This window comes from Antennarius striatus, chromosome 18 (assembly GCF_040054535.1).
Source record: "Antennarius striatus isolate MH-2024 chromosome 18, ASM4005453v1, whole genome shotgun sequence".
Taxonomy (NCBI): domain Eukaryota; kingdom Metazoa; phylum Chordata; class Actinopteri; order Lophiiformes; family Antennariidae; genus Antennarius; species Antennarius striatus.
In genome coordinates this window covers 18,673,475-18,809,227 of record NC_090793.1, presented here as the reverse complement: position 1 = coordinate 18,809,227, position 135,753 = coordinate 18,673,475, and the positions used below count along the sequence as shown (strand labels likewise).

Here is a 135,753-nt window from a genome sequence, read left to right as displayed (position 1 = left end):
TTTTCTTGAAACCGTATGCGTGACAGCGTTAATCTTATGCTGTGTGAACAGGAAAATCTCGTATAGCAGCCTTGTGATTGTGTGTGTTTATGTGTGTGTGTCTGCAGAATGTTAACCCTTTCATTTTGGTGGTTATTATGTTCTCACCCCTGATTTTATTTCTGTTCTGCCTGCTCTTAGGTTTTACTCTTGCATCTCTAGTCTTTCTCTTTCACTCTCTCTTCTCCTCAATGAGGTCAGTCACACTGAAGCTCTTTGTCAGCCATGTGTAAACTTTGTGTGTGTGTGTGTGTGTGTGTAGTCCTGTTTCCCCCCTGTCTTTCTCTGTGTGTGTGTCACCATTTAGTTGATGTGTCCTTGTGCAGACTGACTGTGTGGGGTTTTATCTGTGGGAGTCTGCCTCCCTTAGTGTGATCATTAATTGAGCTCATCAATCAGTAACCATAGAACAAATGCACGTTCGACCCACAAATCAAAGGGCAAATGTTTGTCTTTTTCCTGTTGGATTTGTTTATGCATTGCATTCTCACACCCTTTTCATTCATGATTGTGTGTGTGTGTGTGTGTGTGTCTCCCACGTTTAGATGTAGACTTTTAACTGGCCGTCGTCGTCAGTAGTCGGCGGCGATAGGAGATAACTGAGTGTATTCAACCTGCTAAAAGCTGATAACTTGAATGTTGTATTGAGTCTCTTTCAAAATGTAATTTCTAACACATGATAAATGCTCCAGTGCAGAATTATGTTTCCATGTAAAACTACAGTAATTTTCTGTAGCATGCATAAAATATTTTTAAAAAAAGTTTCAGTCACTAATAAGATCTTTACAAAAAAACCCAGGCCAATTTTCATATCTTCAAATGAGACATTATGCCTCTACAGACCCACAGCGTGCTGCTGAAAATTAAATAAGTAAAATATTTATTAGATCAGCAATGCAAAATGTAGGGTTTTTGTTTATAAGGGTTCAACTGATTGTAAAATAATAGAAATGATAACTTAAGGAAACAAACTGTGCACAAAGGAAGAATCTAAAGCAGTTCTTTATGAGTTTGTCAGCTTTCTCACAAATGATCACTCATAAATGCACTGTTGTTCACGTTGATGGAAGTCCTGCTTCACAGCATGAAGACCTAAAGTCCCCCCCCCATCTTGTCTTGATCTGAATGACAGCAGACATGCAGGTTGGGTGAACCGGCATCTGCCTGCAGGTGTGAATGACTTTCTGCATCTACAAACCTGTCTGGTAGAACTCCCCTCTGGCTCAGAGCATTATGGGATACAACCTATAGTCTTGAATCTTGTGTCACTTCAGAAAAAAATGACGAAAACATCTAATTGCAGTAATATTTACTGTTGTTATTTTTTTGGTTTGTGGAAGATCAGGGGAGAAAAGAAGAAAGTTGTGATGGGATGTCTTTAAATGGTCTGATTGAAATCAGTGAAATTTTGGGGGATTTTGATTGATTGGATTTGTCGGTTGACAATGTCAGTCAAAGATTTCTTCAAAGATTTCTTTTGCATGTAAAAAAAAAACAAGAATGAAATGAACTGAATAATTGAACAACCTGCTATCATCAATAGCAGGTTGATGTTTCTTTTGAGCGATTGCCATGAAATTCCCAGACATAAAGGAAAGAGCTATAGGCTGCAAACCATGACTCAGACACTGCAGAAAAAAAAAAAAAAGACATTTCCCTCATTCTCTTGACACTTTGGTACTGACAACCAAATATTTGCACACTGACAAACTAAGCTAAGACAGTGTATGTTAATGGTGACATTGTGCTCAGGTTAGTTAACTATTAATAAATAATAGTATAAATAAAATTTAGCCTCGTGATGCTCGCCTGCCTGCTTAATATATAATATTTAACACAACTGATCAACTTTCTGTTCTGACTATAATAAAAGGTTAAAACCTGATTGAAAAAAAAGGTTAAAAACTGATTTAGGAGGTTTTATTTTATGATAAATGTCAAATATTGCATTAAAAGCGGCAGGAGATTTATTTAGAATGTGTGTTTTGATGGTTTTTCCTTGCTATCCTGTAGCCGTGGGCGTGCGGAGTGTCTTCGTGGAGCCTCCTCAGCACGCCACCAACCTGCGCTCCCTGGCCGACAGCGAGACCAGGCTGCCCTGTCGCTACCAGGAGGAGGACGGGGAGAAGGTGGTGCAGGTGACCTGGCTCAAAGAGCTCCCAGATGGCAGCAAGGAACAGATGATCACAGCCCACTTCACGGACGGCCACACAGGTGAGCATCAGGGGGCGGTGTGATGGCAAACAATAATTTCCTGGACTTTTTTTCTTGATTAAATGTCAGTAAAAATGGATTGACATCATGCTTTGAACATTAGAGTTTGGACGTTACGCGGGCCGGGTCCGGTTCGAGAGCAGCACCCCCACGGGGAACTCAGCCCTGATCATCCCCAGCACAGAGGAATCAGATGAAGGCAGATACATCTGCCACATCTCCACCTTCCCTAACGGAAACTTTGAGAGGCGCATCACGCTCACCGTCTGGAGTAAGCACCTTCTTACTTTTCTCTCTTCCCTCACACACTTTCCTAATCCCATCAGAGTCATGATGGTTGAACTTTATTTATACCCATAAAAGTTAAAAGAGCAGCCGATCAGGGAGAATTCAGCAGGTTTGCCACAAACGCTTCAGTTTGAAGCATCTGAGGTTTCACTGGTGAGAAATAAACAAAATGATCAATATGGATCCGCTTATTACATCAGATCGATTAATAACACAAGCAAAATGCAAAGCAAGTTTGAGGTTGACCTAAAAATCCAGAAGTTAGCCCAGATTTGCTCTCATTTAACTAAAACAGGCACAAACATATGGATAAACCTGAGAGAAAATATTCCTACAAATGAGACGCAAACCATTTCACAAAAACACCCCGTTCCTATTTTATTCTTTTTACATTTATGTGTTGAATCGAAACTCGCCCCATCCTTTCTTAGGAATGCCTTTCCAGGATCAAACTCAGACTGAATCATGGAATCTGTTACCTGTGAACCTGCACACCTGTGAATACCCCAAACCTGGTGTTTGTGGGCATTCCACAGCTCCCAGTTTGTTGTTACCCCCGTCTCACCTTGTCAGGTCAAGAGATAAAACACTGAATTGACTGTTTTGATTCAAACATGTCATAAGATAATAAATTAATTTATTGTCACCTAACAGTAAAATAAAACATTGATGGACAAGAAGTACTTGAAGTACTAGAAGCATGATTTATTTACTCTGTGGATGATTCAGGTCATGAATCATAAGTCACTCCTCTTTCTGGAGCTGCTGTCAGTTTCAAGAAAACTATTCCATTCAAAACAAGTAGTTTTACACAGACAGCTTCACATTTAAAACATAAAAAAATGACAATAAAATAGGTCTAAATGTCATCCTCTGTCAATATATACATTGATTTCAGTATTAGCATTTGTAGGGATTCATCTTTTGATCTAAATCTTTGAAATAAGTCTTGATCCGATGACGATTTTAGCTCCAAACTTAAACGTCATCATTTTGCTGCCGGTCGCAGTTCAGTCACAGACCTGTCCCGACACGCCACGCATCAGATAAACCAACAGACACACATTCACCACCAACTGAAAAGTCTCAGCAATAATTACCCTTCTTCACCCAGATGTTGAATTTAGATGTGGGGGAATTGTTAAAATAGACACCAAATCATTTGTTACCTTCCAGTCCTAAAATGAGATTTCTCATTCATTCTTCTTTTCTGGGCCCTTCAGAGACCTTTATTGTATTCTTCCAATTTTAGGTGTGTTTGCACGTTTTTATTTAATCATGACTAACTGCCATCTATCATTAAAAGATTAAATAGTTCCTTCTTTTAATCTGACTTTTCTTTTACGACATATAAACTGTCAGTCAGACGTTGTGTGTGGCGCTGTGATGTCATGTGTTTTCCTTTTAAGACTCCTTCAGGTCGTTGACCTTTTCTTTGTGTGTCGATCCATATAGTTTAATTTTGTCAATGCTAACTACCTGTTCTGTGGTTGTGCAACAATAACACAAACACCAGTGAAACTTGCGTGTTGCCACCGACGCTTCGTGGCTGGTGTGTGAATCACAATCGGGTTAAACCAGTTGGTTTGAGTGTAGTCATGTAAAAATATCAGCAGTGACACGGTTCGAACTCTGTATTTTTGCACACTTACGAAGAACTCAGTGACTCACTTCATATCCTGAATGAGAACATTGTGGACCTTTAAGCTTCTGCTGTCATTTTCTTGTCTTTCAGGAAGTATTAAATATATTTTTCTAATATTCTAATCTGAAGCTCTCAGCAACAGTGACTTGACAAACGTCAAGTCTGATCTTGTCCCTGGTGCACAATGACAATCACTACAAACATGGAGAAGCATTTAAGGAAAGCCTTGTTTCAACGGTTGTAATCACAGATTAAGTAGATTAGGATGAAGTCAGGCTGTTTTTGGGATGATTAATTAATCTGAATGCAGTCAAAGTAGGCTCTAATTATATAGCATCTGATTTGGGTCATCGTTTTTAATACAAATACTGTTTATCGGGTCTTTAAGTAGACAAAATACAGTTCTGTCAGAGCATGATGGTACAGAACAGAGGATGAGACAATAATTGATACAATACAGTTACACACAATCTAGGAGAAGTTGTTTTTTAAGTCAGTTTAAATAGAAAAAAGTTTGGTTTTTTTGCTTGTGAAGTGTAAAAAGTTTTAGGTTTATATCATATGAAAAAGTACATAAAAATAATTTTAATCACTTTCCCATTCGTGCCACACAAATGAATAGGAAAGGTCTTTTTTTTTTCTTTTTCTGCAGTGTGATTTTATTTTTACGGGATTTTTTAAATCTTTTTTTTTTTTAAAGTTTATAAAGAAATTACTTCAAATTGCAATAAAATTAAAAGTTGAAATGAAATAAGACACAGGAAAATAAATCTCAAAATCTGACAAATAAAACATCAGACCTGATGGAATTAAACATTTTTAAAATAATTTTTCGATGTCACAATAGTTCTGTTATTTTTTTACTTAACATTCTTTGCATGCAGTACAATTCTTTACTGAACAGTATAGAACTGCTCCTATATTGAAGTCAGCAGATTTTTTTTTTTGAGGTCTCCTTTGTGATGGAAGACATGTTGAGCCTCAGGTGGAGGTGCGTGCCAACGACATAAACGTCACTCCTAGAAGATTTGTGACATAAAATTCTACTGCTTTGAAAACTAGTTTGAGACGGGTTTCAATTAACTTGTTAAAAGTCCTGACATAAAATGATTCTATCATGAGGAAAACACTATTTAAACAGGAAGTGGTGGGCGCCGGGGGTCTCCTACTGCCCTGCAGAGGCTCCGTGTTCACGTTGGCCTAACTTTAAAGTGTCAAACTTTACACAATAAAGTTAAAAATTGTGACATAACGATAAGAAAAGCACATTTTTGGCTTTCCTCAACGTGTTTGTGTTCTCGTCCACCAGTTCTACCCTTGTCCACCCTGGAATCTGTTTTGCTGAGGGAGGGCGAGTCGTACCGCGTGGCCGCCTCCTGTCGAGCCGTGGGCCGCCCTCCTCCCCGTCTGTCCTGGGACACCGACCTGCCGGGTCAATCCCAGAACCGCACCAAGGAGGGTGGGTCCGTGTCCAGCTACTTCTCCCTACACCCGCTGCGCAGCATGAACGGGAAGAAGCTGGACTGTTTGGTGTGGCATCCCGGCCTGGAGAAGCCTCAGAGGATCTCCAACCGCCTAGTGGTGCAGTGTGAGTACGGCCGATGGCCACAGCTGTCTGGAAAAAAGGTTCAAACGAGAGCGGAAAAGACCAAGAATGAAATGTATGACATGGAATTAGTTGTGTTTACAGAATGTGTGCATAATAACACACATTTTTTGACACCGTACAGTCTTTAGTGACAGGAAACCGGTTTTACTTACGGGAAGAATACAACACAATCATAGATTTCGATTTGTGCTGTCAAAACTGAAGTGATGACATTTCTTTTTTACTGTTCGTGTTCCACAATGAATGAAGAACACGAGTGATGCTTTTGTTAGATTCAGGTTTGTCAGGTAGGAAGTCATGAGGCCTGACCTGGGAACACCCGTAATAAAATGATATTAAAAGAGGTTCCTGTGAGGTCACGTTCGTGTGTTTACAGAGAAACTCAACTTTTATAGACAACATTGAGACTTCTAAATGTCAGAGATGCGTTTGGTTCTGATTGGGCTAATCTAGAGCTTGCTTCAATTTGATTGGTCAACTAGGACGGCTCTGAACTTCCAGTCACATTTGCTGCTTTACAAATCCATTCTAAAAATTGCACAGAGGATTCTAACAGTCATTTAATGGAGTGTTTATGCTGTCGGTATACAAGAAGACAAGATTGGGAATGATGAGATGTGTGAAATATTAGAGTAACTGATATTTCTTGACCTTTTGCCCTATGATTTTGATGGCAAGTGACGCCTATCTTGAGTATTTTGGGTTTTTTTGGAACTGGGCCAGTATCGAGAGAAAGCCGTAGTGCATTCAGCCGCTGAGCAGGCTGTAAAATAATCCCTGCAGGCAGTCAAACAGAAAGTACATCCAGTAAAATGTGCTTGTTTTTTGACAGACTGGGGAAAAACAAGCCAGTCATTCGCTTCAGGCAGAGGTTAAAATGAGCAAAAGTGGGTTTAAAAAAATTACCTATTTTATGTTAAAGTACAGTATAGGTTTAATTAGTGCACAGACATGTAATATTACTTTAATTTACTTTAAGTTTTAAATGGATTCTAACAGTGTCAGTTCCGCTGGCTCTTTATTCCAATGCAAGTAGAGTCTGAATGAAACGGTCAAATATTAAAATCTGATATTCTGACACCCCTGCTGCATGGTTTTTCACATTGCTGGAATGCTATCTTTGCACTGGTTTATTAAATACACCTTCCTAATGTTATTTACCAGTAAGAACACCACATCTGATTCAGAGGTGCTGGGAATGAAATCTCCGTTCAGCCCTCCTCTGTTGGGCCGCGAGCCAAACCTCTTTGGTCCTCCCGCTAATGGACGAGTCAAACAATGACATGTTATCTCCCTTTTGGCTTCACTGTAAGAAATATTTGGAAAGCTTAACCTCCTGGCTGTGAAAATAAATGGATGGCAGTCGACTAAACATTAGATAATGTTGGCAGGTTGGTTGGATGCTGGGAAAGTGTTTGAGTAATGGTGCATCGTCCACTATCACTGCTGGTGCAGGTCAGGGAGTACACACACACACACACACACACACACACACACACACACACACACACACACACCAGTGTAACGGACTGGACGTATCAGGTTCAGAACAGGAATCTGATGACTTTGTGATCCAATGTGCGTTTTGAATTGAACTATTTCACGAGTGATTTTATAAAAAATAAACTCATAGACATCCTGAAAGCTAATGTGTAGAACTTGAAGAGGAGATAAAAATCCATTCTGAGGTGATAAGGCCGGAAAGACAGACCTATTTATTTGGAAGTAAGAAAAACAAATTAAGCTGTGCCTTAATAATGTGGATAAATTCATTAAATGTCCATTCCTGCAAAGAAATATGTGACATCCATAGTCTTCCATGAAGTGCATAGGTGAATGTTTGTTACTGCTGCATGCTGATGTGTGTGTGTGTGTGTGTGTGTGTGTCAGACCCCCCAGATGCTACCATCTCCACCTCTGTAGCAGACTGGTTCATGGGTCTGGAGAACGCTGAGCTGGTGTGTAACGGCGGCGGCTCCCCCGAGCCCGACAGCATCACCTGGAAATGGTACCACTCTCATCCTAGTTGCTTCTCAGACATTTCCACCATTTAATTCTTGTGATTTCATGCTGAATTCACAACATTGTAACGCTATCCGCTCCAGCAAATTGCTCTTTAATTTGCATTGGAACGTGCGTAGATTTCCCTCCTGTTGACACTAAAGAAGCATCGACCCTTAAGGAGGATGCTTTAATTCAAAGTTGAGAAATTCAAAGGATTGTTGGAGGTGTTTTCACACGATGGAGGGAGTAAAGCGACACGAGGAAGAGCAGGAGACACATGCTAAGCATTTAATCATAGTGCCTTGCTTTAAATATCACTGTAATGCCTGGTAAAACACAGGGTCTGCACTTTAATTAGAGACAATGGAGCAACCATCATGGCTGCCACTGAACACACAATGATCAAATGTTTAGCGCTGAATAAAAAATGTTACAGCCATGAGGAAATATTAAAATACAGTATTGTATAAGATATAATAATATTAGTCTGGATTAAAATGTCACATGTTCATTGTTTTTTTTGTTGTTGTCAAGATTAGGAAATCGAAACCATTCTCATGCATGAACTTGAAATACAAAATGTTTAGCTTAGTGGAACAGTTAGCCAGTCTCTGCCTAAAAGGTAACCTGATATGCATACCTTCACTTCCCACAATCCCTTTGGCTGCATAAGGTGGATTGCTCACCTTATCTCTATCATCTAGAAGCATCTGCTCTGTGTCAGGTGCAATCTCCACCCGTGACTCCATAATAATGGAGAAGCAAGGTGGGGTTTGGACAAAAGAAATCTGAGCCAGCTCCAGTTTGTGGAGTGGATAGGTGGGGGGTGAGGGGGCAGTTTAAATAGTGAAACCAGGGGCAACATGACCCCTCTCAGTGGACCCGATCAGAAACCGGCTCTCCATTATGTAGCCAGGAATGGCTACAGCTGCATTGTGGGACTCCAATCCCTCAAACCTAGTATTTATGTGATCGTTTCAGATGAATGGGGGGGCTGGTTTTTAAGCCCAACAGGTTTTGGTTCAGGTCCTTCTGAATTGGCCGTTACACTCTGTGGTGACCTGATCCTGTGTGTAAAAACTGAACACTTCAGAGGCACGCTTGTTCATTCATTTCACATCATTTCACAGTGAAAATAATGAATTAGAAATAAAAACAAGGCGTCACAGGTTTTCTGTTACAAATAACTTGATCTATTAATGATGGATGATATTTCCATTGATTATTCACAGGAGAGGAGGAGTTTTACCAGATGGGGTTTCTGCAGTTGGAGGAAAACTTGTTTTTGGACGCCCTCTGCGCCTGAATGACAGTGGGCTGTTTGAGTGTGCGGTGAAGAACGGCGTTGGAGTAGCGAAAGCCGAGTATGAATTGAATATAGCAACCGGTAAGTACAATGAGAAATGAGAAACTGATCTGTCACTGTAGGTTTTGTGATTTTTAGAAGGAACTCATGACAGTACAGTAAAAGGTGCTGCCCCCTTCTGGTGAATGGAGAGCATGACGCTGATGGAATTTTCTTTCTGAGCTATTTTGTTGCATTTTTATGACTCATCCGACATCTTTTTCATAATTCTAGAGAAATCTGCAAGTACCGGGGCATCCCTTCTTGACAACCAGTTGGCGATCATTATCTGTGCTTCAGTCGGAGCTTTGGTTCTGATCCTGGCCGTCGTCATCCTGCTGGTCAGCTGTCACCACCGGAGAAAAAACAAAAAGCTTCAGATGGAGCTGAGGGAGAAAACGTGAGCTTTTATTCACCCCCCCCCCCCAGCTGTTCCAATGATAGCGGTGCAAGCTGCTTATTTAGGCCATTTACTCACTATGATTTTCTCCGTTTACTTTTTCAGACACTATTGTTCAGTAAATCCTCCAAATGTGTGTCTTTTTTTTCTTTTCTTTTTTTTTTCCCAGGGTGGAAATTAACAACCTTTCTAGACAAGCCTCCTTCAGGAGACTGAACTCTGTGAGTTCAGATCCCAGATCACAGGTACACACACACACACACACACACACACACACACACACACACACACACACACACACACACACACACCTGGTGAGAACAATCATCAGCAGGGATGAAACCATCCACCCCAGCCGGGTGGAGATTGGGTGGACCTGCTGGCAAGTCAGCAGCCATGTCTGCCGTGGAGGCCGATGATTACAGGCTGCAGCAGCTTCAAACACCTTGAATCCAGTGTTCAGACACACAGGCATTTTATTTCTGTTTTTGTCTTTATGTTCACTAACTTCCTTTTATTTTTCTTAACTTTTTTTGCTCCTAGTCGGAAGATTATGCTCTTCTGCGAGTCGACAGCCGAATGAAGAACAGCCAGCTGTCTCTGGTGAGTTTTCTGCACAATTACGTAAGACAGGTTCCAAAATATGACATGTAGTTCACAAATAAGTCAGTCTTAACAAAATTCCCCTTTGATTAATATTGATATTTTCAAATCCAATTGAATTCCACCTGTAAAATCAATTGAACACACCTCACATTAAACAAGAAGACGGCCTCATCATTGTTGTGACTGTTTGGGTCATTTCCCAACCTGCAGGAGCGTCCAGTATATAAAGGCAGTCAGTCCACTCTGGGTGGGAAGTGGGGGTCTCCAGATGGGGTAGAGCTGGACGACTTGGGGCGTCCTGTCGTCTGGCACAATGGCAGAGAGAGTCTGAGAGGAGCGGAGGTGGACAGAGAGTCGGAGGAGCGCAGGAGGAGGGTGGAGTCGTACCTGAAGAGCAGCAACATGTCGCTGGTAGGAGACGTTCAGTTTGGTGTCATCTGACGTTCTTTTTTGAAAACAAATCTCAAAAAAACAATTTAGTACTGATCAAACAGGAATCTAGATTATATAAATGAACAGATTATCTCTCAGTTAAGTCATATTTTACTGTTCTGTACGACTAGAACAGGTTTCTGATCAAACCACCAGACTGAAAACAGGCAGAAATGACTGACCTCTTACATTTCGCTGGTGTGTTTGAGGGACAGTGTAAAATATTAAACATAAATAATTTTATTTTATGAATTGAATTGAACTAATATTCTTTTTCAGTACCCAATCAAAAATTCAACTTAGCGTCAAGTGGATTAGCTGAACAAAGCAGCACAATGTAATTGCGGAATCTTCAATTTTAAATTTGTGAATAATGGCTTCATTTAATCTGTGGGGATGATTTTTTTTAAAAATTAAAACAATTAGCTTTAGCTTCAGCAACCACTTTATTTAATATTCTCTGTCAAATAAATAGTGATCAGACTTTTCACTGCCAGGACTCGGGACTGCCTTCCTCCTTGGTTCCAGTGAAGACCCAGCAGGACGACGGCAGCGGGTCCAAAGACACGGAGCCGGTCCCCCCCAGGGAAGGAGACTCTCCGCAGTCGCTAGAGGAGATCACAGAAGATGGTGAAAGCAGCAGCTACCAGCTGACGGAGGCACTCAACACTCACTTCTACTACAGCAACGGGATCCTCAGGCCCAAACCGCACTCCAACGCCATCCTGCTGCACTCCAGAGGACTGATCATCTAGATCAGACGCTGAAGCTATTGATTCAAATGATTTTGAAGATCCACTGATGGGAATTTTGCTTTTTAAATTTTTTTTTTTTTTTACCTTTCATGACCACCATCTCTGCCTCCTTCGATGCTACTCTGATCTGCAGCGCTAAAAACTCACAGCAGGACTCAGGTGTTCACGGAGAGACTTCCAATGTCTGTCAGCTTAGGATTTGTTTACATCGTATATTTTGAGGCATGGAGATGTGGACAAAGAACATTTCTCAACTCCGGGGCCTCGAATTAACAGTACTCTCAAGAAACTTGTAGATAAGAAGTTGCTTTTATATTTCTGTGTGTGGGTACACACATGTGTATATATATATATATATATATACACTACCATTCAAAAGTTTGGGGTCACCCAACAGTTGTGTGTTTTCCATGAAAAGTCACACTTTTATTTACCACCTTCCACCTTACCAGGACCAAAGCAACCCCAGACTGTCATTGTACCCCCACCACGTTGGACAGATGGCGTCTAGCATCTTTCCAATTCTTCAACGTCTCACAAATGTTCTTCTGTGTGATCCAAACACCTCAAACTTCGATTTGCTTCCCATTTGTCCTCTCTCCTCTGGTTAGAGCCTGTTTGTGTTGTTGTCTGAAGGGAGTAGGACACACTAATGTAGGAAATCTTCACTTTCTTGGAAATTTCTTGCATGGAATATCCTTTATTTCTAAGAACATTAAAGTTCTTAACATTCTTAATCTAAATCTTTAATCGACCTCACAAATGTGATGCTCCAGATACTCAACCTGCTCAAAGGAAAGTCAGTTTTATAACTTCTCTAACCAGTTAAACTGTTTTCAGCGGTGCCAACACGATTGCACAAGTGTTTTCTTATCATCCATTAGCCTTCTGACGCAATGAGCAAACACACTCTACCATTAGAACACTGGAGTGATAGTTGCTGGAAATGGGCCTGAAATGTAGATATTGCACCAAAACCAGACATTTACAGCTAGAATAGTCATTTACACATTAGTAAAAAAATTAGTTTAAAGGTATCTTTGTTGAGAAAAAACAGCGCTTTGTTTTTTTCTTCAAAAATAGTGATATTTCTAAGTGACCCTAAACTTTTGAACGGTCGTGTCGGGATACTGTATGTTTATGTGTAATTAACAGCTAACTGAAGAGACTATCTCAAAAAAGGTTGCAGTTATAGTATTTTCTGCACTGTAAGGCGCACCTTTAATGAATTGCTTATTTTATAATTTATTTCATATATTATGCGCATCGGATTATAAGGCGCACTGTAGGTTTATGAGAAAATTATAGGCTTTAAGATGCACCTTATAGTGTGGAAAATACTGTACTGTTCGACTACTCGATGTTCACGGATTAACAGTGGTTTTAATGACCAGTTTTAAACCATGTGACTTTTTGGGTGAGTCCTGCAATGGACAGACTGGATGAAAAATGCAGGAATTGAACTTTCTCCCACCACTGTCAGTAGTGTACATTTTGTGTAAATTGTTTTATCTGTTCAGGCTATTTCTGAGAAACTATGAAACTCATACTTGTTGACATGTTTATTCATAAAAGTACAGCATAAATACAAGTCCTTCGTCAAAAGCTGAGACGGTTCTTTTCAGCTCACACTGGAGGTTAAAGGGCGAGGCTGCAGGGACTTCCTTGTGTATCCTTGGCCTGACAGTTACATCTTTAGCATTAATGCCTGGATTCATCCGGACTGCATATGAGAAGAAAGTGCTTTTTTTTTTTCTTACAGGGTGGCTTTTCTGACTTGCAACAGGAAGGTGAGTTCAGAATCTCAGAGGACATCAGTATTAAATCATCTGACATTCTTTAAAAATATGGTTTTTATTTCTTGGCATCTTGAATTTAAATAACACAGGCTTTACTACCATCATCTGGACATTAGATCTGGACATTAGAAGTTAACCCCAGCAGTTGAACTAGCTGAGTAACAACTGAAATCGACGGGGAAAAAAAGCTAACCTGATTCACGTCAAGAATCCAATTTAAATGTGATTAATACTCATTTTTTACATGTATGTAATGTGGTGCAAATATACATACAACATGGATCCATCAGATTTAAATCTGGATAAGGTTGAACTGAAGCAGCTGGTAGTTGGCGGAGGTGCCAATTCGTTTTCTAGTTATTGTAAACATAGAAATGGAACCCGTGGTTATCTGTGCTTAACTTTTTAAAATGAAAGATGAGATGTCAGCACTTTGTTAGCTTTAGTTGTGCAGTAAAAAAAAAAAATCTCCCAGATATTATAAATATGAGTGAAATGTACCTCAGCTTACTGCTTCAGAAGCAGTCACATCATCAGATGAAGACGACGTGATGTCGTGTGAGTTCACCACTGGATGTTTTTAGACACAAGCTCCAATTAAATATTAAAAACTAAATTGAAATTGAATGAACACCAATCAGCGATAACATTATGATCATTATGTTATAACCTTTAACAGCTTATAGCTGCGGAGGATTGGAAAAAAAAAAACACTTGACTTCTGAAGCTGTGCTGTGGCTTCTGGAATCAAGATGTCAGCAGCAGACCCTTCAGCATGTCCTAGGTCTTCCCCAAGGTCTCCTCCTGGTAGGACAAGCCCGGAACACCTCCCCAAATTTTCAATATCAAAAATACGAAGTATACAGTAGAATCAATTGGCTACATGATTTTTCAGCTCTATCAAAATACAAAGAAAAGGTCTTCCTTAATCTAGACAGACATGTTCATATTTCCTATTGTAAGATCTAGTCAATCAAACGGGGTTTGCTTGAATCGAGGTTAGAGCCTCTCTGTGAGTCCGTTGGTGAGTGCGAAGGTTACTCCTCTGAGAGAAACATTTGCCGCACGTGTCGCAGGTATACGGTTTCTCCCCCGTGTGAATTCGCTGGTGGATCTCCAGGTGACTGACACGGTCGAAGCTTTTGCCGCAGAACGGGCAGATGAACCACTTTTCCTTTATGCGGCGACTCACGATAGTTTTATGCAACTCTGGGTCATTCAAGAGGAAGAATCTGCTGTCGGGTTTGAAAGCTGAAGCGTCTTTAGTTGGCGGTTCTTTTTCCGAAAGGAATCTGATGGCCAGTCCTCTCTCTGGGTGATTTATTGCTTCTACAGGTTGACTTGGATGAGCTTGGCTAAAAGCCACAGAAGCCCTTGGTTTACTTGATACTCCTTGTCTATTTTCCGCGGTTTCTGCAGAATTATCAAAAATGTCCAACGCATTCTGAATAAGGAGAATTTCTGAGTCCATATTTTGCAATAATTGCTTTGGTTCAAAAAAGCAATCCGAGTCATCGGCAGCATCGCTGTCTCCCACAGAAACTGAAGACCAGTGCTGGCTCTCTTGTTCCTCCACAACTTCAGCAGGTTGGAGGTTCAGCTCCATCTCGTGAGGATCTGTGTGATCCGAGTCCACAACGTGCTCCACAATCTGGACGTCATCTTCATCTTCTAACTTGACTATAAAATCCTCATCATCCGGATCTCTGCTGTCACTTTCTTGGGGGTCAGACGGCGCACACAGTTTTTCTTCTGTCTGCGAAGGCGGTGTTGTGTGAATAGCTGAGGTGTCCACCTTCTCCCTGATGCTCTGATCAGAAGACAACGTCTGGACTGAATCGATTTTCGGTCCTGAAACGACATAAAAGGTGAGTCAGTTCCATCCATCAAAAGGTCAGACAGTTCCATCAAAACATCTAACTTTAAAAAAAGATATCTTTGTTTTATGATTAATGCACCATTTCAGGTAACATTTACTGTGATTTCAAAGGCTGGTGAGAATCAACTAGTGGTCTGAACCCACTTATCATTGTGTGCAAATAGTGTTTAAATGACAGAAGGATCAGTCAAATGCCTCACATGGTGAATGACATACAGGTGGCTAAACCCCCACCAGTACAACAATGCTGAGGTTTATTTTTTAAATCTTTTAGAAGGATGTAAAGTAGACTTAACATACTGTTCATAAATGAGTTATGTCACATAAATTAGTAACTGCTGGTTGAATAATTTCTTTAACAGGTTTGGCAATCATTCTTTCTCAAAGCGGGGGTCGTTGAAATGTGAGTTTCACCTTTTTATACTACTGAGGGTCATTAGGATGAGACACATCACCTGGGTCCATCTGCTGAGACAATCTTTTTGACAGTTTTAAAAGGTTTCGAAATACATGATTTGTTTACCAATGACCCAAATGAAGAAGCCTCTTGGATGAGAGACGAAACATCTTCAAGAACTTTCTTAGAGTCCAGTGGATTGACTTAAACAGCTTTGGACAATCATCCTTTGACTTTAGCCTGTGTTGAGTTTCTTTAAATCAAATTCGATGTTATAGCTGTTTTCTTTGGATCAAGGACAGTTATTCAAATAAATAAACAAGTTTACAGTGACATGTATAAAGTGTGTGTGTGTGTGTGTGTGTGCGCGCACACACACTTACATATACATAATACAGTATATACATACATTGTAATAAAAAGTCTTGGAGCCCACGGCTTGTGCATAAAGTTTTTTGAGTAATGCTATAACAACGGGATTATACTAAACGATGGTGATCACATTATTACATTATTATTACTATTATTATTATTGTAATTACACAGTAGTGAGGGAGCCGGTGCGGTTCTTACCTTCATCGATCTGCGACTTGCCCTGCTGTACACTCTTGGAGGAAGACGACGGATGATGAGCCTGACAAAGAACCATCAGCCGCTCGTTTTCCATCAACGTCAGCTTTCTGTTTAGGGCTTCAATTTCGTTCTCTTTCCGCCGGAGCTCCACATGAACGAGCGTGAAGCCGTCCTCCCACAGTTTACTGATCTCCACCACGGCGGCTTTAGCTAGCATGTCCATGATGGAGGTTAACTTGGTTTGGAAAGCCACACAGTTGGCCATGTTGTCCCCTGATCGGTAGCACCTCAGCCAGCCGGAGCGACGCGACGAACCCGAAGCGATCTTTTTTCCACGCAGACGTTACGACGTCGTCCGTCTCATTACTGTTGTTGTTTGAGGTGGAAAACATGGATGTGTAACACAATAGTGACAGGAAACGCTGGTGGTCACGTGACGGGGGATATACGGCGCGGGTTTTAGGACAAATATTATCAGCAGGAAAACTTCAACAACACCTTTTTGAGGAGGAAAAACCCTTGAAATTATGATAGCACCGCTGCTAATAAAAAAAAGAGAATTTTTACATTTCCATCGATTCCAATATTACGATTTTGCTTCAAAATACAATACAGAGCTGATCAGATATATCCATGGGGTGCGTTGAGACGCGCAGCGCTACCCTGGCAGACAAAACGAACTAACCCACTCTCAACTTGGCTCGTGCGAGAGCGGGCAACCTGATTGGTGACCGTTCTGAGTTCAGAGCGCAAAGGCTCATGGGACTGTTGGGTTTCTGGGTTTGAGCGGCTGGAGCGGTGTTTACAATTTAATTTATGCCACCACAATGACTGAGAGTCCCAGTGTGTTTATTTATGTAGTTCTAACAATGATTATTTTGTTAAAATCTAAAATGTCTGAGAGCCTTGCCGCCTGTTTTACCTTAAATTCGGCGCTATTTCACGTTAGTAGCTCGTTCGTTGTTTTCTAATTGGCAAGCAAATATCAATACATTCTAATCTGCCTGCAACTGGAGTCATACACATGGTCAAAGGATTTATTAAGTGTGTGTGTTTTAGTTTTCGACTAAGTACTTTCATGATTAGCTGATATTCAACTAATTTTCTTGATTGATCATTGATGGTGTGAGGCGTATAATTTCAAAAAATAGTTATCGCCTTCATAATTTTTTTTTTTCCAGGTTCAATTAGTCCCTCTCTTGTCAACCAGGCTCCTGCAACAACATCCAACCTGATGCCCTGTCACGCCAGTTCATGGTAGAACAGGAGAACGCTTCTAGTCCAGTAAGATGGTCAACTTTGCGGTCCTCCTCAAACTCCCAAAAGCCAGACACTGGAAACCTGGTCCTTCAGCATGTGTTCTGTTTAAGCAGCTGATAAGGGTTGAGTATGCCCACGATACCGCAGACCGGAGGCAGTTGCCACCAGATCGTTCTTGCAACAGTGCGACCCGCTGTGCTCTTCCTCTACTTTCAACATGAAGGAACTTGAATACAGAACTGTTCTTGCATCAAACTGCTCCAATGTTCCGCCAGTTTGACAGTGGTGAACTGTCTGATGTTGTCCACTAGATGATGCTGTATATTCATTAGCGATTATAAAGGGAAACCAAAACAACTGTCTCATTGGAGGAAACAGATATTTCATTTTCGATTGCTTACAGTGCTATACTTTTTCACTGTAAAGTTGCATGTAGTAAATTGCATTGAATGAATAGCCTGAAACATTTAAAATCAAAGCAGATGATTCCATTTTAAGCCTTTCAAATATTTTGTTGAAGTGAACATGTTGATTTACAATTTAATTAAAACATTTTTTTCCAATCTAACTTTTTAATCGTTTTAATATTACTATTAAGATGTATTTTTTCATTAATGGTTAAGCGCATGCGCATATGTACACAGATTCCTGAACACGTAAATAATGTTCTGATTGGTTCATTTAACTGGCAATCAAAAGTGGGCGGAGTCAGGTGGGAGTGAGTCGGGTGAGAACAGGAGCAATGGAGCTGTCAAAAACCAACCGTTAAACTATCGGACTGTTCAAAACTCCACCGTACTTTTTACTCTTTGATGGACCAAGCAAGATAAAATAGATTTTAAGTTTAAATTTATAATTTTGACTTAAGACCTTTATATCATCTCGGCGACAAAGTTCACAATTTGTGAATCTTTGCTTTTTGCATGACTGGAGTTTGTTGACAAACCAGCCTTCAGTCAGCTATCGCTAGCCACTAAGCTAGCTCCGTTGCCAACTTTGCTGTTGCGTAGTTTGTTTGTCTTCTGCATTCGCTAAGTAACCCGGGAAAGGCATGGAACCAAGCTTGAACATTTCCTGCACAAACCTCTATGGAATAAAATAAGGTAAGCCTGCCATACTTTCACGAAGGCGATTGTTTAAAGCTAATACAAACTGTTGCTGCATTGGTTTGTTTATATTTTCTGTTAGACATTCAGCAACACTTGACCAGTAAATGAAACACACGATCCTGCTTTAAATGAATCATGTACACTTATTTTGACCTCTTACCTACAGCTATTTCGGAAGCATTGACTCATGAGTGGTATTCTGATAATAGCCATTTTTTCCCAGCATTGCCTACATCACGGAGTTTCTCATTTCTTGAAACCCTTGAAGAATGACAGGCATGCCTAGACTCAAGAATCGTGGTATTTCAGCAGAACTGATCGTGATCGGATTAGAGGCTTTTATTCACTTTTGTCGTACGTGACCTGGGTCACCTAGATTGGTGAACCTTCAGCTATCACTGATGTTGTAAAGAAGACAGAAGATTATGGAAATAATTAGATCATTAGATCATGTCTCTAACATTTTAGAGACATGATCGTTTTATGCATTGAGGTTTAGATCCAGGATCGTGAGAATATGCAATTCTTCTTTTGTGAAGCAACGTAGATTCACGAAGGTAAATGATTTTAGTTTACATACATTCCCACACGCCCATTTAATGCTTCTTCTATACTTCAGAGACATGCCAAGGCTCGCTGCAACCCACCATTATAACGCCGCTTAAATTTTGATTTATAGCTGGCTTTTTCCATTGGTCTATAATCCACCAGGACGCAGCTACAGTGTTGAGACCTCCAAACTCCTGTGAAAACATGTGGCCTGAGGCTGCTTTTGAGATGTCCCATCTGTTTTTGAAGTAGCAACAGGCCACATTTTACAGACCAGAAAAAGACTGACTTACAAAATTCCACCCTAATCCACAGTTTCTTTGCTGTGGTGTTTTAAACCAATCCCACGTTAGATACAACAGGGAGTAGTCTGGAAGCAAATGTAGTCATGAACTATGGTTGTTTGCCTTGTAATTACTTGCTTGACTAAGTTTTTCAGTAACACATTTTATTGTAAGTTATAATGGTCACCTTTTTTATCTTGCTGGTGGGAATTTGTTTCATACTATGTGATTGGAATTGTCTCCCCAGTGGTAGTTGTAGTTGGTGGTAGTTTTAGTTGATGTTATTTTTTGTGTTTGGATCGGAAGTTGGTATAAATTCCTTTTGGTCAACATTATGTTGCCTGAGCTATTAAGATAATTATGGTTGAAAACTACATTTTACCCACCTCTCTATCTTAAGAAGAACAAAGGTTTGGGATGTTATTAACAGTTTGCATTCTGTTAAATATTAGAAGAGTGACTTTGATGACTCAAGACTGCTTTGAGTCATCAAAGTATTCTAGAGCTTTGATGACTGTAGGTGTGTTTGTACAAAATCTCCATAGCTGCTGCTTTGATTCAAGGGAGAATTTCTATCTTACTTGCTGACCTACTCTTGTCGATTCCGATAACTGACATTGATGAAATGTGTGCCTCTATCCCTACTGTCAGGCTGGAAAGCCACTGACATGTGAAAAGAAATTCTCGGCTTAATACTTGTGATTGTATTTTTCTTGGCACAGGCATTTTTTTTTCTGCTGTAACATTTTAGCATGGCAGAAAATGAGGAGAGAAAGTGGGTGATGGCAAGCCTTTTAAGGATGTAGCTGGAGTGGAGAATGATGTCAGGAGGTGTCCAGTATCTGACTACACGTCTGGTGTCTGTGATGTAATGTTTGAGGATGTAAGTCGTAAGACCTCTTGACCTAACATTGACTTTTGCGTCTGCTTTCTTTTAATGTAGATCTGTTAAATCACCTGTAAAAAATCACTATCCTTTATACTTTAATGACTTTGTTTTGATTGAACTAGTTATATTATGTACAGAACACTGCAGTGTTACTGATTCTACCTTGGAAACATGATTTTTAGTGAATCTGAAGGGTGTTCAACGTTTGCATGCACGCAATGCTTAGCTCCTCATTTGAATGAAAGCCATATAGTGAGAAACTTGTTCTACAATCTTTTGAGAGACGTTGAGGTGCTATGTCATCCTTAGGTGACATGTAATTATAGGCATGAGCTCATTACACGTCAAAAGCACTAAAAAGAATAGATTGATCACAAACACAAAGCAAATCATTGCTTTTTGTTTTGTTTTTGTTTGTATATTTTCCACACCAATGGAAATTCTCTATAATGTAGCTAAAGGGGTTGACAATAGGACTGGAACTAAAAAATGTCCTACACAATTTTGTTTTGATCTAGAAAAGTCTTGATTTGTCCAACCATTAACCAAACCCCTTGATAATGAACTTCAAATTATTTTTGTTTTCACAAGCAGATAGCTTTGCAGTTCATAGGCAACAGTATTTTTTGTGTTTATATTTGAATGAATAATGGATTCTGAAAATAGTTAATCATTTGCCGTTGGATAAAATAAAATAAAAAAACTTGAGGTTTTAGGGATGTATTTTCATTATTCTTAATAGACCTTGTCATCCAGCATTGGCTTTTTCATCCTGCTTCAAAACGGTGATGTATTGTATCTGTCAGTGTTTGTGTGTTCGTCCGTCCGTCCATCTGTTCATCTGTTAGTTAGTCCACCACATACCTTTGCAACCGTTGCTGATAGAAAGATGAAACAAAAAGTACATTACTCGGTCAGCAAAGGAGATGAAAATGAGATGATGACCTTGACCTTGAGAAAACCAGGTCAAATTTAAACTTTTGTACAATCAGGAACTGGATAGGATAGAAAGACAAGGGAGAAAGCCATTGTGAGTAAGACCCTAGCTGTGATCAACGACAGTAGGTCAGAGCACTAGCTTTGATCTACATATGCACTAGCTTTGATCTATGGTCTTACTCACACTGGTCTTCTCAGTATGCACTAGTCTATGCACTGGTCAGGTACTACTTCAAGGGTACCCTGACCTATTTTCAGGGTAGGTAAGTCGCGGGATGTTGCAGTCTCTGACTGACTTGGTTCTAGTTTTATTTGGACATCTCAGAATCATCCACTAATAGGGTTCACCTGTAATCATTCCTGAGTCGCTCCGGGTGGAGAACTGGAAATCAGTTTGTTTGGCCTGGTAGCACTGGCAGTGTTGCTGTGTTTGTAGAATTATCTGTTCCCAAAAAAATACACTGCAGGTCTACTGTGGGTGATTTACTAATTTACAGGTATTTACAGTAAGTTAAATAATTTCTAAGTGTGAGAAGTACAGATAATAGTGGTATTAATACCTAGTTTTGAAAAAAAGAAAAAACAATTCACTACAATCAGTTTCTTTTTGCATGCAATTGTAGAAAAATAGTAATATTTGATAAATAATAAAGTTTTAATTCTTTTTAAAATGGTAGTTAGATGTTGTTTCACTCATTATGCAATAGTTTTTGACTAAGAACTTCATGGTAGGGAAGTAAATGTTTAATGAGCAAAATGTTTGGAAGGAATTAGATAGAAATTCACAAAAAAATTCTTACCCAATTGAAAAATAATTTCTTTACCAATATAATCTGCACTGTTCTTTCAAGTTATTGGAATGATATTTATAGCCAGGATCAAAATGTCTTATCAACGGAAGAGTCGGTTCTCTCTGGGGAAAGATGTATTCCTAAAGGTTTGTTATGAAAGCCACATTGTTTATGCACGTATGAAAAACCTTTAGTCACAGACTTCTTTTCCTGTTACCCTTTGTACCATGCTGATTTTGTTTTGGATGACAGAAAGGTCCGGAGCTTGAACTATTCTTTGGCTAATCTCCCAAATTGGACAATCGGCCCCTATTACAACCATTATATTTAGGCCTGTTGAGCAATACTGGCTTGTCTCAGCCATCCTACAGCAGGGCTCGGTCTACAGCAATATCTGTGATCAAAACCCCAAATTTCACAAGAAAGACTTGTGTGACATCTTTTTTTGGTTGGATGGGGATGTGATTGTAATACGTAGTTTGTTGACTTATTCCACAGATTTGCCAGAAATGTGTATGATTCCCTTGAAGCACTTTGCTGTTCAAGTACACACATGCACACGCACACACACAGAGTATGTCTGAAGAGCAAACTCCTCTGCTGCTATACTCAGTCCACAGAAATTAAATCAATTATCTTTTCTCTCTCTAGGTCTCCCTGGACTCACGTTACATCTGTCAAACATGTGAAAACCCGCTCATATCAGTGGACTCCCATTCAAAAGTGACAAGGAACTGAGCTACCAGGAAATATCTTGGATCCGGCCTTGTGCCACCAACTTGCACACAAATACAATTTCAAACTGAAGTCTATGTGTGAGATGTGCAATTTCCCAGGACACTAACTGAATTAAGGCTGTGCTGCTGCGGACCCCATTATAGCAATCTAGTCTTCTTGTCATGTGGGTACATTACAGAAAAAGGCCCATACTACCCTCACTGGTATCACTGTCACTCACATCACCATGGACCGGAATAAACGCAACTCCATCGCCGGGTTTCCTACACGACCAGAACGCATCAACGACGACAGAGATGGCATTGGAGGTTTAGGAATCAGCGAAATGGGCATGAACCCACTCTCACAGGTCAGTTTTTTATTTTTAGTGTGATTCATTTGATATGTGAGGAGAGTAGCTTTTGTTGTACAGGATTCCTGTGTCAGTACTGTGATAAATTAGGATCACATCTTGATCTTGATAGTGTCATTTCAGTGATATCAGTGTGTTCCTGTGTTCTGCAGGTGGGCAAGGTGTGGCCATCATCCTACAGGGCTCTTATCAGTGCCTTTTCCTGTCTTACACGCCTCGATGACTTCACCTGTGAGTGGATCGGCTCTGGATTCTTCTCTGATGTCTTCAAGGTGAGTGCAGATCATTGCGTACCATCTTTGCTCTTTAATTTTCAGCCCGTCTATCACTTTCTGACTTAACTTATTGTTTTTCCTCATTACATCTGTTGGTTTTATTCGTAGGCCTAATTTTGTGTTCATTCCCTACTCTGCCCATCTGGTCATCCATCCATCTGTCTCTGTCCAACTGTCTATAAACTCAGTACTGGTTTCTGTTTTAAAAGTACAGTGTGCGCCACCAGTCATGTCAGTTTATTCTGTGCAATGGTCAGGATAATTGAGATATCTTGTAAAGATAAAGTAACATGCTCCAAAGTAGTTTTGCATTTTAGTTTGTTAGACTGCAGCCAGTCTGAGACTCTTTATTTAAACCAGGACGCCTGAGCCCAGTAAATTAATTGCTGCCCCCTCTGGGCATGTGAGTGGGAACCACACAAGAGTTATTGGCTACTGCATGGTTTGCTTGTGTTGAAAACTATCTTCAAAAAACCATCAGCTAATGTAGTTCAGCTTATTTCTTGTTGCATTAATAAAGCCAAAGTGCCTGTGAGGTTTTTGTTCAGATAAACGGTGGAAAGCAGCTTATTTACGAAAGGAGTAGGACTGCATTTTTTGAGAAATTATCATTCCATGTGAACCATGGAATGGTAATCAATTACACTAATGGACTGGTCTTAAATTAAGTTTCCTTTGTGTCACTTTGTCAGATTACTTACTGTTGATGATGACTGATGACTATTGGCAATGTCTGATAGTTTATTTTAATTGAAAGCTTGATCTTTTGCTGTACCAGCAGATTAATTGTTAGTAGTTGGGTGCTGACGGATGTCTGACCTCCGTCTCACGCCTTTGCAATTTCATGCCTGAGCTTGCTGTGTGGTTGTTCTCCCTGGGGTGAGATTGGAGCTGCTGTAAATCATTGGCGCTGTATTCCCCTTTGTCGAGCTGGCCTCTGGCGGTCTCAGAGGCTTCCTTTAGTTCTGGGTTGGATGAAATGCAGGTGACTGAAAACACCTGACTCTGCTTCTCGTTGTCTTTTCTGGTCCATCCTCATTTGCCATCGGCCTGAAAACCTTTATCATAGCTTATAAGCACAACTTTGTGGTACATCATTTACATTCCCACTCTCCTCTCACCCTGGATATTATACGAAGTACAATAATTACTGTACCCTGAACCATTAAAAATTCAGGCATACATTGTACAAAGCACTTCATTTAATTATAGAAGCATATTTTCATAATTTATGTTTGCTTTTGTTAATGTTGCTTAAAGATACATGTTCATGAAATTCCTGACTGGCAATGCAATGTTTCATTAACTGTCATGACCTTATAGAAAACATACAGTCTCTGGTAGCTTTCCATTGCTGATATCTTCTTCAACTGTCACTCACATCTCAATGTTAAACCACAGTATGTTTCAAGTTGTTATCTTTCTGTCTGCTTACATGGACAGCATGTGGTTTTTTGTTTTTTTTTCTGCAGATGTAAATGATGGAAAGCACGTAGTCAAGGAGAATGATAGACGATAAATAAAAAGATGGTGAAATGAATGCTTGAGGCTAAAGACAAGAGACGGATTGGGACCAAGCTTTTGATGGCAGAGAGCTTTGATGGCTGGAATATTGAGTTGATTGAAAAATGACAGTTGAAAAGCAGATTTAAGAGTTAAGGGCTGGTGAGGACGCAAACTACTCTTGCTTTAAAATAGAGGAAGAATGGAAGTAAGAATACATTTTACAGACAGAGGTGACTAAAGCTTTTCTGAGTTGTAGAAAAGAATTGAAGGACAAGGACCGTTTCCATCAACAAAAAACTAGAAGTAGAAGGAGGTAAGATCAACTCCTAGGAAATGTGAGGATTAGGGATAACGGTTTACTGGAGGCCACAGCCAGGAGGAAAAAGAAGGGGATCAGGCCACAATGCAGTTGGGGGGATGTGAAGAGTGGACATGGGGGATCGGAGGAGGCTAGACGGATGTGGGGGAGGAGGCTTTTAGGGGAGTAGCCATCTGTTGTTTCTGCTGTCCTGTGGTGACGACTGTCGGAGCTTGCAGCCAGACTCCATCCTTTGAACTTGAACAGACGTTTTTATGTCAGTAACAGAGAGAAAAATCAGAAGTTTGAATCCAGGATTTGTTTCTTCAAACAGATTATTCTGTATTGAAATGTTCAATATCACATTTCTCTGAAACACCGTTTTTACCAGTTTGACCTTGATGCTTAAAGCCTCCTTTGTAATCTATTGTTTTTACTGTGTTTAATTCCATCTCTTGCTGTAAGCGATACTTCCATTCTATTGTGTCACCAGTGTACCAGGGTTCTGATGATGCCGGAAACTAAAAGAGCCATTGTTAGGAGACGACATAAAGCTGCCCACTGTCAAAAAGAGGATGACAGAGTCTCTTTGGTAGCATATTTACAGCAATGTTTTCACTACTTTCCTTTTATGGGTCTTATTGTTAGAACTGTTTACTTTAAAAATGTAAGCTCTCCAAATAATGACGTTTGTTGGGGATACACTATAAATTTAATCATTTCATTTTTTTGTTTTTGTTTTGCACAGTGGTAGCATTATCACCTCTAATTTTATATAATGTATGTCTGCTGTAGTTTAAAGTATATAATGATCAACTCTACTAGGATTTGTGGATTTTTCCAAACATTGTGCACCTTATACCTCATTCACAGCTCTCACTAACTTTTGAATTGGCATTTTCTCACTGAAAGCAGTCTAACTATAACCACAGGGGTATCTATTTAGCCTTTTATGAACTATGGAATTAAAACCTGCATCATGGTCTAATTATGTCTCTGCAGTCAGAAAATGAGATGAGTAAAAGTAGATAAATATTTCTGCAGCAGCTCAGTTATCCGGTGGACTGTGTGTGGTTTGAGGAGTAGTGTTTCCTATTTGCATTCATGATTGCAGTCAGCAGAACTCAAGTTCTTGGTAATTAATGTCCTGCTTTATGGCACTAGAACTTGTGGTGTGAAGATCTCAGGTCACCTTGCTATTTCTAAGGCTGTGAAGTGATAGGTGTAATTACTAGACATGCAATAGGATCACTGGTACTCTTGATTCCTGGGAAGTTTGATCAGTTAAATGTTTCATCTGACGCTTTTCAGTCAAATGAGATGATTACCTGTATAACTACAGTATTTTTTGGAAGCAAATGCATGCAAAGTCAATTCTTTATTTAAAGTGCCTCATGAACACTCACACTGTTGTCATTCGTCAACATATATAATCCAAAATTTTGCTGTGTAACTAACACATGATGTTTGCTTTTATGATTCAGAAATATAATTTTTTTCATATTTCAGAAACCAAGCAGTTTTTATCTCTTGTCATCACGTTGTTTTGCTGGCTTCAGCCAGTCATGGACGGATGATGACGCCATTGCTGTCTGTCAGATTGAATCTGAAATCCAAATGCACAATGATACAAAATTGATTGTGTTGTTTTGTATTGACGCAACTCTTTTGACCATGACTGGTCAGCAGTGACTGACCTCATTTTAGGTCTGTTTAACATCCAACCTTCCCTTTCTCTATCCTTTGTTTAGTTGCTGAATAATATTTTTCTTGAAGATAAGGTATTTGAAGGCTTACACACATTGGCCCAAGCTGAATGAAAAAAAAATACTGTTTTAATTTACAGTATTTTAAAACACAATAGCAAAAATGTAGTACAGCATTAAGTTGAATTGTATTTGTTATGCAATGTGATGTATCTCTCTGTCTTATCTATCCATCCATTGGTTTATTTGTCTTTTCATCTGTCTGCCTCTCCATCTCTCTATCTGTAGGTCCATCATCGAACGTCAGACCAAGTTATGGCTTTAAAGATGAACAAGCTCAGCAGCAACAGGGCCAACATGTTGAGAGAGGTGCAGCTAATGAACCGACTTTCCCATCCAAGTATACTCAGGTTGGTAACCCACTGACTCACCTGTCTGGTTTATTACAATGTTTATTACAAGTCTATATAATAATAATAATAATAAAACCCCATCAATAAATAACATGGAAACCAGCTTTTAACTAGATCGAACCCAAAACTCATCTATTGTGGTAGTTATGTTTGTTCATCATGAAATGGCAGTAATGACTTAATAATCTCACTTTCCTAAACTCAGAATAAAGTTATTTTAAGGCTTAAGACTCAGTCAGTTGCTAATTTTTTGTTATTCCCATAAAAATGGCATTGTACATATCAACATTTCCTTTTGCACTTGCCAGACTCAGATAGTAAATATTAATAATGGTAATGTTTGCTGACACGTTTCTCTTCTCTCTCAGTCTGTGGTCGTGACCTGTTTCCTTTGGGGTTTGCTAAAAATGGTGTCAAACACAAATCCTATTAACATTTGATTTTCTAACCTGTCAGCTCCTGTTAGAGTTGCAGTAGCTGCCTGAAGGCAAAAAGACTTTTTTGTGTGGCCCTAAAAAACATTGATATTTATATTTTTGATATTCTAGTCAGTGATTGGTCAGACAAACGTGGCACCAAATTGTACTGTCTGAACCTCTTGAATCTGGATCTGGGATCTTGAAGTATTTACAGCCAAATGCCACAAACTTTCTTTGATTTAAACTAATGTGTAAAATTAGTGCAATGTATATTATATGGTGAGAAAAAATATTGAAAGTTAACTATTGTTTGCGGTATCACTTTTCAGTTACTGGTAATTCTCAAACATTTTTATGGACTATTTTTTTATACAAAGCACTCTGGGCTGCCACTGTGTTTTATAAGGTACTAGTCAAATAAAATGCGTTGGTTTCATTTAATGACAGGAAAAGGAAAAGTCAGTAAACACAATAAAACTTTATAGCAGAGAACATTCAGGTCAAATAAGTCTCACTTACACTACAACACCCAATTATTGCACTGTTAATTTTGTAGTTTAGTTTACGCCTTGTTTCCAGTTCACATTCTACTCTGGTCTCTGGGGTGGGAGGCTGTGCAGTTATTAACATGCACGCACATGTATAAATATCTGCATGAGTGTATTTATGCAAGTATCTTTTACAATGCCATCTTTGTTGAACGTGCCTAAAGGATTGTGTGAGTCTGTCTGTGTGTTAACAAGCAGACACTGAGGGGTTCATTGTTCACTGAAGTCCAACAAGGACCCACACAGCTGACCTTTTCATTGCCCTCAGAATTATGAGGCCTTCAAAACTGCTTGGAAGCAAAGTTGGTCCATACAATGCTGTGAATTATTCTTTTTTTTTTTGCAAGATAACCCAAGTAAATACAAAATGTAGTATTAAGTGATTTTATTTATTAAGGGAAAAAGCTATGTAAACGTACCTGTCTATCTGCAAAAAAGTAATTGCCCTTCTGTTAAATAATGATTTAATTGTGACCACATCGCTTGGAAATCTATGTTCTATTTCATTAGCCACACCCATGCCTGATTCTTTTTAACAGTGGTTAAACTGATTTAAGACCTGGTCGACTTCTGGTTATTGATTGGCCCATAAATTGTACTCTCTACCAGAAAATCCTGAGTGACGAACAGCAATCAGTTTTTGTGACCTCAGGCTGAAGTGCACTTGGGTTGTCCAAATATCTGAAACACACCTGCGAGTCTACCTATGAATGGTCCCCCCCCAAAATATAAAAAATAAGGTTTGGAGTGGCCTAGTTTGGAATTACATCTGATTTAGATTCTGTGGCATTAAACAGATTAATCATGTTCAAAAATCCTCCAATGTGTTGACAAAATTCCTCCACAGCATCGTCAAAAACTGGCTGCCAGTTACAACAAATATTTCATTACATTTGTTGACGTGATACAACTAGATATTAGGTTTAGGGTTACGTTTACTTATTAATTTTTCCCATGAGTGACTTAAGTTCTGAAAAACCTTTTGCCTTAATTAAATGTAATGACCATTTAAAGCTGCATGTTGTTTCACTCACATAGTATTTTTCCTAAATTAAAGTTTGATGATCTGAAACACTCATATGTGGCAAAACAGGCAAAAACAGATGGACTCAGTGGGGGGGGTGTACAAGCTTTTCTCACTGCATTGTATGTTGCTCTGCACACACACACACACACATTGAGGTAAGGATTGGATGAAGAATGTTTTCCAACCTCCCAGGTTTACAGAGCCACTTGGAAACATGCTAAAATTAAATGAAGCATTTTACTTGAGGTGAGAGCAGACTTTTTTAGCTATTGTTAAAACGAATCCGGGAATCATGCAGTGCAAGAGCAGAGTTGAAGATGTTAAAGAGGAGACTCTACCGCTTAACAGGCAGTGGGAGAAATGAATGGAATGCAGGTGAAGTCAATGCACTGCTATCGTTCCCTTTCATCAGACAGTAACTACTTGTCTGATCTTGCCTGCGTGGAATCTTCCCCTCACTATTTTTCCTGCTTTCTGTGTAAAACTTGCTGTACAGGCAGTACACCACGTTTTTTCATTATTTCCTTGTCATTTTAATAAAGGTAACCTTCTAGCAGACCTTCAACTAACTGTGTGGACTGAGTATTCACCCAACTGTTATTATCACTGAATAATTATGATTATAATTCATTCACATTCAATTTTAGATTTTTTTTCCTAAAATGTTAAAATGATGTCTTAATGAGAATCTCATGTTGTGTCTCTTTTTACGGTTTACAGGTTTAAAGGCGTGTGTGTTCATGAAGGCCAACTTCATGCTCTGACAGAGGTAGGAAAATACACACAAACACATTCAGACGTTTCACATTAATGCTTGTGCACAGACCACATTTGTGTGAGCTCCAGATTCATTTATAAGTCAGATCAGGTCAAGGAATTTCTGTTTACAAGTTTACCAGCTAAAGAAATAAGTTTGATCATGTGTTTGGATCATTTCATATGAAACAGAGCTTTTTATTATATGTAATAAATTTTTATTTTAAGATATAACAAATTTGGATCTGAAGAACCATCGATTTGACAGATGCACCTAAATGGGTATAACTAGTTCAAAGCGCATGATTATTTCATCTATGAAGAAAGCTCATTGTCTTGGATGCTTCCAGGCACACACATGTACTACATTACAGTGTTCCACTGCACTGTGAATGCACTGATTGTAGCTTTCATGAAGACAAACACCAACTTTGTGCAGTAGTGTAAAACATCCCTCATCTCAAGACACCAAAGTTGCACATCCACACTCACACTATAGTTTCATAGTGAACCATATGTCTTATAATGCACACTAAGTAGTATGTCCTAGGTCTTTAACTCCTTTTGCAGGGTAAACAGGACCTGTTGTGTCATGTCTGACCCTGGTAACAGGCTCATGCTGTTTTGTTACCTGACTCCCACGATGAGGCCAGAGCTCAGAGGAAGTAGAGAATTAAGTTACTGCACGGCCCCAAGCTACCTAGAGAAAGGCTGCCTGTAATGCATAGACACGTGCAACTCCACAAACAGCGCCAAAATAAACAGATGTGCAAAAGAAAATGGTTTTATGTAGCAAACTCCAGCACAAGGAGCGTTAATAATGTCAAGAGGCAAGAAGAATTGTGAATTTCTGCAGACTCAGAGCAATGCACATCACCGGAAAGGTTTCTGCAGATATAATCTAGGCTCATGGTAATCGTGACCCATGGCAGGATTGTGCTGTTTCCAGCAGCGAACAAGGATTCCATTGTTTGAATCTTTCCAGGATTTTTAACCCCAAAAACCCAGTTTGCAACCCGCCGTATGTTTCTGATTTCTTTTGCACTCTTCACTCGGTTAGATCATGGAGCACGCATGTCTCAAACATGTGAAATAATTACTATCCGATGACTAACCATGATAATAGTATTAATATAATCCCAAATAATAAATTATGCCTGAAATAGGGGCTTCTTCTTACTTCGATTCAGCTACATTTCATTACATTACTGTATTTTTAAATAAAAAGGAATCGTTTCAGCATGACTGTCCTCAGTGATTCAGGATTACAGGTGAGGTCGTAAAATTGGACACTTGTCTTGATCAGGCGACAATCTAGTTTCTTCCTCTGTCCCACTGGGCTGTTGGTCCAAATAGGATTTGTTTCTGATCTGTTATTTACTGCAGGTCTATTTGTAACAAACAGTAAACAGGTTGTGTAACTTGGGCGGTACATCCAGTACATTTATTAATATGAAACCGATTATGTGAAACTAGTTTTCAAAATGTGTTTTCTTTCTGTGCACCATGGGCTTTAAAACGAAGGGCATACACAGTATTTATGAGTGCAGCCCATATTTATTTATGCAAAGATTCTTAGTCCTCCAGGTCACGGTAGGTCTCTGTGTTGGATGAAGTCAACTGGACTTGCAGAAACAGCTTGAATACATTTTGTCCCTCATTTTCATATCTCTCCGGCTGGTAGGCATTTCTAAATATTCCACCTAGTAAGAGCAGTCAAACTTATTTTTATGACTGTGGAAAGCCAAAAACAATCATCATTCAATCAGTGACTCCCACGTTCACAGGGACGTGAGCCTAGAGCCCGTAGGTGAAGTCTATATAACTCGATTTCAAAGGTTCTCATTATGGCTTAACAACCTTGACCACTCCCACTAGTGAAACTGTCTGCTCTGTTCTCACCAGCTGTTCAGAAGTGAAGAAGCCCCTCAGATCACACGAGGAACGTCTTCAAGCTTTTCCTACAAGTGCTCTTCATCCCATTAATCTCGTTAATAACCAGTGTTCATTAGATATGACGTAGGAGTATCGTGTCTGCGTGTTTGCATGTAAACAGTAGTCATAATAGTCGTCTAGATCAGAGCTGAAACACAGAGTGAAGGAAACAGATAGTTGTTAGCCACCTACACTTTAGCCCACAGTGGTGCTTGTAGCAGTTGTCATCCAGTTTAACAGGCTGCCATTCTTGGTTACACAGTTTTCACTGCGCCTTTCATCCCATCTGTAGTGCATGGTATAATGTCGATGGTGCTGTTCTACAAGTTAAAATATGTCTACTTACTGTGTGTGTTTGTGTGTGTGTGTCTGTGTGTGTGTGTGTGTGTGTGTGTGTGTGTGTGTGTCACTTTGTCGTCTTCCAGTACATCAACGGTGGAAACCTGGAGCAGCTTCTAGACAGCAACAAACACTTGAGTTGGCCCACCCGGGTCAAACTAGCCTGCGACATTGCCAGTGGTCTGGCCTACTTACACTCTAAGGGCATTTTCCATCGGGACCTCACCTCCAAGGTGAGCTCCTCCCGTCACGTGGTGTTAGATGATGTTCCATGGTTAATACTAATGAAGAACTTGTTAATCTTCTTCTTAATCTGCATATCATAATTTGTATTAGACAATTTCTAGTTTTACAATATAACCGAGTATATTAACATTTACAATTATAGCCTTGAAAATTGTACCTCTTTAAATGAATAAATAATCAATCTTCTAATCATTTTTTCCCAGGAATCAAACTCGGACCTCTGTACTGCTACGATGCATTTGTTCCAGTTTCTCTTTTATTCCAATGTGCAAACAAAGTTATTAACAGATTGAACGTTAGATAGCAGCTTTAACGCCCTGAACATCATGGCATCACACACTAGTCCAATATTTAGGGACCAAATCTGATCATATGGATTCATCATGTTATATCAATTAGGAAGATGTTGACATTGGAATAAATCTAGAACTTTACTGGATATCAGAATGGATACTGAGTTGTAAAAATGTCAGCAGCATGACCTGTGGTCTAAATGTACACTTTAGTTCAGTATAAGTAAAGGACTATGTGAGTGCTGTATATTATTGACTACTTAAACTGTACATTTACCAATGATCCAAAATTCATGGCACTACATATTAAATATAAATTACAAATTACAGTAAAATTCAATGCTGGAGGTTTGGCTTCAAAATGTTTTTCCATCCCTTATAATGTTTTTCTGTTTTCCCAGAACTGCCTGATCAAATGTGAGGACAACGGTTATTCAGCTGTGGTGGGAGACTTTGGCCTGGCAGAAAAGATCCCCACCAGTCTGTAAGGAGGTTTCCACATAAATCTATCCTGCTCCTGATAGATAGTTAAATAAAGACCAGATACATGCTGAAGCATGATGCTGTTGATTTACTCTATTGATTTATGTCTTCTAAATCTGTCACTAGTCAGCTGAATGTTTGCAAGAACAACTTGAGCAGTGTGATGTTTAGCTGAGTTCTTAGCTTGTTTTGAGGTTTTCTTCCCACATGTGACTTAAAGTGACAGAGCTGTAGTTGTAGTTGTAGTCAGGGTGCTGCTCTTTACTTTCGATTGTGTCTATAATCTTCTGTACCTACATACAGTACATATATATCTTAGTATGTAAACACAAATGAATAATAATCGCCTTTAGGGTGTGGTTTAACTTTACCCATGAATCAAAACGGAGCATGAAGGACTGACTTTGCTGTCCATTAACTGGCAGCTATGAGGAAGCATTCTATCTGAGTCTGGTGGAAATAACAACTACAGTTCTCCACACAGAGGCTCGCACTGAATGTATGCATGACATTTTCCTCTGTAGCATAACAAACACTTTGTACAACCAGATTGTGGTCAGCTGATGGTCTGCTGTGTTGCTACGCTGCCTGTGTTGACATTAGTGCTCAATACAGTACAGGCATATACGGACGTAGAATGGATATGCATGCAGCCTTGGTCCAGTTTTGTTTTCACACAGTCCCCCCCCCCCAAAAATCTGATTTTTTTTCTCACATGAAAATAAGGAATTGATCACTTCCAACCTGACGATGTGAAAGTACAGGTACCCAAAGAATTATCAGACACAAAGTACTTTCCTGTTGTCGTAATCAGACTCATCGATCTGTTCGTGTGTCACTGTCAAACTTTGTAGAGCTGAACAAGAGAAGCTTTCAGTGGTTGGCTCTCCGTTTTGGATGGCTCCCGAGGTGCTGAGGGGTGAACTTTACAATGAGAAGGTAACACCTTGGTCTTTACAGCAGTTACATAAAGTAGCACTGTTAGCTGAGAGGGTGTGGGGAATAAAGTCAATACTGTAGTTTAATCTTTAACAAACGCATTGACATTTTAATCAAAAGTACAGCAAAAATAAGTGTTAAATCAAAACAGATCACTAGTGGTACACAGAAAACCAAAGAGCTGGGGTGAAGATGATTCTTTATATCAATCACAACATTTATACAATAATTTTGGGGTTCAAATGTCCTTATATCCATCTCTGTTTCAGACGGACATCTTCTCCTATGGGATAATTCTCTGTGAGATCATCGCCAGGGTCCAGGCTGACCCTGACTTCCTTCCCCGCACAGAGGTGACTATTTTTGTGCTTGAGATCCACATGTTAGCCTGTCAGAGGCTTAATTTCATGTTTTAACTTTTTACTGTATCTGTAAGATGACTTTGTCCTCTGTCCTTCCCCTAACCAGAATTTTGGCCTGGATTATCACACGTTCCAGCACATGGTCGGAGATTGTCCGCCTGAATTCCTCCAGCTGGCCTTCAACTGCTGCAATGTGAGTCCATCATACTGTCCAATCAGCCTGGTCCAGTTATAAAATGATAGTCTGGTACCAATCCCATGTATGTTTGTGGAGAGCCAACAGGAGCAGCTATCTGCACCGTGAGCTCACAGTGGTCACAGGTTCTGGTGTTTAAGTGCATCAGGAGCACTAATGTGTTACTTTTCTCTATCGACGGAGACGTCTCTAAACATTTGTTCTGGTGCCTCTGTTTTATTTTTATTTTCTTAATGAACCATCATTCCTCTGTTCAGAAATAGAGGTTCAATCTGGATTATCTGAATAATCTGATTTAGTTCCCACCCCGGGGGGTCTTGTGTTCACCATAAGGTGGATTTCTGACTTTTAAGGCTTGGCTTTTCTCATTGTTCAAACATTGATTTGCTGTTAAACTGACTAACTATTAAAATGAAAACTATTTTGAGGAAATCAATCCAAAACAAATATGTTTTGTTTTTGTTTTTTTCTTTGATAGCTCAACTTTTCTAACGCTGCAAACTGTGGACTTTGACTGATGCTTTTCTTTAATGATAAACCACAGGGGATGTGGGCATTTAAGGCTTTGCGCTCCCTGCTGATTGATCCTGTATTCACTTCCTCTATCCTGCTCATCCTCATCTTTTTGAACCCTCAATAATATTTTATTTCCTTGTTGTTTGAGCAGTTTCTCTCCTGCTTCTCATTTTGTGTGTCTTCATCATTTAGCCATACTTTCACCACTTTTCTGCGTGTTTTTTTTCCAGTCACATCAGAATTGTTGAGCTGTCTGAAAAATGCCTAGATAGATTTTTTAATTTTAATTTGGCACAAACCTCTACTTGAACTCTTTAGAATTAGTTGGGGAACCCCGTTTTCTGCTGAAAACGGGGTTGATTTCAAACCAATAAAAGGAGGATTATGCCAAGAAAAACCACAAAGCACAATTTGTTCCATAAAAACATTCATATTATAAACTAGTAAAACTAGCTTGTTAAAAATGGTTCTGGTGTTGGTAATGTAAACATTGTTAATATTATGCTGTAGCACTACAGTTATGTTATTTTTATTAATCATGTAAGTATATAGAAATATCTTTTAGTTATTATTATGATTCTTAGAGAATGAAATGAGTCAAGCTTGATATGTTCCTCATTTTTTTCCTGATGATTATTATCCACACCAGCTTCCACACTATATTACCGTATAGAAATGTTCATTTCTGTCTTTGTCCCCTTCAGATGGACCCTAAACTCCGTCCATCCTTCCAAGAAAATGTGAGTTATCTTGAGGAGCTCCTGGCGTGCCTTAAAGCTGAAGACATGAAGCACGAGTCCGTCCCACTCAGCGTGGAAAACGATAAGAAGACCGTCCCTAAAGGTATCGCTGCGAACCTGTGAGGATGTCGTCTGAAATTTCAAGCCCCCTCATTTTGTTTCCGAGAATGCCCGTAAAGTTTTGTAAAAGAAGGCGACCAGAAGGAAGACTGCCAAGAGGGACTGCAAACTCGTTTAACCATTGGATGCACAAATTAACAATACCTCCACTCTTCCTAAAGTGGGGTCAAAATTACCCCAATTAAAATCAAAGCATTTTATTCTTATTATTCTTATTCTTATTATTCTGTTGTTATTCTTCAAAATTTTTAAAACCAAGTTTTGTAATATTTCCATTTTCAGGTATTCCTCATAAAATATGTTTGTGACGTGAAAATATTTGCATTTTTATTTATATTTTATTTTTTAAAAGACTTTTTGTACAACTACCCCAATTAAAATCAATGCATTTTTGCAAAAAAACTGAAGATATTTCTCTAACTTTGGTTAGATCCAATACACTTTATATTTATAGCACAATTTAAGTAAACACAAGGTTTCCAAAGTGCTGCACAGTCCAATAAATAAACAACACAAAAGATTCCCCATAAAACAATGAAAACAATGTGATTAAATAAAATATCAAACAGGAAAAAATCCAATAAAATAAGTGAAAAACAGGAATAAAATCATTTAAAAACAATTAAAATTATGTGAAATAAAATACAAAATCAACTCTCCAGACGTTGTCAATAGCCAAGGAAAAGAAGTGGATTTTAAGAAGAGATTTAAAATGAAACAGAGAAGAAGCCTGCCTGATGTGCAGTGGTGCCTGTAGCGGTTCCTAACCATTCCATAGGTTAGGAACCGCTACAGAAAATGCACGTTCCCCCCTGAGCTTCAACTCTGTGTGAGGAGCAGCTGGTCAGCTGACCTGAGAACGCGGCTGGGAGTATACAGGTGTAGTAACACAGAGAGGTAGGGTGGAGCGAGGACATTTAAGGCTTTAAAAGCAAATAAAAGGATTTTAAAATGAATCTTAAGATGTACGGCAGCCAGTGCAGTGATGTATCCTTGCTTCTTTCCTCTCTGGTAAGCGTTTCAAGATATGTTCTAACATTGAGTTTTTGTGCCGCACATGAAAAAGACAAAAGTCTCCGGTTGCAGATAATATAAACTTCAAAATGACTTTGGAGGAAAACTGGTCCGAGATCAACATTCCTACTTTGAGATACTTGATCCACGCGGGCCCAAGCTCCGCTTCTAATTTGGTCCGGCATACGGCCGCCTGCGCGTCTGTCCATCGTGGAGTCAGGAGGCGGTGATGTTTTTGTTTATATGAGTGAAACGACTCGTCTTCTTCAGTTCTGAAGCAAATGAAAGACGGGCAACGCAAAGGTGTGACATCACACAATACCGCTCCTGACATGTGGTGCTGGAAATCTAGATTTATAGACATTTATAAGACGTAGTGTCAGCCATTGAAACTACAGATGGGTAGGTTTTATTTCGTAGTATCTGCATATTCCGTCATTCCTGTGTTTACACTGAGCCACCGACGTCTTGATTCTCTCTTCTGTTTACCTGATAACATCAGCGTATCCTGAAAACCATCGTTGCAACGTTTCTGTTGCATAACTGCTATTTAGCCAAACATTTTTGTAGTCCTCTGTGACTTAAGTGATGCCTTCAGGTTTTTCTTCGCTTAAAAGAGACGCACGGCTACTTAGAAGTGCAACAACACTTTGAGATGTGATCGAAAGATTAAAATATTAAGATGTTTTCTTTGAAAGATCATGTGTTTATATGAATCGTCTTTAGAAACGGTGACTTTTGATCAACACGGGAAATTACTATTTACATGAACAAGCTTTTTGTTAACAAGGGTATTAATTGCTATAAACAGACTTGTGTTCTCTTTAGGCCTATTTCAGTCACCCTCCTTTTTTCCCTCCTCATTTCTCCTTCATCACTTGAGGTTTAGAATAATTTTATAGTCCAGCTGGTCCTCAGAGACCCTTTTTGTATAAAAGAAACCCTGAGCTGTTGGAAATTTTTGAAGGGAATAGTGAACTCATGCTTAGCCAGTCTTTGATGTAGCTTTTGTCGCCACCTAGTGGTCACATTAGGTTCACCATTACCCCATCAGAGTGTAGCGATTTCCTCCAATTAGAAGATTGTGTTTTTTTGGACTTGGAACCATCAGATTGAGCAGTTTTGTGCAAATCATATGTAAACTGTGTCAAACAAACAAATCTTCCTCTTTGTTCCAGGAGAGAAGATCCAGGGCTTCAAGCGTCTGAACCCTCTGGGATTCCAAGATGATAAAATTCCTCCCAAATCACCCCGCCCCAGACGAAACATCTGGCTCAGCCGCAGCCAATCAGATGTCTTCTCCTGCAAACCTGGAAGAAAAGTCAACGTGCAGGACCCTTACTACAACCCCCCCGTTGCTCCGCGCAGCTCTAAAGCTCGTAAAATCAACCCGTTCACTGCCCGAGAGGACCTCTGCGGGGGCAAGATCAAGTTTTACGACGTCCCCAGTAAATCCGTCTTCTCGCTGGTGTTTGACCTCCACTCACCTCCGGGGAGCGTTTTCAGTAACCAACCAACAGCGTGTGGGGGACTCCAGCAGGACGCCTCGTACGACTGGCAGCAGTTGCCAGGGCGACAGTGTCACTCGTTACCGGTGTCGCCCCAGCTGCCCCGCTCGGAGATCTTCCCCCTCCCTGCTGCCGCAAGCTCCAACAACAACAACAGTTCAGGTCCCTGTAACTCCAGCCAGACGTGCACCACGCTGCCAGGTGAGCCGCCGGAGACGACCAGTGAGGGATGTAGAGGTCAAAGTTCACAGAGAAACAAAGAAAAACATTTTAGATTTCTATAGAGTATTTTCCGCACTGTTCTGTCTGGGCTGTTGCCCATCTGGTCAGCAGCCCAGACAGAAAACACAAGTCTAACTTTCACTCAACTAAAATAAAATCACATGAGTGGGAAAAATGGTTTTATTTTCTCCACATTATTATTTTTTTAATTAATGCAGGTAGAACACAGACTTGACTTGTAATTAGAAGTAATGACTAATGAATATAGAACAATTAAAAATTGTAGATTAGCTGTAAAATCATTTGTTAAATGTTTAGGTGAGTTTGATTCATTTTTCTTCCATAAAATCATGTCATTTTTTCAGCTTTTTGTTTCCTCTTGTGTTTGTTTGGGGGTTTTTAAAAATATTTTGTTCAGAGTTGATGAAGTCCAGATGAGTTGGAGGTTAATTTCTGGAGTTCATCTCAACACCTTCCAGCTATAACTATTATTGTTATTTTGTTTTGTTATTCGAAATAAATAAACTCATTCATTCATTCATTCATTCATAAGGCACTAAATCTTCTTTCTTTCAGCGACGACCTCCAGGTGTGAAGTGGGGCTGATGGGAAACGACGTCCAACAAAAGACGTCGCTGAGCGGCTGGGCAAAGAAATACGTGGTGGTAGAGATCCCACCTTTCTGCAGACAGAGAGGAGAGGGGGAGGCAGCAGAGGTGGATGGGAGGAAAGAAGGAAACCAGGACGAGTTTGGGGAGAGGTGGTCTCCCGTGACCCCGGACAGCGGAGAGGCGATGGACTGCTCCAGCAGCCTGGAGGAAGAGGAGGGACGACAGAGAGCAACCGGCACCTGCTCCATGTAGCACAAAGAGAAAAAAACACACACCTATGCCAGGTTGGGACGGGAGACAAAGGAGACGATCCCCCCCTCCCCAGATTGTGGATGTTAAACATAGACCAACAGAGGGGACACATTTCAAAGATGGATAAAAAACCCCCATAAAAGATCAGCTTGTATGTAAATCCTTCAGGTGACTGGACACACAAAACAAGTTTCCATCAGTGGAGACTCAGTGTAGAGATTTGTTTTGGGTTTTTTTTTTTTTTAAAAAAAGGTTGTTTATATTTAATTCTACAAGATGATGTCGGATTTGTTTTACTGTGACATGTTTCTTACGTTGGACGTCTGCGTTTGTGTCTTTGTGACATAGATGGTAATGCTAAGTGAAAAAACAAACACGTTTTTTTTTGTTTTTTGTTTTCCGACTAACAACACGACACGCTTCCTCATTCAGAGGACAAAGTTAGAGATGATGATTAATAACGGCGTGCCTGAAAAACGACGCTCATGACACGGACACAATCACAAACCGGAGGATCTGTATAAAATCAGACGATTATAAGTGAGTGGGTAAATACACATTAATACCTGATTTATAACAAGCCGTTGGATTTCTTTTGCTCCGTCTGACACCATTGTGTTATTTTACAGTTGTGAAACTGTTCATCAGCCTGTCGGCCTTATTTGGACTTTTGGGAAACAGATTCATAAGAGGAAGTCAGAAGGTGATGTTTTGTTTTTACAAATAAAATCTCCAAATTTCCCGATAAGCAGAAGAAAATGTATGAAAATCCCACTTCTCCACTTCATGAGGATCTCACCTCTGCTGGTAGTTTTCATAGATTATTGTTTCAGCTTTAGAGAAATGGAATAACCTGCTTTAATAATAATCCAGTTTTAATCCAATTCTGACGCGTGATCATAAAAAAAAATTAGTACTTCTTTGCTCCAGCCTCATCAGTGTCAGCGTACGACTGATCAGGAGACGAGAGTTTCTAGGTTTCAATGTGTCGTCCTTACGTATGGATCACATTTCATATAAATCCAGATTTCTGTTTTGTTTTAGTTAGTTGTATTAGGTGGCAGCCGCATCGTTCTCTAGGTTCATGAACACATTTCAGAAATGTTCAAACCTCTTGTCTTTGTGTCTCATCGGGAACTCTATCGAACTGTTTCCTGTGTACATTAGATCAGTCTGATCATGTCAACAGAAACTAAAATGCACTTGTACAGCAGTACATCTACTTATCACTACTTTTCTATGCAAATAATGCACCTTTATGACAGTGTTTGTTAGTATAAAACGTTCTATATTTATGAGAAACATTTTAAGGTCTTACATTTGTATATTTGTGTTCATTTCCTTGATGATTCAAGAGCAGAATATTTTTGCTGATCGAGTAAAGATAGCATCTGGATGTTGCTTGAGTGTCTCCAGTGGTTTGGATGTAAATGTAAAAAAAAAAAAGTCTTACTGGATTTAAAAAAGTGTAAAAACATTTTCTTATGAATTTGGTTCGTGTCGAAGTCTCAGCTCTTTTCTGTTCCTCCTTTATGACTTTTTTTTTTCAGTAAAGCAGCCGTTTTTTATTTAATTAAAGGTCGTTTCACAAACCCTCCAACAGTTGTAAAGACATTTTTATAATCTTGTCAGATTATTCAATCTTTCCCAATAAAGATTTGTCTGCTGCAGAATAAAAAGATTCTTGTCATCACTTTTCCCTTTGTGACCAGTTTCTAACCAAAAACATTAGAGCCAACAAAACTTCCACATAAAATAAATTTTATATGAAACATTAACCAGTTCCTTACTTATGAGCATATTACTAGCATACTGGTCTATTCTATTAATACTATTAACAACTAAATGACGGGACTCTTTCCTCAATAACCTTAAAATAATGATTTTAAATATAGATTTTTAAATGTTTTTTCTTTTTTTCGAATGACGGATGAGTTATCTGACTTGAAAAATGCAAGAGTTCCTACCTTATACTTAACTTTTTTTTGATTGTGTCATATAAATACTAAACAAATGTATATGAATATGTTCCCTGTTGCTATGTGAGAGCTAGTTCGCTAAAATTTTTAGTGAAGACTTTTACGTGATTCCACTCGGTGACAGAAGAACACAGTCCTGAAGACGTTCTTTATTAAAGGAGCCATCTGAGAACACAAGACATGAACTCATGTGTGTGACAGTAACTCATGGACGAACCATCTATTCCATCTACAGTGAATGACCGTAAACATTTTGAAATAAAGCTGTAATAAAAAAAGAGCACAAACTGGTTCAGCATCACTTTGGCTCCTGAACTGAGGCTTGAGGACAACTTTTTTGAGGTTTTCACCAACGTAGATTTAATCCAGTTTGATGGATTCTCAGATTTTTAAAGACCGCTGACTCTTTACAAAATTACACCACAAAATCTAATCTATTCTCCCTCCTGTTGCTGTTTTACCAGGGAATAAAAATAATACCAATCTAACGACAAATCTTCTTGCAAATCACATCCATTTGTTCACATATGTTGATTTCTTTAACTTTCTTCAAGTGATCAGATGCATTTTCAAGTTGTCATTAAAAGAAGTATTTTGTGTTGAGTGTTGAAAAAATAACCGATTTATTATAAATTGCTCATAAAATTGATATTTTTACCAAATAACCCATCAAAGCATGAGGTTTGTATCACTTGATTCAAGTACAGTATTTTCCACACTATAAGGCGCACCTAAAAGCCTTTAATCTTCTCAAAAACCGACGGCGCGCCTTATAATCCAGTGCGCCTTATAGTGCAGAAAATACTGTAAATAAGAACCCACAATCGAATAATAATTCATTATATTGGTGATAAAAAGGACAAATATAAAGCAGATTGTACACGACTTAACTGCCAAAATTATACGACAGGTTTGGTCGTATAAACTAAACACACAACTGTTTCAATTTAATCTCAAATATTAAGTGAATTAAAAAAATTTCAAGCACAAGAATTTACACCCAAAATCCTTGGAAACAAACAGCTGCGAGACGTTTAAAGACTCCTCCATATTTCCAAATCTCATCCGATCGCTAACTAGATTTAATCCCTCGGATTAAAGCCTCAGTGAGCCGTTTTCTGGTGCGACTTGAGGCTGGAGCGCTGCGTGAAGCACTTCCCACACATGGCGCACTCGTAGGGTTTCTCCCCGCTGTGGACGACGGCGTGTCGGATCAGGTTGCACTGTTTGGTGAAGCTCCTGCCGCACAGCGGGCAGCTGAAGGGCTTCTCCCCCGTGTGGCTCCTCAGGTGCTCCTTCAGCTGACTGAACCTCATGAAGCTCTTGTCGCAGTACGTGCAGCTGAACCTCTTCTCGCCCCCGAGCCCGCCGGGCCTCCAGGGGGTTTTCGCCCTCCTGGCCGCGCCGTAGCCGCTGCGCGTGTGGCGGCAGAAGGAGGCGGACGCCGGCGGGGTGAAATCCTCGCCGGGGCTCCTGGTGTGAGGCGAGGAGTCTCCGCTCTGATGATGGAGCTGCTGAGGAATCAAGCACGGATCGGTTGTGAGAATCTGAGCGAAAGAATCGACTCCTTCGTCCGTTCGTGGTTTCTTACATCCGAACATTCTGAATCGTCTTTTTTCTCGCGCCGCGCCCGCATTCACCGAGCGATTCTGCGGCGGGAAATCTTCCAGAAGCAACCCGCTTTGAGACGCCAACGTGGACGGAACAGGCTCGCCGTACGAGAAGCCGGCGTCCGCGGACGACCACGGTTCACCGTCGCGACCTTCGACCCCGAACGGGTCGGCCAGACCCGGAGGAGGAGCGGCGTGCTCGTCCGGATCGTCCGTCCTCTCGTGTTTCACCAGGAGCTCGGCCACCACCTGGATTCTGTTCAGCTGCTGCTGCTCGGGGAAAGAGGCGTACGGGTCGACCGGGGAGAACACGGACCCGGGGTCAGCCGGGGTCTCCGCCGACGGGTGGGGCTTTGCAAAGCTGTCGGTCTGGGGGGGCTGGGGGGCGTTGAAACACGGCAGTGGCTCGCCTGCAGAGAGGAAAGGAAGCAGATATCAGGAATTGGATTTGTTGTACTGTTTTTTTGTAGGGGTCAGAGGTCAGGCAGTGGAGGGGTGTGTGTGTGTGTGTGTGGGGGGGTTGCTGTCCTATGATGATGCATTATATTCAGATTGAGTTCTAGTTCCGGTCCCGTTTTGTCTAAACTCACCCAGTTTGTCCTCAGAGCAGCTCTTCCACATGTTCTCCTCGGAACGCTCCTCTTTGATCAAGATGTGAACGTCGGCTTCGTCGACACACTGCGACACCACACACACACACACACACACACACACAAACACACAAAACGACACACACACACACACACAGACACACGACAAAAACAACACTTTGAAAAGTAAACAGGTGTAATCTTTATTCCTGGATCCAACTTCTCAAATTCAAATTCTCCAGTTCAAGTCAGGATGTGGGTCAAATTCTGTGTGTGTGTGTGTGTGTGTGTGTGTGTGTGTGTGTGTGTGTGTGTGTGTGTGTGTGTGTGTGTGTGTGTGTGTGTGTGTGTGTGTGTGTGTGTGTGTGTGTGTGTGTACCTGCTGGAGGTGGTTATGCGCCTCAGCCTCCAACTCTCCTTCCCAGGCTGATCTCGGTGTCTCTTTGTTCAGCATCACTTTGACTCTAGGAGAGAACCTCTCTGCCGCTGTGGGGGGGTGGATCACACACACACACACACACACACACACACACACACACACACACACACACGCACACACACACACATTAACCACGGACCCCCCCCCCTCCATGCAGGACCCGATGGCTGTGCCTCCCCCCTCGGCCTCCTCACCTCTCCTCCGGGCTCGGATCCGGCTCCTCCGCAGCTCGGCCTCCATCAGCTCACACTTCTTCTTCAGGAGGTCGATGTCCCGCCGGCTCTGCCTCACCTCCAGGCGGAGCACCGCGCAGCTGTCATCCACCCGCCGGTTGATCTCCCCCACGGCCGCCGTGGCCAACACCTCCATGACGGACAGCAGCTGGCTGTGGAAGCTGCTGTTCTCCATCTCCGCCACCGACTTCCCCTTCTCCTTCCTGTCACACAATAAGACCGATTTCCGCTCCGCTGCGCGGGGATGTGGCCCACCGTCCGGATGACCGCCTGGAAGCTGCCGATGAGGATCTATTTGTCATCGGTCACCAACGATACGAACCCAAAATTTACTCCGTTGACTGTCGAAAGTGCGGTTCGCTTGTTTTCTCACCACGTCGGTTCGTGCGGGCGGTGTCAATCACGTTCCGTTACGATATGAATTATTTTTCCGTTGAAATGTTCTTAAACATATTCCAATACATTAAATTGTGGTATTAAACTTTTTTTTTACACACACACATATAATCATAACACACTCAAAGTTGTTGTTTTACTGCTATTTCCGCCACTCGGAGACGTTTAAAAGCACAAAACGAAGTCTACGTGTATACGTCACTCGTAGCTGAGGGTGGATTACCGTAAATACTGGAATACTTCAGTGTGACAGGAGTAACGCCGTGAAGGCAGAAGACACTTGGTAGTCTTGTAGTTTTGTTGTTACTGGGTCATTTGTGGTTGTTTCGGGTTATTAGTGTGATTCATGTTCCTGTCTGACATTTATAGAGAGAAAATATCAAAACACTACAGAATGTGTTTTGTGAAATCGATTTATACCACAAAACAATGTTGATTTTTTTTTTTTTTTTGTCAGTCATTTCTGTACAAATATTTGTTTCTGTGTTCTGTTGTTGTGTTTGTGTCTCTTGATTGTCGCCTGTTTAACTCTTCCACTTCACACAACATCACACAACAGATATAAAATATGTGTTGCAAATTAAATACAGGTAGTCCTCAACCTACAAACACAGCTGGTTCAAGAGAGGTTGTTTGTAAGTTGAATTGTTCGTAAGTCGCTATTTATAAAATTCTAATCTATAATCGCCATTTGAGTTCAGCACTTTAGTATTTACTACCACTAAATACTAAAGTACTATTCCCTAATACCAAAAAAACACAGGTCATAAAAACCATAACTAGAACCAAGGCAGTCAGACTGCGACACCCCTGAATTCAAAATTTTACCCTGACCTACTTCAGCACTAGCTTTGATCTATGGTCTTACCCACACTGGCCTTCTCCCTCGTCTTTCTATCTTATCCGGTTCCTGTGTGTACAAAAGTAGAAATTTGACCTTGACCTAGTTTTCTCAAGGTCAAGTTCATTATCTCATTTTCATCCCCTTTGCTGCCTGAGTAATGTGCTTTTTGTTTCATCTTTCTATCTGCAACGGTTGCGAAGATATTTGTTGGACAAACTAACGGACAAGCGAACGGACGAACGCTAACAATCACAACACATCACCGCTTTGAAGCGGGATGTAATTAATAAAATCCTGTAGTATTGTAATGTAACTTTAACATGCAGAGATGTGGAGAAAAGAAGGAGGAGATGCTGCAAATGACGCACCAAGAGGAAAGACCAAAACATCACATGAAGTCTGACGTCAGAGCAAACCTCACTTAGTCTGATATTTGTTGAGTCATTTTAATCTCAATCCATGGGGTGTTAATGTTACGCTGCTCAGTGGGGGTTGGTGCAGAAAAGGGGAACTACGGTAGTTGGAAATGATTGCTGTTGTTCGTATCTACGAATGTTCACAAGTTGGATGTTCGTATCTTGAGGACGACCTTTCCAAAGTCCTCTACAGACTCTGGTTTGTAGAGGTCGGTGCTGATAAAGAATCTCAATGTGGAACACACACAAAGTAAACGAAGGAGATGAGCTGAATTAGTCTTGTGTGTACATTTGCTGTTTGTTCCTTACAGTCAGGCATGAGAAACTCATGTCTGTGAACGACACAAGCGTAGACAAACTGTAGATATACCAGAATAATTTGCCTACATAATCAGCAGAAGGAGGGAAACCGTTGGCCTCATGCACAGAGAGAAAGCACAAGCGAAGGAGCGACACTCAGGAAGTTAACAGGGGAAGTTTAGTGGTTTCTTGCGTCACGATTTTATGCTCACACTTATGTGCCGATGCAGAGTGAAGGTAGGAGCGCTCATCTTCACTTTTTTAAATGTGTTTCGCGACTTTCCTAAGCAGTAACTCGTCCCTAAAAGCGGACTGATAGTCAGAGATGGTGGGTAAACGGAGAGCAGGGGCAGGTGTCGGTGAGATAGAGTGCCTTTGATTGTCCATGTGAGTCTATATGTTCTGCTTTAACACTGCTTGACTTCCGCTTCAATGATAAAAGGGCAGCAGCCATGACACGCAGGCAGGAAGGACACGACTGGCCTGACTTTACCGTGGCCCTCAGATTATAGCTGGGATTGTGGAAGATTAAGTAAATATTCCAGCCCAGAAAGGTATTAGGACGCGATTGAAATGTAATATTCAGAGGCTCGGTGCACTGAACAGAAGTAAAGAGGTAAGGGTGTGGCTTGTCCTTTGAAAAAAAATAGAGCACAACGGGGGAAGTGGAAAGCCACATTTGAATGGTGAACATTCAGTGCAATTTGTTGTTTGATTTTAGGTTCGGTTGTGCAACAAGAAGCTGGTGCACAATGGAACAAGTTATTGCTGCTTTTTGCAGGGTGGAATAAAAAACAGTCCTCACACTCGTACCACCTCCAATGCAGAAGAAGTTCCAGAGGAAACAGGGCTCAATGACATGCACTGACACGAGGAAAAGGAGACAGCGGTGCCACGACATCTCTGTGATGTGCAGCACCTGTGCAAAAGCATCACCATAGCCGAGTTGGTCAACACACCCAACGCCCGGCGACCGCAACAGTCAGTCAGACTGATGATCACAAGCAGAACTTCTCAGGGCGTGGTGAAAACAGCCAACAGGAAGAAATGAGGAGAGTTCGTAGAAGAGGAGGGAACAAGGAAAAGGTGTTTGGATGTGATCTGCTGGTGCACCTGAACGCCTCGTCTCAGGAAAGTAAGTGGACAGATTTACTGCCATCTGCGTTTTCTTCATGATATTTCTCATGTATTTCAGGTCAGCTACGCAAAGTACACATACAAATATCTGCGTGGTCGTGAACATTTCAGCCTACACATGAATCTCCTAAAAGTTTATCCTGTTGTTTCTGTAGAAAATTAAAAAATACAGATTCAACAGTAATAATAAGTCTGATCAGCTGTTAATTATTGATCCCCTGGTATTAAAAAGAGTTGTATGAGATTATTTGAGCATCCTTTTTTAATTAAAAATAGGATTTCTTGGTCAAAAAGTAGTGAAAAAAAGTAATCCAACTACTTGTAAAACAAAACAACTATAAATTTAGCTGAACTAAAAGGAAGTTTCGGCAAATTAATTCATGCAAATTAATATAGAATGTAATGCAGTCCACTCAGCACTCTTTGTTCCTACAGTTCCTCAGGTCTTACGATGCTGCAGTGAGTTTGTCGAGACACACGGTATCGTGGACGGAATCTACAGGTTATCTGGAGTGTCATCCAACACTCAGAAGCTCAGGTGTGTGGTGTAAACTTTTAATCACATTGATCGACTCTGTTAATGTGTTATAACTCAACCTGCTTACGTGCCACCAGGTCAGAGTTTGAGAGTGAGGGAAGCCCAGACCTGAACAAAGATCTGTACCTGCAGGACATCCACTGCGTCAGCTCGCTGTGTAAAGCTTATTTCAGGGAGCTGCCCAACCCGCTGCTCACGTACCAGCTGTACGACAAGTTCGCTGTGAGTAATTCAGGGACACAAACATTTATTGCAATTTCCTCTTTCTTGAAAATACAGTTGTGTGAAGAACTAACAGAATAAAAAGCTAGAAAACTAACTCCTGATACTGCAGGAGGCTGTGTCCATCCAGCTGGAGGAGGACAGGCTAGTAAAGATCAGAGATGTGCTGCAGGAACTACCGACACCACATTACAGGTACGGTCCTCTTCCAGTCAATCTGAACCAGTCAGTTTCGTTTATGAGACGGATAGATGGATGAAGATGAAAATTAAAGCCACTACTACTTTGTCACTGACTTGTTTTGGACTTGAAATGTTTGTAACTTTTCACCCATCAGGACTCTGGAGTTTCTGATGCGTCATCTTGTCAGGATGGCCTCACACTCATCAGAGACCAACATGCACGCTCGGAACCTAGCTATCGTCTGGGCCCCCAATCTGCTCAGGTTGGTGATAAAATACATATAATGATAACATGATACTGCAAGCTTCATCATATTCGGTGTTTCATTTCCATACGTGAATAAACATAATATTAGCTAGCTGGGATGATATGGTGTGCTAACGTTAACTAGGTAAGATGAAACTGAAAGTAAATGTCAGCTGACTCTATGCGGCCCAATGTTCCACAAAGATTTTTTTTTCTTTTGCATTTTGGTATATGAAAATAAATTATTACAAGGTCAACCTCCATCCGTTGTATATTAAATTGATGATAAATTGGAAAAAAGGAAAATGAAAATATGCTTGTAAGGTTTCCCACCCTAAGTGTGACGTCAAAGGAAAACAGCCCCCCATCTGAAATGGATTCATTCCTTCCATCATTCACTCTCTTCCTATCCTCCTGAAACACTCTCCATTTTTTCATTTATCGATTTATACATTTTAAGTCATCCCTGCATTCTAATCTTCCAATCCATCTGTGCGTTAAGGTCAAAGGACATTGAGTTGGCCGGGTTTAACGGTAAAGCAGCTTTCATGGAGGTCAGAGTTCAGTCCATCGTGGTGGAGTTCATCCTCACACACGTCCCTCAGTTGTTCCCTGAACACGGTGAGACACCAGCCTCACGTCGACGAGGCCGATCAGATGTCAGCTGATAAACTCACTCTCAATCAATGTGGTTTTTTTTTTTTTAATCAACCTCGCAGACTCAGATGTATCCTGTCAGAGAAGGAAGTCCCTCCCATCGCCATCAGCGGTGTGCAATCAGGAAGAAGGAGGTTTTAAACCCACTTTTACTCAACCCGTCCCCAACTTTGGTTTAATCAGTCCTGGGGACGGGCCCCTACCCATCAGACCCTACCACGCTATCATTGAAGGCACTGACAAGTAAGTAGACGGATTTATTTATTAAAGATCGCTGATGATCCCCTGGTATTTTCTCTGTAAGTCTGACTGACATTTTGAAAATGAATGCAATTAAAGGAACGTTCCAAATGTTTAATGTCAGGTTTGAATTTGTTGAATTTATCATGACCATGAATGTTTTTCGCATTTCGCATTCAGGAGGAAAGGATCTCTGAAAGGCAGGAAGTGGATGTCCATCTTCAACATCGGAGGCCGATTCCATAAACACTCGTCCAAAGGTTCAGTAACATGTTTTGTTTCTTTTTGGGGTTTTTTTGCAAATGAAGAAATTTCTTTTGAAAATCTGCAAATTAATGAGAACCAAACAAGTGAAAATTTAACAACTCGGGCTTCCTTCTAAAAAAAAATCATCATGAAGGAGATTTGATGTACTGTACTTTGTTAATGTTCTCTCCACTTTTAGCCACACTTTTTAAAAATAAATAAATAAGTATTTCTTCGTTTCAGAGAAAGACAGGCATATTTTGAGACCAGCACGAAGCATGGACTCCCTCCGCACCCCATCCTCTCCAAAAGAAGGTCTCCTCTCATTCATTTCAACACTGATTTACTCAGATTGATGAATATATACTGTCAATGTTCCAACAATAGAAGGGAATCCTTCAGAACTTTCTACATATTGCCTAGATGTGCAGTGTGTGTATGTATTTATAATTTGCCTAAATTTTCATGTAAAATAACCCAAACTTTTTGTTTGCCTACTACAAAAAAAAGGGAAAATCTAACTACAGTAGATATAAAATCTCATTTTAACACCTAGTAATTAAATAATTGCCATTTTAAGCTGTCAAATGTGAAATAAGAACCTTTTGTCGTGCTCAGATGATTTCAAAAGAAAGAAATACTCAACAAGCCTCACAGGACTTCCTGTTAGTCTGAATTATGCTTTCTATTTATGCATTAAAGACTTGATTTCATGGGTTTAATTTAGTTCCAAAGGTATTGAATCAAATCTAATTTAATCTTATCAAATATTGAGCTTATAATTCTTACAAATGAGAATAAGCAGGGAAAAGTGTGATTCTTGTTTGGGGACCGGTGCCTTTAAGACAAAATAAGATTTTTTTTTGTTCGCTCTTTTATTTTATTTTATTTTATTTTATTTTATTTTATTTTATTTTATTTTATTTTATTTTATTTATTTTATTTTATTTTATTTTATTTTATTTTATTTTATTTTATTTTATTTTATTTTATTTTATTTTATTTTATTTCATTTTATTTTATTTGTTAAACTTAACAGTCATACTTTGGGTTGTTTTGCTGACTGTTTTCTCCCAGGTTCCCTTCGTATCACCCAGAGCCCTCCTTCTGCTGACACCTCCTTAACGTCTTACGTCGTGACCCCCCCTCTAAGGTCTGGCTCAGACGTCGCTGCATCCAGCAGTGCATCGAGTGGCAGTGAATACGCTGTGACCTACCGCCGGGGAACGGGGTTGGTGAGCGGGGGTCTGGGGACCCAGGGCACGTACACCGCCCTCGACCCCGATGGGTTAGGAGTCACCGGCAACGAGGCCCCCCAGCTGAGATCCCCAGGACACATAAGTAAAGGTCGGAGGGCAGCGATGCGCATCACAGGTCCCACTATGGTCACTGTGCCCCTGCATATCACATCGAATCTAGCATTAGGGGTTCTGCAGGGGGGCGGGGGTGACAGGATTGTTCATTGTAGCTGGGAAAAGGATGAAGGGGACAAAGCTGAATGTGTGGAGGGAGGAGAGAGGGTGGAAATGAGGGAAACCAGGGGAATGGAATGGACGGTGGATGACAGAGGAAAGGAGAGTAAAACTGTGGTGGACAGAGAAGTGGAGGATACAGAGGAGAAAAGTGTGGGCAGTGGTGATGAAGAAGAAGAAGGTGAAACAAAGAAAGATGATGATGATGAGGAAGAGGAGGTCACAGAGGAGAGGAGATGGAAGCCAGAGATGGGGACCAGAGCTCCAGATGAGCAACGAGACCAAAGCCCGACCTCCACTGAGGAAGGTCATGACGAAGATGATGGCAGCGATGTGCAGGATGTGGATGAACACGACGAATACATGGGTAAAATGACCTGCTTTATGATCCTGATGTGTGTTAATCATTCATACTGAAGCTATTTAAAATGTGATCATTTACAATATAAATTATTTTATGAAAAATCCTTCATTTCAAGCAGAGCTGTCAAAAATATGTCGCATATTTGAAACAATTCAATTTTCAAAAATCCTTCTGAATTAAAAAAAAAAAAGAAATACAGTATTAGTTTTGTCAGTTGTCAGAACTGGTAACAACTTTATGTATTTTACTTTACTTTAATGTGTCACAAGTGAAAAATACCAGCTGTGAATATTTACTCTTTGCAAGAAATTGAATTTACTCTCATCATCCTATTAGAGCCCATCATACCACACTAATGTAAATAAGGTATACGTGACTTCTGATCTTAGCCTGTGCTTCATTTCCAGATATGAAAGAGGTGAATCAAGCAGATTCCCATCTGGAGGTGAATCAGTGTGGGGGTGACTGTTCATTCGAGCCTTCAGACATGTTCAACTCAACAGAGGTGGAGGGGGACGACCTGGGGCTTTCGGGGTACGTGCAGGATAACTTTGAGTTCCTGGACCAAATGGACTGCAGTGCCCTGGACCATTTGGAATGCAGCGCCTCTTATCAGGTGTGTGTGTGTGTGTGTGTGGTTTTATCTGTACAGGTTGACCCTATTTGGTTTTGTGTAAAACACACACGTTTCTCCCATGCACCTCTTTTCACTTCCTGTCTCTTTACCTCTTAGGCGAACGAGTTCTCTGTGGAACCTCCTTGTTACTCAGATGATGATTATGAATTTATGGAAGAACCTCAAGCTTCTCATCCTGCAGAGCTTCATCTGCAGCCAGAGCCTGAAGCTCACACCCAGAACCACACGGAGCTGAATCGATCCAGGCTCTTCAGCACAGACTCCTACAACCTCCACACTAAATCTCTCAGCTTGCCTCACATGACCTCACCCATCCACAGACCAGAGGAGTCCAGCTCTGAAGAGGAGGCAGAGGATGACAGCGATGAAGATATTTACAGCAGTGATGATGAAGATGATGATGAGAGTATGTTTGTGAGAAGTCTCCCTGCTGATCTCTTCTTGCATAAGGTGAGCAGGTTTGAACCGGACTCTGATCCACAAGACAATTTGGTTCTGGATAGAGATCAGTTGTATCAGCTACAGATCTCTGGTGGGAGGGCAGGCAAAATGCTGGAGGATGAATTTCCTGCATGTGAAGAATCTCCTGCTGGAGATCAGGAGCAGATGGAGGGGGAAGTCAAAGGAGAGGAAGATAACCCAGAAGAAGAGGAAGATAACCCAGAAGAGAAAGGTTTAACAAAGATAGAAGAAGGAGGAGACCAACTGGAAAACAGTAAGCAGAGGTGAGGTGGATTCCTATTATAATTTTAGCAACAGCACTGCAAGTACAAAATCAAAGCATTCCAAAGTGGTGTCGCCAGCAGCTTATTGTTCTGGACGATGCTGCATTTTAAAGATGCTGTAAGTTGAATTTCTTGCGCGCATCTTTAGAAAGTCATGAAAAAAATCAAAGCACTGTAAGTTGTCTGAGTCAAAAATCAGTTTTTTTCATGTGTGCTTACAGATCGATGAACTAAATGTGTCTCCCCATTATCCGTTTGCAGCAAAGTTTCAAAGCAAGATCACTGTGTGGAGGAGAATACCCAAAAGGACAAAAAACAACCGTCCTTCTCTGAGGCATCACCACACCTTAGTGTTGACTACCCCCCAGCCAGCAGTGATGAATCCACTACGGCAGACTCAATAATGGAGGAGGGGGAACTGGCTGATAATGAGAAAAGTGATTTTCTACCTTGTCCTGTAAATTCTGGACAGACAGAAATCCCAGAGACTTCATTCAAGGAGTCTGGAGACGTTTCTGTAAGCTCAACAGAACCCTGTGATAGAGAGGATGTGGACCAGGAAGACGGTGAGGAGACGGAGGGTATGAAGGTATATGAAGACATAGAAGACATGTGTAAAGAGGTGGACATAGGAGAAAATGATCAGAGCATGAAGGAAGAAACCAGTGAAGATGAAAAAGAGGTAGCTGACATAAAGCAGGTGGAAACGATGCAGGAATGTGGCAAAGATCAGAATATTGTAGTTTGTGGGACAAACAGTGACGTTTGTAAAGATGCAACTGAGCATTTGACAATGGGAGTGGAAGAGCAGATAGAAAAAGTTTCAGGTGATGAAATGATGGAGGCTGATGAAGGATGGACAAATGAGAAAGAAGTTACGATGAAGGAAGAGGAGGAATCAGTGGAGACACCTGAAGAGAGGATCATAGACACAAATATGGAACTTGAGGAAGACACAACTTTAAAACAGACCAGTGAACAGGCTGCCACGATCCAAGGGAGGTATTTCATCCATAATGAGACACTGCGTCACGAAAGAAAAGACATGATTTCAAAAGAAAAAGAGAATAATGACCAAAAGACAGTCGATGAACAACAAAGCAAGCGACCAAGTGTGGCTCTCATCGAGTCTGATGTAAAGGAAGTGAAAGAAAGTAGGAAGTTTGAGGAAAATATCGTCATTCAAGGAGGAGTAGGACGGAAGCTGGTTATAACTAAGCACCCAAAAGTTTTCCAAGTCAAAGCTTTGCCGATTGTTCCTCCAAAGCCACAGCACTGCAGACTTGCCGCCTTGAGCCTCCGACAGCAGCAGCAGCAGCAGCAGAAGGAGAGAAAAGATGAAGATAAATGGAAAGGAAACCCGACAGAGGATGAAGGAGACCAGGGGAGAGATGGAGATGAGAGCGAGGGAAGAATGGAGAAACCAACACTCGTGAAAGTGAAGGAAAAGAGGGAAGGTGAGGAAAGAGCCGTGAGGGACGTGAGCAGACAAAGTCCCCTCAGCATGTGTTTCGATGAAGCTGTTGCCATAGCAACCATGAGACGAGAGAAAGAGAAAGAGTGTGAGAAGGAGAGGCAGACGGAGTGGGGAAATGAAGTGCAATGATTTTAAACAATGTGACTGCACAAACTGTCCAGGTGAAGCATAAAGGATGGAATCTTCCCAGTTTATGAGTTTCCTGTTAGTTTTTAGTGAATGACAGTATAACAACAGTGTTCATGGAGCATGACTTAAGATGAAGACGTCCTCCATCAGGAAGACCATAAACAGCTGAAACTGATGTCTGCTATTAAAGTAAAACTGAAAAGATGCATGTATGTTGGAATTGAGCATGTAAATAATATATGTATGTTATTATGCCATTGCTTTGTAGATGTGAAAAAGAAGGATAAAGAATGAAATGTCTCATTTATGATCATTTTAATGGATGTGAAGTCTGTGGTATTTTATGAATTAAAAATGTTCCCAACAAGGCTTGTGGACAAGTTCCCAGTTTATCACGAGGTCACATGACAGACAAAAGCCAATCAAATTCACTCCTATGGGTAATCTAGAATCACCAGATTATTGATGAAATTCAGTAGGTTCTTTCCTAAGCCATATACCCATGAAGATGTCTTGAAAATCTGTTCAACAGTTCTTGCATAATGAACACAATCAATCCAGCAAACATGGGTGAAAATGCCATCTCCTTGGATATATGTAAATAGGAAATAAACATAAAATTCCAACTTAATTTTTAGTTATTTGTTATATAAATAATAACGATGGTGATTAAAGATTGAAGTTTAAATGCAGGACTTTTTAAAAAATTAAATCTAGATAATTTAATAAAAAATTATCTAGATTTTTTTAAATAAGTATCAATTTTTTATTAAATAAGTATCAATTTTGATACATGTCTCAAATATCAAAATTGACTTGGTATTCGTTTCTTCCTACGTGATTCTATTTTAATTTTACGAACGTTATATTTTAAATATATTATAAACGCGTTTTCCTGGAAGTTGAGTATATATTTTTATCAATTAACTAAAACGGAACACGAGTAATGACGTAGCTCGATCAATTTGGAGGAAGGGGGTTGTGGGAGGAGTTACGTTCTACGTCATATCCGCTGTCTAATTTTCCCGGAAGTAAACCAAAATAAAACCGCTGGCTGGGAAGCTGCGTCTCCCCTCACCACAGAGCCAGGAGTTGTGCGCTAAAACTTGGAATTATCTTCCGTTGGCGACTCGTTTTCTATCGTCAGGATGTCTTTCCCCTCCTCTTTCGGTTCGCAGGTCGCAGCCATTATGGATGCGTTATCGAAAGCTGCTGTTGCCGAAATAACGAAGCTAGTGGAGAACGGGACTGTGGTTCTTCGTGTGGAGATGTGTCGGAGGGAAAACGAGATCCAGGAGCTCAAAAGAAGTCTGTCGCTAATGGAGGCTGAGCTCTGTAAAGCTCAAGAAGCAGCCAAGAGTCGAGCTACAGAGGACAGACAGGTGCAAACAGTCACCGGAAGTCAGGCAGCCCCGACAGGTGACGACCTCCCTCATGTATGATTAAAACATCCATTCCTCTCAGCTGGAAAAACAGTTAAACGACAGTGAAATGACTTATTAATTTAGTTATCTTTCCAATCACTAATAAAATATAAAATAGCCAAATTGTTTCTCACTATCAGCCCTTTTTTTTGTGTGTGGATGTTTTCTCTCATCTGATGTTGTTTCAGATGAGATGAAGATGGTAAAGTCTGTTGTAATCACATGTCTGAATAAAACAAACTAAATAAGTAGTTTTTTAAAAAAAATTAATAGTTTCATAAAAAATGTGCACAATTATTTAAAGTCCAATGTGGTGTATTTAATGTGTGTCTTATTAGACTGCATAGATGCATACACAATCTATATTACTGACAAAAAAAGTCCTGGCAATAAATTCAATGTATTTATTTTTTGTTATTATAATTAAATGTAAGACAGTTGTACAAAAGCATCACAAAAAGATCACACCTGAAATTAATGTTTCGCCTGAGCAGCAGTCATATATGAGTGATATATTTCACTAATAATTTCAGGTGTAAAGTTGTATTATTTACAAAAAAAAACAATGCAACATTTTTATTTGTATTTTGATTAGTAGATTTAGTTTTTGACCTTAGAAGTCACAGAGGAGCAGATTAAACTCATATATGAATTTGGCAAAGGGGTTTGATGAAGAATTCATCCCTCGTGTCCTGAAAATTAATGTCATGTTCTTTCAGACATGGACACCCTCCAGCAGTCAGGATTAGTAAATAACCATGGGGATGTTCTGTTCCAATTAGTTATCATATAAATGCAGTGCTTTTAAAACATAGCAGTCACACAATACTATGCTAATGGTGGAAAAAGAAAGGTTATGGTCAGACGCTCACAGTCAGCAGTGAAGCAGGAGTTTCACTAGATGTTCCACATGTTAAAGATATCAGGAAGTTTTGTGATCTGTTCCCAATTTATTGCATTTCGCTTTTTAATTACACAACAATTTTTGAAATTAAACTTTTTTTATACAGCTGCACTAACTGGAATTGCATGATAAACTGGTACGTACAAACACATCTCCTGTGATTTTGAGTGTTAGTCACTTTTTCATTTGTTCAGTCAGATGAGTTTCATAATCACTTTCATTGTTCTTTTGGTTACAGACCATGAAACAGAGGCGTTATATCTAGAACCAAAGACTGCTGATCTACTTTTCAAACCTCAACATGGAATGGAGAAGAGTTGTGACGTAAGGCCAGAGATGAAACAGGAGTTGACAGATGAACCTGCTGTCCTGGAAACAACGGATGATTCTGCATCCACAGAAATGTTCTTCGAGGCCAGAGAGCGAGTCGAACCAGTCTGGCCTCCTCCGGCTTGCCGTATGTTTGAGAAAAGCCCCATTACTCTGCAGCAGCAAAGACAAGATTACCCCCCTCATACTGACCAATACCCTGCTAATAAACAAAGTCCCTATATGTCTTTATATCCTGACACAGTGGAAATCTCAGGTGATGCCTTAAGACTGACGATCAAACAAGAGGTGGAGGCCCAGCCTGTGTGTGTGGGGATCACCGCTTCAGAACCTGTTCATGATGAACAGTTCAGACTTGCTTCACAAGCCGTAGTTAGTCAGGACCAGAGCTGCCTGTCTAATTCGCAACACGCTGGATCATCACTCCCCTCAGGACGTGCACAGAGGTTCACGACCGACACCACAAACGCTGAGGATCATGTCTCAGGAAAAAACAACCTGAGAGCAAAAAGGCTGATGAGCGTTTGGAGGATGAACCAGAAACTGTTCATCTGCTCTGTCTGCAACAAGGGTTTCCTTCGCTTGTCTCAGCTGGAAGAGCACAAAGCCACCCACCAAACTTACAAACCGTTCAGGTGCCTGGAATGTGGGAAATCCTTCACCCAGAAGACTCGGCTGAAGACGCACCAGAGCGTGCACACGGGCGAGAGACCGTTCAGTTGCAAAATCTGCGGCAAGATGTTTTCGAGGCAGGACAACTGTCTGAGACACGAGCGGTTCCACAGCGGGCTGAAGCCCTACAGCTGTGGGCAGTGTGGTAAAAGTTTCACGGTGCTGAGCAATCTGAAAATACATCAGGAGATCCATCTGCAAGGAAGGTAGCACCCGGACCCGAGCTCTCACTGACACTAATGAAGAGAATTTGCACAATTGGTCACCTTACCAGTATATTTTGGAAGGTTCTAAGCATTACCATGGCAACATGGCAGCAATGCTGACTATCATATACATTCATTTATTCATTCATTCACGGGTCGTGGGTGTTGCTGGATTCTGTCCCAGCTGATTACGGGTGAGAGGCAGGGAACACCCTGGACACGTTGCCTGCACAAGGCGGGGGTATCATATACATATTTATACATATTTATTAGCTGCTCTGATCAGGTTACTGCATATTTTGGAAGGCTCATTTACAGATTTACTGGTTTTTCTTTCTATCATGGGGCAACACGTTTGTTTGCTGTCTGTTATTGCGATAGTGTGGGATTAACCTCTAGGAATTATCACAGTGTGTCTGATCTAATACTTTGGTTCTAAACTGAGGGCCAGCAGTGAGCTTCTCAAACCTTTTTGAGAGCCAATTCAAATTTTTCAGAAAGGAAAATCTCCCAAATTCATAAACTTCCTGACAGTTTGAAAAACAAGATCTTTGAAAATACTGGAAATACAGTACAAGTTGTGTGGCGGTATCTCTGTGGGATGACTAAATTATGTTTATTCAGGTTATAAATAGCTATTTTGCTCAGCATTAAAAACTTGGAATTTATAGCTGCCAGCAGTTCATTTTGTTTGTTGTTAACTTCCCTCGATCATGGTAGCGGCTAGTTCTAAGTACTGTAATTTACAGCAGGTTTAACAAATACTGAATCACATAGTTATTCTGCAGCTGTGTTTACGTGGCGTTTCAATGCTGAATTTTATAAATTCTGGTTTGAGGAATATGGTTGAACATATTGAATAAATTTGAGGTGGGGGTGGGCAATGAATTTGCAAATATTGAAGAATGTAATTAAATGATTGTCAAGTTGCTTCCATTGTGTTTCAGTGTGTGAATACTTCTATGTTTGAAATAGAAGTTCACAGAACAATCTCGACATTCTCGCTTCAATTTAAATGTTGGTGGCAACATTTTTTTGTACTAATTCAAAAAACTAAAATTATTTTATAGAAATGTGTCCATATGCTGTTTATTCTATTTCTGTTTACCCCCCCCCCCCCGAATTCAGTTTATAGGTTGATGGGTTTTTGATCATTTTCCTTCTTATGAAATTTCATGATTTATTTTTCTTTTAAAAATTTAAAGGTTGATTTTTTTTTACAGTTTTTTCCTTATTTGTGATGCTGTATTAAGTTTCTTGAATGCATTGAAAGGTTCTGTCCATCCATCCAACCTCCCACCCTCTAGCTCGTCAACTTATAGGGCAATAAGAACAATGAAGGAAACAGAAAATGCTGTATATCCAGCCTGGGCACATGGGGCCTTCTGTATGGAGTTTGCATGAGATCATCTAATGTAGATCAATAAACTCTAAATTGACTAATAAATGTGTTAATTATTGTTTTTCTCTGTGCCACTGCTGTGATCATTTTTCCCATCCTTACATTCCATATCCTGAGAATTTAATGTTTGTTGTTATATTTTTATCATTGTTAGTAGTAGTACTAGTGAATACTAGTGAGTACTAGTCAGATAGACTTGAGTGTCACAGTGAAAGTCTGTCATCATATGTTTTACAAAAAAAAGTCAAAAGAAGCACTGACAATCACACTGGTCAACATGTCCCAGGTCTTCTGAAAGGTGAAGCTGGGATCAAATCCTAAATTGTGTTAGACTTTCCAAAAACAAAAGTTTACTTTTGGGGTTTTAATTATTTGCTAAAATAGAAATGCATATGGGTTATATTTACATTTTACAGAGCTAATGATAATAAGAAGGAGGAGGAGGTGTGAAATATTTTGGTATTGAGCCGATACCAAGTAAATATGAGCCAGAATCACACCGATTCTTTTCAATAAATAAGGTGGATGTCATCAAATTGCTGAATGTTGATTACTTTTCATGACGTCAAGTGTATTTTGTGATGTTTCTTTTTTTTAATTATTAAATAGTTAAAAAACAGGACAGAATTAGGACAAAAAATTCCATTTATAATTAAATGGAATTTTTTTCAGAAACATCTTGAAAAGTGTATGTAAATAACTGAAAAAAAAGTACTGTTGGGAAACTGTAATACAAAAAAATTCTCAACAACAAAAACAACTGGTGAAAATATAAATAGCGTGTAAACAACTTAACAACCCCCAAACCTTTAGTAAGTCTGTGCAGAATGAAAGTTTTGGCTACAGGTTTTTATTGGCGAACCAGATCATATTAACATTATTTGCTTTAAATGCACTTCGTCTGTGACTCACTGAGCATCATTTATAGTTCTGAGTTGGTGAAAGTAATAAATAATATTTTGAGTTCGTTACTTTCGACTCTACAACCTGCCTGGATATTCTCTGCCATGCTGAAAGGTCTCTGCCAAGCTGAGGCCTTTGACAGCTGTCTCTGGACTGGGGGCCCTGCAGCGGGGTCAGGGGTCACAGGCCAGAGGTCAGGGGGTGTAGGATTTCTCTACAGCTCTCTCCGTTTTTGTAGCTCCTCATTTTCTTTTGGGTGTTTTTTAGATGTTTATATAAATTGATGCCGTTTCCACTATTGCTGATTGACATGAACTGGTTGCCTGTCTCTCATGTGACCCTACATTGCCCCACCCCCCCCACCCCCTCCAATGTCAACTTGTCATTGTTATTCAAATGTGCTTTAGTGTGATCGTTCTGTTTGTCACTTTGGATAGAAACGTGCCAAGTATCAGAACCATCGCCCTAAAAGAGATGCTCACAAATCAGACTTATTTCTTCACCAACATTTCCACGTCTCACAAAACGACTTGAGGAGACCCCAATCACGTGAAAAACGTCACGGTCCTGTCCAGCCAATCAGAGGCAGACTAGAAAAGGTCCACGGGGTCACGACTGGGATTCAAAAGCTGTGCGTAAAGGACGCGTAAATCCGCTGGAGTGGCTCCCAATCAGAAACAGGATTGAGACGCGTATTCCCAATATGCCTTGCGCGCGTTACGTGTCTTTACGGTACTGGTGTCTTCGCTTCCGGACAGCGTCTGGCTGTGATCGTGGTTCTTTGTGCCGTTCCGCTCCTGATCCGTCCTCCGTCGACCCCCCCCCCCCAGCCCGCTCCATCCGCCGGGCCGGTTCGGAACCATGTGGAGCGGCGTGGGGCTGCGGGCGCAGATCGCCTCCATCATCGACGCCATGTCTCAAGCGGCCGTGGCGGAAATCGCCAAAGTGGTGGAGGACGGGATGGTGGTGCTGCGCGTGGAGATGTGTCAGCGGGAAGAGGAGATCAAGAAGCTGCGGAGGAGCGTGGAGGCCATGCAGACCGAGCTGAGGTCAGCGCGGGAGAGAACCGGCCTGCGTCCCGTTCACGACGGCGGAGACGGTAAACCGACACCCGCGGGGTTTTCACGTAGTTTCACACCGGTGGAAGACACGGGGGGTCGTTCAGGGATGGAGGCGCACGGAGGCTTCTCTGTGACCTCCTTCTGACCCGGGTCCGTTTTCCCCCGGGGAGCAGGACGATCACCTCCCGTGAAGACTCCACTGGTCCACAGGTGTCACCTGTGTGGATTATTACTAGAAAAGTTAAAAAATAAAATAAAAAAAATATTAGGATTATTTTATTATAAATAGAATCTTTTCTCCACTATATGCATTCCCTGTCTTTCTTTTTAGTAGTTTAATTTCTTAATATTCTGGATGGACTGGATGAATGGGTTTCCCACTCTGTTAACTTCTTTCAGATCCACTACCAAAGTTTTTATTCTGGCGATGAAATACCAAAGATTTAGATTCAAGGCATAGGATCAATCTCTGCCAACAAACTAAATTCATTGTTTTGTTTTTTGCTTAATATGGCACAAATCAGATTTGAATCTCTTTCATTTGTAGTTCTAGAACAGATTCATAAGGGTAGTCTGGTTTATTCATATATACTGTACGTACATCATCATCATCATCATTGCTGCCTGGTCTGTTTCCAGTCTTGTTGCTACAATAATGTTGCTTTCAAAAAGTCTGTGCGTCAGTATTATTAAAAAGGATTAAAAAGGAGCTAAAGAAGTTTTTATGATGTTCAACAGGTGGGCACAAACACAAGCTTGACAGGAAGCTGATGATCAGCAACGACTGCTGGAATTAGAATTGAGATGTAAAGTATTCCATTTAAGAAAATCACCTTTTGTTTTGATAGAAGCAAGCAAGAGAAAGAACTTTATTTATTCACTTTGGGGGTTTTTTTTTCTTTCCAGACATGTTATTACAAATTCTTAACAGGAAGTCCGCCTAACAATAGGAGATCTTAACAATAGGAGGTCAGGAAAAAACATTGGATTTAATACAGTCAAATTTCACCAGGTCTTCCAAATATGAGCAACTCCCAACTGATTTCTTCAATTTTTCCCCTCAAACATTCCAACTTCTTTCCACCAGTGGGGACATTTCCCTAATCATCTAAATTTTCTGGCTTCTTGAACTACCAAAAGGAAGTCTGACTAGTTTTATCCTGGTATTCAGATGTGAAGTTAACTCTCCTAAAGCTTTTATTTTTGCTTGTCCACAGATGTTCCGGGTGGTGGCAGCGATGACAGGACTTTGCACGAAATGGCTCCGGACCAAACAAGCCTGTCGGCACCTGAGCTGCAGGTGAAAAGTGAACCAGTGGAGGAAGTGAGAGCAGAGACCGGCGGACTTCCTCCCCCGTTGTCGTCGTTTGACCACGACGCTACGCCGTGGAGACTGTCGACACGCACTCAGGAGCCGGGAGGCAGGGACTCGGACTATTTAACTTCAGGGCAGAACTCTCTGTTGGGTCGTCCCGAGTCGTCAGCAGAGACCAGACCGTCTCCCCCCTACATGAGCCCTGGGGGTTTCTCAAACGGGCCGTTCAGCAGCGGGCTGCTGACATCCAGTCAGTATCGGATCCTTTACAACGTGGTGCGCAGACGGACGGTGAAGAGGCTGATGTCTAAGAAAGGCTTCATCTGTCCGTACTGCGGGAAGTGTTTTGAGCGTGCCGGACACCTGGAGAGGCACAAACGGATTCACACGGGCGAGAAACCGTATCGGTGTGAGACGTGCGGGAGACGCTTCAATCAGAACTGCAGCCTGAAGGAACACATGAAGATCCACACCAGATGTGAGTCAAATAGTTACCGCTCTGGTTTCTTTACCAGCAGGAAGTTTGTGCTTTTAATTTGATTGTGATTGTAGATCACAGTATTGAATACATAGTGGCTTCCATTCTTATACAGATGAGACCCATTTATTTGTCCCATTACTGGCTTTTGACACTGTCGGGTTCTGCATTATGTCCCGCTTCGATGAAAAAATTGGATGTCCAAAATTCCTCTCATTTTTTGATGTAGAAAAGTGTTTCTCTGTATTTTTTTTTTTGTTCTGAATCTTTGCTGGTCGAGGTCTGTCGTTGAAAGATGAGGCGGGCGATATAGTAATAAAATACTATTACAATATTTCAAGGAATTCTGGAAATAATAATATATTTTTGATATATAGACAACATCTTCAAAATAAAAATGTGCACAAGAAGTGTTGTAACTTTATTTCTCAGTACAAAACAGGGTTACTGCTCCTTTATTCACATCAAGTGCTGCACACTGAAGTAAAAGTGACAAAAACTTAAAGTTTGTCTTAAATATTCAGTGTTGAGTCAAAACATCAGAATACCGCCATTTGAAACTTTAATACCTAATAAATATTAGATATTACATAGTTATGATATTAAATAGTTATGATATTAGATGTTGTGATATTAGATAGTGATGCCTTACATTGTAAGAAGGGTGTACCTTACCCACCATGTGGGCCTCCTGCTAATTTTCACTTGCACTTTTTTATTTTTATTTGTTATTTTATTTTGATTGTATACTGTTTATATTTTAGTGATAATTTAGTATATGTCCTGTTAATGCTACATGTGTCTGCTAGTGTAGTGTACGTCTTGTGTTATGTCCTTCGGTGTCAGTGTTTCCTTTTTTTTTAATCCAGTATTTATTCATTATGTAATGCCTTAGCAGTGAATATGTGCAATTTCCTCCGGGATTAATAAAGTATATATCTATCTATCTTCTATCTATCGATCAATCTAATTTTACCTGCATTATGGTGGATGATATTTGACCCACCACTGCTGTCAAAGCTTTCAAAGGCTGTATAGAAGGATTTTTTGTACTTCTTCCTGTGGGTATAAGTAATAAAATGGTGATTCTCTCTGCTTCAACAGGTGTTCAGAACGGACCAGTCGAGATCCACGTTGCTGAACAGAAAGAAATCCCAAAGATCAATCCATCCACCGATACTCAGTGCCCGGTGGAAGAGAGCCATCAGCAACCGGAGGAAGGCGTCCAGAGGAGCGAGGACGTCCCTCCTTTGGCTCTACACGTCAAATCGGAGCCTGTAGAGGAGAGTGTGGAACAACCGGTGTTTTATGGAGGAACTGAGGGGACGACGGACACGGGAGACGCCCTCAGTGAGAACTTACCTGCATTCGAGGGCGACGGCCAGCAGTGGATGTCCAGACTGCAAACACAAAACAAGCCGCCGTTTAGCGGCGAGGAATATCTGAGCAACTCCACGCAGAACGTTCCTCCCTTTCAGGGAATAGCTCAGCTTCTGTCAACGCCAGTCCAGCTTTCTTGCAGCACGTTCTCCCTCACAGGCAAAGCGTACGGGGAACTCAAAGACAGCATGGCGTCTCAAACCCTGTACGGATCCTCGGAGGGCGTCATGGCGTCGTCGGATTCGGGGTTACACGGCGCGGCGGACGCCATCATGAATCCACACCAGCAGAGAGGAAACATGCCTTTCCAGATGATCAAACCGAAGAAATGCTTCCTCTGTTCGTACTGTGGTAAAGTGTTCGAGCGCCACGGACACCTGGAAAGACATTTACGGATTCACACCGGGGAGAAGCCGTACGGCTGCCACGTCTGCGGGAGGTGCTTCAATCAGAAGAGCAGCCTGAAAGGTCACATGAAGACGCACCGAGAGGGTAACGGCCAATCAGGATAGCTGGTTACAACTGCAACTACTACAGTAACCCCTCGTTACTCGCGGTTAACCACCCGTGGAAAACAAAATTCCGTGATATAGCGACCAAGTATTTAGTATTCACAGCAATTTAAATGTGTCTGTATTACCTTTTCTCACACTTTTATAGACTTGTTACCCCCCCGCTGTTTCTTATGGTGGGCAAGGATGGCACACACGATATTCCTTGAACGGTCACATGCAGAACACACACACATAGGCCAACTCAGGGCAACACACACACACACACACACACACAACAGAACACGGGTTATCAAAGACTGTTTAAAACAGCGTTAAAGAAAAGTTCGCAGGAGGAACCATGAGTCTCGGAACGCAGCGCGCACACTGATGCTGTCAGCATCAGTGAAGCCGCGCATCTTGAAGCGCGAACAAGCGAGGGATTACTGTATCATCATTCATTTGTTCCAAAAATGTTTTACGGTAACTCTGTACAATGAGTTCTCCTCCCTTCAGCAGTTTAACATGTGAAAATTTTTTAATGTAATAAACTGAAGATAAAATTCTAACTATACAGTATAAGACAATATAAAGTTATATAAGGTATACATCTTATATTTATGAATATAAGATATATACCTTACATAAATCTTATATTTATAAGATATATACACCTGCATATATTATTATATATAAAGTTATATAAGTATATATAAATATATATGTATATAGTTATATATTCATATATATATATATATAACTTTATAAGTATAAATATAAAGTTATATATAAATATAAGGTTGTAAAGGTATATAAAGTTAACACACGAGCACCACTACTGTATATAAATGTACAAGAGAAATCGCCAACCACGATTTTCCTGTTTCATCCTCTTGATCTTTGTTCTCTTCCCAGGGGAGGGTCTGGATGTGTTGGTGAACAGCGGAGCCGAGCAGAACGCTGGACCTCCAGCTGTGGGCGAACTGTTTCCAGGCTCCTCCTATAGTGAACCAGGAAGTGGGCCGACAGTCATGGTGAAGCTGGAGCCAAATGGGGAAGACTTACAGACTTTAAATCAGGCCGGCCCTGAAAGTGGCTCCGACCAGAGTCAGCTGTGGGGTTCTGGGATGGAGAAGAGAAGCGACGCCGCCGAACAAAATTCGAATGTCTTTCTGCTTTTACCTGACGTCAAGTATCCTCATACTCCCGCTGCTGGGATGTCCAGTGAGCCGTTGGGATATCCCACCTCCGTCAAGCCTCTGCCTTTCCTTGATCGTGGAGAAAATGGAGAAATGATGACCAATAATCAATATTCTGTTATGGGAATGCAGTCGAGGAGTTCCGATATGACTTTAGGAATGGAGCTGCCAAATAAATGCATCACACAAGAGCGCCTCCTGGTGAACGACAGGGTTCACGAGGCGGGTGTGTTTGAACGCAACACGACTGCCTCAGGCGACTGCGAGGACAAAAGCGCTGTCCAGGACGCCGGCAGAGCCAATCGTTTCATTTGCTCCACTTGTGGGAGAAGCTTTGATCATTTCGATTTGTTTCAGAATCACCGGTGTAAAGATGTCACGGGATGATCCCTCGACTCCAAATCACACCGTTCCATCAGAAGAGGGGGCCGAGATTACATGTCATCCTGCATGTAGAATACTGGGTCACAGCATTGATCCGGTTCACCAAATCAACAGAAGGCGTCCTTGTCTGTTTGCAGCCGTTAATATCTTATTCAGTTTATATTTTTATATATATATATATATATATATATAAATTTTAATTTTTTTCAGTTTATCTCATCCAGGCTTCTCAGTTAGAAATAGAACAAGTCTGTTTTTGCTCCTTTACTGTTCCTTTATTTTCCCCTTAAACAAGTTTATTTATCAAAATGTTCTATTTGGAACAGGGTTCATGATGCTTAATATTGTTCACATATGTTTAGCTCATTTTTAATTATTAATATTATAAGTTGATTTTTGACTAGTTTAACAAGAAATCCCAGTCTTGCAAGGATTTAGCATGTCTATTGAATTGTGCAGCGTTAAATTGATAGGCTACCATTCTTTCATTTTTTTCTGCTACATCTGTCAGGTGGGTCTACATTCTGTTCCTCTGAGGATGAGGCGATGATTATTTTTCTCTTGAAGAAAATACAGTGAGGAAATACTTTTTAAAGCTCAAACTTGGAGCTGTTTTTGATGTGTTGTTTTTTTCTATTTTGATGTTCCACATCTGAGAAAACAAATGAAAAGCAGTGTTTTTGTTATAAAGAGAGCGTAATTAGTGTGTACGCAGGATTTGTATAACAAAGGTGACGTGAAATACCTCAGTGATAAACAGGGTCATCACAACTGGAGTGTGGAAAAGTGATGCTTTGTTTTGTTAGGTCAGTATCTTGATATTTATTTTTGAGGAAGGTATTTTTGTGTGAGTTAACGAAATGGGATTCAATATGAAGTGTATTACAAAAAGCCATTAAATCGTTAAGTTGTTCAGAATTGTTCTGAGTGCGTGAGTTTGTTGTTGTGTCTGAGACTCTGCTGCTTTTGTTACTGACCAGTGTAAATAAATGATTGATTAAATCTGTCCTGAACTCGTTCATTTTATGTCCCTTTCTTCTTCCAGCTTCTCTTTTCCAAGAGTACATTTAAGTGAAGTGAGCCCTAATGCACACTTTGTCTTTGTTCTTCATTTAGCAGAAGTGGCTAATAGGGAGTGTTGAGCACAGTTTATATCAGAAGTCTAAGGTTGTGATTCAAAAGTCTGCACAATGATGTTGGTTTAGATCATTGAATTACCTAATGGTTTAGTGTTTATTTAGTTATATATAACTAAACACTTACAAGTAAGGTGAAAGCAACATGCTTTAAAATGTCAAACATTTTTGTATTAGGATAAAAGTATTGAATTAAACATTTACGCTAAAGTATCCCCTCACTCTTCCGCGGCTAAAGGCTTGTTCAATCAATCAACATGTATCTGTATAGCGCTTAAGTTGTTGTGTTCTAAACAAATATATCAAAAATACAAAAAAATCTTTCAAAATTTGACATCTAATTTACACAGTTGACGTTCTAGAAATAAACATCAATTCAACTTTTGCTTTATGGAACTCAGACAGAAACTAATTTATTTTGTACATATTTTTGACAGATTTGCAAAGATATGTAAATGGAATAAGATTAAGATTAAATCAATTTTATTAATCCCCGAAGGGAAATTATTTTTTATAAGTATTTGTATAAAAAGTACATAATACACACTATAACACATAGTAAATATGATGTAATAAAGTAATATAGAATGTAATATATATATAAAATGTCCGTTTATAATGCGATCTAACACACACCAACTGAACATATTTATCTCCTGTTCATTTCCTTGCGCGTCTACTCATGTGTTTACGGTAATTCTCGGCTACACGGAAGAAAAGCTTCTAGCTAGCTTGAAAACACAAGGATGCTAAATTTCTTAGTGCGTACCTTTCTCAATTTGTAAAAGAAGCCTTACATGTTAGCGCCTTTAAATGATATTCTCCCTCACCTTGTACTCTAAATGAATTAATATGGCGACGTGCATTCCCTTTCAAAGCCAGCTGTCTTCAATAATGGAGGTTTTGGTTAAAGCAGCAGTGACAGAAATATCCAAACTAGTCGATGACAAATGCGCGTTTTTGCATCTCGAAATATCTCGGAAGCAAAGCGAGAATGAGATGCTGAGAAGAAAATTAGTAATGATGGAGAACAAAAACGCAGAGCTGCAACGCGGGTTCGGTAAGACGCCCCACAATCGAATGTGTGCTGTAAATTACACATATTGTTGTGTACGTGTTATGTGTTCATATTTACTACGGTTTTGAAGGCAGCACCGGAAGCGTGCTGCTTATTTACCTGAATGAATTTACAGAACGTTGTTGTGACAACGGGACTATTTTCACTCTGTCATAACACTGACTTTCACTTTGCTCTTGACTTTTCTTCTCCAGAAAACTGCCTGGACAGAGGAACAGCTGCCGGGAGAGACTGTCACCCCCCCGCGGGAAACATTAAGGTCTGTGCTGAGTTCAATTTGAATAGGAATATGTAGATCACATGTGTCAGATTCAAGGCCCGGGGGCCAGATGTGGCCCGCCACATCATTTTATGTGGCCCGCGAGAGCATAAAAGGTCAGAGTGTGCTTTGACCAAAAAGTACATTTCCCACAATGCAGTAATTAAGCCCATTTTAACATTAACAGAGATATCTTGGACAAAGTTAATGTTCTAACATTGATGTTATTTTTCTTTATTTACTTGGATAGTTTGATCCTTGATTGATGGACTTATGTAGGTTTAATCACCTGACAAATTAAAAGGATTTATGTTAGAACAGAGAAACAAGTAAACATATTTTATGTGCAACTATAATCTTTGTAAAATTGAATAAGTAATAAATTCTGACTTACTTAACTTATTTAAGGAGTAGTTACAATTATTTTAAATTGCATTGACTTACATTTGTTAGTTACATCTGGCCCTTATGCTGTTATGGCCCTTGGTATAATAAGTTTGACACCCCTGATGTAGATGTTGGATATTTCTCCGTAATACAGTTGCAAACAAACAAGCCCCCAAAATACATCAGGTTGTTTGTAAAAGCAACTTCACACAAGAACATTTTAAATTGGTCAGTGCAAATACATACATACATCCTCAGTACCTGCTTGTTGTTGTTATTTAGGATTAGGGTAAACAGCCATTATGGCTCAGCAACCAATCATAGACACAATTTATTTTAAAAGAACAGATCTGAATTTTAGAATGAAGGAGGAATGGGTTAAGATTCCTCAACAATGCTGCCCTTGTCTCGCCCACTCCGTTCTTGGTCATAGATTAAATTGAATAAATTACAACTAACCAACAATTCAGCTTATGAACAGCCTCTCGGAACCTGTTGAGTTTATAAATTGGGGACTGTCTTTAGTGCAAATTATTGTCATGAGTTAATCATTTTAAATCTGCAGTAGTTAGCAAAATCTGTGCTCTGTGTTGTATTTGGGAAAAACCCACCATCTACACATCAGCTACGACTGCGGCATCATCATCATCCAATCTGCCGTGATAACGGTCTGAATCTTACGATCAATTAAAAAAGTTCGTAAACAATGTTTTGTTTACTTTTAGATTTTTATTTGTATTTCTGCCACCTGTTATTTGTTGTGTTACGATTGTTCTGTATTTTGGCCGGCTGTTGCATTTTTTAAAAATTTGCTTGACTTCACTAACAGATAAAATAAAATGGAAAACAGTTTCAGGCGTTTAATTCCCTAAATTAGTCGTCTCATAAAATGGGTTGAGTTTCGTAAATCTGTTTGTAGTTCCCTGAGATTGAAGACTCTACACATTCCTTCACCATTAAAGAGGAGAGTCAAGATGAGACGCTGTGGATCAGTGATTCTGCTGGATCAACTGGTGAGTTGACAGTCAGGGATTTGTGCAAGAAACTAAAAAAACAATCGTGCTTTTTTGGGGATGTAATTAACCCCCTGCCCCATCCTGATTGTTCCAGCTTCTACCTTACAATACTCCAACGCAGCCAACGCCCCGGAGACTCAGCAGCTGGTGGAGAACTGTCATTCAGACGTCACCAGGCAGAAAAACGCGGAGTTCAGCGACTTGTACAACTCTGTTCAGCTTGCAGGAGACATCGCCGGGCTTCAGTTCACCGTTAAGACCGAGAAGGGAGAGGACAGATCTGGATACGGTCAGGATAGATGCCAACATGTTGCAGGGAAGCAGACTCAACTCCCTTCTGACTTTACCATGAATGAGAGAGAGAATCAACTCTGGTCGTCCATAATTGAAGGTAATGAAATTGAAGCTGGTTTTCCTGACTTTTCCAGCGTAGTAGAGGAGTATTCCAACAGTTTTCCAGACCATTCCGACACTCACATGACTGCGAATGCCTCCAAGTCGGTTAGCGTTCAACAGCTGACTTCTCAGAGGCCGTGCAACGGGATCTACAGCAGTGAGTTTCAGAAGGACGGGCCACCGTCCTCCAGCTTCCAGCCTCAGGGTACCCAGTTGTTGCAAGGGAGACAGAAGGAGCAGATGTTCCTACAGAGAAACCCCCTGCATGTTGCACATCTGAGGCAATCTGACGAACACACCGAGAGGGACGCTGCAGCTGAAGATAGACCAGCTGTAACTCCCTCACGCAACAGTTTCGCACCAGGAAGCTTTGTCCCTTCCACCACCCACAAACCTCCCCCAGGCATGGCACGATGTTACGTCTGCTCGCAGTGCGGGAAGACGTTCGGCCGCTTGCATCAGTTCAAGCTGCACCAGCAGAGCCACAAGAGGAAGCGTGCGTTCTGGTGCACGGTGTGCGGGAAGAACTTCCAGTGCTCGTCCCATCTCAGCATACACCACCGGACGCACACGGGCGAGAAGCCATACGGCTGCGGACAGTGTGGGAAGAGATTCACGCAGCAGAGCAGCCTGAGGGTCCACCAGCGCACTCACAGCGGGGAACGGCCCTATAGCTGCTCGCTGTGCGGGAAAACCTTCATCCTCATGCATCATTTGAAGCGACACAAAGTCATTCACACTTACAGCTGAGGCGGTCGCGTCGGACCCGGAAAACCAAATCAGAAACGCCAGTGGGTGTCAGACTCGATGCATATTTTCTATGTAAAATCCACCGAGCATTGAGATGTTTGCATCATTTCAAAATACCTGTCTTATTATCCTTCAAAGTGAAAATGGACTTGCAGCACGTTGGTATCTTTAAAATATAGAAACCCCCCCCCCCCAATAATTGCAAGTAATTACCCAAAGATCCTTCATTTAGCTGTATAACCTGATTATTGATCCCCGTTTGTATCATAGTTTGGCTCAGCTTCTCATGTAGAAATTTGCCTTACTTCATTTCAGGACTGAGATGGTTAAAGCACAAGACTTTCATCATCCCAGAAATGCTCTTCCGTTAAGTCATATCAGGGGTTTCCGTTCAGATTCAGGTCCATGTTGTGTCAGAGTTGGTAAAACCTACCTGACTAAAGTTAAGTCTTCACATCAAATGTATCTTTACCTCTCGTTTCCTGTGTTATGATTTCTATTAAAGGATCATTCCAATCAGTCGGGTTTCATTCGGTTTTTTGACATCACATGTTAGTTGTACTTCCGGATACCAATGTCTTCCAAAATCTCTCATCTTACTTGAGATTCATCATTTTCATTTGATACTTATTTCTTGTAATTGGGTATTCAAAATCAGTGTTACATCCAATGATTTTTGATTCATTTTAATTTTTGATTATTTTGTTGTAAAATTATACGAAAACAAGCATTACAACTTTTAAAACCCAACCTGACACAAAGAGAATTGTCACTAACACCACACAAAACCTGTGATAGATTTATGATCATGATTCCTGTGGGGTTATTGATAGTTGACTTATTAATAGGTTTTATTTTTTGACCATGTGTCAATCTAAAATGACTCAGTGGTGAACATATCTCCACCTAGACATCTCCACCAGTTCTTTATAATTGAATTAAACTTCATCCAAAGACCACGTCAGATGTACCAGAATGGAAGTCTGGCCCCCAAACCATCAAGTCTGATGTTGAACACTTTTGTTTTAATGCAAGTGAACAATCTGATAGATGTTATCAGAGCTTCAGTGAAGCCTGTGGATGAAGAAATGAAGCGGCACCAGAGGGCAGTCTAGCTTCAAATTTCCAACAAGCCACTCCAGTCTGCAGCTACTTCCTGGAAGAACAGGATTTTTAACACTGATGACATGAAGTTAAAGCATCCATGAGATGCTGACATCAGCAGTTTGACCACCTCTCATTGAGTTCTAACGATAACATTTCTACAGGTCATTCATTCTGTTGCTGCCGTCCGGTTCGATCTATCTGGTCGTCATCATCTAGACACCTGCTGATCTGGTTTTTGTTCCAACCAGATCATTTGATTATTCCATAATCAAAATAGTTGAAGACCGGTACACCAGTAGCAGAGTGTGTGTTTGGCAGCGTGTCAAAAACTATCACTGTTTTGGAAAAGCTGTCAGGCAAGAATGATGTGAACCTGAGGCCTTTTCTTTCTCTGTCAGTTTAGTCTATTGAAGCTCCATGTTGGTAAAGCTTCTCTGCAGAAAGAAGAGGTTAATGTGTTGAAGTTGCCAAATAAATGATATATTTTTTTTACCATTATTGCAAAAATAACACTTTAGATGCGTTACTTACACAATAGTTGTGTTGGATATTATTGAATTTTGTATTTGGTGTTTGTAACTACAGAATAACATGTCATTGCCTTTAATTTATCATCTCAGGAGGGTTTTCAATGAACGATCTCTCATGGGAGCTGAACTGACACTTTTCCAACACATTCCTGTGTCAGTCATCATTTACATGTTTTAACATCCCTGTGTAGATCCAGCAGCTGCACGACCCCCCCAAGGTTTATCAGTCTCAAACCAGAAAGTAAGTTTATTGATGTCAGTTTGTGCTGACTCGGCTGTCCTTCTCCTTCATGCACCAGTCAGTACAGTATGTTCTGATATCTAAAGCCAGTCATTAGCTGAAAAAAGATAGCTCAGAAATTTCTCACAACCTCGAAAGGCTCTAAACACTCGAGTCTGAGTGTCATGGAAACTCTTTTCTTCACCCTTCTTCTTTGTGAATGAGGCTGAGGAGGAAGATGGCAAGTGGCAATGAATATGTTTTGGCTAAGACAGTGGGAACCAGCAGACAGTAGGGAGGGGGGGGGGTAGGAAAGAAATAGGGAGGTAAGCATGGATGATAAGTGGAAGAGTTACTGATAAAACCTCAAACCATTATGATTTTCAGATCTCATCTCACCTGCAGCATCACACATACCGTCTCTCTTGACTTCAACACCCCCAAAATGACCGGACTCTCCCGAGACTGGTGACTCCCTCCGATCCCCCCTTCTAGTTAGAACAAGAACGTCTGTTCTTGAACAGAAACTTGTGTTCTTTGTATTCAGTATACTATGTTCATCAGAGAATGATTGAAGTTCTAAATAATAATTTTAATTAAATTTTTATGTTTATTTTTACTTTTATTTTTATTTATATAAATAATTTAAATGAAGAAGGAATTATGAATCATATTCATCAAAGAATTATTGAAGTCCTAAATAATAAAAAAAAATTTAAATTAAATATCCACCAACCTCTATTCAACATTTTTTTCATTCCATCCTGATCCTGAGTTTAAACAGAAACAGCTTTAGTTTCCTTTTGAGTCACTGAGAAAACGTCTGTGTTGGATCCATACGTTGCACACTTGGATGTAATAAATGGATTCCAGGCATGCATGAGTTTTTAATTATTCCTTTACTTCAAAGGCAATGGGAAAGAGCCATGTGAGCATTAGCCACTTCACTGCACGTCGCAGGCTATCATTATATACTGAATGTGGTACAATTGCCGGCGCCTTCTTTAAGGACCCCAGAGGGCCACCCGGCTGCCTAAAGTGCCTGTGTGAGCTCTGCTCATTGTAACCGTGTATTCATTAACTGAAATATTAAATTTGACATTGCAGATCAACAGAATATCAACCCACAAAACAATAAAGTCAAATGATAAAAATGAACAACAATACAGATGATGCTCAATGTCTCTTAATCTGTCACATCTGTCCCATAAATCTCTTAAAGATTTCCAAACTGGACGTTACTGCAAGTTCTCCAAGCATTCCAAAGAATCCAACTGTTTCATGAGGGCAGGAAGCTGCAGTTTAAAGTCGTGCTTCCAGAAATAATTGGAAGGCTGTAAAGGTGTGAGCAGAGCTTGTCAGAGGGAGAGCTTGAAGACTAAAATGACCAGACGGATCTGTAGAATGAATAGACTGCAAATAACCTGTAAAATCAGGCCTAGAACTGATCTCACTCTTCTTTGTTTCTGCTTCCCATTTGCCATCAAGTTTATTTTACCCCTCTGTCATTTCTTCTAACCTCCCTCGTCATTAAATTCACATTCAAATTACACCTAAAAGTACACATTATACTGACACACCTTCACTCTAGGGTTATTTTCTAACAGGTGAGTGTTCATTACAACAGGATGGACTGGATCAGTAGAACTTAAAATTAAACAACCAAGTTATAAATTTGAGAGATGTCATTGCAAAAAACAAACAAACTCATGCAGTGAATTGTTTTCAGACCTTTGTCACCATAAGGAATATTGTAGAAAAAATGGTATTATAGGTTTTTCAACACCATAGAAAAAAAACATTAACAAGATCAGTCCACTTCCTAAGGTGCTGGACACAAAACTGAGTTTGGAAAGATTTAAAGCACACCATTAAAAAGATAGTCAACAATCCAGAATATGCAAAGATAGATAGGTGTGTTTAAAATATGTCAAGTTCCACAATTGTATTGAAATGCTTAATCCTTCTATATACTACAGTATTATCATTTTGTTAATTTCTGGCCACCTACAGGAAGAGGTTTGCATAAAACGACATAAATTCATGCTTGTTTCAAGAAATCAAAGAACACGATTATTTTGTAATTTTCCACCATATAGGAAGAAATCCTTCAAACGGGATGATGAAAGCAGCTTTTGAACGAGGACGTTCCACTGACGCAACAGGATAATTCCAGTCTAACCACAAATCACACCAGAAGTAACAGATGCCGACATGTTAGGGCTGCTCTTGGCAGAGCTGCACAAGTGAGCTGGAGACTGACATTGTCTTAGGGGATCTGACAAGCCTTCTAAAAATGTTCCACTTCCAATTCATTTTACCTCTTGAAATAACTGCCTTTCATTGTGTATTGTGTTCATTCATTGTGTATGTGGAGTTTACTAATCACTGTGAGTCAGCAGTCTCAACAGAATAGGATATGATATTGTATTTTACCAAATATACAGCACAATTAAAACCAGATTATTTTCAAGTTGAGGTATTTTATTGTAATCAGAACCACAGTCAAACAGTTTTTTTTAGAGAGTACCAGTAAAATATAACAGACAACTCAGTGGCTTCTGGAAAATATGGTAAATATCCCAAGTGACCCATTTCCTCAGATTGTTTCAGAAAACACTGTCATGTTTATACGTTCGAACAAACTAAATTTAGAACAATGAACAAATAGTAAAGCTACAGGTACAGCTATAGCAGTTAGTCCCAGGCTCAGTATCAGTTGTTAGTCTTAATCCATCCGGCCCACCACGTTCGACACCAGATTCTGCAGTTGTTCGGCTCTCTGCCTTCCTGTTTCCAAGACTTCCTCGTGGTTGGCCCTTTGCTCGCTGTCGTAGTCCATCACTACCATGTTGGTGATCAGCGACAGGGCTAAGCAACGCATCCCAGCGTGACGGGCGACAATCACCTCGGGGACCGTACTCATCCCTGCAGCCAGGACAAAGACGAGAGAAGCTGGATGATAGGCCCGATCTAGTGTTTGTTCTGTATGCGTGTGTGTGTGTGTGTGTGTGTGCGCGTGTGTGTGTGTGTGTGTGTGCGCGTGTGCCTGTGTGTGCATGCATGTATTCTTCTGCTTCTCTTTGGTTATACTGTACAGTGGTTTTAAAGACTAATGATTTAAAAACGACATGTTTTCAATGTTTTCTTCAGTAAAAAATAATTGCCAGCTAATTTTCGGTCAACAGAATACGTCTAAGAGTATTATTATTATTATTATTATTATTATTATTATTATTATTATTATTATTATTATTATTATTATTATTATTATTATTATTATTATTATTATTATCATCATCATGATTTTACTGTTATCATTATTAATATGTTTCATTGATGAAATGAAGAAAAAAATCCTCCATTAAGTATGAACACTTAAAGTTTGAGGTACAGCTACAAAACTCCACTGAAACAAGTAGAAATGTGTGTGTGAGGGAAGGACACACACTCACCGACAGCGTCACCACCGAGCTGGTGCAGAATGCGAGACTCTGTGGTGGTTTCGAAGGACGGACCTCCCACGACGCAGTACACCCCCTCACGCAGGATGTGATTGTAGTCCAACTCACACGCCACATCGATGGTCAGGTCTCGCAGCTTTCGATCATAGGCGTCAGACATGCAGGGGAAGCGGGGGCCGAACCTGACGGGTAAGAGGCGTGTTGTGTCCAGATTAGCCAACAGACGGACAAACAACCCAACAGATACCTTATTGATCCTGAAGGAAACTCTACTCCACTACCTTTCATCGTTTGGTCCAAATAGTGGGTTGTTTCCAGCAAACCCTGGGAAGTTGATGTGGTCGATGATCATCATTATGTCTCCCACCTTGTAGTCGTCGTTGAGGCCTCCAGCTGCATTGGTCATGATCATTGTCTCCACGCCAAGGAGCTTGAAGACGCGTATGGGCAGCGTGACCTGGACAAGGAAAAGGGAAAGGCGTGTTTGTAACGTCCCACAATGCAAAGGGACTGTTAGTATCAGGGATAGCAATTGTGCACGACACAATACTTTGAATGGCATTTGTTTACCTGATTGGTGCAGTTGTTTTTTTTACCTACTCACCTTGTGAAGGGAGTACCCCTCGTAGAAGTGGAACCTCCCCTGCATGCAAACACATGACTTCCCTTTTAGCGTCCCAAACACCAGCTGTCCTGCATGACCATGCACTGAAATACAAACGCACAATGAGCACTCTCAAGCACACACAAACACGATAACAGCTGTATTTTCCCAGACACTTGGATTCTGCGCATACCTGTGCTCTGTGGGAAGTTGGGAATGTCGCTGTACTTGAAGATCTGAGGGTCCTCAACCATATCTGCGAGCCCCCCCAGGCCTGAACCGCACACGATTCCCACAGTGGGTCGTACATCTGTCTGCGATTGCAGCCAATCAGCTGCAGCCTGACAGTCCTCGTAGCTATTCCTAAGAGTCACATAAAAAACAAATGTTCGGTCATGTGTGTTTGCACATGGATACTGTGTGCACACACTGACACAAAGTCGTTTCACTGGAGCTAAAAGTTTTCTTTGTCTTAAATGTTCAAACAATGTTTCATGTTAATTTGATGAAACATCAAATCAAAGGCGTTGCTGGAGCAAATCATCGGGCTTAGGGCGAGAATAATAAAAACATCAAGGTAAAGTCTTTGATGGCAGTTTGAACGTCAGTTGACGTCTCAGTATTTGCGGTACCCCCTTGTTGTGTAACTCAGGAATTGACTCCCATTGCATTATTATTTATTGCATGTTGAGGGGTTGCTAGAGCGTTTCCCAGCAGATTTGGAGGCAGAGTGCATGCCGGTGCACCGCTGAGCCACATGAAAGACACGCATGCACACACTCACACCTACGGACAATTTGAGACCGACCCATTCACCTGAAGTGCATGCTTTTTGGAGGTGGGAGGGAGCCGGACAACCCAGATAGAGCCCACTAAGACGCAGGGAGAACATACAAACTGCACAGAATGAAACTTGAACCTGAAACTATCTTGCCGCGCAGCGACAGCAAACTCTGAACAACAAACTCCAGCCATCGCTGCAGTTTGTTATTCAGTTGCTAAGGAGACAGAGTTCACTGACCCTAAACCGTCGAGTGTTGCCTTCACATGCTCATAATGAACTCGGAAATACTGTAAAATACTGAACTCAACTGAAGAAGAAATATAAATATGGCAATCCTTACTGGTGGGTTGGGTTGCCGGCTAGTGGTTGTTCCTCAGACATGTTTTCTGAATCTTTTTGTCAATGGAATGGCTTATTTGTCATGTCAGTAGGTTTTTATATGAACATGGAAGGAGATATTACTTTGATCTGTGGGCTTTGAAAATCACTTTTAAGATAAAATGTCATGAAAACATCATACAGTGAAGTCTTTGATGACAGTTGAACGTCAAGCCACATCAATGCGTCTCGACAGTGGTGATGCCCCCTGTTGTGAAACTCAGGAATTGACTCCCAGTAAAATCATACGTAAATTTAACTAACCCTGATGTCATTGATAAACCGTCGAGTGTTGCCTCAGAGATCCTCTAAAATACTGAACTCAACCGAAGAAGAAATATAAATATGGCAATCCTTACTGTTGGGTAGGGTTGCCGGCTACTGGTTGTTCCTCAGACATGTTGTCTGAACCTCTTTATCAATGGAATGATTTAAGTTATGCCACGTCAGTAGGGTTTATATGAACAACATGAAAGGAGATATTACTTTCTGTGGGCTTTGAGAATCAGTTGAAGATCAAATGTCAAGGAAACCATTAAAGTCTTTGGTCACAGTTGGAACGTCAGCCACATCAAAGCGTCTCAATAGTGGCGATGTAAATGTAAATGTAACTAAAAGTAACTAAATGGGCATCAGTACTGCTGTCCCTTTCAGCAGGGTGTGTTTTAGTGCATTAGCGGATGGCCTGGGGTGAGTTTATTGTCTTCCAGAAAGTCGTGGGTTAAATCTGCTGGTCAAAAGCAGGAAGAAGGTTCAAACATTTTCAAATAAAGCAGAAGTTAGTCCAGTTACACAGTGCAGGCAGTAAAAAGAAGTGTTGTTGGAAGCGTGAATTGTTCTTCAAGTCGTCCTCGTCGTCTCATCAGGGCAGCACGGTGGCGCAGCGGTAACGCTGTCGCCTCACAGCCAGGAGGTCCGGGGTTCAAACCCCACTGAGGGCCTCTCTGTGAGGAGTTTGCATGTTCTCCACGTGTCTGGTGGTTCCAAAAACATGCGCATAGTTGGGTTAAAGTTAAAAGCATAGGTATGAAGGGGGGTGAGAGGACACACCCAGGAGGTCATTGTAGTGGGGAATTGGTTCTTAATGTGGTTACAGAACTGTTTTGGTCGTGTTTCCTCCACCTGTGAACCCCATAAACACAAGTTCCAAACTAAATCCCAGCAGCTGAAGGTTTAGCTCAGAGAGATGAGAGGAGAAACTCAGATCTGAGGTTATGGGTTCAAATCCCAGCTTCTGACTTTAGATTTTCTCTGTAGTGTTGTAAATAATAAATACAACATCCAACCACATCCTGTGAGTGGAGTCAGGTAGCACAGCCTGTTAAGGTGCTAAGCAGGTGTGCAGACATTATAGGTTCAAATTCCACTCCTCCCATCCTTTTTCAGGATTTTTCCTGAATGACGAAGACAAATACACGCGGAGAAAAGGTCTGAGTGTGAAGGAATCGGTAGCGTGGTGGGTTAGCCTGTAACGATGAGCCCTCGGTGTCACAGTCCCAACCCAGCGCTGCAGGTTCTGGATCAAAACTGTGTCTCGCAGTAACGAGGCCCGGGGGGGGCCGTGTCCCCTCCGCGTTGTGTGTAGTATATAAAGAAAGGGTTATGGAGCCCAAAACAAAAAACAGCTGACATTTTGCTGCTGTCAATAATATTAATGTGTTTTTTGGTAGAAAGAATGTGTTGCTGCCGCCAGGCGAAGAACGTTCGATCAGGTTCAGGTTTGTAGGTAATATAGGTTCTTCTTCCCAAAAACTTGATCCTACTAATGTGATAAATTAGAAAAAACACTACTGAAGCTGCTGATATTTTACTAACATGAAGTAACATCTACTAGTAGACTGAATGAACAGGATGCAGAAAACTATTACATAGATAAGAATCAAAGAACCCTCTCTGGGATCTTCACAGAGAAAACCGTCTTGGACATTAACTTCCTGTTGGACTGACCGACCCTTCTGTCGGGTCCAGGAGCTCTTAGACTCTTTTCATCTCTCTCTCATCAACTTCCCTGTGAAAACCAGAAACAAGAAAGCCAACTAAGTGATATGGAGTGGCTTCTTCTGGTACTGTTCAGGGGGTCGTGTCCGGCCCGCAGGCCTTAGCTTGAGGACCACTGCTCTACATGATCCACCAGTTCCAGGATGGATCGCTGTTACAACCCAGCTCGTTAGAAAGAGTTGTAACAAGAAGAAACCGATGTAAAAGGTCTAACATAAAAATATTTAATAAACACAAGATTATTTTAGATACCTGGACAGGGTAAAGGTTTTCAAAATTAACAAAAAGGGTCAAAAGATGATGCTCAAACAAATATAACCACAAGAGGACCACTGAATTTGTCTTGTGAATTACAAGTGAAAACAAAACCCACACAGCAATCTAATTACAGTTGTACAAAAAAAACACACAATCCACTGCCTGCCTGCAATCGGCAGGGGACTAACTCGGCCCACTCTTCCACAATGTGGTCACAAATTTGATTAAAACATCGTATCTTGCAGGAGCAAACAAGGCAGACTGTCTGTGAGAAAACAGCCCCCCCCCTCAGTCTGAACAGCTGAAGATGATTTGAGGGCTCCTGCTCTGATTGAGGACCTGGGATTGGAGAACACGCTGCACCAATCAGGAGCCGGGGATGGAACAGGTGGAATGGGCGGAGCCAGGACTGAAGGGTGGTTAAGCTTTGGGAGGAGGGAACCAAACAGAAAGACACATTATCATGCTGCTCTATAATCCTACCAATCACTGCTTTTAAATAGTAAAATAAAATAGATAAATAAATAAAAGAAATTCATGTAAATCAAATCAGTTGTAGTCTTTCTATGGCTCTTATCTGAGTCCATTCAACTGAAATAAATATAAATAAAATACAAAAACTTATGGCACACAGACAAAACAGTACTTCCTTTAAGGAGACATCACATGTTGTAGAAACAAACGTAAAAATTTAGCTGAATTTAAAAGTGACAATACGTTACTGCTGTGTGAGGCTCACTTGTCTGAGGCTGAGCCTGATGTTTGCAGGTGTCTCATCTTTCATAAGTTCATCAATGGTCGTGGTCAGGGTTCATTCAGGGGTCTGGGGGTCATTCAGGGGTCACAGCACCTTCAGCTTCATTAGAGAGAAATATTGTGACCCCCACCTGCCTTGAAACCCCTGCTCTCAGCGTCCACCTTCCTTTTATCCATTTCTGAGGGGGGGGGGGGGGGTAACTAAATCCAACCTTCGCTCTGACTGCTGTTAAACAATGAAACCGAAGTCGTCTTGCTGCGCTTGCATGACTTCCGCCACCGTTGCATTGTGGGGAATGTAGTGTTTGTGCGTGTAAAACACCAGTAGGCGGATGCGGCTTGCGGGCCTGTTCTAATAGTAATTAAAAATCATCCCGCGGGCCATAAATAATTAATCACGGGCCAGGTCTGTCCCGCGGGCCTTGACTTTGACATATGTGATGTAGATCAGAGGTTCCCAACCCCTGGGCCGCGGACCGGTACCTGTCCGTGGGACATTTGGTACCGGGCCGCACAGAAAGAAAAAATAATTTACATTACTTCCGTTTTATTTATGTCGGAGTCTGAAAGATGTTTTATGTTGAAAAGTGACGTCTGTGCAGAATGACGCACAGACGAATGCGTGCGTCTGTCCCGCTTGACAGGAACCTGTCTCGGTCACGTGACAGGTTTAACCCTAAATTAAGCGCCCACAACCGCGCCAGTGTTCTGGATTAAAATCAAGGCAGATTATCCTGAGATCGCACAAAAAGTATCAAAAACCCTGCTTCCATTTCCAACCTCCTGTCTCTGTGAAGCGGGATTTTCTGCAGTGACCGTAAAGAAAACCAAACTGCGGAGTAGACCGGACGTCTAGAACACACTTCAGGGGTCATTGTCTCATGATTGTAATTATGAGACAATGACACTAATTCTCATGATTGTAATTATTATTATTTGATTGACTTGTCCACTTTTTTTATTGGAAATGATCAGTATTTCTCCTACGGATGATTTATTATTAGACTACAGCTGTCCTGGTGTCGTTAACGATTATCGAGGGAATGAAGGCCGGTCTGTCAAAATATTGTCGTAGATGAAACCGGTCTGTGGCGCAAAAAAGGTTGGGGACCGCTGATGTAGATGATTCATGGCAATTTCTTTACATCCTACAGAGTGGGAAGTCCTTCTTTTTTTTTTTTTACATGTACACCACTCATAATCAAGTATTGAGTATTTCTTGGTCGAAAGTAACATGATAACAAGAACCAAGGTAGTCAGACTGCAACATCCCGCGACTTACCCTGACCTACTTCCAGGGTAGGATGAACAAAGACGCGAACACTGACAATTAGAATAAAGCAGTGATGTAATAAAACCAGTTCATCTTCAAGTTGAGACATTTTATTTTAAAATCAGACCCATAGTCATACAATTGTGCATTTTTTAGAAGAGTACCTGTAAAAGATAACAAACAACTTAATATGTTCTCAAGTAAAGACAAAGCATGGAAGATTAGGTAAATATCCCAAGTGACCTATTTCTTCAATTTTTTTTCTAAAAGTATTATCATACTATTACATAAATTAAGACATACTTTAAGATAATTAACAAATTGTAAAGCTGCAGCTAAAGCTACAGCTACAGCTACAGCGGTTGATAGTGTCAGTATCAGTATCATCAGCAGCAGGAGTTTTGTTCCAGGCGGCCCACCAGGTTCGACACCAGATTCTGCAGTTGCTCGGCCCTCTGCTTTCCCGTCTCCAAGACTTCTGCATGGTTGGCTTTTTGCTCGCTGTCGTAGTCCATCACTGCCTGGTTGCTGATCAGCGACAAGGCGAAGCAACGCATCCCAGCATGACGGGCGACAATCACCTCATGGACCGTACTCATCCCTGCAGTCAAGACAAAGAAGCAAGAAGCCCGATGATGCAACTGAGACCGATGTAAATGAAAATACTAGGAGAGACAACACTCACCAACAGCATCAGCACCAAGTTGGTGCAGCATGCGACACTCAGCGATGGTTTCAAAGGACGGACCTCCCAGGACGCAGTACACCCCCTCACGCAAGAAGTCGCTGTAGCCCAACTCAGACGCCACATCGAGGGTGAGCTGTCGCATCTTACGATCATAGGCGTCGGACATGCAGGGGAAGCGGGGGCCAAACCTGACGGGAAGAGGTGAGTTGTGTCAAGATTAGCCAACTCTTGAAATTCACACCATTGTGTCACTTATTACACAATTCCTGAAAGTCCACACTGTATCTGTGGATACACTGGCTCATGGTGATAAAGGATGTCTGATTTTTGTTCACCGCACCAGAGATTCTCAACACCGACCTCTAAACACCTCAACACGGGACAAATAAAAGCTTCTTCTTAATTATTTGAGTGAATCGTGGTGAAACTTTCACGTTGAGAGAATGACAGGAAATACAAGTTGTTTACAGATTTTAAATTTCAAGTTTGAATATCAAACCAAGATGATTACATAGACAGACAGACCAGACAGACAGACAGATACTTTATTAATTCAGAGGAAACTGTGGATCATGTGTTCTTCTCCTTTCCTACCTTTCATCATTTGGACCAGATAGAGGGTTGTTCCCAGCAAACCCCGGTAAGTTGATGTGGTCCTTGATGATCATCACGTCTCCCACCTTGTAGTCCTGGTTGAGGCCTCCAGCTGCGTTGGTCATGATCATTGTCTCCACGCCCATGAGCCTGAAGACGCGTATGGGCAGCGTGATCTGGACAAGGAAAAGGCACGTTCTCAACATCCCCACCATGCAAACAGTCTCTTCGTATCAGGGGTAGTACAGCATTTTCAACTTCGCTTTCCCAGGCCACATCCACCAGCTCTAACTGGGCAACCCCAAGGCATTACCAAGCCAGTGTTGAGATATAATCCCTCCACCTGGTCCCGAGTCTGCCCCGCGGTCTCCCCCCAGGAACACCTCCCTAGGGAGGTGCCCTGGTGGCAAACCCAAACCACCCCAGCTGACTCCTTTGCATGGGAAGGAGCAGCGACTCTACTCTGAGCCCCTTTGCGAATGGCAGTGTTTCTCACCCTATCTTTATCACCAATTCTGTTGGTGTTTTTCATGGACAGCGTATCAAGAGGTAAGTGTGGCGAGGAGGGTTTGCATCGCTGCTTTTTGCAGATGACGTGGTCCTGTTTGCATCATCGGCCTGTGACCTGCAGCACTCACTGGTCCGGTTTGCAAAGTGGAGGGGATGAGGATCAGCTCCTCCAAAACTGAACCTACGGTTCTTAGCAGGAAGCTGGTGGATTGTCTTTTGAGTGGGGAGTGAGGTCCTTCCCCAAGTCAACAAGTTTAAGCATCTTAAGGTCGTGTTCATGAGTGAGGGTAGTAATTTTGCACAATAAAATACTTATATGTTGTTTGTGTACCTGATGGGTGGTGGTTTTCACCTCTTCTTACCTTCTGAATGGGGTACCCCTCGTAGAAGTGGAACCTCCCCTGCATGCAAACACATGACTTCCCTTTTAGCGTCCCAAACACCAGCTGTCCTGCATGACCATGCACTGCAATACAAACACACAATGAGCACTCTCAAGCACACACAAACACGATAACAGCTGTATTTTCCCAGACACTTGGATTCTGTGCATACCTGTGCTCTGTGGGAAGTTGGGAATGTCGCTGTACTTGAAGATCTGAGGGTCCTTGAGCATCTTAGCGAGGCCCCCCAGGCCTGAACCGCACACGATTCCCACAGTGGGTCGTACGTCTGTCTTCGATCGCAGCCAATCAGCTGCAACCTGACAGTCCTCGTAGCTATTCCTAAGAGTCACATTAAAAAAACTTCAAAGGTTCAGTCACGTGTGTTTGTACATGCCTAATGTACACACAACACACACACACACACACACACACACACACACACACACACACACACACACACCCCACCCCAGGTGCTGGTGTCAGTTGTAAGGGTGTGGTAGAGGTATGGGAATTGTTCTTATTCATTTCACAATTTCTATGAGGTTTGATTTAACAGAATATTCCAAAAATTGATGTCATGTTCAGTAACACAGTGGGTTCATTGGAAAGCAGGAAGTCAGGACCACTTTGTAAAAAAATCCAAAGTCTTGAAGTCACTCATTCATGTCTCAATGAATAACTAAAGTCACAGTCTCCCCCCGTGTGGACGGAATTACTCAACGTCCTCTGCCTGGATGAGGTGTGAGTAACAGGACGTCCCCGTCACGCTCCACCGCCTGGTTACCCAGGTGTCGCACAACTAACCGGCATTTTTTCCGAGCTAAACCGCGTCACTGACAGAAAATATCTGCCTCGACTGATCCGTGAAAATTAAAATCAGAATAAAACAGCAGCATCCTTTAGGTTTAGGGAACAGGACACGCACCTCCCAGCCCGATCCTATCCATTTAACTGTAAAACCGGATGAGTTATTATTACGTTGTTTTTTTTAATTACAAGATCACATAGACGTATAAACATAAATAGGTATATTTTTTTAAATAATTATGGAATTTAATAATGAACTTACGCGGACATGATGGAACGTGATGCCGACGGAGTCAGAGGTTCGCGTCCCACCGGAGCTCTCGCGTTTCCGGATGAGAGCTAGTTCAAGGTTTCCACTTCATCCCCTGGGCAGCAAAACCAGCACCCTCTGTGACGTCAAAGCCCAACAAAGGCTCTGATTGGTCGAGCCTCTGACGCGATTTGATCCCCTTACGTGCTCGTTTAGACGAGAGCTGTGATGCGTTCAAGAAGTCAGATCGGGAAAAAGTTCAGATTTAAGAATGTTCGGGTTCGGGTTAGTAGAGAGAAATAATATAAATATAAAAAAATAATTAAACGCCTCTTTTTAAAACACAGTTAATATTTCTTTAAAACATCTTTTATCACACCCATGAATAGAAAATGAACTGTAGATAGATAGATGGATATATATACTTAAGGAATCGGGTAGGAAATTGTGTAGTGTAGTAATAGTTACATCTACATTTGACTTTAAACTTGTGAAGTTTTTTGATTAGCAGATTAGCTTCCTTTACAAAAAAAAAAAATCTCTTCCGTCTGTTATATAGCATTTCTGGCTTGCAAAGCAGCCGACACGATCCAATTAATGTACTAACACTTGAATTTCCGATAGCAGTGAAGCCAGCATCCCTCATTAATCACAACGTGCCAGTGATGGCTTCTTGTGCTGATGCAATCTCCCTGCTGGCGCAAAGAGATGATGGACGACCTCTGAGCGGATGTCATGTCATTTCTAAAAGGAATACAGTATATATGTGGAAAAGAATATGTATCTTGTTCACAAAATCGACATTAGATACGATCGTGATAGCAACATCCCAACAAAAACTACAAGGTACATCTGCGGGTTCAAGTGCGCTTGTGTTCTACTACTAATAACATTAAAGTCTGGGTTGAGAATTGAAGTAGGTCAAAAAGAAAAACAGGTTTGTGTAAAATTCCTCAGCAATACTCAAATTTCTTTAAAAAAAAAAAAAAAAAAATCCCAACAGGGCAATAACCAATGCAACTGAAATGTGTTATGTAAATTAGTTTTGACTTAGATCTTGCTGTATGGGGACAATACCACTGTGCCTGATATTAGATGGAAAGACTCAGTCTAATTTTCAGTTGCAGGTACTTGACTGAATATACTTTATACATACATGAGTGTGCCTCTTACACCTTTCAAAGCTGCACAGAGCATCCTGTGTGCTGGTGGTTACTCATCATTATGTAACTCCTAATTCACATTCACATGCGAGTGGAGACCAACAGAGTGCTAGCTCTCCCCACTCTTCAAACAGAATAGAGTCCAGAGGGGGAAATGTGTCGCACGGATTAAAAATAAAATTCTGAATAAATACAAGTTTACATTTCCCTGCAGATATTTTCTTTTTGGATCCCCAGACATAGAATCTAGTTCTAGGGACATGGAAAAACTTCTTTTTGCTCTCAGAAAAAAAAAAGTAACTTCTCAGCTGTTAGATATGTATTTGCATCATTACTTTTACTTATTGTATCACAGCAAATATGAAACTGTCTGAAACTAAATAATCATTCAAACACTCCAGACACATCTTTTAGGACTAATTCTTTTTTTATCTTCAAAACTAATTTGTATTTTTACCTCATTGGTATATATTTATTTAGCATTTTCATGCTTCTGCTCCCTTCAGCACTCTGCTGAGATAAAAAATAATATACAAAAAAACATTTGCTGCAGCTTATGTGGCTTGGTTGTCTGTACAGTAAACTCGTTTTAATTATCGTTTCTGTGTAGATGTGCTTAAACATGCACTGGTTATCAAACAGCAGCAGACTGGGAATTTGTGTTGCACCACCTGATTCTACCTACCTGACATGTGTATTGAGCTTTTCAATCTATTTTAAAAATTGTTTCTCTAGGGATGGCAGGTTAGGTTGGTGGTCGAGATGCTCTGTTGTTCCCTTAAGCTGAAATAGATGGAAATATGAAATATGTCTTTGACTGTAGGATTTATTTATTTAAATTTGCATTTTCCATTTTTTTCATGGTTCATAGTTGTAATGGCTTCAGTGATCCTCTCTGCACTGCCATGTCCAATGTGTGAGCAGAGGCAATAACTGATGTGTTCTTTTACATAACATGCAAACTTAAGAATTATGAGTATTTCTTTCCCGTTTGCCATACTTTTTCAGAAATACAGTAGTCCATAAACCATGTCGTAAAAAGCCACACATAATATAACAATATAATAATAATAATCTATATCTTCTACATTAAACTGGTTTGTTACTATTTTACCAAATGCCTGAACAATAGATCCCTTTCACCATTCTGTCTAGTACTGATGACTTCCTTATGTGCTTTAAGAGCCAGAAAAACCTGTTAACTCCTCTGTGGAAGAGGAATCCACTCCACTGAGCGCCGTGCATCTATGTACCCGTAAATACACTGTTATTCAGGTGTCATGAACTTGGTGTTTACTGTCACTGTTGAGAGGAATAGCTGCTGATTCAGTACTCTAAGTTCAGTGTGAGGATTAGCTGGTAAAGATTAATCTATTGATTGTAACCAGGGGTCATATTTCAAAAGACCCTATCAATTTAATTTCCTCTCTTTGGTCATGATTAACTAATAAATCAGTTTGATTCAGTGATTCCGACCATAAAATTTATGATTTAAATATCATTAAGACTCTTAGACCTTTGAACATTTCCTTTGACCTCTTTTACTATCAGAAAACAAAAAAATATGTTTCTATGTCATATTTTGACAAAATTGCAATGCACCTTTGATTATTTGTTTTTGGGTAAGAATCCAGGAACCTTTAAAGTGAAATCGTACTATCTGCTGCCATCTCCTGACTCAACTGAACAACTATCAGTCTAATCCTCCTCTCCAGAACCCTGGAACAGACTTTTCCTGGGAGGCGGAGGAGTGTGATCCCTCTATAGTTAGAGCACACCTTTTGCTCCTTGTTCTTGAAAAGATGGACCACCACCCTGGTCTACCAATCCACAGGTACTGTCCTCAACTGCATCGTGCTGTAACAGAGATGTGCCAACCAGGACAATCCCTGCACATCCAGAAACCTAAGGTACTCAGGGCAAGCAGTTGGAGTTCTGATGACACGACAATAATTATTTGGTAAATAAATATTTCTATCTTTGTACTTTGTCTTGTCTTAAGAAAACCTCTCTCCACCATAGTTACCTATCCCAGTCAAACCAGCTGCTAAATACCACATCGTATGTAGTTGTATCAACCTTGGCAGAAGGATTCAAATGCATTACTGACTGAATAAAATGATTTCAGTTAAACACATGCTGACCAACAAAAATGATCCAAAGGAGGATCCAAAACTGCTTTCAAGAAATAAATTGAAGCACTTTGATGAGGAAAACACTTGAGACAACAAGGTAAGAGTACAGTACACAGGTGACACCGAGAAGAGACAGAGGCGACAATCACAATGGAAGGAAATCACCCAAAGGGAGGAAGTCATGATCTGCAATGAGACAAAAAAAGATGAGTTACCAAATGAAACAGGAAGTTTATGACGGGACTAGTCATAAATAACTTAACTTGACAAAAAGTCAAATGTGACAAACTGTATTACAGTTAACTGATTTGAGGGGACACAACAATAACACTATTATTTTATTTTATGATTTTTGAACCCAGTTCATTGTTTTCACTTGTGCCAGGACACCAAAAGCAGAAGGAAGCGAGAAGCTGAGAAAAGGGGTAAATAAAAATAAAATAAATGGGAATGACAGCAGGATAAAAGGAGAGAGAGATAGAGGTAAGACACACACACACACACACACACACACACACACACACACACACACACACACACACACACACACACACACACACACACACACACACACACACACACAGTGGGGAAGTTTGTATGAACTTTTGAGTGATTCAGATCATATGTTCCCATCAGGAGACAATCATTTGTGATAAATGACCACACACACACACACAGACACACAGACACACAGACACACAGACACACAGACACACACACACACACACACACACACACACACACACACACACACACACACACACACACACACACACACACACACACACACACACACACACACACACACACACACACACACGATCAAACACATGCTAAGTTTGTCTATTCAAAGACAAAAACAAATCCATACTATTTGTGTCTCATGTGTTGATTTAAGGTTGAACACTCATCTTTGAAACAACAAAATGATACCGTAATGACTGCTTTGATGATACGATATAATGCGCGATGGCTATTTCAACGATACATGCTTATATCAAGGTAATATTACCACGTGATGATTCGCCACTTTTTAAATGCTTAACTTATTCCTGTAACGGTTTGAGTTGGAAGAACCGACAAATAATAATCACAACATTTTACAAAACGCTCAATGTTGTGAACTTAAAAAACCTGCGTGTAGCTTTTAAAATCATAAATTTGCCATTAGTTTATGAGATATCAGTAAAAAAAAATTTTTTTCAAATTTTTTTTATCTAGATAGAAGTTGGATTGAGTTGAAACAACTTAGATATTGGTGGCAATGCCATTCGTCTGTGCCTGCCCTTTACAATATATGTTGTCCTCCTCCAAATCTATATTTCAATCTCCCATCTATAACTCACTATGTCCACAGCTGCCTCAACTATAGCTCGGCCTCAACATGAAACTGGAGGAAAATAACAAATAAACTTGTACTGATGGTACAGGTAATAAAGTAATATGGAAGTCCAGAATATGTAAGATATTATAGAAGCATTTGTACATTCTGTCATATCAATTCATCCAATAGCTTTAATTTTTAACTTTGTAGAAAAAACAAAAACATCTTTTTAAGACCATCTGATTGTCCATTGGTTAAAAACATGGAAAAGAGAGAGAGAGAAATAATTGCATTTTCAAATGCAATTACACAATAACTCTGCTGAGGTGCTCTTCTGTAAACCACATTTAGTCCTCATAATTTCTTACATTCATCAGTTTCTGTTGTAAATAACTTCAATGCATTCTATCAGAGGCACAAACAGGGACCTTTCAGTATTTTGGACCAATAGCAGACTCTAACCACATCTCCTGTAATTAAATAGTGCTTTGTCACCCTCTCTTGAGGCAGAATAAGGGCTAGTATTCACCTCACGGACATCTGTCTTTATATGCTTGTGGTCAACAGAACGCTCCATACAAACATTGTTGGACACAGCAAACGGGGAGCACAGAAGTTATGAATAGGAGGCTCTGTGGTGCCCCCTAAAAGAGTTTTAGTGTGTTTTCGTGTGTGTGTGTGTGTGTGTGTGTGTGTGTGTGTGCCCACTGCAAAGAGGGTTCTGTTGAGGCCACTTGATGTGTGTGAGTTCATGTGTGCAGAATGTGAGGCAATTTGTGTGTTTATGCAGAACTAATGTAAACTCAAATGCACAGAACACGATGTAAGAAGTGATAGTTTGATCCTTATTGTTCAAAGGGATTTTTATTACCAAACTGATATGTTTGTGTTGATCTGACTCTGAATTGGGCTATCCATTACCACATCAGTTACCCACACGTGAGCGTGACCCACCAGGGATTGTGGAGTGAGAGAGAGAGAGACAGGAGTTCTGGATTTAAAGCCAAGTCCCATCTCTTTCCAAAAGGTCTGTCAACGGCGAAACCTGGAAATGTGTCAGAAACAGGAGCCCAATGAGCAAAACACAGTGCTTTTCAATGGGGTATCACTGTTGCAGGGTGCAGACTGCTGAAGCTACTCTTCCTGCTGAACGACAATCCCATCTGAGCTGTTTAGAACACGTATGACAACAAAGCTGACATATGGACAAAAAGCTGAGGATTTGGGCTCCTAACTACTGTTTGCGCGGCTAAATCAGATCCTAATCCCAGCTGAAAAGGTAAGCAGATACATTTGTCGATGAATATACAAAATGCAATGAGTACATGGATGTATGAAGGAAAAAAAAAAGTGGTAAATTAAGAAACACAACTATATGCAATATTCTTTAATTGTAATTTGTTACTGCCTGGGTAATGGTATACCCGGAAATGAAATGTACTTATGGAAAGGATTAAATTTATGGTTTGCAATTTTAACTTATAATTAATATTTAATTTTCAAACAATATACAACTTTAAATATATCTTTTTATTGGGTTATTTCACAAATATTGGTAAATAATAGCAAACTATGAAAGACAGTATCACGTTTTTTCTTTTCAATGGAATTCTAATCACATTATAACACTATCTTGAAACTCCCCAACTGTTTTAGTAATGCTTGGGTTAGAAGTTTTCCAATATGATGAAAAAGAGTTGTTTTTTTAAACCTAAATAAGCAGTAGAAAGGAAAAACATTTGAAGCAGTTACATCTGCAGGGGATGTGTGATTAACATTAGGACCATCGCCATTTAACTCGATCATTCACGAGTTTTTAATATTAAATAACATTGGTTTGTTTCTTTAAAAGCAGTAAACATCTCCTTCTAATTTAAAGTAATGGAAGTAAATAAAGGAGGAAGGTAAGGGAACGGGGGCGCAGGAGGGAGGGAGAGGTAGAGGGGTATTACTCCTCACTCCAGAATACTAATGAGGGCCTTTTGTCACAGATCTCGTCCTCGTTCACTTCCTGTCTTCTGTTCTCTCCTTTTTTCTTCCCTCATTTCTTTCACTCTCTTTCACACACAACCACACACAAATACACACATAATTGTATACATTTTTTCCACATAATTGCCCAAAAACACAAACACGTGTATACAGAGTTACAGATGGACACTTCAAGTCTCGCACACACATGGAAATATGAACGTAATTGCAATGCCGCACATGGATGGACACAGAGTCATTTTTGTCAATAGTGTCTTTTGTTTCTTTTATCTGAGTTTCAAACAAAGCATTCCTGTGTAAACGGGAGAGGGAAGGATGGAAGACAGAAGGGAAGTAGAAAACGAGTGTGAGAGGGGATAACAAAATCATTCAGCACCCCTTTGTTTTTTTTACGAGAAAAAAAAAAGTTTGGATTCAGTTTTTGGATCCAGTAGATCCAGTTTTCCAACCAGTTATGTGAGGCAGGAGAGTGCAGCTGTCATATCACCATGGAGACATAATTTATCCTACAGGAGAGGTAGGTGAAATTTACTCTTATTAGTTGTATTACATGCCTCTTGATGGAAGTTATATTTTTCTAATTGTTATTATTGTTCACTTCAGGTGTTCATGAGTTTTTAGGAGAAGTTTGAATCTCAAACTTTCCAGATGTTTTTATAGTGGAAATGCATTGAAGGCTTTCTTTAAACAGATACAGAGGTTTGAATAAGATTTTTAAAAATCATTTAGTCAACAAATGTAATGTTGGGGTCTCCATTGAATTAAAAAAAAAAAAATTACCAACAACTTGTTAGACCTTGTGAGAATCTGGAAAATAAAGCAGCACAAAACACACGAAAGAACGGCTGCAAAAAAACGTGTCTGAAAAAAAACGTCCTGATTGGAGCACCCAGGGACCCCATTCACCTTTTTCCGACCAAATCCTTGCTGCCATCTCCTGTTACCAGTCAGAAGTTTACTCTTTGTCTGCTAAAAGCCTTGAGTTCGGATGGACAGTAAAGCTTACAAATAACTCGATCTGGATAAAGAAGATCTCAGCTGTAACCGATTCATTCAGGTTGACAAATAGCGTCCTGTGGGTGAGTTGTCAGGTTCGCACACATCTTCATCCTAATTTTAGTTTTCCATCTTTTCTTCTCCTTGTAGGATATACTGTAAGTCGGTTTGAGCCAGCAGGTCAAGTGTGTAGAGACACACTAACTGTTTACTGGGACAAATGCAAATACACTTAATACAAATGCATCTTAAATGATCTTTACCAGCTGTCTATATTACCAGCTGTATTACTATATATATATTACTATATTACCGGCTTCATGATAAGGCTTGAGTTCACAAAATGCTATTAGTCAGGCCTTTCTCTTCTAGTCCCACATCAGTGTGTCATTATAAATGTAGTAGCTTCATTATAAATGTGAATGCTTTTTCATTTCACTTATTTTTCTGTTTGTTTTGAATAATAGCCGCAGTCGGATTTCAGGAATTATTAGACTTGCAGGAAATTTTTTTTTTGATCGGGCCTTTTCTAGTAAGACCTTCGAGTTGAAACAAAACTACACATTTCACCAAATAAATAATGCATATTTATTTCTAAATCAACAGATGACGACTGCTACGCCCCATTCTTCTCGCAGCTCCTCCCCTCATAAGATCTGCCACTCCCAGACGCAGACAGACGTTTTAAAACCGTTACTGGGCGGCGCCGTATCCAGCGGAGGCGGGACTCTGAGGAAGAGGAGGCGCATCCTGTCCAAAGATGGGCGGAGTAACGTTCGCATCGAACACATCAGTGGGAGGAGCGCTCTGTACATGCGTGACCTGTGGACAACTTTCGTGGACATGCAGTGGCGCTACAAGCTCCTCCTTTTCACCGCCACCTTTGCAGGGACCTGGTTCCTGTTCGGGGTGCTCTGGTATCTGGTGGCGCTGGTGCACGGAGACCTGCTGGGTGAGAGAATACCAACCTGAGTGGGTTTTAATGTGTCCTTCCAGAAAAACACATTGGGCACTTGTGAAGAAAAGTAAATTACTAACAATCAATATGTAATATATAGAATTAAAAAAAAAAAAAATTATACATTACAATTTACTTTCAGGCCATTTTGATAAAAAAGAACCTTGTGCTTAACTCAAGGTACATCTGAATCTACCTACCTACCTACCTACCTACCTACCTGCTTCTTTCTCAAGTTTTTTTTTACCGCATTTTTTTGTCTGTTTTCAGAAATAGATTTCATTTTCTTATGAACTGTGGTTATGCCCATTATGAGTCAACTACCACAAATATCAGTAGCAAGTTTTTTGTATGTGTGAAGAGGTGGTTAGAAGTAGGACCTTTTAAGGAACATATAATTGAGTTTTTTGACATTTAGACCCTGGAACTCTGAGAAAATAAGGGTCTTATCCTCATTTGACCAATTGACTAAATTTCTGATAATGAAAATTTCTGATAATTTTTTCACCTAATTTGCAATTCCAATTATGACTATAACATCTCATAGACACGAGAAGAAGATTTTTCAGAATTCTAAGCATTTTTTTCTTTCACTTTTCAAAACTGGCGCAAAGCACATTTATTTATTTATTGTTCACCTGTGGAATTCAATTCCACAGGTGAACAATTCCAGTGGACAGTTTAACTTAAATAAGTTATTTGTCTTTGTCTTCAATGTATTCCAGAGCTTGAACATTTCGTGCTTGTTGTTTTTATAGCACTGCATATCTACATCCCTACAGTTCCATTGAGAGTCAGGGTTGAGGTTAGAGTTAGGGTTAGAGTCAGGGTTAGAGTTAGTTAGGTTTAGTGTCAAGGCCAGGGTTAAGCCTTGGGTTAGGCTCAGAGTTAGGGTTATGATCAAGGTCAAGATTAGGGTTAGTGTTAGGCTTAGGGTCAGAGTTAAATGTTGGTAATGTATTTATTTTGCAAGATTAATTTTGAGCATAAAATAATTCCAATGAAGTTTAAATATTGTTGATCTTAGGAAATGACTTTGTATCTACCTGCTCTCACTAACTTCCGTGAATATAACTCATGTTTTCTGAGCCTGAGAAGACAAACCACAGGAAGTCTCACACTTCACAACAGGCAGGCTAGATGGTCTGTTCTGAATAAACCTGTGTCTTGGTGAACCAAAAAACCCAGTTTACAGTAAAGTGTAGAGAAGTTACAACCTAAAATGTAACTGACAGGTACCGTGTTCCTCCAGAGTTCGACCCTCCATCAAACCACACACCGTGTGTGATGCAGATGCAGAGCCTGACGGGGGCCTTCCTCTTCTCTCTGGAATCCCAGACGACTATTGGTTACGGTTTCCGCTGCATCACAGAGGAATGTCCTGTCGCCGTCGTTCTACTCATCATCCAGCTGGTCATCACCATGCTTATGGAAATCTTCATCACTGGCACCTTCTTGGCCAAGGTAGTCAATACATCACTTCTCCAGCTACCAGGAGAGACACAAAGAGAGATGACATAACTGACACAAAAACAAATGACACAAATAAAACTTTATATTGTACTCTAGAATTTGTTGCTGTGGCAGTATCAATATTTTCTATCCAAAAACCTGTATTGTACTATAAAGTACTCTGTCAATGCAAATACACGACTTCCTCAAGCCGATGCAGGTCTATATTAGTGTGTCTCTTGGGTACCAGAGGGGTGTGCTTTTCTTTTTCTGAGCAGGATGTGGTTTTTTACTTGTTCCTCAGTCTCCAGGTGTTGAGGTGTGCTTAATACCTCCTAAATCTAATCTAATAATCTAATCCAAATCCAATCTCAATGTTTGCACTTCCAACATGCATTCCAGCGATATTTCAGGGACTGATGCTTGTGAGAAATACTTTTGATTTAATAAACACAACTATACTTGCATTTGGCTTTTATATTTTTATACTTTTTTACAGGTATTGATCTCTATTACTGAAGTAATATTGAAGTAATTGTGACTAGAAGTCTAGAAGTAAATCGGGAAAGTGCTTGTGATACGGAGGTATGCCCAAAAGAAATAATCTTCCCAACTGTGTTTTTGTTAACGTATATTTAATAAGTACACACCCACTAAAGTAGTCTTTCGTGGACTTGTGTTTGAACTATTCTTTTATTCTGTTCCCAGATTATCAGAGAGTATTCAGAGTAATTAAACTTTGTCTGCTCAGGTTGCTCGGCCAAAGAAGCGCAGTGAGACTGTAAAATTTAGCCAACATGCGGTGGTGTCGACCCACGAAGGACAACCCTGCTTGATGATCAGGGTCGCTAACATGCGAAAGAGCCTCCTGATTGGCTGCCAGGTAAGAGTAACGGATTATTAGATACTTCAAAGTCCTCTGATGGATGTAAAAAATAGTTTTACTCAAATCAAATCCAACACATTGTCTCTGTCACTTCCAGGTCACTGGAAAACTGCTTCAGACATCTCTGACGAAGGAAGGGGAGACCGTACGCCTGGACCAGAGCAATGTTTCCTTTCAGGTAGACATGTCCAGCGATAGCCCCTTCCTTATCCTGCCCCTCACCTTCTACCATCTCATAGATGAAAACAGCCCCCTGCGAGCCTGGTCAGCAAAAGGTATGCGTGGCATGATCTGAACTTCTGTCTTTTCTCCTTCGTCTTCAGCTAACACTCTCATTTTGTTGATTTTCAATAGGGGGGGGTTGGACAGATCCAGAGTTGGCAGATTTTGAGCTGCTGGTGATAATGAGTGCCACAATTGAACCAACATCTGCCACATGCCAGATCCGCACCTCCTACCTGCCTGATGAGATTCTCTGGGGCTATGAGTTTCCACCTGTAGTCTCCCTGTCTTCATCTGGCAAATACGTAGCAGACTTTGCCTTTTTTGACAAAGTCTCCAAGACCAAGACGATGCCCTTCTTCAAACCGTCCAACCCCCTGCATGGCTACCAGAGCAAAGAAGGCAGGACTGTCCCTGAGATGTCCGATCTCGACAAGATTCGCCTTGAGCAGAGCTACAGGGAGAGTGGGGAAGACTATGGCCGGACCAGAGACAGTGCTCTTAGTGTTCGTATAAGCAACGTATGAACCAAATGAATGATTGATCTGGAGGCCTCCGGATAAGTAGCAGAAATATGAGACTGAGTAAAACAGCGAAGCATCTAGTGGACTCAGTTTAGTACACTCTCTGTTGGGACAGCTTGAACTTATATCAGGAAAATATCGATTGTAGGTCTCAGTCGCACAAGATGCTACAGAAATCAAATATGATGATCAAATTTGTCATAGTTTTGGTTGGTAGGGTGTTTTTTTGTTGGCTTGACTATATTCATGTTATGGTTAAATCAGTTAATAACTAAAACAATTACGTTTGGTGTATTTTCCACACCAAAAATATCATTAAAAAATAAAGTGGAGTCTACAGAAAACCAGTGACTCATATAGAAACTATGCATCGATCGGTATGAAAGTTTTTTTTCATAAATGTACGGTCATGGAGAGAAATTGAAAGGTTATTTTCATTTGGAGGTGGTGGAAAAAAATACCCCACAGACATGGGGGAGACTCCAACACTTCCCCTGAAAGAAACATGTGCTTAACAACGCACAAATAGGTAGGTAGTATAGTTTTATGGTAACATTTCTGAGAGTTTCAATTGGGTTCACTATTATTGAAGTAAAAACACTCCCATGACGTTTTATTTCCTGTTGTAAAATGACAGAGGTACTAGTGCTAAAGACAAACATTTGGCATCATTTTATGAACTACACAAAGCAGTTATGATATGGTTTAATGTAATATTATAGCTGCCATCATGCAGACAAATGTCACTCTGACTATGATAAGTTCAAGGTTCTCTGTAAATTTCTTGAGGGTGTGGGCATTTTTAGTTTCCTGTGATGTGTGATTATCATTGCTGTTAGCACTTTATGTAAGTACATGATGTATGTTTGCACCTTAGGCAGCTGTGTACATTCAAGAAACTTGAGATATGACTTTTTAGTGAAAGTACATATTAAAATAATATCAATACCAGTGAATCTGAAGCCTTTAGAAGAAACTTTTATATAAATGCTTCTGTCCTAGAATGTTTTTTGGAAAAGTGTTTGTGCCTGTATGACACACTGGAATATGACAAACTGACTGATGCAAATGAGATATTATTAAACTACTGTGGGTAAAGATGCACATCTGGGAATTGAGAGTGGAGACTCTGATGCAACACTTGTTTCTGTGGTTAAAAAAAGAAACTTCTATTCAGAAATATTAACATTATCATGCTCAATAAGTTGTTGAATCCCCTTCATCAAAATGAAATGAAGGCTTGTGAGAGAGGAGATGTGAGAATGTTGAAAATTGCTGGTAATGGTTCTGTTCACAATGTAAGACATGAGGATGAGTATGGTGGATATGAATATGTTGGAAATTTCATGTAACTCTATTCTTTTTAACACTTCACTGTGTTTAGTCTACAAACAGATCAAATGAGACAAAACTGTCTAATAAATGATTTAATAAAGCTGATTATGATTTCTCAAAGAACACATTTTGTCATGTCTTTCAACAGTTTAATATACTATGTATATATATATATATATATATATATATATATATATATATATATACATACACATACTTGCATACATGTATGTGTATACATGTATACATATATAGTACTGTACATATACAGGAAATTTAAACACACATATAAACATACATATACTGTATACACACACAGATACAGCGCTGTGGTATTGTATATATTTCTGGTTCCACTTCCTCATCATGCACATTGTCCATGATGGTGCTGGGGTGTAGTGTACTTCTCTTCCTCGTCCCTTCACTATGTTCATGTACAATTCAAGGCAAGTCTTTCCTGTTGTTGACTGAGTTTTGTTGTTCTGTCTGCACAATATTTACTGAGTTATATACTGACTAGTTAATGGTTAAAGTATTTTAGTTCTTAGCCACCCGTTAGTGATCCAGACACAGACAACCGTTCACAATACTTGTTTTTTCTTTTTAACAATGGTTAGTTTTTACATCAGCTGCTGTACGTTTGATTTTTTGGTGGTTTGGCAGAACAATTGCAGTTATTTGCGACCTTGTTGAATTTAAGTGTCTGCAGAATTCTCAGTGCTGATTTTCTGTTCTTCCTTAATATAAAAACGTTACAGCCAACGATATTTTGTTAAATAGGGTGGATATACTGTATACAGTTAGCTCTGTAAAGAATTGGACAGTGAAAAAGTTTTTCTAATTTTGTTCCTGTACAGTAACACATTACATTTTAAATGCAGAACTGCAGACTTCCTGCTGTAACTCAGTCGGTTGAACGAAAAGATTACATCACGTTGTTAGGAACTAAAGCTATTTTTTAACACTATCCCTTCATTTCACAGGCTAAAACGTAATTGGATCTATTAACTAAAATACGCCATACTTTTTTCCTTGACATCATTCCCGTAAAGGTTTATCCTGGTTTCATCTGTCCAAAAAAAAAGTTCTTCCAAAACTTCACGTCAACTGCAGCTCTTTAAATGTTTTTAAGCAAAGTTCAATTTATCCGTTCTTTCTTGAGGCTTATCTGTCTGTCTGTCTATCTAATGTTGATTAAATGGAAATACGTAGTCTCTAAACCTGCTGTAAAAATATAAATCACTTTATCTGTCTTGTTTTGCAGATGCCATCAATAGGACTTTTGTTTTTGTGCGTGAAGGGACGGATTTATTTCTGGAGCTCCACAAATCTGTCGCTCTAGATGATTACAGTGATTTAAGATGGAAATTCAATGGCAAATATAATTTAGTAAAAATATATCTTCGTGGAGAAAAAATTCACTCACGTTATGACGGAAGAGTTACTGTTCAAAATTATTCTTTACTCTTGAAGACTGTTCAGGTAAATGACAGTGGGAGCTATGATGCTTATATATCTGATGAACAAGAATTACATAAAGCAGGATACGAGGTCACAGTCCAGAGTAAGTCTCATAAGATTTAAAATACTGATACTCCGGAGTGTTTTCTTCCAGAACCCTTCATTTTGATTTTTCCCCGTCCAGGTCCGGTGTCTTCAGTTGAAATGACAGTGGACTCCAGCATCTCAGACATGTGTAACCTCACTGCAACCTGCAGGTCACAGGATGCTCACATCAGTAGCACTATAACATGTGACAACCAAACATGCAGTCAGGAGGGAGGAGAGAGGTCAGAGGTCACACCCTCCGGAGCCTCTCTCCGTGTCTACCTGCAGAATCTTTCAATCATCTGTTACTATAGCAACCAGGTCAGCTGGACCCAAAATGTGAAGATGGTCAAAGATTTTTGCACCAAACCTAATGGTAAAGTAAATCAACCAGTGTTCTTTTACCTTTGTTTCTGATGAAATTTGATCAACAATTGTAGAAACTGAAAAATCATGTGCCTTACATGAAGATTCGTTATTGGTATGCTGTTAGACTAAATAATAAACCACACGGTTGAAAATTTGGTTTGAACATTTTGACTGGTACCATAGTAACTGGAGGTAACCTGTGTCCTATTGGACCATTCATATGGTTTTAAATTTATATTTTTTAATTATTATAATTACTTTTCATGTTATAGCTCGTAACAGATATAAGAGATTTATATAATTAATACAGCTGCCGTTCCATTGTGATTCTACAATAACACACTTTCAACTAAACTGCATAGTGTACACACACACCTCCACATTAGCATTTTGTTTGGTTAATATCCAATCTTTCAATAAAGTTGGATGGGAAATCATACCAGAACGAAAAATACGAAAGAAAAAAAAATACTGAAAAAGTTAAGGAATGCATGCATTTAATGTAATTTCTAATCTGAGTGTTTTTATTCCTCACAGACTCTGAGATGGAATACATTGGACTATTGAAATATTTGCCTGCTGTCATCATAGTTGCCATATTCTCCACAACTTTAACAGCAGTTTATTTTCAAAAGAAAAGAAAAAGTAGGTCCAACTTTCCATTTGAACAGTTTTGTACGATAAAATCTGCAAAAACCCAAATTTATACTGTACATGAGCATTTGGCTCTCTAGCTATAAACATTAATTCTGTTGTAACAAAGCAGCTGTATAATCAACAATCTTTCATACGGAATAAATGAAAACCCAGAATCATTCTGTATCATAATAAGCTTTGCAAATAACTTAGAAACCTTTGTAAAGGTGAGAGGTAATGTATTAATCAGAAGACCAGGTTTGGTTGTAAAATATCAAATTCAACACAGAGAGGCTTTGAATAGTTTAGACAAATTTAAATCTGGTGTTAATGTACTGTAACGCACTTCAAGCTGTGTAAATGTAATGCATTTAAATGTCAGAAAAGACTAAGACCTGAAAGTCAAACATCAAATATAAATTAAACCTATATGTTATGAACGACCTACAGATAAGAGAGACAAAGTCAAGGATACAGAAACGACACACGACGATCTTCAGGTAAACGTCCCTTTTATTTCAAACATGACTTTCCGTTAATCTGTCTTGACTATTTTTTCCAACATTTGAAATATTTGCGTGACAAATATATCCAGGAAAACAAAATGTTCATGTTGTTGTAGCTGAGGTGTTACTTCAGGTGTTCAATGAAAAGAAGTCAAGTAAACTTTACTCATCATGTACGTTTTCCAGATAAATGATCCAACCTAACCTCTGAATCAGAGTGAAACAAGCAATCCTTCGCTAACCTCCACCTACTGCTTGGTGGGGCCTCACACTGGATCAGTGGCACCCACAAACACTCCAATGGACAGCCTGTATGCTCAGGTACAAAAGCCTGCCTCCACCTGAATGATGATCAGCACTCGCAGTTGACAGGCTGCGTTTACAGTAACGATCATTTTATATTTTATATTCTGCATCCACCAAATAAAGAACCAACATCATGCGAGAGTCAGACTGCAGCAAAAAACAAACAAGCAAAGAAACATTCAGTAAATCATATAAGTTTGTCTTCATTTGATGATTTTGATGACCAAATCAGAAACAACTGAGCTGACCTGCTGTGAGGCGACAGTGTTACCCACGACACCACAGTACCAGCACTGTAACTACTAAAGGATGTTTACAGTATTATAACATTGTTCTATATAAAGACATTAATTTAACTTGGAAAACATAAAATCCCTGTAATTCATGTAATTTTTTACATTTTTTATACTGTTTTGATCCCCGAAGGAAAATTAAGAATGCACACTCTAGCTAATGATTCAAACGCATGCATATATACTGTATATATTAGTGTGTACAGGCCCCTGTAGCACACACACACACACACACACACACAAGGGGGCCTGTAGCCATGCAAGGAGGGTAGAGTGGCAGGCAGCTCCTTCCAGGTGCGCCTTAAATGAGCAATTTGTAAAGGGGACGGCACCTTGCTCAAGGGCGCCTCAGCAGTGCTCCAGAGGTGAGCTGACACCTCCCACTGTCAGCTCACCTCCGGGTATTTTTTGGGCGGGAGCGGGAATCGAATTGCCGATCTTGAAATCATAGGATGACCTGCTCTACCGCCTGCTTTACCACTGAGCCACTGCCGCCCCGAATATTTACTAACTGCATTTTACCAAAAAGTGTTTGAGAGCAAAGTTCAGCTTATGAATGTTATTCCTTTGGGAAATTGAAATTAAATATTGATATTTTGTCAAAAAAATTAATGCAGTAAGACTTTTCTGTAAGTAGTTAGTGGCTTTGATTAATTCCTTGAAGAAAACTTAAAGGACATGATGGACGGCGGGCAACTTGGTCCTGGTGTGCCCCAATGAGCATCTTGTTCGGGGATCAATGGCACCTCGGCAGTGCTCAGGAGGTGAACTGGCACCTCTGCACTGCCAGTTTACACGCCAAAGTTTTTGGTCCACATGGGTCTTGAACTGACTACCCTTCATACACTCTTTTCATTTTCACTCACATATTTATTTGCAAGTGAATTAAACACAAAAAAAAAATAAAAAAATAGCAGTACAGCGGAAAAGTAATTGCACCAATGGGGGATGAATAAAGTTGATTTGATTTTCAGTCATTAAATTTTTGCTGAAATTTTGAAGACAAAAGCCTTGATTTTGCTTTTCTTATTCGTGGTAAATGTGAATATTGATGTCAATAGTTTTATCAAATTTAAATAATTATATTAAAAAATCAACAATATATTAACTCTACTCAGTGAAGTCAGATCATATAGTTTTATTTCATATTTATTCCATCTATTACCCTTATTCTGTTTAATTTAGTGTTTTTTTTAACTGGTCTGCATGAAGTTCTGTGTTTTTTCTGAATCTTTTTAAGGCACCACAAATATTCTTTTATTCATAAAAATGTTGAGGTTAAATTGTCATTGAGCATAAACTCTAAAAATTCATGTCGGTCAAAGCCTGATTTGAAATCAAGTCGTATCCAAAGCGTCTGTCTCTCTTCTACTCTCCTTGACCCAACAGTCTACACCAGTCCAGATAACCACCAAGGACATCTCTGATGAGTCACATTATCCTCTGGTTCAGTAATAAATAACACTAATATATTGCTTCCATCCTAATTTAAGTGTACCACTCAAGGGCGTAGGAATGACTTTAACATGGTGTTGGTGGTGGTGGTGGGGAATACCAGAAACCCAATAGATCCATGAATAGTTTGAGTAGAAATATGTTATAAATTAACTACACTGCAAAACATTCACAAAATACTATGTGATACTATAGATAAAAATAATAAAAATACTATTTTTATCTTCTTTCTTCAAATGTTTCTAGAAAAAAAACGACATTTGAATAATGTATTTGTGTCTGTTTTATGATTGTAAGATGTGGACAAACCATCAACAAAACCCACTTCTCCCTCTTCCTGTTGAACAAAATGGTTTGAGTCTTTAATGAAAGCATAATGATGACGTCAGTCCAGGAACGAACATTCCCGAGTTTAGCCGAGCCGAGAAGCGACTCGGGTGTTCCACCGAGTTTGGCTCCGCTGAAACAAGCCGTGATGACGGTCGTTCCGGTCGCTGACGTCACTAGAAAACAAAGCAGGTGGATCTCTGGCTCGGAGAATGTTTGAACCTTCTTTTTGGTTTTCACCAGATTTAACCCACAACTTTAACACTTTTATACAAGAATCTAACAGATTTTGACACTTTATGAATCTCCTCACAACTCCCTACACGTCTATTTTTGGACGGTAACAATCGTTCAAAAATTATGTAAAAACGTTAAAAACTCGTCACCAGTTTTTGTTCGTACTTTTCTCATGAAATTGAACAAAACATATTTCCTGGTCGTTTGATGCTTTTATTTTGAGCGACCACCGGACATGAACACGCTGGTGACACTGCCCTCCTGTGGTGAATGGCCGTATTACACATTCGTTTTACTCAGTCTTCGTGTCCGAACCCAGACAAGCAATCATCTACTTTACCTTTAGGAAACCCTAACGACAGGAGAGAGGGGACTACTGCTGGATAGCATTTCAAGCAGTTTTACGATTGTATACATTTCAAATCGTAAAACAAGTTAAATTCTCTTGCTGATAAAATATTCATAAGGCTCTCGATGGTAAATGCGTTTGATACCCTCTTGTGGCCAAAATGAAGAACTACAAATGCTTCATTTTCATTTGATGCAGATGTCACCGATACGAGCGCGTCTGGATGAAATAGTCTAAATAAAATTTCGGAAAATGATTTTAATGTTATTTTGCATATCCCAAAAACTAAAATAGCAATATGTTGTTTTTTTTTACTTGATAGAAGGTAAACTTTTGTTACGATAAACGAAACGAATTAAAAATTTTCCTTCAAAGTTGGAGTGCATGGGATGCTGTAAATGGAGAATTATCATTTCAATGTGCAAAATTTTCAATTGTTGGATAAGCTAGACAAACAACTAAAGGATATGATTGCTGAGGTGAACTCAAAAACACAAAGACAAAGTTATAAAGTTATTTCGGAAGACGTGTCAATAATGTTAATCTACCTTCTTGAAGGATCTGTAGCTGTGATGCCCTCTTGTGGACATAGTGGGTAACTACAAAAATATTGACAAAGTTAGATGTTGTTAGACAGTTAATAGCTTCCGGTTATGACTATCAAAATAATTTTAATCGACGGAATTTTTTTTTTTGCCAATACGTGTTTACCTCCTTGTCAAAACACATCAATTTGATATTTCATGTTGATTTCAAGATTTATATTCATATATTTCAGCTCACCTTGAATGTAGAATTTGTCCTAGAACGTTAGTCATTGTGTTTTCTGTTGGAGAGTGCCTGCTATGTTCTATAACCACCAGAGGGTGGCAGCAGAGCACCGCAGTATGGAGTTAGGTTGCGCTGGCTGTGATTTACTCAAACATGTGTCTGAATGTGAATGTTGAATTTGATTATTGTGTGCCTATAATGTTTTTGTAATTAAACACAAAACACTATTTGATCACTGTGAGCTCCTTATCCATTCCTTCCTTCCTAAACGTTCCATTCCATATCCAACCAGCAGAGCAGGGTGATCACACATATAGGAAATTGATTTATGATCTTTGATCCTTACAGGGTTCAATAAAATGATAGAGATACAGATTACATGTTCATGCATGTATATAATAAATACACACATATGTGTTTGTGAGGTGGAATAAGTTGGGATAGGAGCTTCTGGGATCTACCCAATAACTCACAGGATCCCAGGATCTTTCAAGTGGAAGTGCAGAGAGTTACCTCCACCCCCACGATGGCATCAGCAGGGGCATGTCTGGAGGCTCTCGTCTCTTCAGCATCCCTGTAAAAACAGCCTCCACATGTCAATGACTGAAAATCAAACTGAAAATCAAACTGAAAATGTAGTTGGTGTAATTTTCTTACCTTGAGAGGATGCAGATGGTTCTGCTGTGCGTTTTAAACCTGGGATCAGGGAGTGAGGCCAACGAAAGGACACTTGTGGTCTCTATATCCTACACAACTCCTCACTGACACTACTCCTCTCCCACCACTAGATGTCGACAGCGTCAAGTGGAAAAAAAACCCCCCCTCTCCAACCACTTTCCACAGTACAAGTGGCTTCATCTGCAGAGGGACAGAGGGTGTGCGAAGGACAAATGTCTTGAAATGCATTACATCATTCTCCACTAATATGATAATATATCACAGGGCCTGAGAGCGGTGCCAAGTATGAGAGGGGCCATAATCCACACAACGACCGCTTCAAATGTGAACAAGGGGATAAATTGGAGGCAGTGTTGAAGGATGGAGGTTGGGGGGGCAGTACTGGAGTTGGGGTTGCAGCACTGAAGGTTATTCCAGACATTATTCCTCAATGAGAGCAGGAAGAGAGACGAGAATCACTTAATAAAGACGAAGAGGAGGGGGGGGGGCTGTGATGCATCCTGTCTGTCTGCTGTCCTTGTCTTTGTTTTTCCTGTCATATCTGTTTCTCTTTCTTGCCTTTTCTTTATCTGAACTTATTTTATTCAGTTTTGCTGTCATTCACCAGAGGAGGATGGAGAGGATTTGTAAAAAAGATGCGTAACAAAGCAAAGAAAAAGGTCAGAGAAAGACCAAGAAGAGAGGGAAGAATGAATAAATGTGGAGGAGAACAGAAAGAGAATAAATAAGGAGAAACAGATTAAGATGAAATGAGAAACAGGATGGGGATATCAAAAGTGGAACTGCTGCAATGTGTGGGGGAAAAAAGACGAGAAGGAAAGAGGGAGGAAATAAATAAAGAGAGAAGGTCTGACAACATGAAGTGAGGGATGGCAGAATGATGACAGTGGAGGTGAAATGATGAATTAAGAAAGGACAAGGAGTTGGAAGACGGGAGGGATTAAAAGGACGAGGAGGACTGGAAAAAGAAGTTGTGACAAGGAGAGGTTAAAACTGATGATGAGGTGAAGAGGTGAGCAGAGGAAAGATGAAACGAGGAGGAGAGAAAAGAAAGGGGAAGTGGAGGCGTGAAAAAGGGACAGAGGGCATTTAGTTGGAGAATAAAATGAAGGAGAACAAGAGGAAAAACAGAGGAAGACAAGATGGAATAAGATGAGAGGTATGACTTTAAAAAAGTGAAGGAAGAGAGGGAATGACAGTAAAGGACATGAGAGGAGGAAAGATAACAGGTAGAAAAGAGGGATTAATGAAGGAATAATGAAAGAGATGTCAAATGAGAGAGGGAAGAGGTTTATAAGACATACATAAATGAATGAGAAGAAGCAAAGGAAGAGGAAAGAGCAGAGATAAAGTTAGAGGTGTGGGAAAAGGAGGGAGTAAGGGAGGAAAAGAAGTGATAAAATGGGTTAAGAGAAGTGGAAGCTGAAGTTGAGAGAAATAGAAAACAAGAAAGACCGTGGAGAACAAAGAGGAGGAAGAAAAGGGAGGAACAAAGTGTGAGGGGTGATGAAGAGGAGGGAAAGAGGAATGAAAGAAGACAACCTGTGAAAGGCGAGACGCCCAGAGTTAGAATATTATACTTATGAAAAGAAGAGAAGGGAGAAGGAGAGACGGTCAGGAGAAAGACATCGAGCAGGAAGGCAGAGGAAAGAGAAAGAGGAACAAGATGAATGAATAGGAGCGAAACAAATGGTCCAGTCTGGGCAGAAACACTGCAGGCCCTCTGCGCCACACACACACACACACACACACACACACACACACAGATTCTCAACCCCAGTATGTTCGACATGAGAATCTGTCACAACAACGGTTTGGGTTCAGTCACTCAGTTTCACCCAAACAAACATCAGGACTTGTGGCACCCTTTCAAAGTAAAGTGCTGAAGCCATTCTAACATCCAGCAGTTCTACAAACAATAAAACAGAGCAATAAATGAGCCTCCACTGCCGTTTGTATGAAAGGTACATCTTTTATTTTTTTTAATGAAATACTGTGGAAAAATAATGTGTGAATAAAGCCTGAATTCAAATCGAGAAACATGAAAAAAAAATAAAGGAAACTTTCAATAACATCTTATATGGTTTATACAACTGTTTTCTTGAATAAAATGAATAAACAAGTAATAACATAATACACATGTGACCCACATTCAAGGACAGAAATAAAAGACGTGATTATGGACAGTGTGTGCTTCTTTGAACAGCCACACTGTTGCTCTCTGGTGAACACTTCCTCTAGAAACATGGGATCGTTCTAACTTTCACGGGGTCACGGTTGTCCTGCTGGACGTCAGTCGATCCCACCAACGCTGGCGTTTCAGGGAGCGGACGGGCTCAGGGAAGAACGAGTTACTCTCCATGCGTTTTAAGGCCTCACAGTGTCTCCTCGATGTCGTACCGACTGTCCCGCTTGAAATCGGGGTTTGACTGGTTGTCACACCTTCAAAAACACACCTTTTATTCTGACAATCTAATTGACAGGAGTGGAGTTACGGCAATAAAATTGTAGAGCAGGTTGTGTTTGCAGCTTTTAAGTTGAAAAGCTGAAGTTTCAATCCTTTATATTTCAATTATTTCAGTTTTTTGGGCTGCGAAGGGACTCTGATCATCAGAATGAATTGGCATTTTGATTAATTACCTCCACCAAGTGAATTTATATTTTCCTCCTCACCAGTTTGTATGATTGAATGTTTTTTTAAATTTATTTCTAAAAACTTATTTAGTGGTGTCCTTTAAAAGCAGGAGAGGAATGAGCGGGGAAAATCTTGTTTAACATTCATTCTCAGATAGAGAGGTGTATTAAGGATATTTTTGTACACTTTTCTTAATGCTTTCTTTGATTTCGCTTCATTACATAAAAATGCATCAATAAGTTCAGTTTGGGAGTGGGGGGGGGGCAGCTCGGGCAAGCTAAACAGAAAGTAAAGATTGTTCATTTTTGGTGGAGTCCATCTGGTACGGTGTTGATTTAGTCAAATGTGAGTTGGGTTTTTTAAAAGTACTTTAGCGACTGCCAGCACAGAAGGTATAATATCCACAGCTGGGATATAATTTTTAAATTATTGAAGAAATATTTAATTTAGGATTAATAATCTATCCCTGAACAATCTGCAGTGAAGCAGTTATGAAATTCAAATACGTTTCATGGATATATTCTACATTCTTTTTGCCATTTTGATATCATAAAAATTCTAATTCAGAGTAGTTATCATACAAAATGTAAGAATTTTAACTAAAAACAGGGAACAGAGATGATATTTATTGAGGGCAATTATCAAAGAATCAAATTTAAATGCCTTTTTTTGCATTGTACTGTATGTAACAGTTCAAACTATTATGATTAAGCTGTATGGAAACCTGCATTTGCAAAGAAAACCAGCTAAACCCAGATTTACAGTCAGTCCAGTGGTTCTTACACATCTGTTACGGTGTGAAAACACACTGGTGTTACAGGCCACCAACACACATGAACATGTAAACATGCATGTTCAGAATTTATGTGCATTTATGGAGACACACACACACACACACACACACACACACACACCCAACCAATGACCCCACATAATAAGACAATAAAAGCAAATGGCTGCTGCATTTGTTCATCTGCTGCTCAGTTCTTTTTTTTTTTTTGGCCTTTTGGCACCAGTGAAGAGTCTGAATGGTAAAAAAAAAATTGATTGATCAATACGCCTTATCTAATGATCACAAAATAAAACATTAAAACATGTATATTAAAGTTCAAACACACTCTTTACACCACAGTAATTTTCGATCACTGCTGCTGTAACAACACAAAGCAATACCAAGAAAATAAGATTTAAAATACTGATTTTCATACAAAGAAGAATAAATGAACGCCGAGGATGATGTCATAACAGGAACCCGATCCCACCCCCCCAAAGACACATACACACACACGCATATGAATGTGAGCTGGAATTCGATTCCATATGTCATCACCTTAAAGTAAAATATGAAAACAAGCCAAGACAGACAGATTTGCTTTGTTCAGACAGGTTCAGCCTTTAGCACACGTGGTAAAGCCGGCAGGTTGCTATTCATTTGCCACAGGGGAGAAAAACCAGTGTAGAGTTAGTACCACAGGTAAGGATTCATATGGAAAAAGAGGAAATAAATTTTAAAAAACACCTCCAAATTCAAATTTTGGACGTGTTTAGCAATAAAAGTTGCTAAACATTTCCTCCTCAGATGTCTTTTACATACCAATGTGCCCAGCTGTCAACAAGAAAAATCCCGTTCCTGCCTGGCCTTGGTATGTATTTATTTGGCTCTGTATCAGATTTGCCCATTCTACAGTACACAAGGTCATCATGACATTTCAAGTCAAATGCAAAATACTGCTACAACTCTGTAAAATGGTTGTAAAGAGGTAATAGCATGCAGTACCAAGGCTCTGGTGCTCATATAAATTTAAAAGGGTGCTCCGTCTGCCTTTCTGCTCTCCATAACTACAGCAACGGTTTACATTGCGACCTTGGAGCTACAAGGCCCCGTCTGATTCTAAACGGAGATGGTTTGGCTGTGGTTTCCTGTCTGAGAGTGTTTATTCAAAACGGGGGCCATGCTAGTGTCCATCAGCGAGTAGTTGATGGGTATAAAGACACCGTGATGAGGTTTCTGGTCAAATGTTTCAGCCTCCGGTCATTTGTAAATTAAAATTTAAGTGCTCAGAGTGTAGGGTAGATGTGGTCAAACCAATGAAACACATGTTCTTTCGGTTTGTTGTCAAAACGTGTTCAATAAAGTAATGAGTTGATTGAGGTAATCTATAAAAATAAGTACACGAAACAAGAATTCTGCTTCTGTTTAACACCAGGTTGTGTGATCACGACACAAACATCATCATGAGTCAGGGGCTGGACGTCAGACTGACCCCTGGGGGAGGTGGACGTCATAAGAAACACATGATTTATACAGAACCATCATTCTTGTCTGTACAGAGAACACGAAACAAATCCATTCAAAAACTTTGTCCCCATAATCATCACACTGGTGTCTGGAAGCTGACACAAGGTCGATGGCTGCATCTATTGTTTACAAGTCATAAAATTAAATTTTTTTAATGACTTATTTTTTGATAACCTCTAACAAAGAATACCAAATAATAATAATTAAAAAAAAGGTTCAACCTGTGAAGCTGCGCTCATCACTTGTACCCATAATGCTTTTTGGATCTTGAAATCCAATCCAAGTGTCAACTTGCTGGTAGTTAATGATGAGTAATGATGAAAAACCACTAAAATGTAACTAAATACTTGATTTTTGAAGATTTTGATGTATCCTAATTTATGTAGGGTTTTGATCATGGTGGAGAATCTTTAAAAGAAGGGACTTGAACAGTAGCTGCCTCAGTAGAGGATAGATGTAACACTGGATTGAATTATTAGAGGCTAATCACATGTACCAACGCTGATATTATGAAAAAAATAGACACAACATACCAACAGATGTTGCAGTGAACAAGCCAGCAAACTTCATATAAACTTGTAAAGTACCATATGAGCTAGATAGAACCACCTGCACCTTCGCTTTGATATGTTAGAATACACTTCATCCTTCATTGCTTGCACATTTTACAGCATAGCTCTGAGCATCCCTGCTGCTGATTCTCAATCCATCATTTTGAATGTCGTCATCGTTTAAAAGAAAAAAAAGGCAGTCCAGTCAGAAGACTGGAAGTCAAATAAAAGTTTCACACCAAACACACTTCTCTTTCCTTGATATTCATCAATTTGGGTAGAAAATCTTCTAAATTTTCTAATTTAAACCTATGTCATCTGGTCTAAAAATGCCATCCATCACTTTTTAAAGAAATGCAAAAAAAGGTATTCCAATAACAAACATGTCATTGCATACGCATTAAAAAGTGAGTTTCACCCAAAACGTTGAACCTTTGGTCCACAACTCCTTATAAAAATACCATAAAATGTTTCTGAATGCCTTTTTTTTTCTCACATGTTTCGGTATAAATATGGAAAAAAAATACTATCCTACTGTGCAAGTGAGAGAAACAAATACTTTTTTGACGCTTGAGGGCAGGGGGAGGTATCTTTTTGTAGAAATTGCAGAATTTTCATCAAATGAAAAAACAAAACACTCCTGCCACACCTCATCTCACAAAGACTTTTTATACAGCATTGACCTTGAATGAAACGTGAATCATGATGACGTAAAAACGACAGATACGTATATAGAGACACTTGCTACCACTCCTTTCCTGTCTTCAGATGTGGCCCACGTACAAAACATGTCGATGTCCATTCTTTACAAAAGAAGACACACCTTTATAAGGTGGTGTGTTGGCACATAAGTATTGGCACTGACCCCCCCCCCCCCAACGCCTCAGGAGCTCCGTCTCACTTAAACCAAGGTAGATCTTGTACGCAATGGCCACTGGGTAGGTTTTTTAGTGAAACAAATGATCCAAAAAAAGTGCCAAGTATATTTATTATAGTCCAAGCTGCCTCACTGCTGCGATACACTGGAAACACGTAAGTCTTCAAAGAGATCTGTGTGTGTGTGTGTGTGTGTGTGTGTGTCTGTATAGTTTCTTCGTTTTTTAAATTGTTTTTTTTGCATTATGTGAGAGTCAGAAAATTCAACAAAGTGTGAATTCGGACGAGGTTCGCCGCGGGTCGCTGTACTGCGTTTGTACAATTGATGAAATAATCTCTGACCCCAAAAATCTCCATTTGCGTTTATTTATTTACAGAAGGGGGGAGATGGTCTGAGAAGCGAGATGGGGACTGGGGAAAAGAAATCTGCTCGTCCTCTTCCTCCCTCGGCCTCCTGGCGCTCTTCGTGGTTCTGCCTTCAAAGTGCTTTTTACGTTACGTTCCGGCTGTCATGATTGTGGCTCTCGCTGTTTGTTTCCGTTTGGGGGGGGGGGAATGAACAACACACACACACAAAAAAAAAAAAGACAATAAATGTTGCTTTACATGTGTAAAATGTATTGCTGCTGACTGTATTATTACGCAGGGCTGCCATCGACATGCTCTGCGTCGCTGCGGTGTGTGTGTGTGTGTGTGTGTGTGTGTGTGTTTTGACTGGTTCAGAAAATGAACCAAATATCCATGCACATGATGCCATGGAAACCAAAAAATGTATTATTATTTTTCTCATATGTATGCATGTAAAAGAGTGTTTTCTCAAACGTGAGTCTGCATCCTTTGAGTGTGTCTTTGGGAATAGTCAGAGGGGGGGGACGAATAGGAGAATCGGGTGGAGCTTCCGTATTGCCCCAGCCCTGCTTCGGGACTTTGCTGCCCCTGCCCCTGCCCCTGCCCCGGCCCGGTCCCTTGTCCCGTCGGGTACATCTCATAGGCCGGGCCTTCCTCTATGGGTGGGGCGAAGCCCATGCGGTAGCTGGGATACTGGGAGGGGTATCCGTAGTTGTCGTAAGCCAGCTGCGTTGAGCTGTCCAGCAGGCCACAGTCTCCAGGATAATCTCCAGGGGATTGAAGAGCCGGATTAGGAGGCGCTTTCTGGCTCTGTGGGACTCGGGTGAAGGTGTTGAACTGGGCGTAGGTGGCGTGGGACATCCTGGATGGAGGGCGGGGGTCGTAGCAGCCCGCTCTGGACCCCGGCACCGTGCTGGGTGGGACGGCGCCGCTGGCGGCAGTGGAGGGTCCACTGGAGGCGGCGCCGGTCGGTCCGCTGTTGGAGTTGGGTGGACGAAACTCACCCTGGTAGTGGATGGCGTGGGACTGGGGGCGCGCCTCATCGTGGGTGGTGGCTCTGACGTTGTAGTAACCGTTGGTTGGATCCTGTGAGTAGAAGCGGATAGGGTTTGGACTCAGGCAAGGGGGTCAAAGGGTCACATCAGCATAAAGTCAGTCCTCAAAGGGCCACATGTAACTAATACATGTAACTAAATGTAACTCAGTGTAATATAAAATAAATGTAACTACTGCTTAATGTTAAATAACTCTGAATCTATTACTTAATCAAGTAACAAACATTACAGTTACATTACAGTTCTCACATAAATCCTTTTAATTTATCAGGTTATTAAACCCACAGAATAACATCAAACACAAGTTGGGACTTTAACTTTGTTCAAAACCTTTTGGGCTCATAATTACTGCATTGTGGGAAATGCAGTTTTTGGTCAAAGTACACTTTTGAGCTTATTCTTTTTAGACATTCTGACCATTTATGCTCTCGTGATGTGGGGGGCCACATTTGAGTTTGACTCGTGGACAAGTGTATGTCTTTTATTCCTCCATTACACACTGAGCCACATAATACAACATATGACACATATGGACTATGTAGTAAATAAAAAAAACATCTGTGCATGCTATGTAATATGTAATACTTTCATATTTGTGTGAATGCAGGTGTGTGCATGACACTGCAGACTTTATGCACTTTTTGGCATGCTGATGGTCATGCTACATTCAGAAATGTAATAGCATATGACTGATGCAGGTCATAGCATGTGTATGAACAGCAGACATAATGATTCATTTCACTGGGATGATGAACATGGTGTCAGATGTACGCTGATGGGAGGTTGACCTGGTCAGCTGAAGTCATGTGGTGTTAAAATATTTGGTGTTATGTCATTTTGATAAGCGGTATGTAGTCTTGTTTTATGTGATAAGTCATGTCATTATGTTTTGTGTTTTTGGGAGCAGCACAGCTGGCTGACAAAAGCGGTGTTTTTTTAAGAAAAGGTAAAGGGAGGGCAAAGCAGGAAGTGACAGTCTACACGTTTGTTGATGGATAAAGATAGACCGATTGAGATATGATCAATCTGGGATATGATCAATCGGATGCAGAGCGCAAAAAGCTTGAGAAACGAATGCTGACGAGTCTTACCTTGAGCTCGTACTCCTCCCTGGTGTCGCTGTCGCTCCGGACTTCCTGCTTCAGGTCGATGTCGTCTTTGAACGGCTGAGTGGAGGGAGAGAGGGAAACAGAGGGCAGAAACTAAACCATCAAACAACGAAACACAAACACGGAAAGAGGGAGGGTGAGAAAAGCAAAGAAGGAGGAAGAGAGAGGGAGGGGAAGAGGAAAACAGAATTTCAGCTCTTTCATCCCATGAGAGTAGAAGATGAGAACGGTTATTTGTTGGAAAAAAGGGATTTGGGGCCGAACTTTAAAACCTCTCCAGAGGAGCCTCGTCGATCAGAAGGTCCAGGACATCCAGGGATGGATCCTGTTCTCAAAGGAAGGACAGAAAGCGCATCTTTGTGTGTGTGTGTGTGTGTGTGCGTGTGTGTGGGTCTGTACTATGGTGTTATTAAAGTGTGCAAATTTGATTTTCAAGCAGATACATTAAAATAATATCATTTTAAGGACAAGGCTGATCCGGATGGCATCGAAATAAATTGGAATGGGAATTTGGAAGAAGAAGGTGAACCTCTTCACCAACGGATTGTGACTAAATGGGTCGTGATGAGACTTCGTTTGGGGTCGTAGCGATTAAAAGGGATGATTAAATAATTATTCTCTGCATTTATTTTGCAGGTGATATTTGTTTTATACTGTTTTGTGAGTCATGAATAAACTACTTAAGAGATTACTAAGAGACGACGTGCAAGGGAAGGACATGGGTTCAGGTTAAATTTAAATAAAGACACTGTTAAGCCTCGGCATAGTGTAGGTATGTACTATGTTGAGCACTCTAACCCATTTATTTTATTTTTTAAACTTCATTTTTTAAATTCAACTTCCATTTTGCTTCTATTACTTATTAAACATGAAATAAAATGAAATAGAACAAAAAAAAGGGTTTCAGAACAAGCGTTTGATCAATGATGCGTGAGGAAGAGTGTGTGTGGGTGTGTGTGTGTGTCTCCTGCCTTGTTGCCCTTTGTGTCTGTGTATCTGTACATGAAAGGCCATTGACCCATACGCCTCCTCTCCACCACCTCCAGTGACTCAGATGGATGTCTACTCACAGAGTACATGGCCTTGACCATTCGCGTTGCCGTGGAGACGTCGGCCGCCTCCTCCTCCAGGCTGTGGGTCTCTTTGTTGACCGTTTCTACCTTGATGTCTGGTTTTCCAAGTGTGACGCCCCTTCGACCTGGATGGAAAAACACAAGCTCTGGTCAATCTGGGTCATTATATAAATTATGATTTATTCTGGTGGGGAAAAAAAAAAAGGAAACAAAAAAACCCCACAAAACCCCCAAAAAGCTTTATTTCCATTTTTAATATCCTTACAGTTTGACTTGACTCATCCATCATTTTCCTTGTTTTATTTTAATTTCACTCTGTTGATATTCATCCAGCAATTTGTCTGATTGCTTTGTGGTTGAAACGGCAGAAAAGAGGACTTGAATTTTGAGGATGTCATTATTTAACATGAGGAAAGGAGATGCCAGGAGTCATTTCTCCTGAATAAATATCGTCTTTTGAGGCTGTGAGACCTCCTACATGTGTGATTTGAAAAATTCAGTCGCTGGAGGCTGTTTCTGCTGTTTTTGTCTCAACACCACTGTGAGATGGTCATACTTTCAGACAATAGAATGAGATAAAATCTTTGATTCTGAGTCTATTTTGTCTAAAATATCAAGACTTGGAAAAATACATCACTGCCGATAGTGAAAAGGGTTCAAATTTCATGTTCTTGTGGTTTTAAATTATGCTCTTTTAATAAATAACAAATTCTGACAGACTTTCTCCAGACATCTACCTCACTAGTTAAGATAAATGCATTTGCACATTTAAATTCTTATCTCATATTTGATTTAGCTCCACGGTCATTGTCTTGCAACAAAGTCACCTTCATGTGTCATAGCAGGTCAGACGATAGAACATCCGTCACTCTTCCGACACGAGACAAGAGTCTGAACCGGAGGGAGTCACATTCATTCAGAAGGACATGACAGAACAAGTCTGAATACACAATGATGGAATAAATAGATTTAATTTCACTAAAAGGTTAGTTTTCTGACATTGGATTGATTTGACATAAACTACTTTGTGCAAACTGTAATGATGATGCTTCTCGTTCTGATCCATCCATCCTGCAGACATCTCTCCTCCAAAAAGCAAAAAACCTTTTTAAAAAAAAAAAGATTCAAATCTGTGATTTCTTGAGCCGCATTGTGGCAGACTGTTTATCTGGAGCCGCGACAGTATTTGTTTGAGTCTCTATTTTAGAAATTATATCTTCTCTGTAGCGGTGTTATCAGCTCTAAAGCAGAAAATATGCTCATATCCCCCAGAAAATCCCTCTGGGGGCTCCCTGCCAGTCACCTTCGTTGTGTTCCCCCAATTCTTTATTTGCTATTTTCACATTTAAAGAACTTCACAACACCACCAAGTACTTAACTCTCTAATTTGCATTCTTGAAGATTGGATTGGAAATAACATACATTATAGGAGTTAAGAGCTCTTTAAATGCTCTACTTTTCTGCTCTGTTATTTATGTATTTTATTAAAAGTATGAGCAGAATATCAATGCAAATTACAAACAAACGTCATACAATTTAACGTAGGTAAAAAAAAGAAAAAGGGAAACGCGTGGTGGGCGTGAAGAGGCAGTTTGTTAGATTATATGAATATTCATTAATCTAATTTGAATTACATCCTCTACAGCTCGACATATGCCGCTTCCTCCAAATGTGAGGAAGCAGAAATGACGAAGATGGAGAGTGGATGAAAGGGAAAACTGAGACTCATACAGTGTGTGTGTGTGTGTGTGTGTGTGTATAAAAGAGAACCTATGGCATGTACTCACTGCCTTTGCGTTGGCGGTAGAGGAAGAAGGCGAGTGCCAGTAGAAACATTAGCAGCAGAATGGAGGAGCCAACGGTACCACCGGCGATAATTCCCACTGGAACAATATCTGAAGAGAACACAAGAAGAAAATAAATAAATAAAAAAGGTTGGGGTTGAGGGACAGCTGCTGCTTCATTGTTACAGAAACCTGCATGGATATTGTGTCATTTAAGCATAAATCCTGAATATTTCATATTGGATCTCTCAGGGGCTGCTTTTGTTGATAAGGCATGAAAATCACGGGAGGATAAAAACGTTTTTTTTGTGTGTGTGTGTGTTTGCGTGAGAGCAAAATCAGGAGCTCAAGTCTCCCCCTTCTCAAATGTCTTCTGAAGCTTGCAAAATCCGACAGCTGAATAAAAAAAAATAAAAAAAAGAGCCACATAAGATTGACAAAGCATGATAAATATAATTTTCTCAATGCAACTTGAAATACCTGTTCTCAGAATGAAGGAGCATCAGAATGGGTTTCACTGTATCACAGTCTAGCTCTACTTTGCCCTTTAGCTGAGGCCATTGCACTTGTCCTTGAGCAATAAAAATCATATCGCTCCGTTTTTTTTTAGGCGAGAGAGTAGAAGTTCTATCAGGGAAATTAAAGGTAGGACATGAAATTTCCTTCCTTCATTGGGTCTGTTTACTGCGTATCGTTCTGTTTCATCTATCCTGGTCACCTCTGCAGTCTGGTTTCGCTGATTTAAAGAATATCGGCCAGAAATGAACTAAAACAAAAGTATTTTTCCAGTCATGCTTTCTTCCCATTACTTGTTCTTTTACAATGTTTGTTTGTTTATCACTCAATCCTTAATCTCTGGCTGCACAGAGCTAACATTGAGATTTCAGGTCGTGGGGGTTGTGGGGTCAGATCTCTACAATAAAACCATTTTTACAACGTTGTTCAGTAATTAAGACACTGAAAAAGTCTCCTCTAACTGCTGCTGACTGCATTCAGGTCAGAATCGTGGCCTCTGAGACCCGCTGAGGTCATTTTGATGACAGGGTGAACTTCTTGGACTGATCGCTTGTCTTCAGTACCCGTCTCTTCCAGAGTGATGATCATGGTTCCGGGTCCGAAGGAGTTCCAGGCGGTGCAGTTGTAGGGCGAATGGAAGTCGGACTCCATGACGTTGTTGATGGTGAGGGTGGAGAGGACGGCCCCGCCCTGGGACGGGGGTTTGCTTTGCTCTACGGTGTATCGCTCCATCAGGGTGCCCTTCTCCTTCTCCCAAACGTTCTCCTTCCAAGCCCAAACCTGAAACAGACATTAGAGAAGGTTTAACTCCATCTCAAACCTCAGGGAGAATGAAACGGATGTTCTTTAGACTGAGGAATGAAGATTTACCTGTTTTCAAATTCAAATTGTAAACATTAACGTGTTCAATGGCTACGAAAAAAACCTCTGTAGGCGAGAACCTCGCCCACATCCGCCAATTAAAAAGGATTGGGTTTAAAAGCATGTGTATTCTAAAATAAAAAGTTCCAAGGTCTGCACACTTCTACAAAACTAGAGAAAGTGTTTCAAGACAAGAGGAGTTTAAAATGTGGTTTATTTGTTTGATTTTTAACTAAATCCTACTCTTAAGACAAAAAAAAATGATGTTAACTTCATGTCAACTCAATTTATGTAGCATGAGCCACACCTTCTATAAGAGAACACACACATGCACGCACACACACACACATTCAGCCAGCAGATGGGCTGGTGTGTGAAAAGGTTATGCAAGTCTGAGCAGAAAATATATTTAAAGCACAAGAAATTATATTCTCACACCTTGGTAGCTATTTTCCTCTCCTGCTTCTGTATATGCCTCATTAAAACTTGTGCAGCAGCTTTTCACACCGGAAAAATGATTCACAAAAAAATCAGCGCGCAAACGTACACACACACACACACACACACACACACACACACACACACTGCAGCAAGTGTACGTAGGTGTTATAAAAGGGTTTTCTGCCTAGGTAGAAATTTGAAGCTATTAAATATAAAGCACGGTGCCATCAAATATAGATAGAGCCACATGTTGGGTTAATGTTCCTTTTATTCTCCTCTGAAAAAATAAAACGGTCAATACGACCACAAGTCGGTGACGAAGAATTTATTTTACTTTAAAAAATTTCTGTTCTCTCTCATTTAAAAAAGAAATCCTACATGTTGTGAAAAAGTCGCTGAAGGATTCCTGTTAAAATCCGTCAGTTTCGTATCATCATTAATAATTTCAGTACAGCTAATGACTGTGTTACCATTTGTTCCAATTTCTCATTATTTATTGTACATGCACACACACACACACACACACACACAAACATGACACACGCATGACATCTTGCTCCATATTTCATAAGCCCTTGTGTGTCTGCATTAAGCTGCGACTGTAATGTCGTGTCACATTATTTGCTTTGAACTCTTTTAGAGCACCAGTGGAGCTGAAGCTCCCTAAAAGCTTTAATTTCTGTCATGTCTGCGCAGCTAAATGAGATAATTGACATTGAAAGGTACAGATTTTTTACCCCACATCCACTTCCTTTTCCTCGTTTTTCATTCACACATCTCTTCTAGCCTTGAAACTCACACCACAACATTTATTTCCTTTTCACATTTTCATTTTTTGATGCGTGATCACAAATTCCTCTTTGTCCAGTTCATTCTGAAATGATGTTGCACGGATCCCCTCTTAGTCACAACATGCTTTAAATGACCTAAACGCCATAATGTATACACATTTGTGTATACATTATTCTTTTTTGAAGAAATTGTATAGTTATGAGCCTAACTAACAAATTAACCTTAACTTAAGGAATTGTTTCTATAGTAGATACTAGATACTAATTCAGTATAAATACACATCACCGTGTCCAATACAAAAGTGATTATCAACCTCTGCTGCAATGCCAGAGGAGTCATCAAAAAAGGAATGATGGGTAAAAACGTCAGTGCATCGGGGGGGGGTTATTTGAAGTATTATTGTCATTATGAAACTTTGTAAGAAGAAAAAAATAAATGAAATCCATCGTCTATCTGCGAAGAGGAGAACAGAGAGCTCCTGGATGACAGATCAGTGAATCATATTCACCGATAATCTGATGAGACTCATCCCAGAGCCTAAAAATATTAAAGCATCATCATCATCATCATCATCATCATCATCATCATCATCATCTCAGGATGAATCCGACCGATTTCACCCGACACACTCCCACGTCTCGATGGAACATGTGTGCAGCGCTGAGTGCCATTTGGTTTCCTTTGGAACCAAACACTACAGCAGCTGTTATGGCGATGAGTCACGCCATCCACCACAGAGGGAGAACAGATCATCCACACTCAATCACGACGCCGTTGGAGAACAATAAAGTCGTCTAGCTAGAAACACCAGGTGGAGAGAAAGCGGTAGAAAACAAGAAGCTGCTGCGATCGTGGGAGCGATCGGCAGCAGATTACAGCTTCCAAAGGATGAACTTACAATCTTATCAGGTGGGGGGGTGCTGGCGATGTAGCATTTGATCTCCCCTCTTTCCCCTCTGACAGCGTACTGGACTGGATCACTGGAGATTATGGGGGGGCCTGAGAAACAGACACGTAAGAGGATTATCACAACGGGTTTGACGAGAACACACACAAAAAAATAAAAAAAATCTGAGTTTCCTTCTAGTTTTTGACCTCGACAAGAAATATGAGACAAAAATAAAGTTGGTAAAGTTGGTTTTGGTAATGCATCAACCCGTTTAACACAATAACTCATCTTATCGGCGACATCCAGTTACATTTCTTAATTCTAGCTCGAATAATGTCCAGTCAGTGTCCCTGTTTTCAGCACGACTGGTCACTTTGTCAGCCAGCGATAGATTTAAAGAGCGTCCTGAACTCTCTTCTCTTCATTGTGTTCCTGGTGAATCAGCTTTGATTTATGAACTACTTGCTGGAGTGAGTTTTGACAGTGAGATATTGGTTCTGGACCTGAAGAATTAGCTGCTCGGGTTAGGGTCAGGCTTGGGCTGGAATGAATCAGACTGTGTCAACATAAATATGAGGCTTACGCAGCACTCGTCTCCGTGCATTTGCCGGCTTCAGCTGTCAGAATGAGGCTAGATTAAAAGTTTTTGTCATTTGTCTTAGTTGTGTGACACAGACGCAGGGTTTGCAGTGTGATAAGATGACTTCTGGGTGCTTTATCCTCCCTTCTAGCACCGGCGCTGTTGTTAATAGCAGAATAACGGGAGAAGAACTGACCGTTGACGGTGAGCGTGACCTCGGTCTCCCCGACTCCGATCCGCGGTACGATGGCCTTGCAGACATACTGGCCCGCATCCGTCTGGCTGACCGACTTCAAATACAGCTGGTTGTTATTGCTGAGCACCTGGACACACACACACACACACAAGTGTGCATAAAAAGATGCATGGATAGATTTGTGAGGTGGAGACAGACAAGAAGGAGGGAGAGCAATATTTAATTCATAAAACATGTTGATTTTCTCAGCAGGCTCCATTAGGTTTTTTTTTTTTTCTTTTCCTGGAGCTCTTCTTAACTTGTTCTGCATGAATGAAATATTTAAGATGTGAAGACTTCTAAATGTCTGCTCAGCAAACATTTATGAAGTTTGTGTTTTACTATAGGTCGAGCTGGAAGGCTGGAAGATTTTCTGGAATTCCGAGAATTGATTTCCATCAATGTGTTTTTTATTCCTGTATTAATCAGAATATATTAAATTCCAGTGAAATGAGTAGAAAACTGATGTTTTTTTTCCTCCTCACCATGTTGGAGCCCTTCTTGGTCCAGGTGAGGGTGAGAGGGGGGTTACCGGACCACTTGCAGTTGAGAGTGACATCGGAGTCCACGTCTACGGTAACCGGCCGGGGCTCCACCACCAGTATTGGACCGACTAAAAGAGATTTAAATTTGTCTGACTTACATACTGTAACTGAATAAAAATGACAACCTGGGACCTGGGAGAAGATATAACCTCCTCATCATAAAGCAAGACATTGTTTGTGACACATTTTCCTTTTTATCCTTAAAATACATTAAAAAAATCAGGTTTCTTGGTCCTTTTCTAATTCTACATATTTTTAATTAGTTTTATTGGTTGATTATAAGCACTTTAAGTAAATTAATAGTTTTATTCCATACACTATTATTACCTTTTAACATATTCTTTATTATTTACCTTTTCCCTTTTTATGCATGAGCTTTGTGAACAAATCCCATGAAGGTTTATTGATTTATCAGAGAGAACAGGTTATTGATTTAAAAACAAAAAAGCATTACAAATGTTTTCTGCACAATACATGAATACAGAGTGAATACACCCTTTGAAGAAACACTGACAAATACAGCTCCCCCACACACACACACACACACATCATCAGAAGCTCAACTCATGCAGCTCGGACATGTTCACACTCACAGTGCACATCCACCAGGATGCTAACGTTGGTGTTTCCCACCGCGTTGAACACCTGACAGGAAACGGGTTCGGTGAAGAAGGAGTGATCGGCCGTGGTGACGAACACACTCTCTCTGGCCCCCTCCAGCAGCACGCCGCCTTTGGCCCATCTGAGCAGGAAACATCACAGTTAGCAGGTTTCAGGCGTTACACCTGTGTAAGCGTATGTGTGTGTGTCAGCAGCAGATCTCAACGAGTGTTTTCACATAATCAATTCACCTATTAGACATCTGAAGTGCCTCGATGCCAACGCCCCCCCTTCCCCCCCCTGGGGAGGGGGATGATTGCGAGTTAAAGATTTTAATCTCTCTCCTTTTATGTCCCGTATCTGACAGATATATCGCGTGAATGCAGATAACCATATTGCACATGTGTCATTAGATGACATTCTGATATACATTCAATAGGCGTCGTGCCTAAGTGCTTTGGCAGCGCTCCCACACTGGGACCCTCTAGCGGAGTATTTAACCTCAGATTAAAAAGAGTTGTGCTTAAATGCACTATTCAGCAATTTAAATGCAGTCATTTAAGAAAATAACAACAACAACAACAATTAATAATACAAAAAGAAACTTTCTGCAAGACCTAGACGACATTTCAGGATAAACATCTGAGTAGAACAGGGTAGAGGAAAAGCAATCTATTGCTGTGAAACAGATTTATACTCTGGCTGCTGATCTTAGACTGCAGAATGAAACACAATGATATCGTTAAAAAAAAGATCGACACTTTCTGAACTGAAGCGGTGCTTTGCAGAGCTTTGTAGAATAATCCTACACTTTATGTTCAGCTTTTTTGACTCCAGAAAATAGGTTAAAAAGTGGAAACGATTCATATCAACCTCTGTTTACTTGAAGTTAATGTAGTTTTTTGGTGTAATGTTAAATTGTGGTGTGTTTTGTTTTTTTTTTTACCTGTAGCCCATGATTGGAGGGTTGGCAGAGGCCTGGCAGGTGAAGGTGACTCTCTCGCCCTCCATGACGGAGCGAGGCTCTATAGACAAGGTCACCATAGGAGGATCTAGGAGGGAACAGAAGGAACATCCTCACTGCAAACTGAAGGTGAGCTGAGATGAAACTGAGAATGATGGTTGTGTTTCACAGATAAATATATTATATCTCTAAAAATATTCATTCATCTCTTGAATAAAAACCTCAATTCTCCACAGACTGGTTCTACTGTTACTGCAGATATAATACCAGTACAGTAATAACTAACTAAACTGGTTTGGAAAAAAAAACAACAACCATCAATTTTCTTGTTTGAAAATTCAAACTACAGTTTCCCTGTGACCAGTTTTTTGTTCTTCAGGGAAATGATTGAAATTCTCTCAAACATAAAAAATCTTTCTGGTTTTTCCACATATTGAGGGAAATCAAGACGATGAACTGCTCTGGGAGAAAATCACTGGCTCCACAGATAATGCCAAATCAATGACAACAGCTGAATCAAACCTGGAGCTAGTCCAAGATTTAGAATGGGGGGGGGGGTAGTGCTGGTAAATGCAGTTCTGGGTTCTTTTTCCCCCCTGATGGGGGCAGGTGTGTGACCTACGGTGGACGTTGAGGGTAACAGTGGCTCGTTTGCCCATTGGCACCGCCGGGTTGCTCGCCACGCAGGTGAAGTTGCGGCCGCTGTCGGTGTCAGTCGGCGTGATGGGGAGGTAGCTCCTGGTCGTCACCCTCTTCCTGTCTGGAAGCACTTCCTGTTCCGCGGGCGAATAAGGGAGGGAAGAGGGGGGTTATGGGTGGAGAAATGCATGGGTTCAATTCAGAGAAACAAATCAAAAAAAAGAGGGAGGATGATGATGGACGAAAAAACAAAACACCAGGAGGATAAGTGGGAAATGTGAAAAACATAGGGGAGGAAAAAAATAAGAAATGTAAGAGTTACAAATAGAGCAGAGTATGATAAAGTAAATAAAAATACATATAAAAATATGAAGAGCAAGATAGAAGTGACAGAAGAAAGAGGAGTGAAAAAAGTGCAAAAGGAGAATTTAGTTTGAAGGAGAAGCTTTCCAAAAACCCATGTTCTCGCACTTTATCTTCATAATACAGACATTTAATGTTGGAACAGGAAAATAACTGCATGCAAAATGTTCTTTCAATTAACACAAGCAATTCAGATTTCTAATGACTGTGGATTTTGCATTCGGAATGACGACAGAATGCATTAACACAGTAGAACTGAAACATTTCACTGATTTATCAGCTGTAATTATTTTGCAGCTTTTTTTCCCCCACTTTAACTCCATTCTATTACAAATACGTACATTTGGCTAATTGGACAGACAGGAAAAGCATATTTGAAGAAGTCATAATGACTTGGGAGTTTGTGATGGCCATTCTTTACAGTTTTGGGACATTTTAAATGATTTTCTTTTATAAATACTTAAAAGATGAGCCAGTTTTGAAAATAATCACTAGCTGCTACAATTTTTTCCTACACATGAGGTCTTGTTGGTGTCAGGAGGCAGCAACAAACTGTCAGAGAAGGGATGCACATAGTTTTTGCTGTAGTGTAAATACTGTACACGGTTGGTGTACAGACTGATGGTTTTTTGAAGAGAAAAACCCTGCATCGGAGTGATCTGACGTGACACAGGTCAAATCTTTTTCGATAGAATGCAGGAATTGTACAAAGTTAACGTGAAGACCATGTGAAGCCTAAGCGTGAATCAACAATGTGATGTAAAAAGTAGTTACATATCAAGTTTTTTAAAAATTTATTCCACTTTAAACATCTTTGATCATCATGTTCACACATTAAAAATAAACTGTTAAAATGAAATAACGGTACATGTGACAGATTAGTGTGTAAAAATTGGAATATCTATATAAAAAAACCTGTTTTTGTGTGTTTTTTTTGGATGAAGAGTAATTCCTTAGCAAATGTGATCCGAAGTCGACTTCTAAAAAAAAAAGCTTTGTCAGATTTCTTCTTACTTCAGTGTCACCTCAGACTATTTGTCAGTTCAGACACGCTGCTTTTGCTTCGCTAAACGTGATAGTGTGATTGCATACTGTCAGTATTTTACATTTTAATTTCATTTTGTTTGGCCGTTGTTCCTTTCATCAAATGAGAGGATAAGCACGGCTCTCTCACTGTGACAATATGCAAAGTTTCCATTAGAAATAACTGATCGTAGCTTGTTTCTCTTTATATTCCGGTGTTTTTTGATTGCCACTATTGAAAATAAATTGCCTGATATGAAACTAAATTGTCAACTCATTACACTCTGTTGTCATCTTCAGTCTGATGTTGGCTTTCGCTCTAACAGGTTTTCTGTGTGGGAGGAATGTTTTTCTTCCCTTCACCAATCACTACAGAGTAAAATATCCACTTAATATTAATAGAAATAACAGAAAATCATTTATTGACACTCAAACTAGCGCATTAGCTTTGCTTGGTATTTTGATGCCCCACAAGTGAACTACTGGAGCTGACGTTTGGCGTGAGGCTGCCACCAGTCACCGGTTCATAAGAGACGATCACATTCATGCAATTCAGGTTCACCTATTTACCTTTAAGTTGTGTGTTTTTGTAGTGAAAGAAAACCCAAGAAACCAGAAACAACATGTGAACTCCAAACGTAAAAGTCAAATGAGGACTTTGTTGCTGTGAGGAAACAGGATTACCTACTGCACCATCGGAAACTTGATGGTAAAACAGATAATTTCAAGGTTTTTCCACAGGAAATCATTCATAAATCATCATGTAACAAATATGCCTCACATCTGATGAGACATCAATATTTTGCTCATCATAACCCAAGTAAATCTTGTGCTGACTTTGTGTGGTGTTTTGCACAAGCTGTATAATGCAGGACTCTGGGGTGTGTGTGTGTGTGTGTGTGTGTGTGTGTGTGTGTAGTGTATTTCCCTTTTGCACAGCCCGCAGCAAAACAACAAACAAGCAACAAACTGAACTCATGTGTTTTATTTTGTGTGACTTGTACACATGTGTTGCCATCATCCCATTGTATGCATGGATGTGTGTGAGTCACCGTGGACTGGTAGGCCCCCTCCACATTGGCCCCATCCTTGGTCCACTGGATGTGCGCTGCAGGCTTGGCCCCGCGGGTCACGCAGGTCAGATTGTACGGGGTTCCGGCCATCAGGAGGAGCTCCGGGGTTCCGTCCACCACTGGGTTCTCAGGGGGGACTGGAGGGGGGGTGGGGGTGCACAAATCCAAGAGTGTGGAAAACATTTACATATTCATAACAACAATTTTCGAACGGAGAATAAATCAGTCCCGTCCTTCAACCTCTCAAATAATTTTGTTTCTATTAAATTCTTTGTCTTTTGGAAATCATCTTAATCCATTATATCATCTAATATAACTGTCAAATATCTTTCTGATGGGGTTAGAAATGCTCGACATGTAGCCTTAACTGATGAGGAATGTCCAACCACACTCCCCCATCTATAAAATGTTTCTGGCGTTCATTCTTTCAACTCAAGGACACGAGCATCAGCACGAAGTTCGACTTTAATTCTAATTCTAAATCCTGAACACACATCCGGTTGACTTACTGAGCACGTTGAGTTTGGCCCTCCTGGAGCGCAGAGCCGCCTCCGTGGCCTGACACTCGTACAGCGAGTCGTCAGACAACTCGGCGTTGGAGATCTCCAGGTTGTACTGGCCGATGTCCAGAGACCTCAGCACGCGATACCTAGGCCAGGCTGGGGGAGACATCAGATCTACAGTTAAATAAATGAGGAAAAACGCCGAATGAGAAGCCTTTGTTGGATTTTCTACTGGGAGTCATGTGTGTCTTTCTGCAGGTCAAAAAAAGCAACTGTTTAGTTTTTAGTTTCACCAGCATCACCTTCACAAACAATCTAGTCTGTACTGAGAGACAGCGAGCGATACACAAGAAACTCTATCAGGATTTGCTGCAAAATGTTTGATTTAATTCCACTTTTCCGCATATAACTTAATGAAAAAAAATGAATTCATGAGGGACATGAATTAACTTTGCCAGACAGGAGGGTTATTTCCAACTCTCAAAAAAAGTTGTTGCTCAAATAGTAAAGATAGTTTATTTAAAGGAGTCAGTGGAAGAGAGGGATATACGCCAAAAATGGGACAGAATTTTGGAGTAAATATGCGGTAAAGTTTCATCCATCTCTGCAGTATCAGGGTTGGAAGTGAATCTAAAGATCCATAAATTTAAAAAAAAAAAAAAGTACAGAAACCCTTTTAAACAGAAAACAATTACACAGTGTTAGAGTCTGCATTTTTTGTCCTTTGACTTGTTTACAAGACGAAGCAAATGTGAAAGCTCTTGTGGACGCGGATGAAAGCTGAATCACAATTAGATGACATCAATCCTAGACAGCGAGGAGCTAATGAGACATATATCGACGTGAAAATGTCAAGGCCTTCGGAAGAAAAACAAATAACATTTGGTAGTGACGGAATCTGTTTCAGGAGTTTTGATGACCTTTTTGGATAAACCATCTAAATGGAGATGATAGCGTGTCCTCTATACATCACACACACATACACACACACACACACACACACACACACACACACAGCGATGTAGTCAGAGATAAACAGCTTGAATCGTTTTCAACAAGCATCATATATCATATAATAACACCACATCGGTTCTTGTACACAAACTGTAGAACTGCAGGGGAGTGCTGGTCCAATTACATACACCCCCGCACCTCTCAGTTTGAACCCCTCGCCTCTCAGACAAAGACATAAATGGAACACGACGTCCCACTAGGGGGCACTCATTGATCCTCCATGTCCAATCCGAACATGACATCATGGATTCAGATGGCAAACAGGCAGGCAGGCAAACAGGCAGGCAGACAGGCAAACAGGAAGGCAGACAGGCACATAGGCAGGCAGTTGGGGTGCAGGGAGGAAGTGGGAAGGAAGGGGGGGGGGGGACAAAAAGTATTAGTGGAGATTACATCATCCTCTCCAGTACCTTGCAGCATAGCAACCACAGAGGTGAAAGCCCCCCAGGGAGAAGAGGAAGAAAGAGGAGGAGGAGGGTGAAGATGAACAATGAAGTGCCACCTCTGAAGCCTGCTGGTAGCAGAAGAGCCCAGTGTGTGCATGGAGTGACGTGATACACACACGCATGCATACACACATGTTGCTCAACATGGATGGAAGGGCTTCGCTTTATGTTTTGTGTATTTCATGTATGACATCACGCATAACTGTTTTTTGGACTGTGAATACACAGACAGCTCTTACACGCTCGTGTGTGTGTGTGTGTGGGTGGGTGTGCAAAACTGCAGGTGTAAATTGACTGCCTGATCCAACACTCCCACACTGTCATCAATGGCAGTACAAAGTCACAGGGGCACACATAACAGCCTCTTATACATTCTATTCCAAGCCTCAACCGCAGCTCAATAGATCAGAAAAAACCCCCTGAATCTATTCGTTTGTTCAAATATTAAACATGAATTCATTTACAAAGAAAAGTCTTTAACAAGAAGACAAAAAAACAAAAACAAGACAGAGACGTTGTGTCTGGGATTGAAGGGCAGACATCTTTAGGATGAATAATGGACAGAAGGCGATGATGGATGGTTTTAAAGCAGACAAAGGGAGATAGCGACGACAACATGTTTATCAAATACTGTGCGTTTATCACCGCTAGCATGTGTGCAAAAAGACAAGGATAAAGGGAGCAGCGACGACACAAAGACAGAAGAATAAAGAGAGGAGAGGAGCACTCACATCACATGTCAGATTAACCCTGTATGTTTATGTGTGTGCGTGTGTGGGTGGGTGGATGTGTGTGTATGATATGTGTGATGAAATGCGATGTGTGCTTTTAGAGCTGAATGCGTACTGTATGTTATTGAGTACATAATTAGGTGGTTCATGATGGAAAACGTTTACAACATTTTCAGGTGAAACGTATTTATTACCTTCATGAAGGCAATGAAAACAGAAAAACTGAGCATTTCAGACACAGATATTTGAATCACCAAGAGATTTTTTTTTAGTCTCAGTGGATCAACAGGTTTGGATTCACACAGAAAACTCTGCGTCAAAAGATGTGAGAAAAGACAAACCGATTCCAAAATTTCATCCCATGTACAGAACTTTATATGAAAATATTAAAGTGTTGCACATATCGTACAGCCAATTTTGAGATGAGTTACATGAAATCTCACAACATTTATTCAGTATTTTAAATTACAACCTGCTATTATTATACTTTTGTTTAGTCCTATCTGCAATATTTCACTGATGTATACACTAATTTATCAAAAATTATGTTCAAATAATGCATGTAGAGGATGTCAACCCATAATTTAATGCTTAGAATTATATTTTTACATGGGTAAAAATGGGAATTTATGATTTTTATTGAGCATGATGTATACTTTCAAGATCTGAAAACTTTCTCAAAAAATATTACACACTGACCGTAACCCTAACATAATACAGTACGCTTCTGTTTCACAATCTGACATTTTCAAACTAATCTTTTGACCTTTTAAATGATCTAAAATTTGAGATTAATTTTCATAACTGCATTTTGTTTCCAAATATTGGTGCCAATGTTTAATGTTATCACTAGCTGTGGTCATAAGATTTCAATTCCAGCAGTCTGCCGCTGCAGTTAAACACATGTTTGACTCCAGCTGAGGTCATTTGAAAGGAAACATGTTCGTCTCTCCTTTTAGGGACTTCCGCTGACCGTTTCCTGAATGCAGGATAATAAAAAAATGTGTGTCAAGTGACACAGATAGACTAATAAAAGAACTCATTCATCCTGATCATATATTAGTCAATGTGAGCAAACTGACATGAAAAAGTTATAGGTGGGAATAAAATAAAATAACGTGTTGACGCATTCACAGTAAGTCTTTCTGGATCTTCGCTCCAGCCTAAAATATAAATGTGAGTTCAGCTGCTTTTGTCAGCGTGAGGGATTTCCTCTCATTCAGGAGTGATACGCAGGAATCACTTTTGCTCAGACTGTCACTCTGCTGCCTTTTGACCCTTAACTCTCTCTCTGTTCAGTGTTCATTCCCTTAATGTTAAAAAAGGCCTTTACTTTTCAAGCATAATAGATTTTGTTCGGGTTCTTACAGTCAAAAGTGAACCAAATCCATGGTTGAGTTATTCTCCTTCAACTCACTTTGGCCCCCTGCAGGCTGTTGAAACCACAAGTTTTTTTTCCCCTCTTAAATACCGTGGGGGCCCGGTCCCCTCCCTTACCTCTCAGACCCTCTCCTACACCAAGGGCCAGGCCGTCTTTGGTCCACTGGACGATGCCGCTGTAGTTGAACACCACGCAGGACAGCACCACCCTCTCCCCCAGCACCACCGACTGGTCTGCCGGCTCCTGGGAGAAGCGAATGCCCCACACTGCAACAGAGGGACAACCAGGGAAATCAATTTCTAGTCTTTTTTTTTTTTTTTTTGTGACCTGGTCATGAGCTGCCATCTTTTATTGCAGGGTATTGAGCTATACAGTCCCTCTCCGCTCTTATTGACTTGAACTTGTCCATGCGGTTGCTGTTGCGGTGATTTGTTACGTATCTTTATTGTGCGTATGATGTTTTTATCGTCTGCTTTTTATGATGTGTTTTTTTTTTATCGTGAGTAACTTTTAACAGAAGCCAGATCTTTGATTTTTTTTTTTTTTTTTCAAAATCAGGCAGTCAGGTTGATTTTCTTTTCACCCATGCACACATGAAAACCATCAGATTTTATTATTTCACAAAAAAAATGATGAATCCTTTTAGTCAAACCTGCAGCTCAGCGACTTGGGATTCATTTATTTCTCATTTCGTGGCCTCTGCTTGTGTTTTATCCCCCCGGACTTTACTGATGCTCACGTGTGTGTCTCTGCGTGGGTATACATGTGAGTGACATGTGTGTGTGTGTGTGTGTGCACGGATGTGTAAGCACGTTTGTGCAGCAAGAACATCACTGCCAAGCTGTGATACAGCCTGCTCTTTTTTCGTCACACAGTACAAAGGATTTTTGCTTACACACACATTTCCCTCAAGTAAAAAAAAAAAAGCCTTTTGGGCGACTGCAACGCCACTAAAATACACATTTATGAAAAAACAGTTGAAGTGTAGCCCCCTCGTGCATTAACACTCTCACATAAAGAGAGAATGTCAGGTGAGGAGGCGGGGGCACCAACCCAGCTCTGTTTTCATCTGTTTGCATCATCAGGTAAAGTCGTTTCATATTCTGCACAAAGTCTTGCAGTAAAGGAGCTTTAATTAAGGCAGAGAGGGAGAAAATGGAGTTCTATGACACCAACACACTCCCTACACACACACACACACACACACACACACACCGATTCACATCCAATTTACGCACACATAAACATAAGAATGACTCACATGAAATCGCATACAGCTAACGAGTTGGGTTTGTCTTTCCGTGGGCTATTCTGTTCTTGGATCGTGGTTTAAAACAATCCTGTTGGCTCATTAAGGCGACGCCGCCTAATAAAGCAGGCCGAGGCTCGGAGGGACACGTCTCACAGGGATTCACACACAAAAGGTGAAAACAACTGGGGGAGATTTACTGATATGCCAGGAGGATCGCACAACCTGCCATGGTATTTTTTTTTTAACGGAAGCATCCTTTAATGGAGACACAAGCACTTTTATCAGCTTCTTCCAGCTCTGAATGAAGGAGATGATTGCTCTCCATCATATGAAGCCAAAAAGGAAACCCTGAAATAAAAACTATTTTCAAACAAAGTTCCTGGTGAGTTTCTGTTCTGGCTTCTTGATTTTAAACTTACCCATTCCCTTGTATTCCATCATTACAAATGTGAATCATTCTTAAGTTAGCTTTTGAGAAATGTTTCTTATTTTAGCTTCAAGCTCACCAAATTAAATAGGAACAGCTTCTTATTAGAGCCGCCAGTTTGTCTGCGTAAACAGAACCAGTGCAACAGCAGCGAGAATGTGGCATCACTGTTATTCACAAATAATCTGATGTTCTTTAGGAAGTTTTAATCAGGGCAAATTGTATTATTATCATCATCAAATTTTATCTTTTGAACACTTAATCACATCAGCAGACATTTGAAAGCGCTTTTACAGACAGAAAACCTCCAGCGGAAAAACTCCCTAATTGAGGAAGAAACTCCAGACAGGATCCAGATTCTGGAGGGGTTAAAAGAAATATGTACAATGGAAATAAAAATGGGGGAAAACAAAGAGACACAGAAAGGCCGGACATACTGTGACTGTACCCACAATACCTCTGTTAACGCCCCATCAGACTTGGACTTACTACAACCCTTAAGCCTTAAACTCTTAGTTCTGTAACTATAATTTAAGGTTAATAGTTTTCTAGCAGTCAACGATTTAAATTTGAGGATCCAGAATTTTTATTATTATTGAAATGCTGGATTTCCTTCTTTATCAAACATGCAACATAATTGGACTGAATTTTCTTCTCTTCCTCCCACAAAGTTTCACTGAAATCCACTTTGCGGAGTTGAATTAATCGACCCCGATGAACGTAAATATAAATTTCTCCATTTCTTGCGATCAAGTTTTTCTGAGTCTGGAATGATGTTCATCGTTCTATTTCTAAGGTGTGAAAGCGAAAAATGGAATCTGCTGCGGTTTCCTGCAGAGAAGAAGAAGAAGAAGAATGAGGAGCTGCAGCGATGTGATATCCTGCTGACATGAGTGATTTACATGTGGGTCATGTTGTGCATGATTTATGCAAAATTAACAGCTATTACAAGAGGGGGGCTCTTCTTTGTGTAGAACTCTGTATATATAATCCCCTGAGACTGTGTATATTATTATGTGTATGTGTGTGTGTGTACGGGGTGGGGGTTGCATGTGTGTTTGAGAGACAGAAAGGCAGAAAAGTGTGACAGGAAGATAAACAAGAGCTTCTGAAAAAGCGGATTTTTTTTTTTTCGTGCTGCCATTCTAACCGTGTTAGAAAACGTGTCGGCTTGATATTTATTGTTCCACAAACCTGTTGTACCTTCACAAAACATGCCATGTTTGCCAGACCAGAAGGCTGGCAGGGCTTTTCTTGAAGAATCAGGCGACAAAACAACCAATCAACCAACGAAACAATCAACCAACCAACCAACCAACCAGAGATCCAAGTTCAAGAGATTCTGATTCAAAAAGACAATAAAAATTTCTATTTGTGTCATGATTCATAAATGTACATGGGTGTGTGTGTGTGTGTGTGTGTGTGTGTGTGTCCTGTCAGCCTGAAGCAGTGACACAGAGGAAGAGAGTCATACTGACAGAGAACAGAGATGTAATTAACCCTACAGGATACCCCCCGCTGCCCCCCCAGCACACAACACAGTACTCCTCCTTTATCTCTTCTCCCCCCCCCACTTCAGAATCCCCCCATCTCACTCCTCCCTCCTCTCCCTCTCTTCCTCCCTCTGTTCCTTCATCTTTAATCTCCTTTTCATGTCTGTCAAGTTCTGCAAAACATTTTACCATAAATTTTCAGAAATTAATCAACTGTAGTTTTTGGAAATGTTACCGTTTCAGAATATTACTTCAAATAGTTTTCATTACTAGATACTTGTAAATTTACAAGACAAGTCTACAAGTTAACTATTA

The 135,753-nt window shown here is 40.3% G+C and overlaps 10 protein-coding genes across 18 annotated transcripts in view; 5 read left to right on the top strand and 5 right to left on the bottom strand.

The window, feature by feature from the left end:
- Window positions 1-11,347, top strand: part of nectin4b (nectin cell adhesion molecule 4b) — a 12,973-nt gene extending 1,626 nt beyond the window's left edge. Inside the window, exons 2-11 of one of the 2 annotated variants that reach the window (XM_068339910.1) lie at window positions 2,053-2,253; window positions 2,357-2,524; window positions 5,496-5,774; window positions 7,686-7,803; window positions 9,032-9,186; window positions 9,379-9,544; window positions 9,714-9,789; window positions 10,088-10,147; window positions 10,361-10,561; window positions 11,080-11,347. In XM_068339910.1, coding sequence (XP_068196011.1) covers window positions 2,053-2,253; window positions 2,357-2,524; window positions 5,496-5,774; window positions 7,686-7,803; window positions 9,032-9,186; window positions 9,379-9,544; window positions 9,714-9,789; window positions 10,088-10,147; window positions 10,361-10,561; window positions 11,080-11,337 — 1,682 coding nt within the window. In that variant the 3' untranslated portion in view covers window positions 11,338-11,347. Of the gene's footprint in view, window positions 1-2,052; window positions 2,254-2,356; window positions 2,525-5,495; window positions 5,775-7,685; window positions 7,804-9,031; window positions 9,187-9,378; window positions 9,545-9,713; window positions 9,790-10,087; window positions 10,148-10,360; window positions 10,562-11,057 lie in introns of both variants that reach the window. The other variant, XM_068339911.1, reaches the window with a different exon arrangement.
- Window positions 11,348-14,097: 2,750 nt separating this feature from the next.
- LOC137611814 (zinc finger protein with KRAB and SCAN domains 2) lies at window positions 14,098-16,660 on the bottom strand. The gene is made up of 2 exons (XM_068339914.1): window positions 15,986-16,660; window positions 14,098-14,987 (listed from the first exon to the last, which is right to left on the bottom strand). The coding sequence occupies exons 1-2, from the start codon at window positions 16,248-16,250 to the stop codon at window positions 14,110-14,112; spliced, it is 1,143 nt and encodes a 380-aa protein (XP_068196015.1). The 5' UTR covers window positions 16,251-16,660; the 3' UTR covers window positions 14,098-14,109.
- A 1,308-nt stretch (window positions 16,661-17,968) lies between these two features.
- On the top strand, window positions 17,969-41,293 carry tesk2 (testis associated actin remodelling kinase 2). Its single transcript, XM_068339908.1, has 13 exons — window positions 17,969-18,348; window positions 22,458-22,893; window positions 23,049-23,168; window positions 26,970-27,091; window positions 29,809-29,857; window positions 32,205-32,351; window positions 33,059-33,141; window positions 33,995-34,079; window positions 34,349-34,432; window positions 34,548-34,634; window positions 35,858-35,996; window positions 38,206-38,736; window positions 39,334-41,293. The coding sequence occupies exons 2-13, from the start codon at window positions 22,771-22,773 to the stop codon at window positions 39,618-39,620; spliced, it is 1,857 nt and encodes a 618-aa protein (XP_068196009.1). The 5' UTR covers window positions 17,969-18,348; window positions 22,458-22,770; the 3' UTR covers window positions 39,621-41,293.
- Window positions 41,294-41,728: 435 nt separating this feature from the next.
- Window positions 41,729-44,901, bottom strand: si:ch211-155e24.3 (uncharacterized protein LOC100150696 homolog). Of its 2 annotated transcripts, XM_068339913.1 has the most exons (5): window positions 44,433-44,901; window positions 44,179-44,285; window positions 43,800-43,887; window positions 43,191-43,619; window positions 41,729-43,110 (listed from the first exon to the last, which is right to left on the bottom strand). In XM_068339913.1, exons 1-5 carry the CDS (start codon window positions 44,644-44,646, stop codon window positions 42,695-42,697), a joined length of 1,254 nt encoding a protein of 417 aa, XP_068196014.1. In that variant the 5' UTR covers window positions 44,647-44,901; the 3' UTR covers window positions 41,729-42,694. The 2 variants fall into 2 exon arrangements, with proteins under 2 accessions (XP_068196014.1, XP_068196013.1); XM_068339912.1 differs by having other exon boundaries at window positions 41,729-43,619; window positions 44,433-44,898.
- Window positions 44,902-46,562: 1,661 nt separating this feature from the next.
- On the top strand, window positions 46,563-55,084 carry arhgap30 (Rho GTPase activating protein 30). Of its 3 annotated transcripts, none has more exons than XM_068340092.1 (14): window positions 46,563-46,664; window positions 47,209-47,562; window positions 48,000-48,102; window positions 48,180-48,324; window positions 48,437-48,519; window positions 48,662-48,769; window positions 49,256-49,374; window positions 49,473-49,653; window positions 49,831-49,910; window positions 50,140-50,211; window positions 50,974-51,735; window positions 52,140-52,348; window positions 52,466-53,094; window positions 53,356-55,084. In XM_068340092.1, the coding sequence occupies exons 2-14, from the start codon at window positions 47,475-47,477 to the stop codon at window positions 54,698-54,700; spliced, it is 3,924 nt and encodes a 1,307-aa protein (XP_068196193.1). In that variant the 5' UTR covers window positions 46,563-46,664; window positions 47,209-47,474; the 3' UTR covers window positions 54,701-55,084. The 3 variants fall into 3 exon arrangements, with proteins under 3 accessions (XP_068196193.1, XP_068196192.1, XP_068196191.1); XM_068340091.1 differs by having other exon boundaries at window positions 46,567-46,664; window positions 47,149-47,562; XM_068340090.1 differs by lacking the exon at window positions 46,563-46,664 and adding an exon at window positions 46,696-47,043 and having other exon boundaries at window positions 47,149-47,562.
- A 588-nt stretch (window positions 55,085-55,672) lies between these two features.
- LOC137611779 (zinc finger protein Xfin-like) lies at window positions 55,673-72,390 on the top strand. The gene is made up of 10 exons (XM_068339873.1): window positions 55,673-56,119; window positions 57,267-58,236; window positions 61,366-61,640; window positions 62,820-63,395; window positions 64,500-65,267; window positions 66,182-66,850; window positions 68,851-69,045; window positions 69,258-69,322; window positions 70,629-70,722; window positions 70,820-72,390. Exons 1-10 carry the CDS (start codon window positions 55,849-55,851, stop codon window positions 71,869-71,871), a joined length of 4,935 nt encoding a protein of 1,644 aa, XP_068195974.1. The 5' UTR covers window positions 55,673-55,848; the 3' UTR covers window positions 71,872-72,390.
- A 3,936-nt stretch (window positions 72,391-76,326) lies between these two features.
- On the bottom strand, window positions 76,327-78,084 carry LOC137612427 (purine nucleoside phosphorylase-like). The gene is made up of 5 exons (XM_068340953.1): window positions 77,990-78,084; window positions 77,797-77,900; window positions 77,474-77,649; window positions 77,184-77,374; window positions 76,327-76,656 (listed from the first exon to the last, which is right to left on the bottom strand). The coding sequence occupies exons 1-5, from the start codon at window positions 78,048-78,050 to the stop codon at window positions 76,457-76,459; spliced, it is 732 nt and encodes a 243-aa protein (XP_068197054.1). The 5' UTR covers window positions 78,051-78,084; the 3' UTR covers window positions 76,327-76,456.
- Window positions 78,085-83,350: 5,266 nt separating this feature from the next.
- On the bottom strand, window positions 83,351-86,609 carry LOC137612012 (purine nucleoside phosphorylase-like). Its single transcript, XM_068340301.1, has 6 exons — window positions 86,491-86,609; window positions 85,591-85,760; window positions 85,398-85,501; window positions 84,526-84,701; window positions 83,929-84,119; window positions 83,351-83,844 (listed from the first exon to the last, which is right to left on the bottom strand). The coding sequence occupies exons 1-6, from the start codon at window positions 86,496-86,498 to the stop codon at window positions 83,630-83,632; spliced, it is 864 nt and encodes a 287-aa protein (XP_068196402.1). The 5' UTR covers window positions 86,499-86,609; the 3' UTR covers window positions 83,351-83,629.
- Window positions 86,610-92,739: 6,130 nt separating this feature from the next.
- Window positions 92,740-99,275, top strand: LOC137612278 (ATP-sensitive inward rectifier potassium channel 10-like). The gene is made up of 5 exons (XM_068340732.1): window positions 92,740-95,040; window positions 96,299-96,510; window positions 97,250-97,381; window positions 97,482-97,659; window positions 97,739-99,275. Exons 1-5 carry the CDS (start codon window positions 94,695-94,697, stop codon window positions 98,131-98,133), a joined length of 1,263 nt encoding a protein of 420 aa, XP_068196833.1. The 5' UTR covers window positions 92,740-94,694; the 3' UTR covers window positions 98,134-99,275.
- Window positions 99,276-112,237: 12,962 nt separating this feature from the next.
- Window positions 112,238-135,753, bottom strand: part of kirrel1b (kirre like nephrin family adhesion molecule 1b) — a 56,246-nt gene continuing 32,730 nt past the window's right edge. Inside the window, exons 2-15 of one of the 5 annotated variants that reach the window (XM_068341337.1) lie at window positions 132,383-132,532; window positions 128,701-128,868; window positions 128,171-128,328; window positions 125,716-125,866; window positions 125,076-125,181; window positions 124,123-124,271; window positions 123,470-123,597; window positions 122,946-123,072; window positions 122,179-122,279; window positions 119,750-119,966; window positions 118,674-118,781; window positions 116,884-117,011; window positions 115,796-115,906; window positions 112,238-114,735 (exon numbers count right to left, since the gene is read on the bottom strand). In XM_068341337.1, the coding sequence (XP_068197438.1) occupies window positions 114,118-114,735; window positions 115,796-115,906; window positions 116,884-117,011; window positions 118,674-118,781; window positions 119,750-119,966; window positions 122,179-122,279; window positions 122,946-123,072; window positions 123,470-123,597; window positions 124,123-124,271; window positions 125,076-125,181; window positions 125,716-125,866; window positions 128,171-128,328; window positions 128,701-128,868; window positions 132,383-132,532 (2,420 nt within the window). In that variant the 3' untranslated portion in view covers window positions 112,238-114,117. Of the gene's footprint in view, window positions 114,736-115,795; window positions 115,907-116,883; window positions 117,012-118,673; window positions 118,782-119,749; window positions 119,967-122,178; window positions 122,280-122,945; window positions 123,073-123,469; window positions 123,598-124,122; window positions 124,272-125,075; window positions 125,182-125,715; window positions 125,867-128,170; window positions 128,329-128,700; window positions 128,869-132,382; window positions 133,131-135,753 lie in introns of those variants that run through there. The other 4 variants (XM_068341335.1, XM_068341338.1, XM_068341336.1 and 1 more) reach the window with 4 other exon arrangements.

What these genes read in the sequence shown, in the direction of transcription:
- arhgap30 (XM_068340092.1), top strand. Translation starts at nt 47,475, where the DNA reads ATGAGGAGAGTTCGTAGAAGAGGAGGGAACAAGGAAAAGGTGTTTGGA. An exon ending in TGGGCCCCCAATCTGCTCAG is followed by an intron (nt 48,770 to 49,255) that starts GTTGGTGATAAA and finishes CTGTGCGTTAAG; the next exon opens with GTCAAAGGACATTGAGTTGG. An exon ending in TGAACACGACGAATACATGG is followed by an intron (nt 51,736 to 52,139) that starts GTAAAATGACCT and finishes CTTCATTTCCAG; the next exon opens with ATATGAAAGAGGTGAATCAA.
- LOC137612278 (XM_068340732.1), top strand. Translation starts at nt 94,695, where the DNA reads ATGACGACTGCTACGCCCCATTCTTCTCGCAGCTCCTCCCCTCATAAG. An exon ending in GGTGCACGGAGACCTGCTGG is followed by an intron (nt 95,041 to 96,298) that starts GTGAGAGAATAC and finishes GTGTTCCTCCAG; the next exon opens with AGTTCGACCCTCCATCAAAC. An exon ending in GCGAGCCTGGTCAGCAAAAG is followed by an intron (nt 97,660 to 97,738) that starts GTATGCGTGGCA and finishes GATTTTCAATAG; the next exon opens with GGGGGGGTTGGACAGATCCA.
- LOC137612427 (XM_068340953.1), bottom strand. Translation starts at nt 78,050, where the DNA reads ATGGTTGAGGACCCTCAGATCTTCAAGTACAGCGACATTCCCAACTTC. An exon ending in AGGGGTACTCCCTTCACAAG is followed by an intron (nt 77,650 to 77,796) that starts GTGAGTAGGTAA and finishes TTCCTTGTCCAG; the next exon opens with GTCACGCTGCCCATACGCGT. An exon ending in TTTGGACCAAACGATGAAAG is followed by an intron (nt 77,375 to 77,473) that starts GTAGTGGAGTAG and finishes CTTACCCGTCAG; the next exon opens with GTTCGGCCCCCGCTTCCCCT.
- LOC137611814 (XM_068339914.1), bottom strand. Translation starts at nt 16,250, where the DNA reads ATGGCCAACTGTGTGGCTTTCCAAACCAAGTTAACCTCCATCATGGAC. An exon ending in CAAGTCGCAGATCGATGAAG is followed by an intron (nt 14,988 to 15,985) that starts GTAAGAACCGCA and finishes ATGTCGTTTCAG; the next exon opens with GACCGAAAATCGATTCAGTC.
- LOC137612012 (XM_068340301.1), bottom strand. An exon ending in CAACTTCCCACAGAGCACAG is followed by an intron (nt 85,502 to 85,590) that starts GTATGCACAGAA and finishes TTTGTATTGCAG; the next exon opens with TGCATGGTCATGCAGGACAG. An exon ending in TCTGGTCCAAATGATGAAAG is followed by an intron (nt 84,120 to 84,525) that starts GTAGGAAAGGAG and finishes TCTTCCCGTCAG; the next exon opens with GTTTGGCCCCCGCTTCCCCT.
- LOC137611779 (XM_068339873.1), top strand. Translation starts at nt 55,849, where the DNA reads ATGTCTTTCCCCTCCTCTTTCGGTTCGCAGGTCGCAGCCATTATGGAT. An exon ending in GAGATCCATCTGCAAGGAAG is followed by an intron (nt 58,237 to 61,365) that starts GTAGCACCCGGA and finishes TCGACCCCCCCC; the next exon opens with CCCCAGCCCGCTCCATCCGC. An exon ending in TGATTCTGCTGGATCAACTG is followed by an intron (nt 70,723 to 70,819) that starts GTGAGTTGACAG and finishes TGATTGTTCCAG; the next exon opens with CTTCTACCTTACAATACTCC.
- tesk2 (XM_068339908.1), top strand. Translation starts at nt 22,771, where the DNA reads ATGGACCGGAATAAACGCAACTCCATCGCCGGGTTTCCTACACGACCA. An exon ending in TCTTCTCTGATGTCTTCAAG is followed by an intron (nt 23,169 to 26,969) that starts GTGAGTGCAGAT and finishes CTCTATCTGTAG; the next exon opens with GTCCATCATCGAACGTCAGA. An exon ending in TAAGAAGACCGTCCCTAAAG is followed by an intron (nt 35,997 to 38,205) that starts GTATCGCTGCGA and finishes TCTTTGTTCCAG; the next exon opens with GAGAGAAGATCCAGGGCTTC.
- si:ch211-155e24.3 (XM_068339912.1), bottom strand. Translation starts at nt 44,646, where the DNA reads ATGGAGAACAGCAGCTTCCACAGCCAGCTGCTGTCCGTCATGGAGGTG. An exon ending in GATCCGAGCCCGGAGGAGAG is followed by an intron (nt 44,286 to 44,432) that starts GTGAGGAGGCCG and finishes ACCCCCCCACAG; the next exon opens with CGGCAGAGAGGTTCTCTCCT. An exon ending in CTGCTCTGAGGACAAACTGG is followed by an intron (nt 43,620 to 43,799) that starts GTGAGTTTAGAC and finishes TCCTCTCTGCAG; the next exon opens with GCGAGCCACTGCCGTGTTTC.